General features: G+C 42.4%; 1 protein-coding gene across 2 annotated transcripts; it reads left to right on the top strand.

The window, feature by feature from the left end:
- The first annotated feature begins 9,014 nt into the window (after positions 1-9,014).
- On the top strand, positions 9,015-106,352 carry parvb (parvin, beta). Of its 2 annotated transcripts, none has more exons than XM_068050861.1 (13): positions 9,015-9,236; positions 66,285-66,374; positions 66,801-66,871; positions 68,387-68,489; positions 73,694-73,834; positions 78,691-78,806; positions 83,893-83,951; positions 86,366-86,385; positions 90,238-90,299; positions 96,544-96,612; positions 98,546-98,647; positions 100,094-100,166; positions 100,866-106,352. In XM_068050861.1, the coding sequence occupies exons 1-13, from the start codon at positions 9,119-9,121 to the stop codon at positions 100,940-100,942; spliced, it is 1,101 nt and encodes a 366-aa protein (XP_067906962.1). In that variant the 5' UTR covers positions 9,015-9,118; the 3' UTR covers positions 100,943-106,352. The 2 variants fall into 2 exon arrangements, with proteins under 2 accessions (XP_067906962.1, XP_067906963.1); XM_068050862.1 differs by lacking the exon at positions 9,015-9,236 and adding an exon at positions 27,684-27,797.
- Positions 106,353-120,294: the final 13,942 nt, after the last annotated feature.

The following is a 120,294-nucleotide window of genomic DNA, read 5'->3' as shown; positions in this document are numbered from 1 at the left end:
AACAGCCTGGGATACATCTCATCTGGGCCTGGGGATTTATCCACTTTTAAGCCCGCTAAAACAGCTAATACATCCTTTCAATGCTAATTTGTTCAATTATATCACAATTCCCCTCCCTGATCTCTACACCTACATCGTCCTTCTCCATAGTGAACACAGATGAAAAGTAATCATTTAAAACCTCACCTATGTCCTCCGGCTCCACACCCAGATTGCCACTTTGGTCCCTAATGGGCCCTACTCTTTTGCTGGTTATCCTCTTGCCCTTAATATACTTATAAAATGCCTCAGGATTTTCCTTTATCTTGCCAACCAGTGATTTTTCATGTCCCCTCTGCTCTCCTAATGTTTTCAGTGCTCTGAATCTGCCATAAGCCTCCTTTTTTTTTTTCCTTATCCAATCCTCTATATCCCTTGACATCCAGGGTTCCCTGGACTTGTTGGTCCTACCCTTCACCTTAATGGGTACATGTTGGCTCTGAATTCTCACTAATTTCCTCTTTGACTCCCACTGATCTGATGTAGATTTTCCTACAAGTAGCTGCTTCCAGTCCACTTTAGCCAGATCCTGTTTTATCATAAGATTGGCCTTCCCCCAATTCAGTACCTTTTATTTCTAGTCCATCTTTGTCCTTTTCCATAACTACCTTAAATCTTAGTGTTATGGTCACTATCCCAGAAATGTTCCCCCCACTGACACTTCTACACTTGTCCAGCTTCATTCCCTAGGATTAGGTCCAGTACTGCCCCTTCTCATGTCGGACTTTCTACGTACTGGCTCAAAAAGCTCTCTTGTATGCATTTTAAGAATTCCACCCATTTAAGCCTTTTGCACTAAGACTATCCCAGTTGATATTGGGGAAGTTGAAATCCCCTACCATTACTACCCTATTATTTTTACACCTCTCTGAGATTTGCCTACATATCTGCTCCTCTATCTCTCCCTGACTCTTTGGAGGTCTGTAGTACACTCCTAGTCAAGTGATTGCCCCCTTTTTGTTTTTAAGTTCTACCCATATGGCCTCATTTGAGGAACCTTCTAAGATATCATCCCTCCTTACTGCAGTAATTGACTCCTTGATCAATAGGGCAATGCCACCTCCTCTTTTACCCTCTCCCCTGTCACGCCTGAAGATTCTATACCCTGGAATTTTGAGCTGCCAGTCCTGCCCCTCCCTCAACCATGTCTCTGTGATAGCAATAATATCATAATGCCATGTGCTAATAATGCCTATGAGATCATGGCTGATGTGTATCTTGACTCCATCTACATGTTTGGTACTCCCAATGCTGACCATGTGGGTTCTGCCGTCCTTCCTAGTCTTGCCTATATGTGACTCCAGACCCACAGCAATGTTGTTGACTCTTAAATGCCCTCTGAAATGGCCTAGCAAGCCACTCAGTTGCATCAAACCACTACAAAGTATAAGAAAGGGAATGAAACCAGACGGCTCACTAAGCACAGGAAACAACGGCAAACCCAGCCCTATTGACCCTGCAAAGTCCTGCTTACTAACATTTGGGGGCTTGTGCCAAAATTGGGAGAGCTGTCCCACAGACTAGTCAAGCAATAACCTGATATAGTCATACTCACGGAATCATACCTTACAGACAATGTCCCAGACATCACCATCCCTGGGTATGTCCTATCTCACCAGAGGTGGTGGCACAGTGGTATACAGTCGGGAGGGTGTTGCCCTGGGAGTCCTCAACATTGTCTCCTGACCCCATGAAGTCTCATGGCATTAGGACAAACGTGAGAATCCTGCTGATTACCACCTACCGCACCCCTCTCCCCCACCCCCCTACCTCAGCTGATGAATCAGTGTTTCTCCATGTTGAACACCGTTTGGAAGAAGCACAGAGAGTAACAATGGTGCAGAATGCACTCTGCGTGGGGGCACTTCAACATCCATCTCCAAGAGTGGCTGACCTAGTACTGACCGAGCTGGCTGAGTCCAAAAGGACATCGCTGCGAGGTTGGGTCTGCGGCAGCTGGTGAGGGAAAAACCTACTTGACCTTTTTCTCACCAATCTACCTATTGCAGATGCACCTGTGGATGACAGTATTGCTAGGAGTGACCACCACACAGTCCTTGTGGAGACAAAGTCCCATCTTCACTTAGAAGATACCCACCATCGTGTTGTGTGGCACCACCACTGTGCTAAATGGGATAGATTTCGAACTGATCTAGCAGCTCAAAACTGGGTATTTGTGGGCCATCAGCAGCAGAATTGTATTCAACCACAATCTGTAACCTCACAGCCCAGCATATCCCTCACTCTACCATTACTATCAAACAGGGGGACCAACCCTAGTTCAATGAAGAGTGGAGGAGGGCATGCCAGGAACAGCACCAGGCATACCTAAAAATGAGGTATCAGCCTGGTGAAGCTACAAATCAGGACTTACTTGCATGCCAAACAGCAGAAGCAGCATGTGATAGACAGGTCTAAGCTATCCCACAGACACTGGATCAGATCTAAGCTCTACAATCCTGCCACATCCAGTCGTGAATGTTGGTGGACAATTATTCCCAACTTCAATGATGGGGGAGCCCAGCACATCAGTGCAAAAGACAAGGTTGAAGCCGGCGCATCCACTTTCAGCCAGAAGATCTGAGTGGATGATCCATCTCGGCCTCCTCCTGAGGACCCCAGCATCACAGATGCCAGACCTCAGCCAATCTGATTCACTCCATGTGATATCAAGAAATGGCTGAAGGACTGGATACTGCAAAGACTATGGACCCTGACAACATTCTGGCAATAGTACGAACGACTTATGCTCCAGAACTAGCTGCGCCTCTAGCCTAATTGTTTCAGTACAGCTACAACACTGGCATCTACCCGGCAATGTGGAAAATTGCCCAGGTATGCCCTGTCCACAAAAAGCAGGACAAATCCAACCCAGCCAATTATCACCCTATCAGTCTTCTCTCGATCATCAGCAAAGTGATGGAAGGTGTCACCGATGATGCTATCAAGTGGCACTTTCGCAGCAATACCCTGCTCACTGATGTTCAGTTTGGGATCCGCCAGGGCCACTCAGCTTCTGCCCTCATCACAGCCTTGGTCCAAACGTGGACAAAAGAGCTGAACTCCAGAGGCAAGGTGAAAGTGATTGCCTTTGACATCAAGGCAGAATTTGACAAGGGTATGGCATCAAGGAACCCTAGCAAAACTGGAGGTAATGGGAATTGGGGAAAACTCTCTGCTGGCTGGAGTCATACCTAGCGCAAAGGAAGATGATTATGGTTGTTGGAGGTCAATCATCTCAGTCCCAGGACATCACTGCAGGAGCTCCTCAGGGTAGTGTCCGAGGCCCAACCATCTTCAGCTGTTTTATCAAATACCTTCCCTCCATCATAAGGTCAGAAGTGGGGATGTTCGCTGATGATTGCACAATGTTCAGTACCATTCGCAACTCCTCAGACACTGAAGCAATCCATGTCCAGATGCAGCAAGACCTTGACAAGATCCAGGCTTGGGCTGATAAGTGGCAAGTAACATTCGTGCCACACAAGTGCCAGGCAATGACCATCTCCAACAAGAGAGAATCTAACCATCTCCCCATGACATTCAATTGCATTACAATCGCTGATTCCCCCACTGTCAATATCCTGGGAGTTACCATTGACCAGAAACTGAACTGGACCATCCACATAAATACTGTGCTACAAGAGCATATCAGAGACTAGGAATTCTATTGCAAGTAACTTACCTGTTTCCCCAATACCTGTCCACCATCTGCAAGGCACAAGTCAGGAGTGTGATGGAATACTCTCCACTTGCCTGGATGGGTGTAGCTCCAACAATACTCAAGAAGCTCGACACCATCCAGGACAAAGCAGCCCGCTTGAATAGCACCCCAACCACTACCTTCAACGTTCACTCCCTTCACCACCGACGCACAGTGGCAGCAGTGTGCACCATCTACAAGATGCACTGCAGCAACTCACCAACGCTTCTTCGACAGCACTTTCCAAACCCATGACCTCTACCACCTAGAAGGACAAGGCCAACTGATGCATGGGAACATGACTACCTGCAAGTTCCCCTCCAAGCCACACACAATCCTGACTTGGAAATAAAGGCCTGCTACCCTACCCAAACCCGACGGGACCCGACGACGTGTCAGGTTGCACTTCCGGGTCAAGCATTCAGGCTCGGGTTGGGCCGGGTCGGACACGGTCTATTACAGGTAAGTGGCTCCACTGTTAATTTAATTTTTGGACTAGAAAAGTGGTTTTGTTACAATTATTTTAAGCTTGTGCAGATCAGCAAGAAAGTGAAAAACGGAAGGTACGTTAACTGATGGTCGGGTCGGGCGCTGGAAAAAATGGAAGGACTCTGGCCGGGTCGGGCTCGGGTCGGAAGTGGTTCTGTCGGGCTCGGGTCGGGGGTTTTTTTGCAGACCTGAGAGGCCTTTACTTGGAAATATATCGCCATTCCTTCACTGTCACTAGATTAAATTGCTGGAACTACCTAACAGCCCTGTGGGTGTACATACACCCCAAGGACTGCGGGGGTTCAAAAAGGTAGCTCATCGCCACCATCTCAGGGGCAGTTAGGTATGGTCAATAAATTCTGACCTAGCCAGTTATGCCCACATCCCATGAATGAATAAAATTGTCTTATGAGGAGAGATTGCAGAAACTGGGCCTGTATTCTCTAGAGTTTTGAAGGATGAGAGGTGCTCTCATTGAAACTTACAAAATTCTTACAGGGCATGTCAGGGTCGATGTGGATAGGATGTGTCCTCTGGCTGGTAAGTCTAGAACCAGGGGACTGAGATGAAGAGGAATTTCTTTACTCAGAAGGTGGTGAAACTGTGGAATTCTCTACCCCAAAGTGCTGTGGAAGCTCAATTATTGAGCATGTTCAAGACTGAAATCAATAGATTTCTGTAATACTAATGACATCACGAGATATGGGGGTAGTGGCGAAAATGTTGTAGAGGTAGACAGCACTTCTGATATGGCTTCCTTTTTCGTCAACCGAGGATTCCCCCCCACTGTGGTTGACAGGGTCCTCAACTGTGTCCGGACCATTTCCCGCACCTCTACCCTCACCCCTTCCCCTCTCTCCCAACCGCGATAGGGTTCCCCTTGTCCTCACATTCCACCCCACCAGCCTCCACATGCAAAGGATCATTCTCCGCCAGTTCCGCTACCTCCAGCATGATGCCACTACCAAACGCATCTTCCCCTCCCTTCCCCTGTCAGCATTCTGAAGGGATCATTCCCTCCGCGACACCCTGGTCCACTCCTCCATTACCCCCACCACCTCGTCCCCTTCCCACGGCACCTTCCCATGCAATCGCAGGATGTGTAATACCTGCCCATTTACCTCCTCTCTCCTCACTATCCAAGGCCCCAAACACTCCTTTCAGATGAAGCAGCAATTTACATGTACTTCTTTCAATGTAGTATACTGTATTCGCTGCTCACAATGTGGTCTCCTCTACATTGGAGAGACCAAACGCAGACTGGGTGGCCACTTTGCGGAACACCTCCGCTCAGGCCGAAAGCATGACCCCGAGCTTCCGGTTGCTGGCCATTTCAACACACCCCCCTGCTCTCATGCTCACATCTCTGTCCTGGGATTGCTGCAGTGAACATCAACGCAAGCTCGAGGAACAGCATCACATTTACCGATTAGGCACGTTACAGCCTGCCGCACTGAACATTGAGTTTAATAATTTCAGAGCATGATGGGCCCCACTTTTTATTTTTAATTTTAGTTTTTTTTTAGTTATTTTTTTGTTTTTTATGTGTTTATTTTATTTTAGTTTGTTCAGTTCCCTTCTACTGTGCCTACCCACTGTTTTTTTCATGTCTGTGCTTGGGGCCAGGCTGTTCACTTTTCTGTGAATTAACACCCTCTCTGTACTAACGCTTTATCTTTCACCACACCATTAACATACTGTTTGCCTTTGCTCCATGACCTTCTGGTCAGTTATTCTCTGTGACCTTGTCCTATCAACGCCTTCTCTTTTGTTATCTCTTGCCCCACCCCCACTTTACTTGCTTAAAACCTATTACATTTCTAGCCTCTGCCAGTTCTGATGAAGGGTCACTGAACTGAAACGTTAACTCTGCTTCTCTCTCCACAGATGCTGCCAGACCTGCTGAGTATTTCCAGCATTTCTTGTTTTTATTTCAGATTTCCAGCATCTGCAGTATTTTGCTTTTATTTTAGATGATTAGCTATGATCTGTTTGAATGGCGGAGTAGGCTTGACAGGCCAAGTGGCCTATTCCTGCTCCTATTTGCAATGTTCCTAAAAAAAACACACACACACACCATTATTGGCTTCTGCTCCCCTCTGCCAAAATTGCTCAATATTCCAGGATCATCTTGGAAAGCAAAGATAACCTGCAACTTCTTTTCTCGTCTGTAAACTGTCTTCTTAAAAGCCTCTCCCTTGCCTCCCTCACACTATTCGTCAGTAAGTTCGAGGAGCTCATGGGCTTCTTTCTCACTAATATGAGACCATCCGTTAAGATGCCTTTGCTGTTTCCCTCCCTTCCCCCTAGTCCACTCCTCTTCCTCTAAGGATTCCCCCTGCCCTAGCCCTGATCTTTCATCTTTCTCTAGTTTGTCTCCTATCTTCCCTCTTATGCCCTCTCTGAGCACATCCTGTCCATGAGACCCCACCTCCTGCTCCCTCGGCCCTATTCCCACTACACTGCTGACCACCTGACTTCCCATCCTGACCTCCCATGTTAGCTGATAATGTTAATGGTCTTTCCCCTCAGGTTCTGCCCCCCTCCTTCAAGTCTGCCGTCATCACCCCCCTCCAAAAAAAAAAATTCCTGACCAATCTTCCTTCTAAATTTTGTTTTACTAGGTGGCTACAAACTCCTCTGAGGATTTCTTTTTTGTCCATGGGCTGTTTACATTTTAAAAGTCATGATTGAGATCATGCTGGAAATTTCTCCCCACCAACTGATGATGTGAGCGGTCTCCTTATTTCATTGCAAGGTACATTACAGATTGTTGCGCAGTCGTGCACGCGTGCATCTTAGAGGGAATATTACTCCTGATTCCTCTGTTTTTGCAACTACAGCCTCATATCCAACCTCATTTCATTTCCAAAGTTTATGAACCTGCTGTCACCTCCTAAATCTGTGCCTAACTTTTCCAGAACTCTACGTTTGAATCCCTCCCATCGGGTTTCCGCCACTGCCACATTACCAAAACTGCTCTTACCAAAGCCACAAATGACATCCCATGTGGCAGACAGTGGTGAACTCTCCCTCCTTGTCCTTCTTAACCTATCTGCAACCTTGTTATTCATTCATGGGATGTGGGCATCGCTGGCAGTGTCAGCATTTATTGCCTATCCCTAATTGCCTGCTTCCATTCTTATCTATCTAATCATAGCCAGAGAATCACCTGCAATGCTTCTCTTCCTATTCCCTCATCATTATCTCTGGTGTCCCCCGAAGATCTATCCATGGCCCCTCCTATTTCACCTCTAATATGCTTGCCCTTCGGCGACATCACCCCAAAACACAGCAACAGTTTCTACATGTATGCTGTCAACACTCAGCTCTACCATATCATCTCTCAAACCCTCCGCTGACTCTAGATTATCAGACTGCTTACCTGACATCCAGTAATGGAGGAGCAGTAATTTCCTTCAACTAAGTATTGGGAAGACCAAAGTCATAGTCTTTGGTCTCACCACAAATCCTGTTTCCTAGCCACCGACTCCATCCCTCTCCCTGGCAACTGTAAGACTGACCCAGACTCTTTCCAACATTGATGTATTTGACCCAAGATGAGCTTCCAACCACATATCTGTGTTATTGCTAAGTCTGCCTAATTCCACCTCTGTATCATTGCCCAATTCTGCTCCTACCTCAGTTCATCTGCTGCTGAAGCACCTCTGGCTGGCCTCTCATCTTCCATTTTCCGTAAACTGGAGGCCATCCAAAACTCTGCTGCCCACTTACTAACTCGGGCAGAGTCCTGTTCACTCAACACCCCTGTTCTTGCTGACCTACAGCGAGAGGAAACAACCTCTCAGCATCTACACTGTCATGCCCCCTGCAGAATCTTATATGTTTTAATGAGATCACCTCTCATTCTTCTAACCTCCAGAGTGTATCGGCCATTTCTACTCAACCCCTCACCTTAGGATGACATTCTCATTCCAGGAATCAATTTTTGAACCTTCTGGTTAAGCAATGCCAAAATTTTAAAATTTTCATCCTCGTTTCCAAATCTCTCCATGGCCTCATCCTTCCTTATCACTGTAACCTTTTCGATTCTAACAACCTTCAGATCTTGTGCTTCTCCAATTCTGGCCTCTTGTTCATTCCTGATTTTAGTCGCTCCCCCATTGACAGCTGTGCTTTCTATTGCCAAGGCCCTGAGCTCTGAAATTCTTGAGTCCTAAAAACCTACCTCTTTGATCAAGCTTTTGGTCATCTGTTCTAATATCTCCACGTGCAGCTTGTGCCAAATTTTGTTTGATAACACTATTGTGAAGCGGCTTAGGACATTTTGACTACGTTACAGGTGCTATATAAATTTAGTTATTGAGGCATATAAAATAGTAAATGGTATGCAGAAGGTTAACTTAGATTAATCTTTAATTCTTGGCGCGTTGACTGCCCTACCTGCAGTGCAGTTCCATTCAGAGCACTGGAGACAAAAACCATTTGGGAAACAATTAGATGTGGTAATGTGGGGAGCATAGGCTAGTTCTGGGTGGATGAATTAAGATGGGAGGAAAGACCTTATGCGTAGGTATGCTTTATGATTGGTGAAGGACTGATACCTCCTAGTAAAGAATTCCTCTACCTCCCTCGCTCTGGCCCTGAGGCTGCCTCATTTGTATGAGAGAAGCTCTGCCCCATGTTTGGGAATGGAAAAGGGCCTTGAGTACACAAGGGTGGAATTTAACGCCAAGTCTCAGCGGCGATGAGTCGCAGGTGGCTGTCAGTGCGGGGAGGTGGCGCTGCTGTGGGAATGTGGCCAGGCGAGGGGTGCGGGCTGGCGGCGGTTAGCCACATCCTGCCGCTGCGGCTCCTGGAGACGGGATCGAGAGGGAGGAGGGGCAGTAACATTGTGAGCTGCGGGAGTAAGTAGCAGCAAGCGGTATGGCTACCACACCGGCCAGGTCCCAGAACATCCAACAACCCAGCAGGATGAAGAAGGACGAATCCTTTCTGGGAAAGCTGGGAGGGACGTTGGTGAGGAAGAAAAAGGCCAAAGAAGGTGAGGAGCCGCTGCCAGGGTGTGTAGAGGGACATGGGGCAGAGCTTCTCCCATACAAATCAGGCAGCCACAGGATCAGAGCGAGCGAGGCAGAGGAATTCGCTTTCCCCTCTTAAATGAAAAAAAAAGTTAAAATATCTTCAGTTCTATACATCTCTTGCATTGCTTGATTAGAATCTTTTTCAAAGTTGCGCCTCTGCTGTTTTAGCTTTCAACTGTTTTTTAAAGCCAAATTGATCCCCTTTCCCCGTTTTGAAGTACTCTTAATTTTATTTTTAATTGATTACATTTAGAGAGCGTCCAGTTTGTTCCCATAGGGTTTTTAAGCGCTTTTAAGCCCCGAAAGTAATGCTGTTTTAACGTTAGCTTAATAAAACTTACGTTTTCTCTTTGTATTTTGAAATTTATTCAGACAATTGTTTTTCTGGGATGTTAATCTCTTGAAGAGAAGCCTCGATGACAACTGGGATCTCAGCTGTTGTAGATGATAAAAGTTGAACTTTTTGTTAAGAGGATGTTTTAACTGAGTCACCTTGGTAAATCTAAACGGCCAACTATTTCAGTTAGGGATTCCTTTGTAATTTTAAAAGCTAGTAATAGCTTATCAAGTTATAAATCCTTTGAAGGAAGTGGCATGGTCATTTTATAGGTATGAGACCTATCTTTAGTTTGTGAAATATTAATATGCAAGATTGCCACTTTTGACAGTAGACAGGATCAAGTTGTTTTAATGCCTGTTAAGTATTAGATGATTCAGGATCTATCCATATTGTCAAAAGCTGGCATTTCATGTTCTGACTGCTGGAAGGTATGATTCATATTTACTGGCCTTTTAAGAAAGGATCTGGGAATTCTTCCAAATAAAGAATTCACTTTTTTTCTGAAATTTGTATAAGCTGCCTGGACCAGGGGTAACTATGGCAGTCTTAGTGCCTCCAATTCAGCTGGAAACCGCAAGTCCAAGTCACTGTGGCAAGAATGTAACATAAGAAATAAGAGCAGGGGTAGGCCATACAGTCCTACAAGCCTGACTGTCAATATGATCATAGCTGATCTTTGACCTCAACTCCACTTTCCTAACCAACCCCATATCACTTGATTCTCCTAGAGTCCAAAAATCTAGTGTCTCTCAACCCTGAATATACTCAATGACTGAGCATCCACAGCCCTTTGGGACAGAGAATTCCAAAGATTCCCAACTCTCTGAGTGAAGAAATTCCCTCTCATCTCCGTCTTAAATGATCAACCCCTTTTCCTGCAATTATTTCCACTATTTCTACGCTCTAACAACCTCTCAGCATCTGCACTGTCACGCCCCCTGCCAAATCTTATATGTTTTAATGAGATCACCTCTCATTCTTCTAAACTCCAGAGTGTATAGGCCATTTCTACTCAACCCCTCATCATAGGACGACATTCTCATCCCAGGAATCAATTTAGTGAACCTTTGTTGCATTGCCTCCAAGGCAAGTACATCCTTCCAGAACTGTGCACAGCACTCCAGGTGAGATCTCACCAAAGCCCTATCCAATTGTACCAAGACGTCCTTACTCTTATATTCCAACCCCCTTGCAATAAAGCCCAAAATGCAATTTGCCTTTCTAATTGCCTGCTGTACCTTCATGCTAACTTTGTGTTGCTTCTACAAGGATACCCAAATCTCTCTGAACATTAATATTTAAAAGTTTCTTACCATTTAAAAAATAGTCTGATTTTCTATTCATCCTACCAAAGTGAATAACCTCATACCTTCCCACACTATACACAGTCTGCCACTTTTTTGCCCTCTCACTTAACCTCTGTCCATTTGCAACCTCTTTGGGTTTTCCTCACAGCTTACTATTCTACCTACTTTGTACTGTCAGCAAACTTGAATACATTACTCTCTGTTCCTTCAGCTAAGTCATTAATATATACTAGCAGAGACCTGCAAAACATTTGTGGTCAAACTAGTATCTTTATTGCAGAATTACTTTGTTAAATACAGGATTTATAGTTATTTCATCAAAAACTTTAACTGTATCAAAACTTCTCACTCTGGGAAAAGCTACATAAAGTAAAGGCCGGCTACCCGACCTGAACCCAACGGGACCTGACGACATGTCGGGTTTGGATCGGGTCGCACTTGCGGGTCCGGCATTTGGGCACGGGCCGGGCCAGGTCAGACACGCTCTATCATAGGTAAGTGGCTGTAATAATTTAATTTTTGGACTAGAAAGGTGGTTTTGTGACAGTTATTTTAAGCTTGTGCAGATCAGCAACAAATTGTAAAACGGAAGGTAAGTTAACTGATGGTCGGGCCCGGGAAAAAATGGAAGGACTCTGGCCGGGTTGGGCTTGGGTCGGTTTTTTTTTTGCAGACCAGAGCAGGCCTTTAATATAAAGCTCTCCATGTGTAAAAACAGACCTAGGAATATAAATACATATTTTGTCATGAGTCTGGCCTAGTTACTTGTTTCTAGTCATAGAATATGGAAGTCTAACTGGTAACTATTTTCTCTTGAGTTGAAAAGGTAGCTTTACATCTGATGGGCTCAATATTATTCGAGGAATAAACATTCTCATTCCATGTAATCAGCTTGTTATAATTTCGGCATCTATCATCAAAGAAGACAGCTTCCTAACTGCCAATCTTGTTCTATGATTAAGTCCTTATTAGGATCTAAGTTTTGTAGCGGCGTTATAACTACTTCTCCCTTGAGTCTAAATTTGTGTGGTGGCATGCCCATTGGAGTTAGACTGGTGTAGAAACTCTGGAGGGTATAGACTGTTATCATTGTCTATAGAATGAATGTTGATGCATTCTTTTGGTTCACCTGCCAGCTTTTCTAAGATGTTTTCATTCGAATCTTCATTTTTAGCACATCCCACCCTTCCCGTGCACAAACAATCTCTCCAGCCAGGTAGCTTTGTTGCCAACCTGTAAATGACCCATTTATCCGAACTCTGTTCCCTGTTAGTTACCCAATCCTCTATCCATGCTAATATATTACCTCCAACCCCTTGAGCCCTTATCTTGTTACTTTTTATGCAATGCCTTATCGCACGCCTTTTGGAAATCCAAGTACACCACGTCCATTGCTTCCGCTTTATCTACCCTGCTGGTTACATCCTCAAAAACTCCATTTGTCAAACAGGATTTTCCTTTCATAAAACCATGTTAACCTTGCATAATTGTATTACAATTTTGTAAGTGCTCTGTTAACACTGCCTTAATAATGAATTTGAGCATTTTCCCATGACTGATGTAAGGCTAGTTCCCTGTTTTCTCTCTTCCCTCCTTTCTTGAATAGAAGTTAATGTAGGGAATTTTGAAAGATCATAACCAATACATCCACAGTCTCTGCAGTCACCTCATTCAGACCCCTAGGATGTAAGCTATCATGTCCAGGGGATTTGTCAGCTTTTAGCCCCATTAGTTTCTCTAGTACTTATACCTTACAATTAATTAATTTACGTTCCTCAATCTCAGCCCCTTGGGGTTCCCCACTACTTTTGGTATGCTTTTTGTGTTTCTACTGTGAAGATTGATACAAAGAAGAGACTCCATAATGCCTAGAGCCTATGTTTTGTTTCATCTGAAATATTCTCAAATACTCTGAAATGTTGCATTAAATTCAGAAGCCAGTTGAATGTGCCAAGGAAAGTTATTTCTTTATTTAATGGCTTTGCTTATTTCTTGTGTTAAACGTGACTTTGTAGATTTGCAGTTGAAAGCTGTACACTCTGATGTTTTTCCAATTATTGAGCAGATTAGAGGTATCTAGTGAGTGGTCTGAACTGCACCCAGTCTACGTCTCTTGTGTTAAAGGGTAGATTATTAATTCTGAGGCATAATAAACATTCCATTATAATAAATTTAAAGTCCCTTTAGACTGTGAAGCTGACTCCATATTGGTAAGTTGTGATTTTATTTAACATTAGTGAGACTCAATATCAAGCAGCAATTTACAAAGTATACATTTGAATTATTTTATCCAATATTGTCTTTTGGGTAGAAGGTGTGGCCCATTCCCTATTTCTTCGCCTCACAAAGTCATCTACACCTTATTTGCACACTGAGAATGACCCAAACCTTCGAGGATATATCCCAAAAACCAGATCTGCAGAAGAAACCATTCAGTCACAGGCATAACAGGTTCTGTGTTCAGGCACAGGCGTTGTGCCTCCCCTATCTGCTTTTTAGTTTTAGCTGAAGTTTTTTTTTTCTGTTTGTTTCTTGTTTCCATGGTTGATTCAGTCCAGGACCTTGAGGACAGCAAGAGTTCTAACTGTAAATAAAACCTAGATTTTAAAGATACTTTTCCCTAACTCTGAAATAATAAACTTATAGACTAACAACCTTAATATAAAGCTGAAATCTAGCAAAGCTTAATGCTGAAAAGTAGTAAAAGGGAATTATATTTGGTTATGTTTTAACTTTGAACAGTTGGCACATTTCCACAAAGATTGAGTTAAGGCTGTAGACAGGTCTAAGTCTCTCTTTCCTCTTTCAGCAAAAGTTAGTTCTTGCAATAACAAGGCCAATTGTGGTACTGAACCCTGCTAGAAGTCAGCAGACAGTCCAAGGCAGTGTATTTTTGGAGAACAGCATTTTTAGAGCAAACCTTAGGGTCATTTAACACTTACAATGCCCTCATAAGCCCATATTTTACATCATTTGTATTTTACACCATTGTATATGTGTATAAGGCCGAAATGCAGTTCACCAGAGAAAACTCACCTTTTACATGAGTAAGGAGTTTTAAAGCATCTGATACAATGTCTTGACCTCTAGTATATTATTGTACTGTCACAACTTCTGCATTAATAGAGGAACCATATCAAAGCCTCTCATTGTTATGTGCTGTGATATACCATGATCTTTCTTTGTGTTGTATGTTCCTTTCTGCAGTACCATATATAGTAGAGAAAATACACACTCAAGTTGCAATAGTCAAGAGGTTCAGATGAAGTCATTAATTGCCAAACCAATGGCTGAGCAATTTAAGAATGTCAGGTGTACTCAGACTAAATTATTGCTTCCTGATCAATTTTGAAATATTCTAATTTTTTATAACTTCATAAGCTATGTGACTGAATTTCTTCTGCGGCGCTATTTTTTGTGAAGGAGTTGTAAGTGGGTGGTGGTTTTCAGTATTATATTTTTATATGACTAAAATAATTAACATTGGCTACGGCTAAATATGTTGTTAAAGGTTTCCTTTGGCTCTCGTTGGGGGTGGCTGCGTTATATAAGTGATCAGCAACAATCCATGCATTCGATGAGATTTGATTAGTTTCTTTGCTAAGTGCCACTGCCTGTATTCCGAAATGAAATAGGTCAAAGATTGCTTGGTGGCTGAACTTCTTTTTGAAGTGGAATGTATACAAACCCAAACATTGAGGGAAGAAATGAATTAATTATCTCTCTTTCTGGCATTAAAAAAAATCATTGCCCAACTACTCACTCTTCATTTCATTTATGAATTTGACCTAATGTCATTCACTCATACCATTGTCAGAAAGTTTTTGAAAAATTCACTCATTAGCAGATATTGTGAGGTGTCCATGCTAAAGAGGGTATGTTAACCCTTTGTGATGGTTTATATCTTTGTTTTAAGTATTGTATTTCAGGTTTCTTGTGTTGCTTCCTAAGTACAGTAGTATTTTGCTTACAAATAATTTATACAGTTAGTGTTTGCCTCAATGTAATGATTTGGCACATACTACTTTTACTCTCCAGTGCATTCTACCATATTTAGAGATACAGCACTGAAACAGGCCCTTCGGCCCGCCGTGTCTGTGCCGACCATTAACCACCTATTTATACTAATCCTACACTAATCCCATATTCCTACCACATCCTCACCTGTCCCTACCACCTACCTATACTAGGGACAATTTATAATGGCCAATTTACCTATCAACCTGCAAGTCTTTTGGCTGTCTAGGGGTAATTTTGAGTCCTATGTCATGTTATTCTACTAGCCATGTATAACGACACAGATTTAATTTCACAAGCTTTAGTTTCCTTGTGGAAATAATCTCTTGTGCCTAAAACAAAAAAGTTGGGGGGAAATCCAGAATTCTAACAAGCACCCTCTGTTTGATATGGGAGGTTTTCAGTTGCATTTGAAATTGATACTTATTCGAGACCCAAAATGTTTAGGTATAACTAAATGTCACTCTTGCCTCTGATTCAGAACATTGTGAGCTCACGTCCCACTCCATGTTTTCAATGCCAAATTCAGTGCAATACTGAGAGTACTGCACTGTTGGTGACATCTTTTGGATGAAACATTAAACCAAGACCCTGGCATCTTCTTGGTTGAACATAAAAGATCCTTTGATATTATTTGAAGGAGAACAGGGAGTTCTCCAGATACCTTTTCTAATATTTATCAACCAATGGCATCTAAAATAGAGTGGTGAGTTTTCTAATTTACCTTTCGTGGGACCTTTAAGTGTGCAAGTTATTTGCTGCATCTTGTTATAAAACACTTTAAAATTAATTAATTAGTTACAAAATGCTTTGGGATGTCCTGAGGATGTGGAAGGCCCTTTATAAATGTAAGATTCGTCCCTCTATTTTATACAGACTTAAAAATGTAATGGATTGTGTGACCATGTGATTTTTTTAGTAGGCTACTTGAAAATTGGTGAGTTGTGTCTAAGGACATTCATTGATATGTGTTGATTGATGATATTGTCATATAAACAAAATGTTTTATATCTTTTGAGTCTATGATGGTGGTCATATATCTACCCCTCCACTGTTCAGTTGGGATCCATTATCATTGCGTAGTTTGTAAATGAAGAATAGGTTGGAGTTCTGCACCACTCTTGTGGTGATCATATGAGCACTTTGAAGAGATAGTTCATGGTGGAGAAGAGAATTCTGTGGTTAATCTCAATGACGATCTGGAGTACTTGGGATGAAGTGGCAGCATTGCTTGGTGGTGAATCCAGATTTGGCAATGAACAGCTAGACATCCCGTCAGTGGGTCACAGATTTAAGTCTGTGAAGAGAGTGCTGGATTTATGAGACTTTCTAGGATCTGTGGAATGGTGGCATTGAAAGTGGAGGAAGATAGTGACGAGCAGATCAAAGAAGCTGTCACTGTTAATGCAGATGGCATGCCAGAAGAGGAGGAGTTGAGAGGGCACTCGTAAAACTGATCTTTTTTCCCAAAGGACAGGTAGAACACATGGTGGGGCTGGGGACGGGCGAATTGTTTGAACAAAGTAACCAGAAAAGACCTGGCAATTGAAATCTTTGAGGTGTGATAGGTAAAGAAGGTGCCAGAACTACAAAAGCAAAACACTGCAGATACTGGAAATCTGAAATAAAAAGAAAAATGCTGGAAATACTCAGCAGGTCCGGCAGCATCTGTGGAGAGAGAACAAGTTAATATTTCAGTTTATGATCTTCCACCAGAACTTCTGCACTTCCGGCATTTGTCTTTTTATTTAAGGTGCCTGAACTAATGTGAAGAGTAAAGTTTACTGAAGGGGGACTAAAATCTGGAGAGATGGAAAGAGATAAATCAGGTGGAGATTAAAATAGTCAAGGATGAGGAATTGCTCAGTACAAAGACAAGTGAGAAGAAAGGGAGGATATTTCAGCAGAGGATGGAGAATAGTAGGAAAACAATGAAGATTTTGAAGATTGGAATAGTTGGAAGATAAGTCAAAACAAGTAGAAAGTGTTGTTAACATGGAGAGATTATGTGGCTTTTACTACATAACTATCCCAATTTGACATTCACATAGTGACTACTGGGGGCAGTTTTAAATACTTCAGGACAAAGCCTCACAGTACTGCATATTGTTAATTACTCTATGAAACTACACCACTTATTTTTTCAATGTATTTTTTTTTAAATGAAAACTCTTCAGAATTTTAGTTGACGATGGATGTCTCCTAATTGGTGTGCTGTTTGAGCATAAAATTATAATATGAGCATGGAAATATATTTTCAGTACCATTAAATCCAGAAATACTGACCATTCACCACGTAAGCACTATCAAGAGGTGCTGAGATATTAGGAGTAAAGTGGGAAATGCATTGTTGAAAAATTCTTCAGAAAAATTTCATGGAGTATTTTGTTCATATTTTCAATCTACTGCGTAGAATACCAACTCCTGGATTAGTCAGTAAAGTAGATTTAATTAACAAAGTCCCCTCTTTAAACTCAGAAAAAAAGTATCATGATTATAATTCAGTTATGCAAACAGTTGTCATCTTTATTTGAACTGAGAGCATTTGGATGCACAAGTATCTACAGAACAGTGGTGAGTGTGCTGTATAGTATTTCATTTTATGTGAAGCACTTGAGATATTTCTGAGAGATGCAATAAGGTGTAATAAAAATACAAGCCATCTTTTCTTCCAAAATATACTTTTTTATTTCCCCCAAGGGATAAGTTGAGGTTCTACTGAAAGTATTTGTGACCCCTGAATTTCAGTATGAGGCATTAACCCCTCTCTTCTGCTGATCCCCCTCTTGTAAATTCCATGCACAACCGCACTTCTCATTTGCTTTGCATCAGCTTAAATATTGTACCACATTTAGATTAGATTAGAGATACAGCACTGAAACACAATATGCTTTCTTCAAGAACCATAGAATGATACAACACAGTAGGAAGCTATTTTCCCATCATGTCTGTTCCAGCTCTTTGGTAGAACTAGCCAATCAATCCCATTCCCCGGCTTCTTTCCCAGAGCTTTATAATTTTTTCTGTTCATATTTATCGAATTCACTTTTGAATGTTACTGTTAAATCAGCTTCTACCACCCTTTCGAGCCATTCCAGATCACAGCAACGCAGTATGGCAAAAGAGCCAAAGGCGCACACAGATTTTTTTTTTTTTACGATCATCTTAAATCAGTGTCCTTTGTTTACTGACTCTTGCCATTGGAAACGGTTTCTCCTTATTTACTCTATTAAAACTATTCATGTTTTTGAACATCTCTATCAAAACTTCTCTTAACCTTCTCTGTACTAAAAAGAACAATTCCAGCTTTTCCATATAACTGAAGTCCCTTATCCCTAATAGCATTCCAGTAGATCTGTTCTGCAGCCTCTCCAAGGCTTTGACATCCTTCCTAATGTGTGGTGCCCAAAACTGAATATAAAACTGCAGTTCAGCCATAAACATAAAGGTTTAGCATAACCTGCTTGCTTTTGTACTCTATTCCTCTATTAATAAAGCCAAGGATCACATATGCCTTGTGAGGAACATAAAAACCGGAGTAAGTCATTTAGCCTCTTGAACCTGTTCCGCCATTCAGTGAAATCATGGCTGATTTGTGAGCTATCTCCAGATATCTATCTTTGCCTCATATCCCTTAATACCTTTTGCTTTTAAAAATCTATCAATCTGTTTTAAAAGTAGCAATTGATTAAGCATTAATTACTCTTTGCGGAAGAGTGTTCCAAACATCTACCACCCTTTGCGTGAAGTAGTGTTTCCCAGTTTCACTCCTGAAAGGTCTGGCTCTAATTTTAGACAATGCCCCCTAAACAGCCTTCACAGCTTGTCTTGCCACTTTCAAAAATTTGTGTATGTAGATGCCCAGGTCTCTCTGGTCATGTACCCCCTTTAAAATTGTACCGCTTAGTTCATGATGTCTCTTATTCTTCCTATCAAAATGTGTCACCTCACTTTTCTCTGCATTAAATTTCATGTCACGTGCCCATCTATAATCTCCTGAAATCTGTTACTGTCGTCCTCCTTGTTTACTACTTTTCCGGGTTTTATGTCATCTTCAAACTTTGAAATTATGCCTTATATCCTCACGTCCAAGTCATTAATATATATCAATGGGAATAGTGGTCCTCATGAAAAACTGTTGTTTACTATTTGCTTTCTGCCTCTTAGACAATTTTGTAGTTGTCCTGCCACTATCCCTTTTATCCTACGGGCTTTAATTCTGCTAACAAGTCTATTTGGTACTTTGTCAAACACCTTGTCTAAGTCCATGTACACAACATCAATTGCACTACCCTCAGCAACCCTCTCCATTACTTCATCAAAGAACTCAATCAAGTTAATCAAACATGATTTGCCTTTAACAAATACATACTGATTTTTATTTATTTATTGGCCCATGCTTTTCCAAATGCCAATTAAATTAAATTTTGTCTCTAAAAGATTCCCTATCATCGACATTTGGCTGATTTCACTCTAGTTGCCGAATTTATCCCCCTCCCATTTTTTGAACAGGGATGTAACATTTGCAATTCTCCAGTCCCCTGGCACCACCCTCATATATCCAAGGAGGATTGGAAGAATGTATCCAGAACTTCTGTCATTTCCACACTTAACCTCCCTCAGTAGCATAGGATGTATTTCATCTGGACTGGGTGACCTTTTGACTTTGAGGATTGCAAACTTGTAAGTACCCCGTCTTTATTTTTATTCTATCTAATATCACCACTGCCGCCTCCTTTACTGCTACATTGACATTGACAGCATCCTCTTCTGTAGTGAAGACTGATGCAAAGAAAAGTACTCATTTATTACCTGACCCATGCCGTCTGCATCCACAGGAATATCTCCTTTTTGGTCCTTAATCACCTCCACTCTTTCTTTGACTACTGTTATGACCGAGGTGGGAGGAGTGCACTATTTATTCTAGTTCCACTTCTCCATGGGTCACGACATATATTTAAATCTTTTCCCACTTACCGATACGGTCAATCATAGACTATTTTTATTCCAGAATAAAACACACCAACCACGTTTCTTTAATAAAGAACAAAGTTATCAGTTTATCTCTAACAAGTCTTAATGAAGCAAAGCATAAACACACATTGAAGTATAACAGTTCCCTTTTTACCTTAGCCCCTCACACACACACGCATATGTATATCAGTTGACTGGAAAAATAAAAGGGATTTTGGTTTTAGAGCTTCGTTACCAAAAAAAAGACTAAAAACCCACTTAGGCTGAATACTAGCTCATTCTTGAAGAAAAAAAGAGAAGACATGGAAAGGTGTCTTTGTTTTGGTTTGTTGTCCCAATTGGGTATAGATGGCTGACCCTAAAATCTTCCTGGAAGAGTTCTTTCCAGGCGATGTTGAAGATCAGTTTGGGTAGGCCTTCCAAGAAATGCAGCTATAGGGGCTCAAATAGACCTTACAGCAGAAATGCGGCAACAGAGGTTTCAGTTCCCACACATTTGATACGCAGGCTTTCTTCAAATACAGGAGGAAAGACACATTGGGTATGCAGGGTTTCTTTCCAAGAGAGAGAAGGAGATGAGCTGGGTTTTCTTGGCAGGCAAAAACCAATGGTCTTTTTTAACAATTCAAAGTGAAACCAAAAACATTCCAGAAGTTAAGTCTCCTGACCTCTTTAAATTTTGACCTGTCACTTCTCTGTATACATCTTCTCCAAGTCAAAACAAGAAGTTTCCTGCTGATATTTTATCTGCAAACAGGTATCTTTCGCTAAGGGCTTGTTTGCAAGCCAAGTCCAGGAAGCCTTCTGGTGACCTTTTTTTAATTTTAAAAAAAAGCACAAAGTTCAGCATCTCTTCAAGCTTCCAGATGAATCAATGTTCATAATTCAACTATAAGTCCTTAAAAACATATTTTACAAAAAATAGAAGCACTCTCATATCACTGACAATATTGAAAATGCTGGTCCCTTTGATTAAACAGGACTCATTTCAGAGTTAATAGAGAGCAGGTGATGCTCATTATAGTTTTGTATTGAAGGGCAGGGTTTTTGCCCAGTTGGGGAGTTGCCTCTGGACAGAGAGTCACTCCAGAAGAAAAGAGTGGGAACTGATGTTTGGACTGAACTATGAATTGCCAATAAAACAGTTGTGGATCAGAGACTGTCATTTGCTTCCTCATTTTGATGACTGGACATCTATCTGTTTAACAAGCACAGCTCTTTTACTATTTATGTATTTACAGTAGTCTTTTGGTTCCTTTTTATGTTGGCCACTAGGAGTTAGCCGTTAGCTGCAGTCGTATTGAGGAATTTCATTACTTTATTTGGTCTTGATGACAGGTTTACTGAATTAAAAATATCACTTAAAGGAGAAACATTATAAATGAATTGGTGTTCCTGCTACTCTGACAGTAAGCATTTTCAGTATGGATAACCAAATAGACCGCAGCTGGTGTTTTTCAGTAAGTTTTAATAGAACTTTCCTAAAAGTAAGCTTGTTCCACGAATGAAAAGAGAAGTGATTCTGCAAGTTGAGACTGAGTAGAAAAGCTTTCCAACTAGATTAATGTACATGTGCACTAGGAAGGCAATTGCAATTGATTGAGCCACCCATCAGTTCTGCCTTCTAGCAAGTTTCAACTATGCACCCCACCCTCATTTATCAGCTATAACTTGTTAAATGTTAAACTCTTCCACATCTAATTGTAATGAAGTTCTGAATATTAAGTTCTACTTTTCTGTTGCTTTTTTTTACTGATTAATTTTGTTTCAGTACAACTTTTATCAAACCACATCGCTTCATTCACAAATTACTCGATGGTTAATTATTTAGCCAGAAAATAAGTTGTTAGTATTTGAAGTGCATCTGAATGTAGCATTGTGCTAAATAAATTGAAAAGTGCTAACCAGATAAACGTTTGATGAAAACACAGAATTGGAATTTCTAAAGCGGTGCATAACCCAGTTATGCTGATTTTTTCACAAAACTGAGGTTTTCATTATGTTGTCTGGGAACCAATTTGATTGCTCCCATTTTCTTCATTGAATTCCTTATTTAAAACTTCCATTTCTTGTGTAAAGACTGCTTTGCTCCAGATTGAACTTGCACTGGATCCTCTATCCTTTTCACCCCTGAGCTAAGTATCAAATCCTCCATGCTGTTTATCACCCAAATTGTTTATTTCCACTCCAACAAGTGCCCACCCCAGAAATTGCCTCACTCATCACCACCACAGTAAAAACCTGACTTCTTCAATGTTTGCTCTGCTACGCCCAAACTCCAACTTGTCCAGATAACTGCTCATAGCTCATCATTTTCCTCACCAACTTCTGATGGCTTCACCTCCTTAACACAGGGGAGTGGTATAGTGGTATTGTCACTTCACTAGTTACCCAGAGACCCAGAGTATTGCTCTGGGACATGGGTTTGAATCCCACCACAGCACAAAGTGGAATTTGAATTCAATTAATAAATCTGGAATTAAAAAGTTAGTCTAATGATGGCCATGAAACCATTGTTGATTGTTGTAAAAACCCAACTGGTTCACTAATGTCCTGTAGGGAAGGAAATCTGCTGTCCTTACCTAGTCTGGCCTACCTGTGACTCCAGACCCACAATGAATGTGGTTGACTCTTACATGCCCTCTGAAATAGCCAAGCAAGCCACACAGTTGTATCTAACTGTTACGAAGTCAATAAAAAATGAAACTGGATGCACCACTCGGCATCAACCATGGCACCAGAAACGACAATGGCAAACCCAGCACTGTTGACCCTGCAAAGTCGTCCTTACTAATGTATGAGGGCTTGCGCCAAAGTTGGGAGAGCTGTCCCACGGTCTTGTCAAGCAACAGCCTGACACAGTCATACTCACGGAATCATACCTTCCAGACAATATCCCAGACACTGCCAACCCCAGCCCCAGGTGTGTCCTGTTACATTGGCAGGACAGACCCAGCAGAGTCATAGATACAGCACTGAAACAGGCCCTTCGGCCCACTGAGTCTGTGCTGACCATCAATCACCCATTTATACTAATCCTACATTAATCCCATATTCCCAACCACATCCCCACCTTCTCTCAATTCTCCTACCACCTACCTATACTAGGGGCAATTTACAATGGCCAATTTACCTATCAACCTGCAAGTCTTTGGCTGTGGGAGGAAACTGGAGCACCCGGCGGAAACCCATGCGGTCACAGGGAGAACTTGCAAACTCCGCATAGAGGTGGTGGCACAGTGTTATACAGTCAGGAGGGAGTTGCCCTGGGAGTTGTCAACATCGATTCCGGACCCCATGAAGTCTCATGGCATCAGGTCAAACGTGGACAAGGAAACCTCCTGCTGATTACTGCCTACCGCCCTCCTTCAGCTGATTAATCAGTACTCCTCCATGTTGAACTCTACTTGGAGGAAGCACTGAGAGTGACAAGGGTGCAGAATGTGCTCTGGGTGGGAAATGTCAATGGGCATCACCAAGAATGGCTTGGTAGCACCACTACTGACCAAGCTGGCCGATTCCTAAAGGACATAACTGCTAGACTGGATTGCGGCAGGTGGTGAGAGAACCATCAAAAGGAAGAACATACTTGACCTCGTCCTCACCAATCTGCCTGCCACAGATGACAATATTGGGAGGAGTGACCACCGCACAGTCCTTGTGGAGATGAAGTCCCGCCTTCACGTTGAGGATACCCTCCATCGTGATGTGTGGCACTACCACCGTGCTAAATGGGATAGATTTCGAACAGATCTAGGAATGCAAAACTGGGCATTCATGAGGCGCTGTGGGCCATCAGCAGCAGCAGAAGTATGCTCAACCATAAGCTGTAACCTCATGGCCCGGCATATCCCCCACACCACCATTACCATCAAGTCAGGAGACCAACCCTGGTTCAATGAAGAGTGCAGGAGGGCATGCCAGGAGCAGCACCAGGCATACCTCAAAATGAGTTGTCAACCTGGTGAAGCTACAACACAGGACTACATGCATTCCAAACTGCGTAACCAGCATGCGATAGAGCTAAATGATCCCATAACCAATGGATTAGATCTAAGCTCTGCAGTCCTGCCACATCCAGCTGTGCATGTTGGTGGACAATTAAACTACTAATTGGAGGAGGTGGCTCCACAAATATCCCCATCCTCAATGATGGGGGAGCTCAGCAAAACAGTGTGAAAGATAAGGCTGAAACATTTGCAACAATCTTCAAGAAGTGCCATGTTGATGATCTATCTCTGCCTCCTTGAAGTCTCCAGCATCACAGATGCCAGACTTCAGTCAATTTGATTCCCTCAGCATGATATCAAGAAACGGCTGAAGGCACTGGATACTGCAAAGGCTATGGGCCCTGACAGTATTCCGGCAATAATACTGAAGACCTGTGCTCCAGAACTTGCCGCCCTAACCAAGCTGTTCCAGTACAGCTACAACACTGGTATCTACCTGGCAATGTGGAAAATTGCCCAAGTATGTCCTGTACACACAAAGCAGGACAAATCCAACATGGCCAATTACCGCCCCATCAGTCTACACTCAATCTTCAGTAAAGTGATGGAAGGTGTCATCAACAGTGCCATCAAGCGGCAATTGCTTAGCAATAACCTGCTCAGTGACACTCAATTTGGGTTCTGCCAGAGGCCACTCAGTTCCAGATCTCATTATAGCCTTGGTTCAAACCTGGACAAAAGAGCTGAACTCAAGAGGTGAGGTGAGAGTGACTGCCCTTGACATCAAGGCAGCATTTGACCGAGTATGGCATCAAGTAGCCCTCGCAAAATTGACGTCAATGGGAATTGGGGAAAAACTCTCTGCTGGTTGGAGTCATACCTAGCACAAAGGAAAATGGTTGTGGTTGTTGGAGGTCAATCATCTCAGCCCCAGGACATCACTGCAGGAGTTCCTCAGGGTTGTGTCCTGGGCCGAGCCATCTTCAGCTGCTTCATCAATGACCTTCCTTCAATCATAAGGTCAGAAGTGGGGATGTTCGTTGATTGTACAATATTCAGCACCATTCGCGACTCCTCAGATACTGAAGTAGTCCGTGTAGAAATGCAGCAAGACCTGGACAATATCCAGGCTTGGGCTGATAAGTGGCAAGTAACATTTGCGCCACACAAGAGCCAGGCAATGACCATCTCCAACAAGAGAGAATCTAACCATCTCCCCTTGATGTTAAATGGCATTACCATTGCTGTATCCCCCTCTATCAACATCCTCGGGTCTACCATTGACCAGAAACTGAACTGGAATAGCCATATAAATACCGTGGCTACAAAAGCAGGTCAGAGGCTAGGAATCGTGTGGCAAATAACTAACCTCCTGACTCCCCAAAGCCAGCCCACATTGTACGAGTCGCAAGTCAGGAGTGTGATGGAATACTCTCCACTTGCCTGGATGGGTGCAGCTCCAGCAGCAATCAAGAAGCTCGACACCATCCAGGACAAAGCAGCCCGTTTGATTGGCACCCCATCCATAAACATTCACTCCTTCCACCACCGACACACAGTGGCAGCAGTGTGTATTATCTACAAGATGCATTGCAGCAAAGCACCAAGGCTCCTTAGACAGCAACTTCCTAACCCGTGACCTCTACCAACTTGAAAGACGAGGGCAGTGAATGCATAGGAACATCACCTGCAAGTTCCCCTCCAAGTCACACACCATCCTGACTTGGAACTATATCGCCGTTCCTTCACTGTCTCTGGGTCAAAATCCTGGAACTCCCTTCCTAACAGCACTGTGGGTGTACCTACCTCACATGGACTGCAGCGGTTCAAGAAGGCAGCTCACCACCACCTTCTCAAGGGCAATTAGGGATGGGCAGTAAATGCTGTCCTAACCAGCGACACCCACATCCCATGAATGAATAAAATAAAACAGCAAATTCAGAATCATCATTGGTTACAAATCCCTATATGGCCTTTCCCACATTGCTTTAACTTTTTCTGTCTCTGTATCCTGTTTGCCACAAGTGTGCTATGCACCCTCTCTCCTCCCTCTGCTTTGTTTTGGTGGTTGTGTTTGCAGCCATCACAGTATGGCTTCCTCCTTAAACCTGTTCCTGCCTCAAAAAGCATGCTTAAAACCTATTTTTATTCTTTGATCCTCCCTTAATTTTTCCCCAACCATTTGTCATCCATTTCTTTTCTGAAAATGTTTAGTTTAGAAAATGTTATAATAGATAGTTGGCGTTTATAGTGTTGCCAAATGTGTGCCATTACATTAATTTTGCACAATTTCAGTGTATGTAACTTATAAAATAAATTGACTTCTAAAGATTACAGCCACTGAAACTCAATTACATATGCCCTGAGATGGCCGCATTTTTGATTAAACTGTTACTTGGATTTCTGGGTGTAATTGTTTCACAGGAGTACCTGGACCTGACACAGTGAGAGCGCTAAGTAAATGTGGAGTTTTCAACAGCAAGATTTTGTTCCTTTTGGGGGTGGGAGAAAGTGTTAATTTAGTTGCTTCACTGTCAGGGATCAGTAATTTTTTTTGTACTAGTCCACCCCAGGATCGGGCTCAAATAAATATTTTGAGAAAAGGATATCTCTAATTCTTTCTAACATTTTGGCTAATGTTGTATTGAATGTACCCAGAGTGTTTCTAATTCTTGATTATTTAAATAAAAATAAAGGTTACTGTGTTGCCACATTAATTGCATATTGGGTTTGTGTACTGTAGACGCTTGGAATTGGCTTTCTAAATAGCAGTGCTGGCAACATGGGGCCAGTAAAAATTATTTTAAAGAACCAAAGTATGTTTTGAGAAAGAGGATCTGTACTTCAGACATAACTAATGAATTTAGTTGTATTGCATTCATCCTCTTAAAAGGAGAATTGATACTGCTTTTTGAGGAAGGAAACCTTTTTACATTTAAAAGGTATAGCATAACTATCTGCCTTCAACTTTGTTAATGTATAAGCTGCAATTAAATATGTCACACCACTTGATAATTCAGAGGAAAAACTGATTTTATAAATTAGCATTTTTATTCCTCTACGCACTCTTTCATGTTTGGTATTTTTTCACGATTGTTGGTCCAAGACCAGGATGTCTGGATTTCAAAGACAAAATGTTAGTGTCAATAAAAATGGAGGAAAATAAATGATTTTTCTCTTATTCTGCTAGCCCTCCTCCATGTGGCAACTGACTTCAGCCAATCCGTTGAAGTGATGCTTGAATGCAGACATGAGGGAGAATTCAATAATTCAAACAGAGGCACACCTCCAGCTGGTGTGTTACAAAGCATTATTGACAGAAAGCTGCTTATATCCATGCTCTATCAACTAAAAACATTGCATGTGAACCTGTGTAGCAGGTTGAAGATAGTGTGGAAAAAATATTTTAAATTTTGAAAGCATTCCTGAGCTGTAATGACTTATTCTCTTGTCAGTGGCATATAATATGTGTATGTAATAGGTATACTGGTAATAGCACTATGTAAAGCATCCAATGGTTTTAGCTACTTTCATATAAACTGATAATGCTGTTTTTGACAAAGACCAAGTAGTAATCGAATGCTGCCCATAAGTTCCTGATCTATTTCCTCCCTGCTTCTTTCAGGCTAATGTTAGATTATATCAGGGTAGCAGTCTCTTCATTTTATGCTGTTTCATTGTCCTTTTAGTGATAACTTTGTTCTGTTTTTTTGGTAAATTCCTAATCTTTGTCATGACATGCAAAGAATAGATATTTTTACACAATGACAATTATATGACATCTGACTGTAGCTGATACTTTTATTCACCGCACAGCACCATACAGGAGAAGCAGGACCTTGGCTTGTCTCGGCTTCTTTACTATCAATCAGTTCCACCTCAATTTCTGTGTTGTTGGCACTGTCTGATCCGGAGAAAGAATCCTAAATAAAAGTGAGTAAGCCAGGAATCAAACTGATCAGCTTCAGTAACTTGCTCAGCATAATTCTAGCCATTCTTGTTTGTATGTTTGTAATGTATGTTACAAAATAAGTTACTGACTGAAAAAAGTTGAACTTTTTCTTCATAAGTTAGGAAAGATTGTAATTGCTGAATTTTTCTCCTTTCGTGGTAGTGAGATATATTCAATATTGTTTATACAGTGAGCAATGATGCGATCAGGGAGTTGCTGTCTGTGACTTATATGAGGAGTCTGAATTAAAATTTCGGCGCATAGTTGAAAATAAATGAAACACCCTGGTGTCATAGCTGAATCTGTGTCAATGTAAGGCTTCCACATGCAGTTCATTAACTTTTAATGACCTTACTTCTCACCATATTAATGTTGACAAAATTGCTTTGGTTACTGGTAAGAGGTTTTATAGTTCATGTCTCCGATTCCCCATTCAGCACATTTCAGATCTCATTCTGAGTATTGGAGTGATGTTGAGACTAAATTCATTACAGACGGAAATTCAGAAAGGAAGTGTCCTTGATCTTGTTCAGTTTATTTTGAAATAGTGCATAGTGGGTGAATGTAGATTTGAATTTGTTCAGTATGATCAGGTGTTAAAAGATTTGCACCAACATCGCATTGTTGTTTGGGTGTTAAGTTAAATCAAGATTTTTATTATGGATTTTGTCTAGAGGATTTAGCTTGGATGGGCTGAATGGCTATTTTCATCTGAGTCTACATTGTGCTTTTTATATGCCAAAATGGAACTGGATTAAAATTCATGCCCTCAAAAATGCAAGCAAGTTTGTTCCTTCACTTTGTTCTTAACATACTGACAGTTTTAAAATTAACTTAAGCTATACCATTGCAGCAGAAATATAAATGGGTTTTGGTTACGAACAGGCTTACTGGGTTCCAGGCGTCGTGCACAGCCTAGTCTCACAGAGGGCGTGTATGATTGCTGACTGAAACCTGTACGCACCCCATTACTCCATGTCGCAGTAAGAACTCTATTGCACTGTCCATCTATACTTTTTATTTATAAAAAATCGACAAACTCTTTGGAGAAATAACCTCAATAGTTTCCAGTTACTGAGGTATGGGAAGTGGAGATGTTTTAAAATGTTTTTCTTTGCTGTAAATACTTTGTAGATCTATAGAGAAGCAAGCCATTTAGCCAAAAAAGTCCATGCCGATGTTTATGCTACACACAAGTCTTCACTAACCCCATTGACATATTATTCTATTCCTTTCTCCTTCATGTGTTTATTTAGCTTCCCCTTGAATGCATTTATGCTGTTCGCCTCAACTATTCCGTGGTAGCAAGTTCCATGTTCAAACCACTTAGTGGATAAAGAGGTTTCTCCTGAATTTTCAATTTGCTTTATTATTGTGATTATCTTATATTTATGGCCCTTAGTTCTGGTCTTGCCTGCAAGTGGAAACATCTATAAGTCTACCTTATCAAAATTTTTCATAATCTTGAAGACCTCTATCAGATCACCCCTCAGTCTTCTCTTTTCTACAGAAAAGAGCCCCAGCTTCTTCAGTCTTTCCTGATAGGTATGACCTCATTTCTGATATTAAAGTAAATCTTGTTTTCGCCAGTGCCTCTATATCTTTTTTATCATCAAGTAAATCTTGTGACCATGATTAGAACTAGATCTTTATCTCTAAGGATACGAGGTAAACCTTTCAGGACTGAGATAAGGAGAAATTTCTTCACCCAGAGAGTGTTGAGCCTGTGGAATTCGCTACCACAGAAAGCAGTTGAGGCCAAAACATTGTATGTTTTCAAGAAGGAGTTAGATATAGCTCTTGGGCCTAAAGGGATCAAAGGGTATGGGTTGAAAGCCTGAACAGCCTACTGAGTTGGATGATCAGCCATGATCATAATGAATGGCGGAGCAGGCTCAAAGGGCTGAATGGCCTACTCCTATTTTCTATGTTTCTATGTAGGTCTCTCGGCATTTCTTTGCGGATGAAGATTTTGGGAAAGTTGAACTCATTGATTGCAGGCCCGCTGGTGGCTAGTCAGGCCTATCCATGACCGGCATATTCTGCCACAGCGGGTACAAGTGAAGGTATAGTCGCTGCTGGGGGCAATTGGATCTAACCTTCTCCTTTTTTCTTCCATGCTGGCTCTTCACTCAGTCTCAAAGATGTTTGTAACCCTCCTAATGTAGCATCTCCAGGCATCACGATCTATGGCCTGTGATTCCCACTGGCGATGGCCGATGTGGCACACAGGGACTTCTTCAGGGAGTACTTGAAACATTTGCGTGGGGCCCCTCTGTTTCTTTTTAGCCGTGGTCAGCTCTCCATACAACACGATCTTGGGCAGGCGACTGCTGTCCATCCGGACAACGTGACCCGCCCAACACAGTTGGCTTTGCAGGAGGTTTGCCTCTGCTGGTGATGTTGGCAGTTTCCAGGACTTCAATGTTTGAGATGCAGTCCTGCCAGCAGATCTTGAGGATGCTGCGGAGGCAGCGCTGATGGAAGTGCTCTAGAAGGCGTACATGACAGGGATATGGACCCATGACACAGCGCCATGCAGAAGGGTGGTGAGGACTATGGCTTTGTACACTTTGGTCTGTGCTCTGAGGCTGTGGTTGCTCCACACACGTTTGTAGAGTCTGCTGAATGTACTGCTTGCTTTTGAGAGCCTATTGTCCACTTCCTTGTCCATGGTGGCATCAAACGAGATGACGCTCCCCAAATAAGTAAATTGCTTGACGGCATTCAGCTTAGTTCCCTCAATGACGATGCTTGGTGGTTTATATTCTTGTTGGGGTGCATGTTGATGCAGGACTTCAGTTTTCTTTAAACTGATATTTAGTCCGAAGAGTTGTGCCGCCTCGGAAAAATGTGTTGTTATACATTGCAGGTCTGACTGACTGTGGGCCAGGAGAGCACAGTCATCGGCAAAAAGAAGTTCACGGATGAGTTTTTCTTGTGTCTTTGTGTGAGCCTGAAGACGCCTGAGGTTGAAAAGGCCTCTCTCCGTCCGGAAGCTCCCTCCTTAAGGTCTTCCATTGCCTGCTGCAGCATCTGTTTCTGTGCCTTAAACTTTCTATGATCATGCTGAAAAAGATGGTGAATAGGATCGGGGTCAGCACACATCCCTGCTTCACACCATTAGAGATATGGAAGGGACTTGAGAGGTCGCTGTTTTGCTTGACTTGTCAGTACTGATTTTCATGAAACTGCTTCACCATGGTCAGGAAGCTGGGTTGGCATCCAAGTTTTTCAAGGATTTACCAAAGTCCATCTCTGCTCACAATGTCGAATGCCTTGGTGAGGTCTACGAAAGTGACATACAGGCCTTTGTTTTGCTCATGACACTTTTCTTATAATTGTCTGAGTGCAAATACCATGTCTGCGGTGCCTCTGTTTGCTCTGAAACTACACTGGCTCTCTGGGAGATTTTGTTCCATAATGGTAGGCACAAGCCTGTTCAGAAGTATTCTAGCCAGGATCTTCCCAGCAATAGAAAGGAGGGTGATCCCATGGTAGTTGGAGCAGTCTGATTTTTCTTCTTTGTGATGATAACGGCATCACGAAGATCCCGCAGAATCCTGCCCTGTTCCCAGCAGGCCATGAAAAACTCATGGAGCTTGGTGTCTAGGGCAGGGCCACCATGCTTCAAGGCTTTGGGTGGAATTCCATCGGCTCCTGAGGCTTAGTTGTTCTTCATCTGGTTGATGGCAGTCACAGTTGCTTCCAGAGTTGGGCTCTCATCCAGTTGTTCTTTGAAAGGCTGTTGTTGGATGCGATTGATGGCAGTATCATGTACTGTGCACTTTGCACTGAAGAGAGTTTCAAAGTGCTCCGACCAGCGATCCAGGACTGACTCCTTAGGTGGGTAGGGTCTTGCCATCGGTCCTCCTCAAGGGGTTTTGGGTTTGATATGCTGGTCCATAGACAGATTTTAGTGCTTCATAGAAACTTCTTATGCCGCCAGTATCAGCGTGCAGTTGAGTTTTTTCCACAAGTGCAATCCAGTCATTTTGGATGTTAGTTTCCATTGAAGGGTACTGCATGCTTGACGATAGGCTGTCTTTTTCTCTTGGCTGAGCCTGGTGAGCCTGATCAGCTGACCTTTTTATTTTTAGCAGAACTTTAATTTCCTTGTCACTTTTATCAAGCCAGTCCCTATTCTTCTTGGTGCTGGGTCCGATGACCTCGTTGGAAGTATCCAGTACTGCAGCTTTGATGTGTTCCCAGAGTTCTTCTGGAGTGGAATCAGCAGTGAGATCAGGATGTTCCAGTCTAGTCTGTAAAGTTGCTTGATAGTTGCTTGATATCTATCTCTGTAAGATGAGGTTTGTAGGTTGCTGACTCAAAATTTCTTCGATGGGTTGTCTCTAGGCCTGTTCTGGGGCTCAGGCTTGAAGTGGAAGTTCAGCTTTGAACGAACGAGCCGGTGGTCTGTATGACAGTCAGCACTGGGCATGACTCTAGTATGCAGGTTGCCCTTTAGGTAACACTGGCGCACCAAGATGTAATCTATCAGGTGCCAGTGTTTAGAGCGGGGATGCATCCATGTGGTCTTGAAGCGATCTTTTTGTTGAAAGAAGGTGTTGGTTATGGACAGCTGCTTTTCTGCACAGAATTCCAAGAGTAAAGGTCCATTTTCATTACAGTTTCCAACTCCCTGGTTTCCGGGCACTCCCTTCCATGCCATGCTGTTACAGCCCACTCACATTGAAATCACCAAGGATGACAACTTTGTCCTTGGCAGGGGCATTTTGGATGAGTTCACGGAGATCTGTGTAGAACCTATTTTTTGTCAGCTGGGTTAGCCTTCGGAGTTGGAGCATAAACGCTGATGAGGGTTGTATGCTGCTGGCCTTGGAGGGGCAAGCGCAGGGACATGATGTGTTCAGAGTGGCCGATTGGCAGGCTTGAAAGTTTAGTGGCGATAGTCTTCTTTACCATGAAGCTGACACCGAAGAGGCATTGTTCACTTTGAGGTCTAGATTAGAACTAGGTACTGCTGAGAGAAGCCACATGGTTCCAAATTGGGGCATCTTTTATGTTGTGTATTGTAGCATAGATCAAGGGTTGTTCAGAGTCTCGAGTCTTTGTAGGGTTAAAGAATAACTTGTTTATTATATACATATAACTATTTACACTCTCCACAAGCCTATCTAGCCAGCACACCTCATGCTGCTTCTAGCTTCTTCCAAGCCTAATAGCCATCTGACTATAACATTTTCATCGCTACAGTGGGAGGGATTTCAAACATTAACCCTTTCAGGCCCTTATACTACATCTCCCCTCCCCAAGTCTTTGTCTCTGTCTAGTGTGTGTGTGTGTGTGTGTGTGTATCCATTCATTCTTCAGAAGGCTTTTGATAAGATCCCACGCAGGAGGCTAGTAAAATTAGATTGGGGGTAATATACTGCTATGGATTGGCAATTGGTTAACAGCCAGAAAACAGTAGGAATAAATAGGTCATTCTCAGGATGGCAGGCTGTTAGTAGTGAGGTACCACAAGGATCAGTACTGGGGCCACAGCTGTTCACAATCTATATAAATGATTTGGATGTGGGAATCAAATGCAATATTTCCAAATTTACTGATGACACAAACCTAGGTGGGAATGTAATTTGTGAGGAGGATGCAAGGAGGCTTCAAGGGGACTTGGACAGGCTAAGTGAATGGGCAAGAACATGGCAGATGGAATATAATGGGAATAAGTGTGAAGTTATCCACTTTGGTAGAAAAAACAAAGGCAGAGTAGTTCTTAAATGATGAGAGGTTGGGAAGTGTTGGTGTCCAAAGAGACCTGGTGTCCTTGTTCATGAGCCACTAAAAGTTAGCATGCAGGTGCAGCAAGCAATTGGGAAGGCAAATGGTATGTTGGCCTTCATCGCAAGGGTTTTTGAGTACAGGAGTAAACAAGTCTTGCTGCAATTGTATTAAGCCTTGGTGAGACTGCACCTGGAGTATTGTGTACAGCTTTGGTCGTCTCATCTAAGGAAGGATATACTTGCCATAGAGGGAGTATAATGGAGGTTCACCAGACTGATCACTGGGATGGTGGGATTGTCTTATGAGAAGAGATTGAGGAAACTGGGCCTGTATTCTCTACAGTTTTGAAGAATGAGATATGATCTTATTGAAACTTACAAAGTTCTTACAGGGCGTGACAGGATGGGTGTATATAGGATGTTTCCCCTGGTTGGTAAGTCTAGATGCAGAGGACATAGTCTCAGAATAAGATATAGGCCATTTAAGACTGAGATGAGGAAGAATTTCTTCACTCAGAGGGTGGTGAATCTTTGGAATTCTCTACCCCAGAGGGCTGTGGAAGCTCAATCATTGAACATGTTCAAGACAGAAATTGATAGATATCTGGATACTAATGAATTGTGAGATATGGGTTTAACATGGGAAAGTGGCATTGAGGTAGATGATCAGCCAATGTCTAATTGAATGGCGGAGAAGACTCGATGGGCTCAATGGCCTAATCCTATGTTTCTATGTTCATTCATTTTGACTTTATATACTACCTCATCTCCCTTCCCAAGTCTCTGTCCATTACAGATTTAGCCTATTGGGAGACTTCACAACTCTCTCTGATTGTGTTCTTATTGGAATTGGAAGATCAGTAGTCTTGTTTGAAAGTCTTGTTGGATGACCTTGAGCAATGTTTGTAGTATCCTGTTGTCTCTGGGTTTCTTGGACATCATCTGTTTTGTCCAGATAAATGATTGATTGTCACTTCTTTGGAATAGAAATAACGTTTCTCCTATTTCATTGTATAGTACTTTCTGCTGTGCATACTAGATATTATCACTGATAATTTTCATCTTTTTGGATGACAACACCTTCCCGTTCTAGGTCTCCTATCCATATCTTCTCTCCTTCCTTTAACTGAGGTATATTTCTGGTACAAAATCTTTTGTTTAAATTGTGAGCTTGTTGGTTCCTGCAGTACTTCTCTCTATCTTGGACTCTTGGACGTCTAGCCCCGGAAGTAGTTTTCTAGGCAAAATGGGAAGTTGGGTTTTTATCTTCATCCCCATCAATAGCTCAGAAGCTGATAGTCCACACAACAATGGAGTAGATCAATAGTTAATCAGTGCAGTTGGAAGATCTTTGTTGTTCTTCAACAATGCCTTTATCGTTCTTGCTCTTTCGGCTTCGCCGACTGTGGATGTCGTGGTGAACTCGTGAGATGTTTAAATCCCATTTTCTTGCAAATTTTGTGGTGTTCATTTGCAAACTGTGATCCATTGTCTGACACAACTTCGTCAGGGATACCATGCATCGCAAGTATGTCCTGCCAAGCTCAGATAGCAGATTCTATCGCTGTTGAGTAGAACCTTTTCACTTCAATCCATTTTGAGAAATAATTGATCACAATTATATAGGATTTTCTGTTGTACGTAAATAAATCCATCCTTAGCTGTTCCCACGGTCTGGTTGGACATTTTTTATAATCCGAGGTTCTCTCTATTCCGGTCTATGTATTGCACATACTTGGCAGTTTAGGACCATGTTTTTTATGTCTTTGGATATTCCTCACCACCACACTGATAACTGAGCCCGTGCTCTGTACTTCATTATGCCCATATGGCCCTGATGTAGACATTCCAAGATATCAGATCCGAGTGAACTCCGAATGACTAGTCTGTCATTATACACCAGCAAATGGTCGATGGCGCAGTGGTTAGCACCGCAGCTTCACAGCTCCAGCGACCCGGGTTCGATTCTGGGTAATGCCTGTGCGGAGTTTGCACAACAATGTGCAGCATCGAGGACTGGAGCTTCAGGAGGACGAAGGTGCTGTGCGCTCTGCCTCTTCAGAGGGGGAGAAGCATGATGTGGTGAAGGCATCAGTAGCTGCACACATAAGTGCCTGGGAAACCAGGGACAGTCTGATTCTGTGACCGCGTGGGTTTTCGCCGGGTGCTCCGGATTCCTCCCACAGCCAAAGACTTGCAGGTTGATAGGTAAATTGGCCATTATAAATTGCCCCTAGTATAGGTAGGTGGTAGGGAAATATAGGGAAGGTGGGGATGTGGTAGGGATATGGGATTAGTGTAGGATTAGTATAAATGGGTGGTTGATGCTCGGCACAGACTCGGTGGGCCGAAGGGCCTGTTTCAGTGCTGTATTTCTAAATAAATAAATAAATTGTGAAGTGTTTTCTGAATTTGTCAAATGTTTTCATGGTATTACCACTAGGATGGTCTTGAAGCCAACCTTGTGTGCAGTATTTACATCTTTGAGTACATACTTCATCCTGCTTTTGGGCGTGACTAATTTCTTGCTGTTTCTGTATACTTGTTGGCCACTGTTCAGTAAATTGTGACTACGACTCTATCTCGTCTACAAAGTTCAAGTCCTGTTGAGTTGGATGGTCTGCCCTTTCTCTTGATAGCGCATCAGCGGAAGTTTGCATCTTTCCCCGAACATACACTGTCTTGTACGTATATTGCATCAATCGTAATTGGAACCTCTGAATTCTTGAAGGCATTTTTGTGATCTCCTTCTCATTCTTATGATCTAGTAAGGAAACTAGTGGTTTGTGGTCTGTCTCAATGACGACTTTCAATCCCATAATGTACTCAAGCCCACGTGACTGCGAGTGCTTTTTCAATTACCGCATATCTGGTCTCTCTCAGACAAAGCTCTTGATGCACGGTAGATTGGTCTTTGACAGCCATCAAACTGTTCTTGGAAAAGGGCTGGCCTTAAACCTGTGGATGAAGCATCTGCAGCCATCGTAGTTGGTAATGTAGGGTTACAGTTTGCTAAGATGTCAGGTGGTATAAGTATTTCTTGAATCATTCAGAATGCTTGCTCTTGATGTGAGCTCCCAACACCACGCTTGAGCTTTTTTCAAGAGTTGTCTTAATGGCTTGGTTACCTGTGCTAGATGAGGTAAAAATTTGGCTAACTGATTCACCATTCCAAGAAATCTTTGGAACTTTTGGACAGAAGTTGGAGTTGGAAATTCATTAATGGCTCTGGTCTTTTATGGGTTTGCCATTTATGGTGTTACTTACTATGTGTCCCAAGAAACGGATGGACGTCTTGGAGAAGCCACACTTATCGTTAAGTGTGAACCCTTCCTCCTGAGGATGATTTAAGTCTGCTTTTACTCTCTCGTCATGTTCTTTGATGGAAGCTCCAGCACCAGGATGTCATCCATGTGACATATCACCCCTTTGAGACCTTGTAGAATGTTGATCATGGTCCTTTGAAAGATTTCAGGTTCAAATGTTATCCTAAATTGTGGTCGATTGATTTTCGAGGATTTCCTGCACTTTTTGGGAATACCTGGGGTTTTCCTGCTCTTCTCCATCGCAGACAATCCAAGTAAAGGATTTGTTTTTTTTTTTCTCTTCCTGTGCACAGTAAGCCGATAGCAAATTGCTTCAACTTTTCAAAGGGCTTCTTAACCAAACCCTGACCATCAGTACTGTGACTCGCCTGATTGCTGGATTCTTCTTGCAGGCCGCCACGCTTCTCTGTTGCAGCCTGTGTGTCTGTGCACTAACTCACCGACTGTCCATGTTGGAGCAGCTCTGGAGCGCTTCACAGCCTCTTCTGCAGGTAAGTATTTTTCTTCAGTCTTCAGGCTTTATGGTGCCTCTCCTTTTTTTTTTAGTATTTTTCTTTAATTTTTTTCATGTTTGCCTCTGCTACCATGTGTGTTGTGGTGTAAATTGAGGGTTGTTCAGAGTCTCAAGAGTCTTTGTAGGGCTAAAGAATAACTTGTTTATTATATACATATAACTATTCACGCTGTCCACAAACCTGTCTAGCCAGCGCACCTTGTGCTGCTTCTAGCTTCTTCCGTGTGACTGTAACATCACTACAGTGGTAGGGGTTTACACACACACACACACACTCACTCTCTCTCTCTCTCTCTCTCTCTCTCTCTCTCTGTCTCTCTCTCTCTCTCTCTCTGTCTCTCTGTCTCTCTGTCTCTCTGTCTCTCTGTCTCTCTGTCTCTCTGTCTCTCTGTCTCTCTGTCTCTCTGTCTCTCTCTCTGTCTCTCTGTCTCTCAAATTAACTCTTTCAGGTTCTTGTTCTACATTTTATGTAAATGCTTTAAGATTAAATATATTGGTTTTGCACTGCAACTGTGAAGCAGGTTATTCATCTAACCATACTGTTGGCACTGATGGCTTGACTGCTTCTCAAGGTCAAAGCTAGTGTTAGACATAACAGAAAAAATAAAGTATTGGGACTGCATTGAAACCTGACATGTCGACCACAAAGAAAATGTTGGGTCATTCATCACGTGTAATTAGGCATCAATGTGTAATGACATGCTTGGGAATGAATGAATTAAAGCCCTGTTATTTCACTGGCACTTAATTATGTTGGTCCTTATCTGGTGCTTGAAAATATTCTCATTCTGTCTATAGCTTTTTAATCTATCACCATTGTAATAACTATATATTTACCTGAGGGATTTGGTGTTAGTGGATATGTTTATTACGATCCAATAGATGGCACTGTACTACAATAGAAAATTGAACTTGTATCCATGCGAAACGCTACAAATAGAAAATGTTGAAAATATACAGGATGTCAGTAACTTTTGAAAAGAAAGTTTTGCCCCTTTGTCAAAAATGGAAGATAAAGCAAACCCTTTATTACACTAAATGAGGGGCACATGTAAAATGTTAACCAATCTTTTCTCTTTTCCCATTGTGTAATCCTAGTAAATCGTTTTTATTTATAGTTGTCGAATTTTCAGTCTTTTATAGAATCATAGAATGGTTGCAACACAGATGAAGGCCATTCAGCCTGTTGTCTGTGCTGGCTGTCTGCAAGAGCAACTCACCTAGTCCCACACCCAGCCTTTTCCCCTTAGCCCTGCTATTTCTTTCTCTTCAGATATTTGTACAATTCCCTTTTGAAGGCCTTGATTGAATTTGCCTCCACCACACTCTCAGGCAGAGCATTCCAGATCCTAACCACTTGCTGGACTCATGTCTCTTACGGTTTTTTGCCAATCACCTTAAATCGGCGTCCTCTGGTTCTCGACCCTTCAGTTTCTCACTATCTGCTCTGTCCAGACCCCTCATGATTTTGAACAGCTCTATCAAATCCTGGCTTAATAAAAGCAAAATACTGCAGATGCTGGGATAACTGAAATAAAAACAGAAAGTGCTGGAAATGTTCAGGTCTGGCAGCATCTGTGGAGAGAGAAACAGAATTAACGTTTCAGGTCTGTAACTTTTCATCAGAAATGGCAAAGGTTAGAAATGTAATAGGCTTTGAGCAAGTGAAAAGGGGGTGGAGGGAAGAAGAACAAAAGGGAAGGTGTGTGATAGGGTAGAGGGCGGGAGAGATTAAATGACAAAGATGTCATGGAATAAAGGCAAAGGATGTGCGAATAGTAGTGTTAAAATGCAAAGCATTAGTCCAGAGAGAGTGTAAATGACCGAATAATGAAAAGCTCTGTCCAAAAGCAAAAACATGGAAAAAGTTTAAGGCAGACCCATACTTTAAAAAAAATTTTTTTTTAAAAAGGCAGTCATGCTTTGAAATTGTTGAACTCAATGTTGAGTCTAGAAGGCTCTAGTGCCTAATTGGAAGATGAAGTGCTGTTCTTTGAGCGCGCTTTGAGGTTCACTGGAAAACTGCAGCAGGCCAAGGACAGAAATGTTGGCATGTTGGTGAATTAAAATGGCAAGCAACCGGAAGCTCGGGGTCGTGCTTGTGGACTGAGCAGAGGTGTTTCACAAAACGGTCACCAATCTGTGTTTGGTCTCCCCAATGTAGAGGCGACCACATTGTGAACAGCAAATACAGTATACTAAATTGAAAGAAATACAAGTAAATCACTGCTTCACCTGGAAGGAATGCTTAGGGCTTTGGATAGTGAGGAGAGAAAAGGTAAAAGGGCAGGTATTACACCACCTGCTATTACATGGGAAGGGGTCGAGGTGTTGGGGGTGATGGAGGAGTGGACCAGGGTGACAGGAGGGGAGTGGAATATGTGTTTGGTGGCATCACGCTGGAGGTGGCGGAAGTGGCATAGGATGATCCTTTGGATTTGGAGGCTGGTGGGATGGAAAGTGAGGACAAGGGGAACCCTATTGCAGTTCTGGAAGGGAGAGGAAGGGGTGAGGGGAGAAGTGCAGGAAATGGGTCAGACACGATTGAGGATCCTGTCAACCATAGTTGGGGGGTGGGGGGGGGGGGAAATCCTCAATTGAGGATAAAGGAAGACATATCAGAAGCGCTGTTGTCAAAGGTAACATCAGAATGTTCTGCAGAAGGGTCACTGACCTGAAACGTTAACTCTGCTTCTCTCTCTACAGATGCTGCCAGACCTTCTGAGTATTTCCAGCATTTCTTGTTTTTATTTCAGATTTCCAGCATCTGCAGTATTTTGCTTTTATCAAAATGGATGTGTTGGAGACGGAGAAACTGGGAGAATGGAGTGGAGTTCTTACAGGGGACAGGGTGTGAGGAAGTGTAGTTGAGGTAGCTGTGAGAGTTGGTGGGCTTATAATGAATATTAATTGATAGCCTATCCCTAGAGATGGAGTCGGGGAAGGGAAGTGTCGGAAATGGACCAAGTGAAGGTGAGAGAAGGCTGGAAATTGGAAGTAAAGTTGATGTTTTCCAGTTCAGGGTGGGAGCAGGAAACCGTACTGATACAGTTATCAATGTACTGAAAAAGGGTTGGGGGAGGAGGCCTGAGTAGGACTGGAACAAGGAATGTTTGACATACTTCACAAAAAGACAGACTTAACTGAGACCCATGTGGGTACTCTTAGCAAGACCTTTTTATTTGAAGGAAATGAATGGAGTTGAAGGCAAACTGAAAACAAGTTCAGCCAGGTGGAGGAGCATGGCGGTGGATGGGGACTGGTTGGGCCTCTGTTCAAGGAAGTATCGGAGAGCCCTCAGACCGTCCTGGTTGGGGGATGGAGGTTAGAGAGGGATTGGATGTCCGTAGTGAATAGGAGGCAGTTAGGGCCAGGAAACTGGAAATTGTCAAAATGACGTAGGGCATCAGAAGAGTCACAGATGGAGGTGCGAAGAGACTGGACAAAGGGAGAAATAGTCAAGATAGGAAGAAATAAGTTCAGTGGGACAAGAGCAGGCTGAAACAATTTTTTTTTTTATTCGTTTATCGGGTGTGAGCGTCGCTGGCTAGGCCAGCATTTATGGGCCTGGTCTACCAGGACAGTCCTGTTTGTGGATTTTGGGAAGGAGGTAAAAGCTGGCTGTCCACGGTTGCGGGACTATGAGGTGGGTAGCTGTAGAGGAAAGATCTCCAGAGGAGATGAAATCAGTGATAGTCCATGAGACAATGGCTTGATATTCGGTGGCATGGTCCAGGGAGAGGTAGGAAGAAGCGTCTGAGTGTTGGCACTCAACCTCTGCAAGGTAGAGGTCGGTATGCCAGACAACAACAGCACCACCAGCCTTGTCAGCAGGTTTGATCACAATGTCGGAGTGAGACCTGAGAGAACATAGTGCAGAAAGTTCAAAGGGAGACAGGTTAGAGTGAGTGAGGGGAACGGAGAATTTAAGACGGCCGATGTCACGCCGACAGTTCTCAATGAAAAGATCACGCACAGGAAAGAGGCTAGAGGGAGGGGTCCAGGTGGAGGGGGACAGGTGAATGGGTCTGCTGGTTGGTGGGGAGGACTCCTGGCCAAAGAACTGAGCCCGGAGGCAAAGGCGCTGGAAGAGGAGCTCAACGTTGTGCCGCGCGTGAATTTCATTGAGGTGGGGGCATAAGGGAATAAAACAGTCCTTTGCTAAGTACAGATTGTTCAGTGTTAGGGATGGTAGGATCAGAGGGTATTGTGAATACATGGCAAGGGGTAGATTAGGAGAAGGGATGGGGTCAGAGGGAAGTGAAGGGAGAGAAAAATCTGGAGCGTCGTTGGTTCCCATAAGCGGCTGGAACTTGAGTTCCTTAACATCTGAAAGGAAGAGAAAAAGTTTTTTGTTTGTGTGCCGGATAAGACGAAGGATGAAATGAAACTGTGCAGCAGGACCGTTTTGAGATAAGGTGAGTTTGTGCTGCTGGAGAGAGTGGTCTTAATCTTCTCTTCTCCAAGGAGCACAGGCCCTGCTTCTCCAACCTATCCATGTAACTGAAGTTCTTCATCCCTGGAACCATTCTCATTAATCTTTTCTGCACCTTCTCTAATGCCTTAACATCCTTCCTGAAGTGTGATGCCCAGTGTTTTATACAGGTCTCACATAGCTTCCTGTCCTTGTACTTCATGCCCTTATTTATAAATCCCAGGATCCCATATGCTTTATTAACTGCTTTCTCAACCCGCCCTGCAACCTTCAATGATTTATGCACATATAACCCTAGGTCCCTCTGCTTCTGCACTCCCTTTAGAATTGTACCCTTTAATTTATATTGCCTCTACTCATTCTTCCTACCAAAATTAATCACATCATTCTTTTCTGCATTATCTGACACTCGTCCGCCCATTCCACCAGCCTATCTATGTCCTCTTGAAGGTTATCTCTATCCTCCTCACAGTTCACAATATTTTCACGTTTTGTGTCATCTGCAAATTTTAAAATTGTGCCCTGTAGACCCGAGTCTATGTCATTAATATATATCAAGAAAAGCAGGGGTCCTAGCACTGAACCCTGGGGAACCCCACTATATACCTTCCTCCAGTCTATAAAACAGCCGTTCACCGCTACTGTTTCCTGTCACTCAGCCAATTTTGTACCTGTGCTTCTACTGTTCCTTTTATTCCATGGGCTCAAACTTTGCTGACAAGCCTGTTAGGTGGCACTTTTATCAAGTGCCTTTTGGAAGTCCATGTATGTTGGATCAACCGCATTACCCTCATCAACCCTCTCCGCTACCTCATCAAAAAACTCAAGCAAATTAGTTAAACATGATTTGCCTTTAACAGATCTGTGCTGGCTTTCCTTAATTAATCTGCAGTTGTCCAAATGACTGTTAATTTTGTCCTGAATTATGGTTTCTTAAAAAGCTTTCCCACCAGCGAGGTTAAACTGACTGGCCTATAGTTGCTGGGCTTGTTTTTAAACCCTTTTTTGAACAAGGGTGTAACATTTGCAATTCTCCAGTCCTCTGACACCACCCCTGTATCTAAGGAGGATTGGAAGATTATAAGCAGTGCCTCCACAATTTCACCCATACTTCTCTCGGTATCCCTGGATGCAACTCGTCCTATCCTGGTGACTTATCAACTTTAAGTAGAGCCAGCTAGTACCTCCTCTTTGTCAGTTATTAAGCCATCCAGTGTCTCAACTGATTCCTCTTTCACCATGACTTGTACAGCGTCTTCTTCCTTAGTGAAGACAGATGCAAAGTACTCATTTAGTACCTCAGCCATGTCCCCTGTCTCCATGTGTAAATCTCATTTTAGGTCCCTAATCAGCCCCACTCTTTTTACCTAAAATACAAAATACTGCGGATGCTGGAAATCTGAAATAAAAGCAAGAAATGCTGGAACCACTCAGCAGGTCTGGCAGCATCTGTGGAAAGAGAAGCAGAGTTAACGTTTCGGGTCAGTGACCCTTCTTCGGAACTGACAAATATTAAAAATGTCACAGGTTATAAGCAAGTGAGGTGGGGGTGGGGCAAGAGATAACAAAGGAGAAGGTGCAGATTGGACAAGGCCACATAGCTGACCAAAAGGTCATGGAGCAAAGGCAAACAATATGTTAATGGTGTGTTGAAAGACAAAGCATTAGTGCAGAATAGGTGTTAACGGACTGAATATTGAACAGCAGCAAGTGCAAACATGAAAAAAACCAGTGGGTAAGCAAACTGAACAAACTAAGATGAAATGAAATAAATGCAAAAAAAGTTGTAAAAAATGTAAAAAAGGAAAAAAGAAAAAACAATTAAAAATGAAAGTAAAATGGGGGGCTGTCATGCTCTGAAATTATTGAACTCAATGTTCAGTCTGGCAGGCTGTAGTGTGCCTAATCGGTAGATGAGATGCTGTTCCTCGAGCTTGCGTTGATGTTCAGTGGAACACTGCAGCAATCCCAGGACGGAGATGTGAGCATGAGAGCAGGGGGGAGTGTTGAAATGGCAAGCAACCGGAAGCTCAGGGTCCTGCTTGCGGACCGAGCGGAGGTGTTCCGCAAAACGGTCACCCAGTCTGCGCTTGGTCTCCCCAATGTAGAGGAGACCACATTGCGAGCAGCGAATACAGTATACTACATTGAAAGAAGTACAAGTAAATCGCTGCTTCACCTGAAAGGAGTGTTTGGGGCCTGGGATAGTGAGGAGAGAGGAGGTAAATGGGCAGGTTTTACACCTCCTGCGATTGCAGGGGAAGGTGCCATGGGCTAGGGGCAAGGTGGTGGGGGTAATGGAGGAGTGGACCAGGGTGTCGCGGAGGGAACGATCCCTCCGGAATGCTGAAGGGAGGGGAAGATGCGTTTGATAGTGGCATCACGCTGGAGATGGAGGAAATGGCGGAGGATGATCCTTTGTCACAGACACTTCTTCCTACCTCCCTCTGGACCATGACCCCACCACCGAACATCAAGCCACCGCCCAAAGGACTGTCACTGACCTCATCTCCTCTGGAGATCTTCCCCCTACAGCTTCCAACCTCATAGTCCCGCAACCCCGGACAGCCCGCTTCTACCTCCTTTCCAAAATTCACAAACGGGACTGTCCCGGCAGACCCATTGTGTCAGCCTTCTCCTGCCCCACTGAACTTATTTCTTCCTATCTTGACTATATCTTTTCTCCTCTGGTCCAGTCTCTTCCCACCTACATCCGTGACTCTTCTGACGCCCTACGTCATTTTGACAATTTCCAGTTTCCTGCCTCACTAAGTCTATCCAAATCCCCTTGAATTCGCTTTGCATCTTCCTCACGACACACATTCCCGCCTAGTTTTGTGTCATCCGCGAACTTGGAAATACTACATTTGGCCCCCACATTGAAATCATTGATATATATTGTGAACAGCTGGGGCCCAAGCATTGATCCCTGCATTACCCCACTAGTCACAGCCTGCCAACACGAGAATGACCCGTTTATTCCTACTCTCTGCTTTCTGCCTGTTAACTAATCCTTTATCCATGCCAGTATATTACCTCCTATCCCATGTGCTTTAATTTTGCTAACCAACCTCCTGTGGGGGACTTTATCAAAAGCCTTTTGAAAATCCAAGTATACCACGTTCACCGACTCCCCTTTATCAATTCTGTTAGTAACATGCTCAAAAAAACTCCAACAGGTTCGTCAAACATGATGAACCATTCATAAATCCATGTTGACTATGCCCAATCAGATCATTATTATTCAAATGTCCCTTTATCACATCCTTTAGAATAGATTCTAGCATTTTCCCAACGACTGATGTAAGGCTAACAGGTCTGTAATTCCCTGTTTTCTCTCTCCCTCCCTTCTTAAATAGTGGGGTGACATTTGCAACCTTCCAATCTGCAGGAACCACTCCAGAATCGATAGAATTTTGGAAGATGATCAGCAATGCATCCACTATCTCCATAGCTACCTCTTTCAACACTCTGGGATGTAGAATATCAGGTCCTGGGGACTTATCAACCTTCTGCCCCATTAAGTTTTCCAATACAGCCTTCTTACTAATTTCCTTCAATTCCTTATTCCCCCAATTGCTTGGATCTCTAATTCTGGGAGATTCTTGTATCTTCCTCAGTGAAGACGGACACAAAATAATCATTTAGCTTCTCTGCCAGTTCTCTATTCCCCATTATAAATTATCCTGACTCTGCCTGTAATGGACCCACATTTGTCTTAGCCAAATGTTTTGTTTGTTAATGCTCCTAAAAAGCACCTTGGGACATTTTACTTCACTAAAGGCACTAAATAAATAGTTGCACTACCTTTTATGTTGACCTGTCCAAGATGCTGTCGTCCATCACATTTTTCTGTTGTACATAATACTTCAGTCTACTTCAATTAATTTAATGGAAAGTGAGGTATCCTCAACATATTTAATACTTATTTTTATATTTTACACTCAAAGCAAGCTAATCAAAATAAACAAGCGCTTGTATTTATACAGTGCCTCACATCCTCAGGATGCCCCAAAGTACTTCACAATTAATGGAAGTACCTTTTGAAACATAGGCCAACATAGCAACCAACTTCTGCACAGCAAGGTCTCACTAACATCAATGAGATAAATGACTAGATAAAATCTTTTAGGTGTCAGTGAAGCATTAATATTGCCCAGGGTATCAGAGGAACTTCCCTGCTCTTTGAAAACTGTCATGGGATCTTTTAAGCCCATCTTGAGCAGGCAGATGGGCTGTGATGAAAGATGTGATGAAGTTGCATTTCTGCTATCATTCCATACTCTGCTTATAAAATACAACCTCTTTCACCACCACACCATTGTGTGATTCAGGTCTACAACAAAAATGAACAATCAACTGATGAAGGCCATTCTACCCATCCTGGTTCCTCCATTCAGGAAGAATCTAAAATTCCTTCTTTGCAGCATTCCGCTGTTAAGTGATTCTGGGTCTTTGCCTCTGCTATTTAATCTAAAAGGCCATTCCATGTATTGATCAGTCTGTTGAAGAAAAACTTCCTGATGTCTGTCTGTTTGACTATTGCTAGCTCAAGTCAGTATCCCCATATAAATGCCTGAAATTTACAATTCTCATCCTCATGTTTAAGACCTTTCAAGGTCTCATCCTACCTGTCTGTAACGTGCTCCAGCCCTGCAACCATTGAAGGTACAGAGTGGGAGTGGCTCATGGGAGTATAGTCACTAGCATATACCAGTTGGGCTGAATGATATGTGCTGTAGAATCACAATTATTACAGCACAAAATGTCCTCTAGGGAAGGAAATCTGCTGTCCTTACCTGGTCTGGCCTACATGTGACTCCAGACTCACAGCAATGTGGTTAACTCTTACAGGCCCTATGAAATGGGCTAGCAAGCCACTTAGTTGTACCTAACCGCTGCAAAGTCAATAAAAAAGAATGAAACCGGACGGACCACCCGGCATCGACCTAGGCACCGGAAACGACAACGGCAAACCCAGCTCTGTCGACCATGCAAAGTTCGCCTTACTAACATCTGGGGGCTTGTGCCAAAGTTGGGAGAGCTGTCCCACAGACCAGTCAAGCAACAGCCTGACATAGTCATACTCATGGAATCATACCTTACAGACAATGTCCCAGACACTGCCATCACTATCCCTGGGTATGTCCTGTCCCACCAGCAGGACAGTGGTCTACTGTAGGGTGGGAGTTGCCCTGGGAGTCCTCAACATCGACTCTGAACCCCATGAAGTCTCATGGCATCAGGTCAAACATGGGCAAGGTAACCTCCTACTGATTACCACGTACCGCCCTCCCTCAGCTGATGATGAATCAATGCTCCTCCATGTTGAACAGCACTTGGAGGAAGCACTGAGGGTGGCAAGGGCACAAATTGTACTCTGGGTGGGGGACTTCAATGTCCATCACCAAGAGTGGCTCGGTAGCACCACTACTGACCGAGCTGCTAGACTGGGTCTGCGGCAGGTGGTGAGAGAACCAACAAGGTCAATACTTGACCTTGTTCTCACCAATCTGCCTGCCGCAGATGCTTCTGTCCATGACTGTATTGGTAGGAGTGATCACCGCACAGTCCTTGTGGAGACAAAGTCCCGCCTTCACATTGAGGATACCGTCCATCGTGTTGTGTGGCGCTATCACCGTGCTAAATGGGATAGATTTCGAACAGATCTAGCAATGCAAAACTGGGCATCCATGAGGCGCTGTGGGCCATCAGCAGCAGCAGAATTGTACTCAACCACAATCTGTAACCTCATGGCCCGGCATATCCCACACTCTACCATTACCATCAAGCCAGGAGACCAGCCCTGGTTCGATGAAGAGTGCAGGAGAGCATACCAGGAACAGCACCAGGCATAGCTCAAAATGAGTTGTCAACCTGGTGGAGCTACAACACAGGATTACTTGCATGCCAAACTGCAGCAGCAGCATGCAATAGACATAGCTAAGTGATCCCACAACCAACGGATCAGGTCTAAGCTCTGCAGTCCTGCCATATGCAGCTGTGAATGGTGGTGGACAATTAAACAACTAACTGGAGGAGGTGGCTCCACAAATATCCCCATCCTCAATGATGGGGGAGCCCAGCACATCTGTGTGAAAGATAAGGCAGAAGCATTTGCAACAATCTTCAGCCTGAAGTGCCAAGTTGATGATCCATCTCGGCCTCCTCCAGAAGTCCCCAGCATCACAGATGCCAGACTTCAGCCAATTCGATTCACTCCGCGTGATATCAAGAAACAACTGAAGGCACTGGATACTGCAAAGGCTGTGGGTCTTGACATTATTCGGCAATAGTACTGAAGACCTGTGCTCCAGAACTTGCCGCATCCCTAGCCAAGCTGTTCCAGTATAGCTACAACACTGGCATCTACCCGGCAATGTGGAAAATTGCCCAGGGATGTCCTGTACACAAAAAGCAGGACAAGTCCAACCCGGCCAATTACCGCCCCATCAGTCTACTATCAATCATCAGCAAAGTGATGGAAGGTGTCATCAACAGTGCCATCAAGCAGCACTTGCTTAGCAATAACCTGCTCAGTGGTACCCAGTTTTGGTTCCGACAGGGCCACTCAGCACCTGACCTCATTACAGTCTTGGTTCAAACATGGACAAAAGAGCTCAATTCAAGAGGTGAGCTGAGAGTGACTGCCCTTGACATCAAGGCAGCATTTGACCGAGTATGGCATCAAGGAGCCCTAGCAAAACTGGAGTCAATGGGAATTGGGGGGGAAAACTCTCTGCTGGTTAGAGTCATACCTAGCGCAAAGGAAGATGGCTGTGGATGTTGGAGGTCAATCATCTGAGCTCCAGGACATCACTGCAGGAGTTCCTCAGGGTAGTGTCCTAGGCCCAACCATCTTCAGCTGCTTCATCAATGACCTTCCTTCAATCATAAGGTCAGAAGTGGGGATGTTCGCTGATGATTGCACAATATTCAGCACCATTCGTGACTCCTCAAATGCTGAAGCAGTCCGTGTAGAAATTCAGCAAGACCTGAACAATATCCAGGCTTGGGCTGATAAGTGGCAAGTAACATTTGCGCCACACAAGTGCCAGGCAATGACCATCTCCAACAAGAGAGAATCTAACCATCTCCGCTTGACATTCAATGGCATTACCATCGCTGAATCCCCCACTATCAACATCCTAGGGGCTACCATTGACCAGAAACTGAACTGGAGTAGAAGCCTGTCCACCATCTACAAGGCACAAGTCAGGAGTGTGATGGAATACTCTCCACTTGCCTGGATTGGTGCAGCTCCAACAACACTCAAGAAGCTCCACACCATCCAGGACAAAGCAGCCCGCTTGATTGGCACACCATGCACAAACATTCACTCCCTCTGCCACCAACGCATAGTGGCAGCAGTGTGTACCATCTACAAGATGCACTGCAGCAACGCACCAAGGCTCCTTAGCACCTTCCAAACCCGCGACCTCTACCACCTCGAAGGGCAAGAGCAGTGGATGCATGGGAACATCACCACCTGCAAGTTCCCGTCCAAGTCTCACACCATCCTGACTTGGAGCTATATCACCGTTCCTTCACTGTCGCTGGGTCAAAATCCTGGAACTCCCTTCCTAACAGCACTGTGGGTGTACCTACCTCCCGTGGATTGCAGTGGTTCAAGAAGGCAGCTCATCACCTCCTTCTCAAGGGCAATTAAGGGATGTGCAGTAAATGCTGGCATAGCCAGTGACGTCCACTTCCCATGAATGAATTAAAACAAAAACAGAAGTAGGTCATTCAGCCCATTGTGTCTGCACCAGCACTCCGAATGAGCAATTCACCTAGTGCCATTCCCCCGCCTTCTCCCCGTAACCCTGCACGTTCTTTTTTAGATAACAGTCTAATTCCCTTTTGATTGCCTTGATTGAACCTGCCTGCAATTCTTCTTTCCTCTCACTCTTGTCTCCTGTGCATCCCTACCTCCATTCAGTTTGTCGCCATGCCTTCAGCTACCTTGGCCTTGTGCTCCAGATTTCCCTGCTTGAACCCACTTGCCTCTCAAACTCCCTCTCCTTTTAAGACCATTCTTAAAATTTGCCTTTTGACCAAGCTTTTGGGCACCCCTCCTAATACTCCTGGTTTGGAAATCTCTGCAGATATTAAATTTAGTGTTTGTGATTGCAAGTGTATCTCTGGCTCATTCTATATCTGTTTCTCCTTTTGTTTCTCTCCATAGGTATCAATAACTTAGAATGTTTACATCTTCCAATTGTTAATGGAAGAGGTCATGAGTAGTTGATAATTAGAGGCTTTGTTTGCATTGAAAATTCAATTTGTTTTGATAAACTCAAATTGGAAAGGGGAAAAACACTTGGTGTGTATTTTCTCTCGCTCCTAGCTTTCATGACTCGCATGGTTTTTCTGTCTTTTTCTCCTTTCTGACTCACAGCTATCATTAATTAGAATATTTACATTTCTAAATATGGGCAAAACACATTTGATAGTTTAGTGGCAGATACCGGCAGCGAAAGGGGTGCAAGCTCAGCCACAAGGCCACAAAAGAGTGGAACGGTGGTAGAGGACAAGTTGCAGGTCTTCTGATGTGTTGACATTTAGGGTTATTAAGATGAGCAGGGTGGGAATGGCAAGGCCACCAATAAAACTATGGGTCAGGTGCCACAGCCATGGAGAGTAATAGGGCAGGTGTGGGGGCTGAATAGCAAGACTGAAGAAAGGCATCAGTCAGGAAAGAAGAGTGGCAAGGCTGCCAACAGAAGTAAAATGGAGCGAGGGGGAGGGGCGGGTGTTGCAGACTGAGTGGGAAGGCTGCAAAGTAAGGTCCAGATTGGGGCCCGCAAGAAGAGTGCATGCGGAGAAAAAAAGCTGTGAAGAAAGATACAAGATAGGTCAGCTCGGGAAAGGAGGGGTGCGGGTAAGCATAGAGCCAACACTAATATGAAATCCAGTACCACCTAGTTTTGGGAGGCCTACACTGCAACCTAAATAATGGTAAGTATAAGTATCAAGGCATTTTAAGTGAGCTTCACCCCGAGACTTGAAAAAATGTCATAGCATAGGCGATTACATTGCGACACAGGAAATGTAAGACACAACCAGGATACGTTTGCAGTCAGATGATTTTTAATATATTACTGAAGTATTACACAAGTGTCACAGTGCATAATGGTATTCTCTATACACAAGCAGAAATTGTAATTTTTTCTTCCTTCCTGAGTAACAAGACTTTACTTATCAGGCTTTTGAGTTTATAGTAATAGGATTTGCTTGAGGTAAATTCTGTTACTATAGTTGGTTTGCAGACTGCTCCCATCAATCAGTGTCTATTGCCATCTGTTCACCGCTTGCTTGGCTGCAAATTCTGCTTTGGTTCTGTAATTTACCAGTTATTTCATGGACTGCTAGTGCATTTTTAACTGCAAACCAAGTTCCTTCAAGAGCCACTGCAGGGGTTGTCTGACTATTGAGTTACATTAGTCTGTATCCTAGCAGCATAATTGAAGGTCTTGGTCAATTACCTTCAGTGCATTCCTTTAAATAATAGCTTATTTGTAATATTGAGTGATTACTCTTGTATTTGTTGACCCGTGACATATTCACTAATTAAAACCACGTGATTGTACCTAAGCCAGTAACATTGGGTCATGTCGTGGAATTTGGTTACAGTAATATTGGTCAGGAAGAATGGTAGCAGTCATAGTACACTCAACTCACTTTTTTTTTGGATCCCTTTACCTTTTTTTACTGTGGATATTGTTAGCTTTTTTATTTCAAACTGTTCTCGTAGACCTTGCTCTCTTTGTCTTCAGCAGCTCCTTCAGTTGTTCTGACCTACCTGGGTAAAATGATAATGAACTGGGAACCATTTTTTAGGTTATTTCAACTACTGGTTCTATTGTGTGCTACCATGGGTCTCTTCTTTGAAGGTAGGAGAGTAAGACTCTCAGACCAACGTTAAACAAATTTATTGAACAGCAAGTAGGCAAGTGAATATTATCAGAAACATAAGGTATATTTTCCGTAATTAAACTTTACCACCACCTTGTTTACAGTAGGAAATAATATTCACAGCTTATGCTAAAGCTAAGACTATAGTTACTTATTTTGAAAATAGTTATTTTATTAATCTTCACCTCAACAGCTGCAAAGGTTTTCTGGTTTATCTTTTTTCTGTTCCTTAGTTCCAACCAATAACCTCTCTTTGAAAACTCCATATCAAAACTCAAAGGTTTTGGATAGAAACCTTAATCTGAGCCAGGTAGAATTTCTGTAACTGTTCATTCAATTCAGGAAGCTTCTAATCAGACACAAAACTGCACAAATTTGCATATTTGAATTAAGTGACTTGGCTTCTCCCTCAAGCAGAGTTCTCTGTTTAAAGGGGTCAATGCAAAGCTAAAAATGAACATACTCAATTTTATTTTTATCACACTCAACATCGACAGAATGACCCATGCAGATTTTTCTGCTGCTCCTCACCCAAATAAAAAGAACCTGACATTACTTTAATACCATTGAACCAGGGAAAAGTTACGGCACAGAAAGAGGCCATTCAGTCCATTGTATCTGTGCCGGCTGAAAGAAAAATGGTCGCCCATTCTAATCCCACCTTCCAGCACCTGGTCTATAGCCATGCCAGTTACAGCACTTCGGGGCAGGTCCAGGTACTGTTAAATGAGTTGAGGGTTTCTGCCTCCACCACCGATCCTAGCAGTGAATTCCAGACACCCACCACACTGTGAGTGAAAAAGTTTCTCCTCATGTCCCCTCTAATCCTTCTACCAGTCACTTTAAATATGTGCCCCTTGGTAATTGACTTCTCCGCTAGGGGAAATAGGTCCTTCCTGTCTACTCTATCTAGGCCCCTCATAATTTTGTACACCTCAATTAAGTCACCTCTGTTCTAAGGAAAACAACCCTAGCCTATCCAGTCTTTCCTCATAGCTGCAACCCTCAAGCCCTGGCAACATTCTTGTAAATCTCCTCTGCACTTTCTCCAGAGCAATTATGTCTTTCTTGTAATGTGGTGACCAGAACTGCACGCAATACTCCAGCTGTGGCCTAATTAGGGTTTTATACAGTTCCAGCATTACATCCCTGCTTTTGTATTCTATACCTTGGCCAATCGGAATTCAGTGATGCCGTTGATTCTCTAGCCAGCGGAAAAACCCCTGGGAAGGACGGCATTACCCCTGAAATCGTCAAGAGTGCCAAGCCTGCTGTACTTTCAGCACTGTACGAACTGCTTTGCTGGGACGAGGGAGCAGTACCACAGGACATGCGCGATGCCAGTATCGTCACCCTCTATTAGAACAAGGGTGACCGCAGTGACTGCAACAACTACCGTAGAATCTCCCTGCTCAGCATAGTGGGGAAAGTCTTCGCTCGAGTCGCTTTAAACAGGCTCCAGAAGCTGGCTGAGCGTGTCTACCCTGAGGCACAGTGTGGCTTTTGAGCAGAGAGATCCACCATTGACATGCTGTTCTCCCTTCGACAGCTACAGGAGAAATGCCGTGAACAACAGATGCCCCTCTACGTTGTTTTCGTTGATCTCAACAAAGCCTTTGACCTTGTCAGCAGACTTGGTCTCTTCAGACTACTAGAAAAGATTGGATGCCCACCAAAGCTACTAAGTATCATCACCTCATTCCATGACAATATGCAAGGCACAATTCAGCATAGCGGTGCCTCATCAGACCCCTTTCCTATCCTGAGTGGCGTGAAACAGGGCTGTGTTCTCGCACCTACACTGTTTGAGATCTTCTTCTCCCTGCTGCTTTCTCATGAGTTCAAGTCTTCTGAAGAAGGAATTTTCCTCCACACAAGATCAGGTGGAAGGTTGTTCAACCTTGCCCATCTAAGAGCGAAGACCAAAGTACGGAAAGTCCTCATCAGGGAACTCCTCTTTGCTGACGATGCTGCATTAACATCTCACACTGAAGAGTGTCTGCAGAGACTCATCAACAGGTTTGCGGCTGTCCGCACCGAATTTGGCCTAAGCATCAGCCTCAAGAAAACGAACATCATGGGACAGGACGTCACAAATGCCCCACCCATAAATATCGGTGACCACACTCTGGAAGTGGTTCAAGAGTTCACCTAGCTAGGCTCAACTATCACCAGTGACCTGTCCCTAGATGCAGAAATCAACAAGCGCATGGGAAAGGCTTCCACTGCTATGTCCAGACTGGCCAAGAGAGTGTGGGAAAATGGAGTACTGACATGGAACACAAAAGTCCGAGTGTATCAAGCCTGTGTACTCAGTACTTTGCTGTACGGCAGCGAGGCCTGGACAATGTACGTCAGCCAAGAGCGACGTCTCAATTCATTCCATCTTTGCTGCCTCCGGAGAATACTTGGCATCAGATGGCAGGACCGTATCTCCAACACAGAAGTCCTCGAGGCGGCCAACATCCCCAGCATATACACCCTACTAAGCCAGCGGCGCCTGAGATGGCTTGGCCATGTGAGCCGCATGGAAGATAGCAGGATCCCCAAGGACATATTGTACAGCAAGCTCTTCACTGGTATCAGACCCACCGGCTGTCCTTGTCTCCGCTTTAAAGACGTCTGCAAACGCGACATGAAGTCCTGTGACATTGATCACAAGTCGTGGGAGTCAGTTGCCAGTGATCGCCAGAGCTGGCGGGCAGCCATAAAGGCGGGGCTAAAGCGTGGCGAGTCGAAGAGACTTAGCAGTTGGCAGGAAAAAGGTCAGAAGTGCAAGGGGAGAGCCAACTGTGCAACAGCCCTGTCAACCAATTTTATCTGCAGCACCTGTGGAAGAGTCTGTCACTCTAGAATTGGCCTTTATAGCCACTCCAGGCGCTGCTTCACAAACCACTGACCACCTCCAGGTGCTTACCCACTGTCTCTCGAGACAAGGAGGCTAATGAAAGAAAGAAAGAAAGACCTTGGCCAATAAAGGAAATCATTCCCTATGCCTTCTTCACCACTTTATCTACCTGTCCTGCCACCTTTAGAGACCTGTGCACATGCACTCCAAGGTCTCTCACTTCTTCTACCCCTCAATATCCTGCACTGCACATTGCTGCACATATTTAACCCCTTATTACTCAAATTTTTTATATTGCCTACAACAACGTGATCACAGTGCATCAGTAGCTAACCCAAATCAGCATCTTGAATTGGAACATGACCTTTAAGTCATATGTACATATGTGCTTTTCTGCCATTGCTTGTGTTGGAATTGATGCTCTCCCAGTTCTCATTACATCACTGCCAACCGACTTATCCTTTTTTGTTAAAAGCAAAATACTGCGGATGCTGGAAATCTGAAATAAAAACAAGAAATGCTGGAAATACTCCGGTCTGGCAGCATCTGTGGAGAGAGAAGCAGAGTTAACGTTTCGGGTCAGTGACCCTTCTTAAGTTCCGAAGAAGGGTCACTGACACGAAACGTTAACTCTGCTTCTCTCTCTACAGATGCTGCCAGACCTGCTGAGTATTTCCAGCATTTCTTGTTTTTATCCTTTTTTGTGTTGGGGGAATTACAAATGTTGTTGCCTTCCTATGTGCCATGCAACATCTGCACTTGAAAGATGGACAGCCTATTTCCAGGTCACCAGCAATCGCGCTGTGAGCATTCTTCCTGGTAGCTTGCTTAATCAGCCAGAGCCATTTCTCAATAAAATGTTAGCCTTTCGTACACTTATTGTACCGCAGAATGTGATGTTAAGGTGCATGTTTGGTCGGTCCTGTTTCTGAGAGTTCTGGTAACCAAGTTTTGATTTTATAAAGCTTTCACTGCACATTATAGGCACATGAAATTTAAAATGAATGTATACAGCATGCCATGGATGTTTTGAGTACTTTAAGCAGTTAAATTTATTTGTACCTGTCTTTTTAAACTATATTTCTTCCCCCTGTCTTGGATGATGTGCCACTTTAATTCATTATGCGGTATCTTTGTTGCTTCATTATTGTTTTTATGTGGAGGGGAGAATTTCACATCTGCAGGAGTTTCAGCATTGCTGCTGCTTTGAAACACACCATATTATGGTAGGCCATGAGATTATAGATATTCTTTCCCACCCCAGCCCTCACCAGCTTCCCCAACCGCACCACCCCCCACCGAATTGCTCTTCCCTTTGTTGAGGAAAATAGCTGAGTGTACTCCTAATATTCATGTCCCGTTTATGATGATGATCAGAGAATGTAGTTTGTTTGCTTTTAGCAATGGTCCAGCCTGTTGTTCATGTTTTCCGTTGTGTTGCTAAGGGCAAAGTAAAATTGAGAATATCTTCATCTTAACTTGCTTTGCTTTTATCAAAGACTGTAATTTTTTTTTCTGTTAATTTATTTTCCCTCTGTGCCCTTTAATTTCATATCTGGCTCTCCCACAGACCCAGGCAGTCTTCCACTGTGCTATTGTGGGATGTTTGTCAGTTTAAGAATGCTGGCACGTATAGTGTGCAGCCATTCGTCATCTCCTTTCAAGACCGAAAGCAAAAAGGAAGAAACATTGTTCTGCTGTCGTCATGACCTGCAGTGCAACCCTGAAGCTAGTGTAATGTTCCCAACTGTGCTTTTGACCTTAATTCCTGTAAAACTAAATTTTGTGTGTGACTGGCTGCCAATCAGTATTATTCCTTTACTGTCATTTTCTTCTTTTACTGCTGCTGACCCTTGCACTGTTGGTGAGATATTGTTGGTGCAGACTTTGTGGCGCGCCATATTCTGTACCCTGTAATTGAGAGTGATAAACGGCTCCATATCGCAGAACATACTGTTGGTGGTCATCTTGTTTAGGGTTGCACTAGCTCAAGCTCCAGTTTCAGTGTCATTTTACTGTTTAAAAAAAGTTACTATCTTCAACATGTATGGTGCAGATAAAAACTAAAAAATGATTTTCTGTTTTTCTTCCTACTCTCCTATATATATGTTAATCATATTCGCTGTATTGTGGGATGATATTCACAGCAGTAGAAATGCACTCAAGCATTCACAAGCATTTGCCTTGAGTTCGTTTAAGCATTCTCCCGAGTGATGCATCTTTCCTTAGTCAGGAGTGTTGGCAAAAAACCTTGGCCTTTCTCCATAACAATGTCATTTTTGAGTTGACCATAGGTGTGTATTAACTGTCCTGGTTAGACCCATTCTCTTTCTTTGATCCCTGAGTGAGGGACTTCAAAATGATTTTCATTGGCCACACAGCCAAGATTAAGAATTTTGTTCAGGTTTCTACTGCTACAGTACTTGATTTCTACACCTGGAATTTGGTGCAGATTTGTGATCTTAATTTCTGCAGGCCTATAAACTATGTTAGCGCTTTGCTGATAGCTGGGCTACTGGGCTGGTGAATTAAGGAGCCTACGATGTGTTTTGATGTCCAGTTTCTGCTGGATCATTATTTTCATAAAGTGTTTGGAAAGTTCTTTTTATTTACAGAACTGCAATATGAGCATAGCAGTTGCATTAAAATACATCACCCCAGCTTTTGTGCGAGCTCATACTAATGTAAATAAATCTTCTGTTTTCCCAAACAAAAATATAAACATGGGAATATTTAGGAATGAAAAGGCCATGGCAAGCCAACTGGCTGTCCATAGTGTTCAGGAAATATCATATCCCATGATACCTGTCATACCTGTCTATCAATGTTTCATGGTCTCTCTGGAATTTGCTGATACGGTCAACACTCATTACCTTCCTTGATAGTCCATTCTATCCAGTCACCATCCTCTGTAGATATATCTAAATATTCCATGCCTCCCTCAGCTGAGTTTGTGCTTATACTGACTTTGGTAGAATTGGTAACTTTGCTAAACGTAGATGATTAATGCTGAAAATAGAGACATGTTGTCAAAGCTTTCGTCTTACATTCATCAGGGCAATCCGCAAGAATACCAATGTAAGGGAAAACAACTACTTTATATTGTATGAGAAGAGAGTGCTGATTGGTTGGCAAGTGAACTCTGGTAGAGGTGTTTCCGTGGAGAATGTACCAGTTTATGGTGACTGACAATTCACTGCCAAGCTTTGTTGAAATTTAAACCAGGCAGCTTGACTCTGGTTGGTCAAGGCATTGCACTGAGGAATGAACTAGCGAATGGCTGTCACTTATTTTGTTTAACTGAAACAGGCGCAACGTGTGTACATTTTCTATCTGTCTGCAAAGAGCAGGGCTCTGTGTATTAATACATGTAGCTTCCAGATGCAAATGCACCACACTGCGAGCCCTACTGAAAATCTTAAATTGATTGTCAGTGTAATTCTTAGCGTGGGCACTGCACTTTAGGAAAGATGTGAAAGCACTGGAGAGGGTGCAGAAAAGATTTACGAGAATGGTCAGTTATGACGATAGATAGGAGAAGTTGGCGCAGTTTTCTTTGGAGAAGAGAAGGCTGAGATGTGACTTGATAGAGATACAAGGCACAAGTCAGGAGTGTGGTGGAATATACTCTGCTTGCCTAGATGGGTGCAGCTCCAATGACACTCAAGAAGCTTGGCATCATTCAGGACAAAGCAGCCCGCTTGATTGGCACCCCGTTCACAAACATTCGCTCCCTCCACCACCGACGCACAGGGGCAGCAGTGTGTACCATCTACAAGATCTGCAGCAACGCACCAAGACTACCCAGGCAGCACCTTCCAAACCCACAACCTCTCTGCGTGGGAACGCCACCACCTGCAAGTTGCCCTCCAAGCCACACACTATCCTGACTTGGAAATATATTGCTGTCACTGGGTCAAATTCCTGGAACTCCCTTCCTAACAGCACTGTTGGTGTACCTACCCCAAGGACTGCAGCGGTTCAAGAAAGTAGCTCACCTCCACCTTCTCAAGGGCAATTAGGGATGGGCAATAAATGCTGGCCTAGCCAGCGACGCCCATGTCGCATGAACGAATAAAAAAAAGAGAAAAAAAGCCATACAGCATCCTGACTTGGAACTATATCGCTGTTCCTTCACTATCACTGGGTCAAAATCCTAGAACTCCCTCCCTAACAGCACTGTGGGTATACCTACCCCACATGGACTGCAGCGGTTCAAGAAGTCAGCTCACCACCACCTGCTCATGGGCAATTAGGGATGGTCAATAAATGCTGGCCTGGCCAAATCCCATGAAACGAATAAAAAAAATATTAAAAATCATGAGGGGGCTGGAAGAGTAGATTGGGAGAAACTGTTCCCACTCGTGAAAGGATCAAGAATGAGAGGGCACAGATTTAAAGTAATTGGCAAAAGAAGCAAAAGCAAATGAGGAAAAACTTTTTCACGCATCGAGTGGTTTAGGTCTGGAATGCAATGCCTGAGAGTGTGGTGGAGGCAGGTTCAATTGTTGCATTCAAAAGGGAATTAGACTATTATCTAAAAAGGAAGAATATGCAGGGTTATGGGGAGAAGGCAGGGGAATGGCATTAGGTGAATTGCTCATTCGGAGAGCCGGTGCAGACACGATGGGCCGAATGGCCTCCTGCTTTGTAATAATCCTCTAATCCTCCACTGAGGATTATTTTTAGCAGATGTTGTCCAATCGCGGAATCACATCTGATGTTGGACACTGTTTTGAGTTTTGCAAGCACGGGCTGGTTGGGTAAGGCCTTTATCTTGCCATGACAGCCTTTCACTGGTTCATTCCTCAGGGCAATGCCTTGACCAATCAGAGTCGAGCTGCCTGATTTAAACTTCAACAAAGCTTGGCAGTTAATTCAGTCACCATAAACTGGTGCATTCTCCATGGCAATGCCCGTACCAATCAGAGTTCACTTGCCAACCAATCAGCACACTCTTCTCATACAGTATAAAGTTGTTGTTTTCTCATATTAATATTCTTGCGGATTGTCCTGATGAGTGCAAGACGAAAAGACAACAGGTCTCTATTTTCAACTATATTCAAGTTCTGTGCTATCAGACAATTATCTTGTCTATGCTCTTTCTGCTGTTGAATGCTTCCATAAGATTTCCCTGAGCTGCATCTTTTCTGATGTAACCATTCTTAACCACTGCAGCCCCTCATAATTTGGGTGCCTAATCCCAGCTTTGCTGGTGTGCTTATTTCAGAAAGACTCCCGAAATTCATCAGTCAAGATCCTACCTCCCGCAGCTCACCCCACACATACTATAAAATCTGCCTGCTGCCCTTTTCTGTCATTTATATCTCCATGTACTGCATCAGTTGTCCCCTCAAAATAAAATCTTTGCAAATTCTTGAAGACAGTGGCCTATTAAAATCATTTTCTTTGACTCAATCTTTCCCTAACTTTAGTGGAATCTCCATTTTGGAATCCAAGCAGTAGTCTGCCTATAAAGCATTTCTTGTAGCAGCACTGTGATCTATACCTTTTACTTAAAAGCCCGGGCTTTATAAAGAGATTAAAATGATGTTTAGTAAGTGCTAATAAGTATTTCAGTAGTTGTTTTAGTTAACAACGCCTGTAATTATGTCACATATTGCTCTGTTAGGACTCTGGTACACCATTGCCACACATAGCGAGAAATGTAACAATGTTGCCTGGAAATTTCCCTCTGGGGAATTCTTTGTAATGAAACAGTGTTTGCTATCGGACTTCAGCTGCAGACTGGACTGTATATCTTCTCTCTGCTCCCCCAATGAAGCTGCTTTACTTCTTCGAATGCCAAAGCATTAATGCAAAGCTAATTACATTGACATTGTCAATATTTTAATGATTTAAATTGTTACAGATTTTCATGGAATCTAATACTCTTAATTATATTTACAGAACAGCAAATCTACGGGGCACAGAAAACTGTGCATGTGTAAATGCTGATTATCCCGTTTGGCTAAATGCAATACATTTCAGAACTATAAAATCACTTAGAATGCGGATTATTCCTTTGCCCCATTTTGAAATACTGCAAGCAAGTTTCCGTGACCCTAGGGTCTAATTCTAAGTTTCAAACCTCTTTAAATTTGGGATGATATCTACATTAACTGTCATCAAATGCCCTAGCAAAATCCTACAACATATAATTAAAGCTGATCTGTACAGTATCATGAGCATTTATTTCAGTGACTATCTATACCACAGTAAGCATCTATCTTTAGTTATGGTTTACAGTTTGAAATTATCAGACAATAGTCTATCCATAATTGTTTCTCCATTCAGAATATATTTGTCATCTTGTACGCAATGCACCTTGTACCTGGAAATGTTCTGCTTCAATATTGATTGCAGGTGGGGAAAATAAAATGGACAAGCAGGTTAGAAGCCTCTGAATGAGAATGCTGATGATTGCAGCGTCGTTGCTTAGACTGCCAGTGATCATTGTGTGTGTTTCATGCTGCCAGCTTACTGCTTTCAGTCCTGTCACAATGATAGAAGTGACATATGTGGTGCCTGGTTAAGCATCTCATGCTTGGCCCAGCTGCAGCTCTTCCCCCTGCAGCTGGGCTGGCATGCTACATAGCTCAGATATATCACTGTCAATAAAAAGATGGCAGGGCTCTTGTGCGGAACAAAAAAGAGCAGGAAAAAAGACGGTAGGATTGTTTTTAGTTGATTTTTTTTGGTTGTAATTCTGAGCCTGAATGTGAAATGGAGAACTATCTTGAGGCTATTGCTAGGAAAAGCCACTGATCAAGTGTGTTTATGCTTATGCCATTTACAGTACAGGCAGGAGCTGCAGCTGAGTTTGAGACTTTTACATGTCATTAGATGCAGTCACAGCTGCAAAGTAATTTTATTGATGTAAAAATTCTGATAAACTAACAATTCTTTTATGAACCAAAGAAAGCTTTATTTAATTGTAGTTACACCATCCTTGTTTTCATTGTCTTGGATGTAGTACACTTATCTCCTATAGTTGACATTGAGTTTTTTTGTAACCATTCATGAATCAGATAACGAACTGTGTTAGTACAGAAGCCTCACATAGAGAGGTTTATCAGAGCATGGACGTGTTTACTTTAGTAAATGTCAAAAGTCCAAGTAACTCGATGTGTTTTAGTGGCACAGTAGATCAGTTTTCTCAAGTGACGGGCTGCTGGAAGCCAACAATTGATACAAGTCCTCAAGTTGTAATGTACCATGTGATATTGATGCAGGAATATTTTTGTTCTCAATTAATTTAGTGAGCTGGTGTAGCTATTTATAGTAAATGTTGTATTCTCCTCAACCATAAAGCCTCCATTAATTAAGAGTAGCAGGTGAATGGGTTGCAAACACCTTCCAAACCAGATCTCCACCACATAGAAGGACAAGGGCAGCCGATGCATGGGAACACCGCCACCTGCAAGTACCCCTCCAAGCCACACAGCATCCTGACTTGGAACACTATCGCTGTTCCTTCACTGTTGCTGGATCAAAATCCTGGAACTCCCTTCCTAACAGCACAGTTGGTGTACCTACACCCCAAGGACTGCAACAGTTTAGAAGGCAGCTCACCACCACCATCTCGAGGGCAATTACAGATGGGCAACAAATGCTGGCCTAGCCAGTGACGCCCACTTCCCACAAACGAATATTTTTTTTAAAAAAACCTTTCATGACCACCAGCTAAGGGTTTGCACTTAAACACTTGGTAAAATGTGAGATTGTGTTTTGAAGATAGTATTACACTATAAGCTGCCCAATGTTTTATCCAACCAGCTTTAGAAAATCCTCTTCTAGTTTTAATCTGGGAAACTGCTGTTAGTTTCAAGGTTTAAAACATTGTTCTGTCTTGTACGATGCTGCTGAAGATTACAGAACATTGCAGCAGCAATTTGCAAAGGAGTATGGTTAGGCTGTGAACTTTGATTCACATATCATGAAAATAGTATTTGCTAAGCTACCATTTGGCTGGCGATCACATTCTGAACTGCTATTGTCCTAATAGCACTGTGGGTGTACCTACACCAAATGGATTGCAGCTGTTCAAGAAGGCAGCTCACCACCACTTTCTCCAGGGCAATAAGGGATGGGCAACAAATGCTGGCCTAGCCAGTGATGCCCCCATCCCGTGAAAGAATAGAAAAAAGTTTTCATCTGAAATAAAAGTTGTATAACACTGAGTACAGATTAAGGGCTGATATAATATAAATCTTTTGCAACCAGCAAATTAGGCTTCATTTTGCAGAATGCTATGACTACCTTAATGCTTATTTTGTACCAGTATATGACATGACCAAATTTGCACACATCACAAATTTGGATCTTGTGTAAATTTCAACTCCTTCCCCAGTAAATGCCAGCAAGCTGCACTGCAAAATTCGCAGCAGTGAAAAAATGGGATCTCTGTAAACTCGCCTTCCTCCCGTGTTGGATGCTTAGATATTTTTGTGGACTTTCTACCCGCTTTAGGAGTTTTTTTTAAATGGTTGAGAGGAAAATCTTAAAGGTAGTGGCCTGAAACCAACTAAGATTGGCAGTGCACACTCACAGAAGTGGTCATATATTTCCTGTCGTTTGTGAAGATGCTTTATAATACAGTTGGGCTTATTTATGTATGAACATGAGGTGGTGTCTTTGAACATACAACATGGGTATTACAGCATAAAATCATATGGTTATGATGGACATCACACGAAGCAGACACATGACCATTACACGAGGCAGACAGATGGCAAAGCGCAAGGCCAATTTGTAGTGAAAGCTAAAGAAAATGCAAGACAGTAGTTACAGCTTAAGAATGCTTTTGCACAGCACTAGATTTGTTGGATCAATTTTTAAAAAAATGGAGCTTATTGTTGTTAATGCCAGTTTTTTTGGACTATCATATTGCCTGATTTAAATTTTCTGCTGGAACCATTTCTGCATAATGGGACTCTTAAGCGTGATAGAGAGGGAGATTAAAAAAAAAGGTGGGGATGTGTAGCATTATTAGTCAAGGAATCAATAATAGCTTTGAAGAGGGGTGATATGCTAAATGAATCATCAAACGAGGCCATATAGGTGGAGTTCAGAAATAAAAAGGGGGTATCCACATTACTGGGAGTATACCATAGAGCCCTAAATAGTGAGAGGGAGATAGAGGAACAAATATGCTGTCAAATTTCTGAGTGCAAAAACTATAGGGCGGTGATGGTTGGGATTTCAACTACCCAAATATCGACTGGGATACAAACAATGTGAAGGGCACAGAGGGGACAAAATTCTTGAACTGTATTTGGGAACTTTTTTAGCCAGTACGTAACAAGCCCAACAAGAGGGGGCGCAATTATAGATTTAGTTTTTGGTAATGACGCTGGACAAGTGGATCAAGTAACAGTGGGTGACCACTTTGGAGATAGTGACCATAATACAGTTAGTTTTAGCATAATCATGGAAAAGGACAAAGATAAAACAGGAGCTAAGGTTCTAAATTGGGGGACGGCAAATATTACGAAACTGAGGGGTGATCTGGTGAAGGTGGGCTGGATATGCTATTTGAAGGAAAATCAGTGGCAAACCAGTGGGAGTCATTCAAGAGCAAGATACTACAGGCATAGTGCAGGCATGTCCTCACAAAGATATAGGGTGGTACTGCCAAATTTAGAGCTCCCTGGTTATCTAGAAGCATACAGGGTAAGTTAAAGCAAATAAAGAAAGCTTATGATGATCACAAATATCTTAATACTTTAAAAAGCCTAGAGGAGTATAGAAAGTGCAGGGGTGAAGTAAAAAAGGAAATTAGAAAAGCGGAGAGGACATGAAAAATTATTGGCAGGTAAAATCAAGGAAAACCAAAAGATGTTTTATCAGTGCATTAAGAGCAAGAGGAGAACTAAGGAAAGGGTAGGGCCTACCAGAGATGTACAAGGGAACTTATGCGTGGATGCAGAAGATGTGGGCAGGGTTCTTGTTGAGTTTTTTTGTCTGTCTTCACAAAGGAGAGGGTTGATGCAGACATTGTAGTTAAAGAGGAGTGTAAAATATTAGATACGATAAACGTAATGAGAGAGGAAATGCTTGAGGGTCTGACATCCCTGAAAGTGGATAAATCGCCAGGACCGGATGTTTTACATCCCAGGCTGTTAAAGGAAGCCAGGGAGGAAATAGTGGATGCACTGAGGATCGTCTTCAAATCCTCACTAGATATAGGCGAGGTACCAGATGAATGGAGGTCTGCGAACGTCGTAACATTGTTTAAAAAGGGTGTGAGGGATAAGCCAGGTAATTATGGGCCAGTCAGTCTGACCTCCGTGGTGGGTAAATTGTCAGAATCTATTCTGAGGGACAGGATAAACTGCCACTTAGAAAGGCACAGAGTAATCAGGGATAGTCAGCATGGATTTGTTAAGGGAGGGTCATGTCTTACTAACTTAATTGAGTTTTTTGAGGAAGTAATAAGAAGGATTGATGAGGGTAGTGCAGTGGATGTGATTTACATGGATTTTAGTAAGGCATTTGACAAGGCCCAGCATAGCTGACTGGTCAGTAAAATGAAAGCCCATGGGATAGAGGGGAAGGTGGCAGACTGGATCCAGAATTGGCTCAGTGACAGGAAACAAAGGGTAGTAGTTGACGGATGTTTTTGTGAATAGAAAGCGGTTTCCAATGGTGTTCCACAGGGCTCAGTGTTGGGTCTCTTGCTGTTTGTGGAATATATTAACGATTTTGACTTAAATGTGGGAGGCATGATTATGAAATTTGCTGATGACACAAAAATTAGCCGTGCAGTTAATAGTGAGGAGGGGAGTCGTGGACTCTAGAATTATATCAATCGTTTAGTTGAGTGGGCGGAAAAGTGGCAAGTGGAATTCAATCCAGATAAGTGTGCAGTGATGCATTTGGGGAGGACAAATAAAGCGAGGGAATATACAATAAACGAGAGGATATTGAGAGGTGTAGAGGAAGTGGAGCGCATGTCCACAGGTCCCTGAAGGTGGCAGGACAGGTAGATAAAGTGGTGAAGAAGGCATATGGATTGCTTTCCTTTATTGGCCGAGGGATAGAGTACAAAAGCAGGGATGTAATGCTGGAGCTGTGTCGAGTGCTGGTTAGGCTGCAGCTGGAGTATTGCGTGCAGTTCTGGTCACCACACTACAGGAAGGGCATAATTGCTCTGGAGAAAGTACAGAGGAGATTTACAAGAATGTTGCCAGGGCTTGAGGGTTGCAGCTATGAGGAAAGATTGGATAGGTTGGGGTTGTTTTCCCTGGAATTGAGGAGGCTGAGGGGTGACTTGATTGGGTGTACAAAATTATGAGGACCCTAGATAGAGTAGACAGAAAGGATCTGTTTCCCTTGGCAGGAAGGTCGGTTACCAGAGGGACACAGATTTAAGATGATTGATAGAAGAATTAGAGGAGACATGAGGAGAAACTTTTTCACCCACAGGGTGGTGGGTGTCTGGAATTCACTGCCAAGACCGGTGATGGAGGCAGAAACCCTCAACTCATTTAAAAGGTACTTGGACCTGCACCTGAAGTGCTGTTACCTGCGGGGCTATGGACCAGGTGCTGGAAGGTGGATAGCTTATTCGGCTGGCGTGGACACGATGGGCTGAATGGCCTCCTTCTGTGCTGTATTTTGTTCTATGTTCTGTGTTCTATTTTCTTTGGCCTTATTATTTTGCTTTCTTCCTTGCTAGTGAGTGACCTACAAGAAGAAGGTAAAAATGCCATCAATGCTCCATTGTCTCCAACACCCACAGACATTCATCCAGAGGACACCATGCTAGGTATTTAAGAATGCTGATGCATTCTTCCAAATCTTCATGTTACATTTCTACTGTTTATATTTAAAGTTCTTGAATGTCCAATCGAATACAACAGCTTTCGTTTTCTATGTATTAATAGCATTCACATTTCTAGATTTTTATTTCTTATTTTAAGTCATCACTTTTGATAACTTGTTTTCAAATGTTTAGGTTTCCTTTGCATGTAGTTCATGGTGAGCCTTTTCTCTCTTTGGTGTTAAGATACAAAAAAAAATCCAATTTCTAAAAAAAAGATAAACAAGCACAAGATGTGCATTAAGGGTGTGCATAAGGCTGATTCTTAATTATTCCTGATAACTAGTATATTCATATGAAATAAAGTTCTTGAATTAATTTTTAACTTTTAACTCTTACTGCTCACTTATCCTCTGCTGGATTCAATTATAGAGGAGAATGAAGAACGAACAATGATTGAGCCATATTCCAAAGAAGAGCCAAAGTTCAAAGAGCTTGTAAAGGTAAAACACTTGAATAAAATGTGTACTATATGCTGAGAATTCTCTGGTAACTTACTGTCAAGCACAGCATGATATTGCCCTCTAATTTGACGATTATATACCCATCCTGATATCACTTGTAAAGTTACAATATGTATACTGCATTGTGAATTCCCTGGCAATTTGCTGTTGCATAGCGTGATTATTTTTCATGTGACCAGTATTTAACTATTCTGTTGTTGCGGGTGGGTGATTATCCCCTTTTGCTGATGGTCTGTGTCAATTTTAACTGTCAGTGTCATTAGGTTTTCCAGAGCAGCAATAATGTGAAGTTTTGTTTAAGTTAGAAGTGTTCTTGTATTGAATACATAATAAAATACATCTGGAAAAGGCCATGTCTCATCAAATTGGTTGAACTTTTTGAGGTTACTAGAATTCTGCATGAAGGTAGCTGGTCAACATACTATGTTGGTATTTTCTAAACGCTTTTGACAATGTGCCAAGTCAAATAGAATAATTTATAAAATATGGAACTGTGGAATTGGAGGACAGATCCTGAGGTGGATAAGGAATGGGTTGTATTCTTATAGGCACAGGGTTGTTATTAATGTTACTAGATCTGCATGGAGAGTGGTTACTGGTGGAATCGGTGTTAGGATTATTCTTCATCTATTTTAATAATTTTCATGAAGATGTCAGGAAGTTTGCAGCTGACACTAAGAATTGTGCTGGTGATTGAACCTTGGATGAGGAAAAAAAAATACGATCAACACCATATGCATACCATGTAAGGCTCTGAACTAACACTCCTTTCAGGTGAAGCAGCAATTTACTTGTACTTTCAGTTTTGTATACTGTATTCGCTGCTCACAATGCGTCTCCTCTACATTGGGGAGACCAAACGCAGATTGCGTGACCGTTTTGCTGAACACCACCTAGTTTCCGGTTTCTTGCCATTTCAACACTTCCCCCCCCCCCCCCCCCCCCCAATCTGCGCTCATGCCAACATTTTTGTCTTTGGCCTGCTCCAGTGTTCCAGTGAACATCAATGCAAGCTCACAGAGCATCACCTGATCTTTCGATTAGGCACTCTCCAGCCTTGCAGACTGAACATTGAGTTCAATAACTTTGGAGCATGACTGGCCTTTTTAAAATATTTTTTTAACCATGTGCCTGCTTTTCATGCAGTCAGAGCTGCTCATTATTCTACTATTAACACTCTCTCTGGACTAATGCTTTGTCTTTCACCACAGGCATTAACACATGCTTTGCCTTTGTCCCAGGACAGCTTTGTATTTAATCTCCCTCTGCTCTATCAAACACCTTCCCCTTTGTTCTCTTCCCCCACTTCCCTTCACTTGCTTAAAACCTAATTCTTTTCTAACCTTTGCCAGTTCTGATGAAAGGTCACAGATGTGAAACATTAACTTTGCTTCACTCTCCACAGATGCTGCCAGACCTGCTGAGTAATTCCAGCACATTTCCTTTTATCTCAACTTCGTAGTTTATGAGACAATAATTATATAAATTTTTTAGGTTTTAATTGACTGGATTAATGATGTACTTGTTGAAGAAAGAATAATCGTGAAGGCTCTTGAAGAAGATCTGTACGATGGACAGGTTCTGCAGAAGTTGCTAGGTAAGAACAGATGTATTATACGAACATACGAATTAGGAGCAGAAATAGGCCATTCGGCCGCTCGAGCCCGCTCTGCCATTCAGTAAGATCACGGCTGTATGTAGCTTTAGCATTAAAATGTAATATTTTCTAGAAACCGGGGAGGGCTATTAGGCCAAAAATGCCTGGCAGTTTTATTTATCTCACTACATTGTTTAATTGCATTGCTTTCCAGAAATACACATAATTATCTATTGAATTCATTTGTACTGACTGCTTCAGTAGCCCTTTCTGGTAAATTATTCTGCATTGCTATTATTCCTTTATGAATAGATTCAGCCTGATTGACTTCTACCTTTTTGAACTGGTGTCTGCTGCTCTTTTTTTTTTTTAGAGATACAGCACTGAAACAGGCCCTTCGGCCCACCGAGTCTGTGCCGACCATCAACCACCCACTTATACTAATCCTACACTAATCCCATATTCCTACCACATCCCCACCTGTCCCTATATTTTCCCTACCACCTACCTATACTAGGGGCAATTTACAATGGCCAATTTACCTATCAACCTGCAAGTCTTTGGCTGTGGGAGGAAACCGGAGCACCCGGCGGAAACCCACACTGTCACAGAGAGAACTTGCAAACTCCGCACAGGCAGTACCCTGAACCAAACCCAGGTCACTGGAGCTGTGAGGCTGCGGTGCTAACCACTGCGCCACTGTGCCGCCCACTAGTTGTTCTCTGTCTACTCTATCAAAACCTCTTTTCATTTTGAAAGCCTCACTCCTTAACCTTCTCTGATCCAAGGAGAACAGTCCTACCTTTTCCAACCTCCGCTCATAACTGACATCCCTTATCTCTGATGACATCCTGGTAAACTTCCTCTGTAGACTAAGGCCTTTACATTTTCCTTGAAGTGTGGTGCCCAGAATTATCCACATTATTCAGCTGAGGCCAAACTAGTGATTTATAAAGTTCCAGTATGATTGCTTTGCTTTTATGTTCTATGTATCTCTTTATAAACTCAAGTAGCGCATTTGTTTTTCAACCTCTCTATCAACTTGCCCTGGTACCTTTTGAGGATTTATGTATTTGGACGTCAAGGTCTCTGCTCATCTGCAATTTTCAAAATTGTGCCATTCTTAGTATGCTGTCTTATATTAGTACTTTCAAAGTGCATCACTTGACACGTGTCTGCATTGAATTCTATCTGCCATGCTTCTGTCCATTTAACCATCCTGTCTATGTTATCCTGAAGTCTACAACTATCCTTATCACTACTACATTGCCAGGTTTTGTATCATCGGCAAACTTTATAATGCTGCTCCCGACACCTGAGTCGAGAAGGTTTATAAAAATTGAGAAGAGTCATGGACCCAAAAACTTACCCTTGGGGAACACCACTGCAAAACAACTCCCAGTCTGGAAAAAGGTGCATCCACCACCCCCTTCTGCTGCCTGTCACTGATCCAGTTCTGTATCCATACTGCTACTTTCCCTTTAATTCTATGGGCATCATTGGCCTTCCTCAACATTTCCTCATCTAAATTTGGAATACCTGGAATTATCATTTCTGTCCACCACTTTACACTCTCAAGAAAGATGTGATCAGAAGTGCACAGAGTGTTCCAGATGGAATCAAACCAACACCTTATATTGCAGCAACAAAACCTTGTTAATTTTTTGCTATTTCAAGTGTCTGGATTTATTTTTGCTATTTTTGATTTAAAGTTCAGCAGGAGACTTCCACTCAAGATCCAAAACTCAAACTAATTAATATCTGTGAATAATTGATGGGAAATTGACATCCTGGCTTTGATGGATTCTTGGCTCATGGATCACCTTAGGCTTTACAGAAACCTTTCTGTCTGGTTATTTCTTTCCACCACTTGCCCCACCAGCAGCTGCTGCGAGGGTGTGACCTTTATCACCAAATTGTACCTTGCCCTCTCTCCCTACTCTTGTACCTTTTTCTTGCCTAGTTCCAGCTTTTTCTTGTCCTTTGTAAAATCCTTGTTGCCTACCATCCAAGCCCCAGTTTTGAGTTTTTCACCAAGATATTGTTCCTCCTTTCCTCACTCAGCCTTCACCTTCAGTGAATCCTCATTCTTGATGATTCAATCTTTATCTCCATTCTCCTTGTACTCTCTCCTTTTGAATTTGATTTCTTCCTGATCTCCCTAAACTTGCCATTCCATATAAACTCTTCTACCCATGTCTGTGGCCAGCACTGTGATCTTGCCATCTCTTGTGGCTTCTATAATCCCTTGGTTTTGATCACAGGCAAGGGCATATATAACCACATCCTATCCCCACATCTCCTATCGCTTCTAATCGTGCTTCCTTCTCATTTACCCATGGAAAAATCCTCTCCCCTGTCACTTAAAATCATACTTTCAAACTCCCAACTGCCAACCCTTTGTCCTTCTACATCTCTCAGTACTTCTGCAGCTGTCAATCTGCTCAACAGTCCCTCATCTTACCTTTGATGGCCTTAACCCCAACAAAACTTTAACCATCTCCCATTCCATTTGTACTTTTTGGTATGGTTCCCATCTTTGTTCGTTCAAGTTTAAGGGGAGCAAACTTGAGTGTACCTGGGACATAATTGGTTTAGGCATCTGTGATTAAATCTGATTGGATTGCATCAAGGGTTATTGGGCCATGCTCTCCCTTGCCAAAATCAACTCCTACTATAGGATCATCATGGAGAGCAATGATAACCCTCAACTCTTATCCATCTCTAAATGCTCTCTTTTTCCAACAAACAGGAGGAGAGCGTGAACTTCTTTATCACTAAGGTTGAGAACCCTTTTGTGGCTACCTTTGTTGCTTCCCCTCCTTTCTCTTTCCCACTTAGTTGGACCTCTTCCAGGCTTAAACCCTGCTCTAGTCCTGAACCACCTTCATTCTCTAGTCTCTTTCCCACCTCCCCTTATTCCCTCTCTTGTCTTGTCCATGAGACCTGCCTTGTGCTTCCATCACCTCCATTCCTTTATCATTGTTTAGTCAATATACTGGAATTTTCTAGCAACATCGTGAGACCAGCTTCATCACAAGGGCTGCAGTGGTTAAAGGAGAAGGCCACCAGTATCCTCTCAGTTTAACTAGAATTCTGCAGTAAATGCAGCCTTGCTAACATTGCTCACATTTGGAGAACAAATATACAACAGAAGGTCTGAACTTAATTGTAGCAGTGATCTCATATTCTCACAGTACTGATATGAAAGTACTTCAATTTTTTAAATATTTTTGTGAGGACTTGTGTTTCAAGATTGTGGAAATGGATTCCTTTGACGGACTGAAGTGATTCCATAGATGCTGGACTTTGTTTTTTTTTTAAAAGGTCACTGGAAGGACTTTGGCACTTTGTTTGAAAACATTTACTGGAAGTCACATGTCTTCAGCTAAGTAAACAGCAGGTGCCTTCTGACTACAGGAATTGTTTACAGAGAAGTGACATGTCAAGATTTATGTTGGCCAAGAGTTGATTTCAGTTTGGATATTGTTTTGAGTCGGTTTTCAACCTGCTGAGAGAAGCACCCAACTCATCCTTTCTCTATCTTTCTGAGAAACCCGTGTGTGACAGCTGAAACCCCTGATGCTGCATTTCTCCTGAAAAGCCTGCCAGACTAATCCTCGACATCGCCTGAAGGGAACTGCTCCAAAAAGATCCCAGTGGCAGCCATCTGTGTGTATTTGGAATGTCCGAGAAGGGACAACACAAGGGATTCCATATCTTATCCTTTTCCTTCAAGAAGTAACAAGTATTTGGGCAAAGTATTTTTTTTTTGTCTTTTTGTAAGAAAATCTCTGCAGAGAATACCTCTTTTTTTTCTTTAACTGGTATGTGTGTGTTGGACTAAGTTAGAAGGGAACTTTTATATTTCAGTCTGTGTTAATGCTTTGCATCTTTACTGAATACGTCTTGTTTTATAATAAATTGATAATTTTGTTTATTAAAGAAACCTGGTTGATGGATTTTATTCTGAAATAAAATGAGTATATAATTGGCTGTATCAGTAACTGGGTAAACATTAATTTCACTACATGGACATTAAATTTCAAATGGTTGCTGGGAAGAAGAGAAGGCTTGTGACAAGGGATTGCCAGGCCCCTGGCAGAAAAGACCTTTTTGCATATTAATAGACAGTGTTGGAACAAAGGAGCTATCCCTTGCTCCAATACAATCCACAAACAGACGTGGTCAAACCAGTTAGTCACATGACTAACCTGCTTGGCAGTCTGTGTTTTTTCCTGAATTGTACAGTTTTGAACTGAGAGTCTGAGAACTTGGCTTCTGGATTGAAAAGACCTCTCCTGGCTGGCTTGCCACAGCCTTTCCTGTCTGCTCCCATCTCTTTCTCTCAGAACTGAATCCACTGATGATGCATGAACCCCAAGAGAGAAAAGTCTCCTACAGCGAACAAGGTTTAAGAAGAATACTGGGCCCCAATGACAAGCAAGTTCTACCTACAATCAAGGACTCTACAGTGAGCTCGAAGACCCGTAACAAAAACTCTTCAGATATTGCCTCAAACTTTTCCACTTTATTTCTTCTCCTTTTTGTCTCTATTTGCACGTGTGTATCGCGTATGCATGCTAGTGTGGGCGCATCTTGCATCCGTAGGCACCAACTGAATTGGAGTTTAAGTTTAATAAGATTTCACCTTTCTTCTTTAAACCTAAGAAAGCCTGTTTGTGCTTGTTTCTTTGCCTTATAATTGGAAAGCGGTGAACAAGGATTCACCATGGGGAAGCTAAAAACAGTGTGTTTAAAAATAAAACCCTGTTACAGTAAGACCAGGTAAAGGCTGAAAGGGGCTCCTAGACCTTTCTCACCTGGTCGTAACAATATTTAAATATATGTGGGGAAGTGGAACTAGAGAAAGACAGTGCATTCCTCCCAACACGGCTGTAGCAGTGCTAACAACTTTGAGCAAAGCTAATAAACATACTTATCTAAAGAATCTGTCACTAATAATCCTGAATATTTTGTGTAAGATCAGTGGACTCAATCCATTTTTCTGCTTTGCATCATTTGTAACATTGTTAAACAGGCTGCTGTATAAGGAACTTACAAACCTAATATTAGTCAGTAAACAGTGGTAGTCTATTGGTTTAAAAACTTGAAGACAGTTTTGACTATTAAATCTTAAATTTTTTTGCAAGAGTATTCTGAAGCTTCAACTTGGTCACTTTTATTTCTCTTTGCTCATGTAGAGAAACTTGCAAATCGTAAACTTAATGTTGCTGAAGTGACACAGTCAGAAATAGGGCAAAAACAGAAACTTCAGACTGTGTTGGAATCTGTGAATGACCTGCTTCGACCTCAAGGATGGGCTATCAAGTGGAGTGTTGATTGTGAGTATAAGGTTGCTAAATGTGTTTTTGCTGTTTTATATAAACTTCTTGCTCTGTTGGTCAACTGAGATGGTACTGGACCAATGAAAATATTTCAGTTGGAAATGTTTAAATTTCTCACATTACATGTGAGGTGGGTAAAGGTTAACATTAAAATGACTTAATTTCCTTACAATAAAATTAAATACTGAATATTTCATCTGTCTTGCATAATTGTAGCTTATGTTGGGTTTTAGTGAAAGAAAGGAAAATTATAGATATCACTTGATATGCTTATGAAGTACTGCTTTTTCTAACAATTCATGGAGAATGCATTAACTTGGCATTCTGATATGTTGAAACAAGCCTGATGGACAATTGAAAAGCAGGCAGCAATGACTTAGGAAAGCTGTTTGACCTTTACCCTGATTGTTACTTCCTTGAAGTCAGTTTTACTGAAGTATTGTTCAGTTTTAAATTAAAGGAGCTTTTAGATTTATTTTTAATGAGATTCCCTAGAAAATCTATTTAAATATAATAAAATAATGCAATTAACATGACAGGATATAGTGATTACTATGCTTGGAATAAATATGATGAGGTATGTACTGATCTGTCAAAGTCTTACAGCATTACAGTAATTGTAGATTATGCTTATTTTTACTCTTTTTTTTATGCTCTTTTAATTTGCATGCTCCATTCCTTAACTGGAGTAAGTGGCAACCTGCTACCAGGCCTCTGCTAGTTTTGCTCCTTATCACACTGATGGCGCAAGAGTGTCTGGACATTGACATGTTTCCCTGTATTTGTTCAATCCTCTCTGTTCCTTTGTGGGCAAGTCACTGGACTCTACCCAGCATAGTTCCCAATAACTCAGCCAGTCTTAAGAATTGGAAACAAACACAGGTCTTACCATTTTGTAATACCAGTGCATTACATCACAATCAGCAGTGCCCCCTTTACAGGTGTCCATTGATACATTAGTTATAAGCAGTTTCCCGCCCATTGCTTAAACACCCAGCAGAGAATATTTGCATTTGTACTTTCCATCCTATTAAAAGCCTGCATAACCAAAATTTCTCTTGTCTTAATAAAAAATATTCTTTTTGTTTTCCCTCACTCTGTCTAATTGTAAAAAAGCTCATTGATTTGTACTTCCTTTGCTGCATGCTAATTCACTGCGGAGTCTATAATTTTCCAGCTATTGCGTCAACGAGCAGTAGTTAAGAGGTTTGTTCCCTGATGGGAAATGGCCTCTGATGTCATAAATGAAGGCAGTCACCATCTTTCCTTATGTCATCAGGGGACAGTTTGTTCAGTGAGCTGATTGTGAAATTGATTGTAACCAAAGGACAAAATGAAATAAGTAGTTCTCAGTGCTTGTATAATGAAATGAGCACTTTGTTCCCTGGATTACCACTTAATGGGAGATCGTCACCTGTTTCCTTATTTCATTATATTCTGACGAGCAATTGATTCCTTCGGCTAGTAAAGTAGACAAAGAAGTAAATGTCCTTTTAGTCACAGGAACTGGTTTTTTCCTTTCAAATAGTTCAGTTTTGTAAAATGAAAATGTATTTTCAAGAATCATCAATGATATGCGAACATTACTGTTCTATTAATAGTTTTTTCTTCTAAAGGTTATTTACTTGCTTTCCAGTGAAGTTATTTTAATGTCTTTTGTGATCATGTGGAAATCATATTGCAGAATTTTTGTGTTCATAACGAGTTTGTATGCATGTGTATATAATATTTTATGCTTTTTGTTTCAGGCAGGTTGGTAATTAGGATACTGTAGGCTGTAGATTTTCTCATGCCAGCTGCTAATTCTGCAGTTGAATTGACTGTTGTGTGTTTGTTTTCTGGGACTCCTGTTGGTTCTGAAGAAATTTTCATTTCTGCCCAAAAGAATATAATATAAAGAACAGTCAGCACAGATGTCAAAAGGGAAGGTCATGCTTGATGAACCTTATTGAATTCTTCGAAGAGGTGACAGAGTAGACAATGCAGAGGATGTAAAATATTCAAATTTTCAAAAGGTCTTCGAGAAGGTACCACCTAATGGACTCATGACTTCTTTTTTCTTTTTTTTTTTGGGCCTCCTTATCTCGAGAGACAATGGATACGCGCCTGGAGGTGGTCAGTGGTTTGTGAAGCAGCGCCTGGAGTGGCTATAAAGGCCAATTCTGGAGTGACAGGCTCTTCCACAGGTGCTGCAGAGAAATTTGTTTGTTGGGGCTGTTGCACAGTTGGCTCTCCCCTTGCGCCTCTGTCTTTTTTCCTGCCAACTACTAAGTCTCTTCGACTCGCCACAATTTAGCCCTGTCTTTATGGCTGCCCGCCAGCTCTGGCGAATGCTGGCAACTGACTCCCACGACTTGTGATCAATGTCACACGATTTCATGTCGCGTTTGCAGACGTCTTTATAACGGAGACATGGACGGCCGGTGGGTCTGATACCAGTGGCGAGCTCGCTGTACAATGTGTCTTTGGGGATCCTGCCATCTTCCATGCGGCTCACATGGCCAAGCCATCTCAAGCGCCGCTGACTCAGTAGTGTGTATAAGCTGGGGATGTTGGCCGCTTCAAGGACTTCTGTGTTGGAGATATAGTCCTGCCACCTGATGCCAAGTATTCTCCGAAGGCAGCGAAGATGGAATGAATTGAGACGTCGCTCTTGGCTGGCATACGTTGTCCAGGCCTCGCTGCCGTAGAGCAAGGTACTGAGGACACAGGCCTGATACACTCGGACTTTTGTGTTCCGTGTCAGTGCGCCATTTTCCCACACTCTCTTGGCCAGTCTGGACATAGCAGTGGAAGCCTTACCCATGCGCTTGTTGATTTCTGCATCTAGAGACAGGTTACTGGTGATAGTTGAGCCTAGGTAGGTGAACTCTTGAACCACTTCCAGTGCGTGGTCGCCAATATTGATGGATGGAGCATTTCTGACATCCTGCCCCATGATGTTCGTTTTCTTGAGGCTGATGGTTAGGCCAAATTCATTGCAAGCAGACGCAAACCTGTCGATGAGACTCTGCAGGCATTCTTCAGTGTGAGATGTTAAAGCAGCATCGTCAGCAAAGAGGAGTTCTCTGATGAGGACTTTCCGTACTTTGGACTTCGCTCTTAGACGGGCAAGGTTGAACAACCTGCCCCCTGATCTTGTGTGGAGGAAAATTCCTTCTTCAGAGGATTTGAACGCATGTGAAAGCAGCAGGGAGAAGAAAATCCCAAAAAGTGTGGGTGCGAGAACACAGCCCTGTTTCACACCACTCAGGATAGGAAAGGGCTCTGATGAGGAGCCACCATGTTGAATTGTGCCTTTCATATTGTCATGGAATGAGGTGATGATACTTAGTAGCTTTGGTGGACATCCGATCTTTTCTAGTAGTCTGAAGAGACCACGTCTGCTGACGAGGTCAAAGGCTTTGGTGAGATCAATGAAAGCAATGTAGAGGGGCATCTGTTGTTCACGGCATTTCTCCTGTATCTGACGAAGGGAGAACAGCATGTCAATAGTCGATCTCTCTGCACGAAAGCCACACTGTGCCTCAGGGTAGACGCGCTCGGCCAGCTTCTGGAGCCTGTTCAGAGCGACTCGAGCAAAGACTTTCCCCACTATGCTGAGCAGGGAGATTCCACGGTAGTTGTTGCAGTCACCGCGGTCACCTTTGTTTTTATAGAGGGTGATGATGTTGGCATCGCGCATGTCCTGGGGACCTAATGGACTCATGACTAAGGTCAGAGCAAAAGGAGTCAAGGGACAAATAGCAGAATGCATAGCAAGCTTGCTAGAAAACAGAGTAGGGGTTAAGGCTAACCACTGTTGTTGACAAATTACATTAATGATTAGGACTTTGGGACCAGAAGTACATTTCAAAATTTACAGATGACACCAAATTGGAAGATGTAGCTATACCAAGGATGAATGTGACAAAATATAGGAAGACCTTAATAAATTTGTAGAATGGCCGTGTAATTGGCAAATGAATTTCAATATAGACAAATGTGAGGTGGTACAATTTGGTAGAAAGAATAAGGAGACCGCATACTGCTTGGATAATAGTATAAATGGGGTAGAGGAGTAAACGGATCTGGGGTTCAGATGCACAAATCACTAAAAGTAGCAGCGCAAGCTAATGTTTTAAAAAAAAAGGCAATCCAAGCACTGGGGTTTATTTCTGCAGGGATAGAACTGAAAAGCAGAGAAGTTCTGTTAGACGTGCTTTGAACCTTGGTTAGTTGACACTTGGATTTCTGTGCACAGCTTTGATCTCCATATTATAAAAAGGATATAGAGCCATCGGAGATGGTGCAAAAGGATTCACAAGGATGATGCCAGAATTGAGAGGATATACTTATCAAGAAAGGCAGAACAGGCTGGGGCTCTTTTCTCTTTTTAAAAAAAAAAGAGAGAGCTTAGCAGTGACCTGATAGAGGTCTTTACATAGGCCCCACAAAACCCTTTCACTAGCTGAGAGAAAATATTTTCACTTGCAAGGGAGACCAGAACTAGGGGCCGCAAATATAAGTTAGTCCCTAATAAATCTAATAGGGAATTCAGGGGAAACCTCTTTACCCAGAGATTTGTAAGAATGGGGCATGTACAGGGGGTAGTTAAGGCAAATAGCATTTAAGGGGAAGCTAGTTAAGCACATGAGGGAGAGAGGAATTGGTGGATATGCCAATAGGGTGGGGGGAGGCTCACACAGAGCGTAAACATTGGCATAGATCGGTTGTGCAGAATTACCTGTTTCCGAGCTGTACACCTGGTGTAACAGGATGTAAAATAAAGTAAGTGATTACGTAGAAGTTGTGTGAGAATCCTTAAAAACTGTTAACTGGGTGGTGTTTTGATAAATTTATCTACTTTTTAGCGATCCACGCAAAAAACATGGTGGCTATTCTTCACCTTCTTGTGGCTTTAGCCATGCATTTCCGAGCCCCCATCAGATTGCCAGAACATGCCTCGGTGCAGGTGGTGGTTGTACGGGTAAGTGAACCATCAGTCTTCTGGCGATGTTTGATAAGTAGTTATTCTCGTGGCTGCTTGATTTAGCTTTGTGATCTGTGATATTGAACCGTTGTTGTGGAAAATGGAGAAAGAGGTCAGTTGGAAATGTCTCTCAAACTGGGATATTTCCCAAGAGCCATTATGATTTCCTCAGTTGAGATTGAAGGGATGACATTTTTATAGCAGTACACATGCAGATAATAGGAAACAAACTTGAGATTGCATGTAGCTCTTAGAAGCATTGTTACATGGTGTAACCAAAGGAATGTGGTGAGCATTATTGAATAGAGATATGCATTATCTGAATTGTGAGATGTGTGGAACATTCCTTGGTGCAATCCTACTTGGGTGCATTGACTGTATGGGTGCCATTTGCTGCTCTCACCCTGAACTGGAAAATTTCCTCAACTTTGCTTCCAATTATTGCCCTATCAATAAATATTCATTATAAGCCCACTGACCCAACAGCTATCTCGACTACACTTCCTCACACCCTGCTTCCTTTAAGTATTCCATTTCATTCTCCCAGTTTCTCTGTCTCCATCACATCTGTTCTGATAATGCAGACTTCCATACCAGTGTTTCTGATATGACTTCCTTTTTCTACAACCGTGCATACTCCCCACTGTAATTGACAAGGCCTTTGACCATGTACATTACATTTCCCGCACATCTGCTCTCATCCCTTCCTCTCCATCCTGAAACATGATAGGGTTTTTCTTTGTCCTCACCTTCCCACCAGCCTCCGTATTCAACAGATAATGCTCCACCATTTCTGCCACCTCCAGTGTGACACCACCACCAAACACATCTTCCCCTCCCCTTCCAACATTCTGAAGGAACCATTCTGTCAGTGACACCACTCCTCAATCACCCCCTTCCCATGGCAGCTTTCCATGTAAACACAGAAGTTGCAATACCTGTCCTTTTACCTCCTCTCTCCTCACTGTCCAAGGCCCCAAACACTCCTTCCAGGAAAAACAACGCTTTACATGTACTTTCAGTTTAGTACATTGTATTCACTGATCACGATGTGGTCTCTACATTGGAGAGATCAGACGCAGATTGGCTGACCGCTTTGCGAAGCACCTCTGTTCAGTCCGCATGCATGACCCCGAGCTTCCGTTCACCTGTCATTTTGATTCACCACCTTGCTCTTATGATGTTCACTCTGTCCTCGGCCTCCTGCAGTGTTTCAATGAAGCTGAATGTAGGCTCGATCAACACCTCATCTTTTGATTAGGGACTTAGCAGCCTTCTGGACTCAACATTGAGTTCAACAACTTCAGACTGTAATTTCTGCCTCTATTTTGTTTCCTTTTTCTTTGCAGTTTTCAATTTTAGCCTTGTTTTTCCCTTGTTTATGCTTTCAGCTGGTATTCTGCCATTCATGCCTCCTCTAGGCACATCTTTTGTTTCTTTACTTGTCTCATTACCACTCTCTTTGGCCCTCCATCTCCAACTTTTTCGTCACTTAATCTCTCCTGCCTTCCACCCTATCACAGACCTTCCCTTCTGTTCATTTTCCACCCGCCCCTCTTTCATTTGTTTCAAACCTATTACACTTCTAACTTTTCTCAGTTCTGGTGAAAGATCATCGACATGAAATGTTTAACTCTGTTTCTGTCTCCATAAATGTTGTCTGACCTGAGCATTTCCAGCAATTTCTGTTTTTATTTCAGATTTCCAGAATCTGTAGCATTTTGCTTCTGAATTATGCCCCGTCAGTTTGTTTCCAGTCATGCCTCTCACGTCCTAAAAAAGCTGAAGGAATTATATGCAATCTGTCTAACTATAAAAAAGCTGTATGTCTTTTGCTAACAGCCTCTGAGGAATAGGGCGACCTTAAAAGTACCCATAATCTGTTTGAACAATGCAATGTGATCAATGTACTGTGTTCTGAAATTTTCTGACATGTATCTTCTTTCCAGTCCCTGCTTCACACTGTGCCAAGGGACAGCTTAGAAATAGGATTGTAGGCCCATTCATCCATCTCCAGTACTTCAAAACTTGTTTTCCTTTTTGCACCTATTCTTTGTCATCAGTTGCAGTCCTGTTTGTAACTAGAATCTCATTTTACTTGAAAAATATATTTAATTCCTTTTCAAGAGTAATTTCCCCGAAGTATTTTCCCAATTCTAGCTGTAACCTTTGTAGTATTGGTTCAGATTTGCAAATCCCCTAGAGGTACTTGGTTTCGTGGGTAAGGGATCATGCTGAAGGTTGCCATTTCTGTCGATTGCCAGTTATAGTTTTCTGGTCACGCATGAGGAAATCTGCTGACAGGCGGTGGGGGTTCTGCCAGCGAGGAGCAGCAGTCACTTTGGGAACTGGGGTCTGCTTCCTTCTTGGTCCTGAATGCTAATTTAGAAATCAGTACTGGTTGAGATTTAATGTTTTCGGGTTCAAATCCAAGTCTTACTGGACATTTCAACTTTGCTCTCCTCTCTGGAAAAGGTTTTTTAATCATAAATTGTGTTTTGTTGTTATACTTTTTTGTTGAACTCTCTCATGGTTAGAAAACTAGAGAAGGATTGATGTATAACTCAACAAGCAAAAATCAATTAGAAATTTTATAAAACTGGTAACAGGTCATTGAAAAATTAATAATAAAAATAAAAGTGCTGGAAATACTCTTGCAGCATCTGTGGAACAAAAAACAGAGTTAATATTTTCAGCTGGATATTACTCTTCAGAATCCCAAAAATTAGTGCTGTGTGAGCTTAAAAGTGCCTCTCTCTGCCCCTTCTCCCCCCACCCTGACCACTACATGGGGAAAGAATGAATGCACCCCAGAAGGCAAGTAACATTCACGCCACACAAGTGCCAGGCAATGAACATCTCCAATAAGAGAAAATCTAACCATCTCCCCATGACATTCAATGGCATTATGATCACTGAAGCCCCCACTATCAACATCCTGGGGGTTATCATTGACCAGAAACTGAACTGGAGTAGTCATATAAATACCTTGGCTATAAGAGCAGGTCTGAGGTTAGGTACCCTGGGGTGAGTTAATTCACCACCTGACTCCCCAAAGCCTGTCCACCATCTACAAGGCACAAGTCAGGAGTGTGAAGGAATACTCTCCACTTGTCTGGATGAGTGCAGTTCCAACAACACTCGAAGCTCGACACCATCCAGGACAAAGCAGCCGGCTTGATTGGCACCCCATCCACAAACGTTCAATCCCTCCACCACCGACGCACAGCGGCAGCAGTGTGTACCATCTACAAGATGCAATGCACCGAGGCTCCTTAGACAGCACTTTCCACACCCACAGCCTCTACCAACTAGAAGGACAAAGGCAGCAGATGCATGGGAACATCACCACCTGCAAGTTCACCTCCAAGCCACACACCATCCTGACTTGGAACTATATCGCTGTTCCTTCACTGTCGCTGGGTCAAAATCCTGGAACTCCCTTCCTAACAGCACTGTGGGTGTACCTATCCCACATGGACTGCAGCGGTTCAAGAAGGCAGCTCACCATCACCTCCTCAAGGGCAATTAGGGATGGGCAATAAATGCTGGCCTAGCCAGCGACGCCTACATCCCCATGAACGAATAGAAAAAAAGAGTCTAAAATGTGCAGACCAGGTTTGGTACAGCCCATATAAATAGACTTATGCTGACTAACTGCTATACCAAAGATGAGGCCTGGAGCAGAAACCATCTCTGTTCTTGGAAACTCAAGGGCTTTAAAGTATTGACTGGAAGGAAATAAAATGAGATTTGATCATCCCAAATCTAGTTACAGGAAGATTTTAATTTTTTGCCACAAATCTAGATAGAGGGTTTGCAACTTTAAACTTAAGTAAATGGCATATGAAAGCATAATTCATATTTTTTAAATGTTAATATGTTAACGATCCTGAAACTGATTGTAAATGGCAACAGTGGAAGATAAGGTGAAACGTTGGAAAATCGGAATGCGCAATGTATCACAAAATATGACGGTTAAGTTGAAGCCTGGAAATTTGATCTGATTTGTGTTAATACTTTTTTACAGGTTGTTTACAATTTGCTTCTATCGTGTACATCCACAGTTAGTAAAGTTCAAAGTTGCACAAGGACTTTATTAACACCCTGTATGGGCTTCAGGGGGTAAAAGCTGTTCAATTCAATAAGTATTTAGATGAACACTTGAAACGCTATAACATACAAGGCTACGGGCCAAGTGCAGGGAAATGAGATTAGTTAGGGCTGGGCCGGAGGGCCTGTTTCTGTGCTTTAAAACTCTATGACTCTAAGATGACAAAATCTATTTTTAGAACCTAGGTTTTTTCATTTTAGGCTTCAGTAATGTTTCCCATCTGTGGTCTCTGATCATTCAATCACAAGAAATGCATCCAGTGCAAAAGAAAGAGTTGCCACTACCGGATTCTTGGTTCCTGGGTTTATAATATAAGCCCCTGTGGCAGAGGTTAATACTGATTGGCTCCCACCCTCTTACTTTTCTGCTATTTCTTCACCTCAACTTGTTGACCTGTTGCTGGGCTGCATTTTCTTGGGTGCTTCCTGGTACTGCACCCAAGTGTCATTCTTCAGTGAGGCATGACGATAAGTTTTATCAATCTATTTGAGACCAAAGGCATCACATCTGAACTCAACTTTGCTTTTGCCCAGTACTACCCAGCAGAGGTTGCTGGATGGTGATCAGAATTGGGTACCGTTGCTCTTCTTTCCCCCCAGCCCAGGATGTTGAGGCCAATTGTAATGCCCTTAATTCTTCACCCAGCCCTCCAGGTTTGTGATCACCTAACTCATTATAGACTGGTGATTGAACCTGATAATTTCCTGAATAGCATAGCTTAAAGATCTCCTTGTTGTAGAAGTGTATGGAGATATGTACAGCACTGCGGAACATTTTTACTTTATATAGAAAGATTTCTTTGCTACTTGGACTGAAATTGTGTAATTGCATTAATAATTTTCTTAACTACTGCAGACAGGAAGCAACTTTGACAACTTGATTATGGTAGAAAAATGTGGTGTAATTCCAAAGGTTAAATTAATTTTGCTTCTGGTTAGTTAAATGTGTTTTTTTTTTACTGTGTTGCAGAAGCGGGAGGGCATACTCCAAACATCACATGTTACAGAAGAGTTTACCAGCACGACAGAGTAAGTTGAATTTTTATTCCATTTGCCCCAAAGGCAAATCAAATACAGTAGAGTAGTTAGGAAAGAAAAATAAATCAAAGTGCACCATTATCTCCAGGAATTTATTTTGTTTAAAAGTTAGCCTCACTTTGTATTACTGAAAATATCCCAAAACTGGAGAGAGAGCATTTTAAGGGAATTTGGGTGCTTTCAGTATTTCTGCCGCCCCGTGCAAATCACCATTTCCACAGACAGGACCACATACCCTGTGAACCAAAATGGGATCTTGCATAAGTAATCCGGAAGGTAGCAGACTATGAGTGAACGACTTGTTGATATGTATGTTGGAGACAGCTACTTTGATCCTCTAAGAGTGATAGGTAACACAGATGATATATCTCAGGCTAAACTTGCTAAGCTGCTTTATTAAATAAAGTTAGAGGCAAAAGTCTAAGAGTAAATATACAAATCATGTAAGGGATTGTCAACTTGCAAAATTGGTTAAACTGCTGGAAATTCTTGGTGTTCTCTGCAGAACACTTACTTTGGATCAATTCTTGCGATACAGAGTTTTAAAGGATTGAATTCCTATGGAATTCTTTATTAACCTCTGTATACTTTTATGGCAATAAGGGAATTGACTAACTGGGAGAAGCTCCAATATTTAGTTAGCTATCGGGTAGGCTTTGAGTGGCCTGTTAAGTCAACACCAACATCAAGTATGCAAGCTCAAAATACCTGCTGTAACATACTCCCATCCCAGTGGATCAGCAGTCTCTAACTATTAACATTGTCTCCTTCCGACAGCGTGTTAAAGTTTTTAAGCAGTTATGATATGGATAGACAGCATGTGAACCCGTTTGTTATCCGTTAAGAGTCAAATTGAACGGCCGAGCTTGTTTGTTGAAGGCTATCTTGTTCATATTTTTGTATAAACAGTAAGGCGAGAGAGCTTTCCTTTCCTGAATCTTTTTTAGCTCTACATTTTAAATCCCATAAAGTGCAATTAAAGACATGAGATGAAAAGGAATTAATTTACCTATTTACATAGATTTGAGCTGTAGATGGTGGCAATCCAGGTCGAAATAATATGTGCATTCCATCTGGGATGGCTATTTACTGCATGGCTAGAAACAAAATTAGTGATTGTGACATTGAACAGGCAAAAGTTTCCATAAAAATATTAAAATGTTAAGAATTATGATTAGAAGAGAGACCAACTTCAAAGGAAAGTCTTATGATCAAGGGGTAACCTTTTGTTTGAATGACAACCTGTCACCTCCCCCTCTTTCCCCCCCACCCCTCCTCTCGCCCCAGCAGTCTGTCTTCAAAATGCATCGTTGTAAAGTTAAACTTTACCTGTTTAGAAATCTATCTAATTTCTTGACATCATGAAGATTTCCTGTTTCGGGGCATTCTTCCCTCCTCAGCCACTCTTTGATGTCAACTACATGGAGTGACTACATTCAGTTTTACAAACCTGGCATGTTGAACTAGCCTGTGAGCCAATCCAGAATTCCCCAACTCCAGAAGAGAGCACTGACTGCTGCTAATGAGTGGAGTCAATGCTCTGTATCAGTTCCCAGATCTCACTGAAGCAAATGGACACTCGCAGGTCATTCCATCACTTAAACCATGGCATATTCCCAGGTTATGTACATCATTTCTGATGCAGAGTAGAGTTCCTTGTACCCTGCTTCAAATATAAAGTTATACCTGCGTGCTTGCCTGACATTTCCAATTTCCTCACCAATAGTCTATGGTTTGCTTCAGTGAGACTGCCGACTAATATTTAAATATGATCAGTCTTGTACTGTGGGCCTCTGCTTATGAGAAATTGAGATAATTGCGCTTGCAGCTAGAAAATATCCCATTGATCTGGGCCGGATTCAAATGTTGGATCCAGAAGTGATAGAGACAGCCATATTATAGGAAGGATAAATAGTCCAGTTATGAATAGGGGTGTGAAACATAACCTTTGGATTGTTAGGTGCACTAAAATCAGAAGCTACACTTTCTGGCTATCATTTTCACAGAAAAGCTTCTTTAATAACCTTGATGCAGCATCATTATGTCCCTTGCCCTGTCACATGATGTGGAGAAGGAAAAAGAAACAAAAAATGTTATTTTTAAGAAAGATGCTTCCTGACAATATATAATCCATTCTCGGGGGTAGGGATGGCTTTAAACACAACTCTAGTTTGGTTCTGAGGTTAAATGAGGTTAAATCTGAGGTTAAATCTCATCTCAACTTCTTTATTATGTTACAACTGGAACTACTCTCGCAATTGTCATTTATTTTCTAAATAATACAATATTTGCCAAATACTATAAACTTAGACATATTAGATCAAGTCGGCCAGAATGCTGATATGAATGAAAGATCTAACAATTTATTCTACTTCTTAACTGGCCTGTTGTATTCTGTATTGCAGGATGATGATGGGAAGATTTGGTAAGTAAAAAGCTGAATGAATTCACAGTCTTTGTTGCACCAAAAACTAGAATAGTTTTGTTCTGTTGATTTTTAGTGTATGGTGACATTGTACTCTTAATGGAAAGGCATTCCTTTCAAATATTGTTGTAGCTCGCTAACACTCTTAAGAACTACATGAGGGATCCTCACTCAAGTGATATGCAAGCTTTTTAAATTCGCCTTACATAGCTTGCTACAGGAACAAGCCGGACCAGAGATGTATCATAGAGACATTGTATAGTGCTGCAATAGCCCAGTAACGCAGTTTAATCATATATGAATCATATATGAATCATATATGAAGAATGTACCACAAACTGAATGCAAGTCAACCTATAATGAGGTTATGGGGTTCAGCTACCAGGACTCTTGCAATATGCGTGATGCTTTTGATACTCTAAAGATTGCTTTTCTAAATTTTGGAGTTCTCACTTTTATCAAGGTTTTGATTTATGTATTTACTCCCTTTTTCTATTTCCAAACTACTTACTGAAAAAAAGCTCTTCTAATGACACAGTGGGGAAATGGAATGGTTACTGTGGTACTGTGCCATATGGGTCAGGATAGTTCTAGCTTTAATTCCTGCTCTGTGCTGAATTAGTTGATCTCATTTGGGGCAGTGGTGTGATTGCTGCAATGAGCCGTTATAGCCCTCAGCTCGGGTTCCCACTCCTGATTGCTACATAGTGACCCCTGCTGGAAACTGCACATATGCGGGCTCTGAGTGATGCCAGAAGCAAGTTCAATTGTAATGCTCTCCTCCTCCTTGCACTTCATGGTTACTGTCTAGATTTTCATTGAAACAACTAATGGGGTGAGATAGCTGAGGGATGCTGGTACCTGTGCAAATACACCCCAATATGAGTTGTCAGACCTGGAAAGGAAGGGCGAAGAAAGGCAACTAAATTGATGTGAAGTCCTTCACTGTCTTCCAGTGCTGAGTTACTTTCTTTATGGTGTTACAGCACAGTTGTCTGATTCCTTGCTTTCAGTATAGTATCCCGCATCCCTGGCCAAGCTGTTCCAGTACAGCTACAACACTGGCATCTACCCGGCAATGTGGAAAATTGCCCAGGTATGTCCTGTGCACAAAAAGCAGGACAAGTTCAACCTGGCCAATTACCCCATCAGTCTACTCTCAATCATCAGTAAAGTAGTGGAAGATGTCATTGACAGTGCTATCAAGCGGCACTTGCTTAGCACTAACCTGCTCAGTTTGGGTTCCGCCAGGGCCACTCAGCTCCTGACCTCATTACAGCCTTAGTTTAAACGTGGACAAAAGAGCTGAATTCAAGAGGTGAGGTGAGAGTGACTGCCCTCGACATCAGTGCAGCATTTGACCGGGTATGGCATCAAAGAGCCCAAGCAAAACTGAAGTCAATGAGAATCAGGGGGAAAACTCTCTGCTGGTTGGAATCATACCTAGCGCAAAGTAAAGGCCTGCTACCCGACCCGAACCAGACGGGACCCGACGACATGTGTCTGGTTCGGGTCGGGTTGCTCTTCCAGGTCTGGCTTTCGGGCTCAGGTTGGGCCGGGTCCGCATCGGACACAAACAGCAAGAAGTGTTAAAAGTAAAAAACTTACCTGAGCTGGGAGTTCAGGACGTCAAAGAAGGAACCTCTGAGTCTGTGCAGTGAGCATCTCTATGACGTCATCACGTTCATGCTGCAGCTTCCTGAAGATTGGGAGCCGCAAGATAAGTAAAGGGAACATTCCGGTGGTTGGGTCGGGGTTGGATTGGGTGCGGGAAAAATTGGAGGGACTTGGGCCGGGTGGTCCTCGGGTCCAATGTGGTCCTGTCGGGTTCGGGTCGGGTTTTTTTTCCCTGACCTGAGCAGTCCTTCAGTGCAAAGGAAGATGGTTGTAGTTGTTGGAGGTCAATCATCTGAGCTCCAGGACATCATTGCAGGAGTTCCTCAGGGTAGTGTCCCAGGCACAACCATCTTCAGCTGCTTCATCAATGACCTTCCTTCAATCATAAGGTCAGAAGTGGGATGTTCGCTGATGATTGCACAATGTTCACCATCATTCACGACTCCTCAGATACTGAAGCAGTCCATGTAGAAATGCAGCAAGACTTGGACAATATCCAGGCTTGGGCTGATAAATGGAAAGTAACATTCGCACCACACAAGTGCCAGACAATGACCATCTCCAACAAGAGAGAATCTAACCATCCCCCCATGGCATTCGATGGCATTGCGATCGCTGAATCCCCCACTAGCAACATCCTAGGGGGTTACCATTGACCAGAAACTGAACTGGAGTAGCCATATAAATACCGTGGCTACAAGAACAGGTCAGAGGCTTGGAATCTTGCAGCGAGTAACTCACCTCCTGACTCCCCAAAGCCTGTTCACCATCTACAAGGCACAAGTCAGGAGTGTGATGGAATACTCTCCACTTGCCTGGATGGGTGCAGCTCCAACAACACTCAAGAAGTTCGACACCATCCAGGACAAAGCAGCCTGCTCGATTGGCACCCCATCCACAATAACTCCCTCCACCACCGGCGCACAGTGGCAGCAGTGTGTACCATCTACAATATGCACTGCAGCAACGCACCAAGGTTCCTTAGATAGCATCTTCCAAACCTGTGACCTCTACCAACTAGAAGGACAAGGGCAGTAAATGCATGGGAACACCACCACCTGCAAGTTCCCCTCCAAGTCACACACCATCCTGACTTGGAACTATATCGCTGTTCCTTCACTGTCGCTGGGTCAAAATCCTGGAACTCCCTTCCTAACCGCACTGTGGGTGTACCTACCCCAAATGGACTGCAGCGGTTCAAGAAGGCAGCTCACCACCACCGTCTCGAGGCCAATTAGGGATGGACAATAAATGCTGGCCTAGCCAGCGAAGCCCACATCCCATGAATGAACTTAAAAAAAATGTTGGGTATTTTAAACATGTTAAACATACAAGTCATCAGACCTCTGTTTTTAAAGGACCAGAGTTACTACCACTGTAAGGAATGAAATGAAATCCTGCTAGCACTAGATCAGGTGGTCATGTTTTCTCAATCAGAGGGCAATCATCCAGCCTACGTTGTACTGTGCCCGATGCCAGCAGGTAGGGGGTTAATGAGAACATACCCAAAATTACTTACGAGCCAATTTTGTTTCTTTTGCATCTTGTGTCCAGCCTCCACACACTCCTGATTGGAGAGCTCTGATCAGAAACTTGCTGTGTGATGCACTAATGGACCATTCATCCAATCTTTCATGATTAGAAATCTCTGTTTCACAACCACTCCCTCAGTTGCATTAGAGGTTCATTCTCTATCAAACACAAAAGCAAAATATTTAAGATGCTGGAAAGCTGAAATTCTCCACCTCTGAGCCATACAAGCAAGGAGGTCCCAGTCTTGGGAAGTAATTTACATTTATCCAAGCCTGAGAGATTTTTAATATTGGCTGCAGTTCCCTGGGTTGGGAGGGGTCGGTGGGGGAATGTTGTGAGAGTTTCAGCTCCTGATTACTATATAGTAACCCTTATTAAAAATGCACAAGATGCCAAGTGAAGAAAGATTTGAACTCTGTTTCCAGCTTTGAAACTGATAACATGAATAATGACACTTCAGTGAGATACCAAAGGCTGCCCAGTAATGTTTCCGCTAAGCTGCGTGAATGCACGGCGGTGCAGCAACCTCAGAGGTACCACGTAGGCCTTGTTCTTTGATAAATAATGCATGTGCGCAGCCGCACAAAAAATTTTTATGCTGGATCCATACTCCAAGTGAGGGAGTAAATGTTGAGGAATTTGGACTGAATAGTTAGAACTACTCTAAGAATTTCTGAATTGCATTCTCATTTATTATTTCAGAGCGGGATGCATTTGATACTCTGTTCGACCATGCACCTGATAAGCTCAGTGTTGTTAAGAAGGTAAATTCCAAATCGATTTTAAAACATCTGAATTTCTGAAATAACGCTGTTTATGACTTGCAGCTAACAAATTGAACAAAATGTGATGTGTAATTTCTAAAGTAGAGCACGATGAGTCGCTTTTTTTTTAAGGTCAATCATTCTTTAATCAAATAGCACTAAACATTATTCAACCTATTATACCACTGCTTGGTTTACAACTGGAGCTAACAACTATAATCTCATTAACTAGTCCTTTCTCTGCATCATTGTATATTCTTCCTTTTCAACTACTTGCCTAATTTCCTTTGAAATGGTGTTAGAGTCTCTATCAGTTTTGTCAGCTACTTGGCAACATTGTATGTTTTGATAACCGTTTGTGTGGGAAGTAAATGTTCTAAAATAAAAGCAAAATACTGCGGATGCAGGAAATCTGAAATAAAAACAAGAAATGCTGGAACCACTCAGCAACTCACAGACACTTCTTCCTACCTCCCTCTGGACCATGACCCCACCACCGAACATCAAGCCACCGTCCAAAGGACTGTCACTGACCTCATCTCCTCCGGAGATCTTCCCCCTACAGCTTCCAACCTCATAGTCCCGCAACCCTGGACAGCCTGCTTCTACCTCCTTCCCAAAATCTACAAACAGGACTGTCCCGGCAGACCCATTGTGTCAGCCTGCTCCTGCCCCACTGAACTTATTTGTTCCTATCTTGACTGTATCTTTTTTCCACTGGTCCAGTCTCTTCCCACCTACATCCGTGACTCTTCTGACGCCCTACGTCATTTTGACAATTTCCAGTTTCCTGGTCCCAACCGTCTCCTCTTCACTATGGACGTCCAATCGCTCTACACCTCCATCCCCCACCAGGATGGTTTGAGGGCTCTTCACTTCTTCCTGGAACAGAGGCCCACCCAGTCCCCATCCACCACCACCCTCCTCCGCCTGGCTGAACTTATTCTCACATTGAACAACTTCTCCTTCAACTCCACGCACTTCCTTCAAGTAAAAGGTGTCGCTATGGGTACCCGCATGGGTCCTAGTTATGCCTGTCTTTTTGCGGGATATGTCGAGCATTCTTTGTTCCAGTCCTACTCAGGCCCCCTCCCCCAACTCTTTTTCCGGTACATTGATGACTGTATCGGTGCCGTTTCCTGCTCCCGCCCCGAACTGGAAAACTTTATCAACTTTGCTTCCAATTTCCACCCTTCTCTCACCTTTACATGGTCCATCTCTGACACTTCCCTTCCCTTCCTCGACTTCTCTGTCTCCATCTCTGGGGATAGGTTGTCTACTAATATCCATTATAAGCCCAACGACTCCCACGGCTACCTCGACTACACTTCTTCACACCCTACCTCCTGTAAGGACTCCATTCCATTCTCCCAGTTTCTCCGTCTTCGACGCATCTGTTCTGATGATGCTACCTTCCATGACGGTGATTCTGGTATGACCTTTTTCCTCAACCGAGGATTACCCCCCCACTGTTGTTGACAGGGCCCTCAACCGTGTCCGGCCCATTTCCTGTACCTCTGCCCTCAACCCTTCCCCTCCCTCCCAAAACCGTGACAGGATTCCCCTTGTCTTCACATTCCACCCCATCAGCCTCCATATCCAAAGGATCATCCTCCGCCATTTCCGCCACCTCCAGCGTGATGCCGCTACCAAATGCATCTTCCCCTCCCTTCCCCTATCAGCATTCCGAAGGGATCGTTCCCTCCGCGACACCCTGGGCCACTCCTCCATTACCCCCACCACCTTGTCCCCGTCCCATGGCACCTTCCCCTGCAATCGCAGGAGGTGTAATACCTGCCCATTTACCTCCTCTCTCCTTACTATCCCAGGCCCCAAACACTCCTTTCAGGTGAAGCAGCGATTTACTTGTACTTCTTTCATTGTAGTATACTGTATCGCTGCTCACAATGTGGTCTCCTGTACATTGAGGAGACCAAGCGCAGACTGGGTGACCGCTTTGCGGAACACCTCCGCTCAGTCCGCAAGCAGGACCCTGAGCTTCTGGTTGCTTGCCATTTCAACACTTCCCCCCTGCTCTCATGCTCACATCTCTGTCCTGGGATTGCTGCAGTGTTCCAGTGAACATCAACACAAGCTCGAGGAACAGCATCTCATCTACTGATTAGGCACACTACAGCCTGCCGGACTGAATATTGAGTTCAATAATTTGAGAGCATGACAGCCCCCCATTTTACTTTCATTTTTAGTTGTTTTTTCTTTTCTACATCTTTTACAAACTTTTTTTGCATTTATTTCATTTCATCTTAGTTTGTTCAGTTTGCTTACCCACTGTGTTTTTTTTCATGTTTGCATTTGCTGCTGTTCAATATTCAGTCCGTTAACACCTTTTCTGTACTGATGCTTTGTCTTTCAACACACCATTAACATATTGTTTGCCTTTGCTCCATGACCTTTTGGTCAGCTGTGTGGCCTTGTCCAATCTACACCTTCTCCTTTGTTATCTCTTGCCCCACCCCCACCTCACTTGCTTATAACCTGTGACATTTTTAATATTTGTCAGTTCCGAAGAAGGGTCACTGAGCCGAAACGTTAACTCTGCTTCTCTTTCCACAGATGTTGCCAGACCAGCTGAGTGGTTCCAGCATTTCTTGTTTTTATTCTAAATGTTCTCTCTCTTTTTCTAGTAATCTCCAAACTCTGCCCCCTTACAGATTCACCAACAAGTAGAAATGGCCTTTCACTATTTAGCATCATATTTTGAAAACCTTGGTTTGATGACAAATTACCAGATTTATTGAATTCAATTTTGCAAGTTCCCATAATGGGATTTGAACTCAAGGTTGTTAATTCAGCACCATAACCGCAAGCCATCCATAAAGACGGGGCTAAAATGTGGCGAGTCAATCAGACTTAGTAGTTGGCAGGAAAAAAGACAGAGGCGCAAGGGGAGAGCCAACTGTGCAACAGCCCCAACAAACAAATTTCTCTTCAGCACCTGTGGAAGAGCCTGTCACTCTAGAATTGGCCTTTATAGCCACTCCAGGCGCTGCTTCACAAACCACTGACCACCTCCAGGCGCGTATCCATTGTCTCTCGAGATCAGGAGGCCCAAAAGAAAGACCATAACCGCAAGACTATTTTTCTGAATGGAGGGATGTGACTGGTGGTGTTCCGCAGGGATCAGTGCTGGGACCTTTGCTCTTTGTAGTATATATAAATGATTTGGAGGAAAATGTAGCTGGTCTGATTAGTAGGTTTGCAGACGACACAAAGGTTGGTGGAGTTGCGGATAGTGATGAGGATTGTCAGAGGATACAGCAGGATATAGATCAGTTGGAGACTTGGGCGGAGAAATGGCAGATGGAGTTTAATCCGGACAAATGTGAGGTAATGCATTTTGGAAGATCTAATGCAGGTGGGAAGTATACAGTAAATGGCAGAACCCTTAGGAGTATTGACGGGCAGAGAGATCTGGGCGTACAGGTCCACAGGTCACTGAAAGTGGCAATGCAGATGGATAAGGTAGTCAAGAAGGCATACGGCATGCTTGCCTTCATCGGTCGGGGCATAGAGTATAAAAATTGGCAAGTCATGCTGCAGCTGTACAGAACTTTAGTTAGGCCACACTTAGAATATTGCGTGCAATTCTGGTCGCCACACTACCAGAAGGACGTGGAGGCTTTGGAGAGGGTACAGAAGAGGTTTACCAGGACGTTCACTGGTCTGGAGGACATTAGCTATGAGGAGAGGTTGGATAAACTCGGATTGTTTTCACTGGAACAACGGAGGTGGAGGGGCGACATGATAGAGGTTTACAAAGTTATGAGCGGCATGGACAAAGTGGATAGTCAGAAGCTTATTCCCAGGGTGGAAGAGTCAGTTACTAGGGGACATAGGTTTAAGGTGAGAGGGGCAAAGTTTAGAGGGGATGTGCGAGGCAAGTTCTTTACACAGAGGGTGGTGAGTGCCTGGAACCTGCTGCCGGGGGAAGTGGTGGAAGCAGGTACGATAATGACGTTTAAGAGGCATCTTGACAAATACATGAATAGGATGGGAATAGAGGGATACGGACCCCGGAAGTGCAGAAGGTTTTAGTTTAGGCAGGCATCAAGATCGGCGCAGGCTTGGAGGGCCGAATGGCCTGTTCCTATGCTGTACTGTTCTTTGTTTGTACTACCATAACCACAAGACTACCATAACCACAAGACTACCATAACCACAAGACTACCATAACCACAAGACTACCATAACCACAAGACTACCATAACCACAAGACTACCATAACCACAAGACTACCATAACCACAAGACTACCATAACCACAAGACTACCATAACCACAAGACTACCATAACCACAAGACTACCATAACCACAAGACTACCATAACCACAAGACTACCATAACCACAAGACTACCATAACCACAAGACTACCATAACCACAAGACTACCATAACCACAAGACTACCATAACCACAAGACTACCATAACCACAAGACTACCATAACCACAAGACTACCATAACCACAAGACTACCATAACCACAAGACTACCATAACCACAAGACTACCATAACCACAAGACTACCATAACCACAAGACTACCATAACCACAAGACTACCATAACCACAAGACTACCATAACCACAAGACTACCATAACCACAAGACTACCATAACCAGCCAAAGTAGCTTGAGCAAGGTTCACTATCTAAATGGAGGCAAACTTTTAAAAGATGTAATATTTTTGTGATTAATATCTTAATAGTTAGATATTCTAGGGCAGTTTTTAACTTTGTGTTAGCAGAAACTGGTGATAATGGAGCCTTTATGTACCCCAAACAATTTTCCTCTCTGTTAACTATAACTATGATGGGCTGCTCATCCACGGATGCCAGTTTACCACAACTGCCAAAAGTTACATTTAACCCTTATCCATTGCATTCTAGCTTATCCATATTACAAATAAGCAATATTATTTACTGAACAGAAGCATTAGGGAGTAAGTTTGTAGGCGTGAAGACCCAATTTGTCATGTAATCTTGTTTGTGACCTTATTGTGGTTTGAAAAGGTTTTAGATGATCAGTGGTGGAGGGTTAGGGCATCACAGTCTAATTTGATCATGTTTAGCAGAAGGTCACTGGAGAATATTCAGGAGTGACAACTCTGGCCATTCCACCTCCTTCCTTTATCTTTTCTAGAGATACTCAGGATAAGTTGAGTGCATCACTGCTTCCGTTCTAGCTGATATCAGCTAACCCAGTGCTGACCAAGGAATCAAACCTGAAACTTTTCTGTCCTCTATTTAGTACCTTACCTTTCTGTGAGTTTTACTCACTCAGTTATGAAAGGGAGGGGTTCAGTTGGTTTATAAGAGTCGACACATTGCATAGATCTTTCTTGCTACCCCTTAGTGAGTAAGCCTCTTCTGTGCTTGCTTTCAAAGCTGAATAAAAATGCACTTCAACTTTTAAATAGATATTTTTTGGGTCGGTTGGAGCCTGTTAATTGAATAGGGAGCATGAAGGGGGTTCATATACAGTGTCCTTACTCAGGGTAATGTCCCCTTTTAAATGGCGTTTTGAAGACCATGTCATATTTAAACTGAAGTATAAAATCTGATCCCATAGTTTGTGAAAAGTCTCATGTTTAACCTTACATTTTGTGTATAGTTTGGACAAGTTGTGAACAACAAATTCCACATGGCTCTTATTTAAGTTTATATATACTATATATTTATATATACTTATATATACTATATATTTATATATACTATATAGTATATTTATATATATTTATATATACTTATATATACTATATAGTATATTTATATATATTTATATATGGGCGGCGCAGTGGTTAGCACCGCAGCCTCACAGCTCCAGCGATCCGGGTTCGATTCTGGGTACTGCCTGTGCGGAGTTTGCAAGTTCTTCCTGTGACTGCGTGGGTTTGCACCGGGTGCTACGGTTTCCTCCCACAGCCAAAGACTTGCAGGTTGATAGGTAAATTGGCCATTATAAATTGCCCCTAGTATAGATAGATTGTAGGGGAATTGAGGGAAGGTGGGGATGTGAGAAGGATTAATGTAGGATTAGTATAAATGGGTGGTTGATGGTCGGCACAGACTCGGTCTGAAGGGCCTGTTTCAGTGCTGTATCGCTAAATAAATAAAACTTTACAATAGTTTGCTTTCAACTGCAACTAGGCGCTAGCTTGAGAGATACCTTGGTTGGCTTGAAAATGAATAGAACTTTGATTTTTTTTTAATGATTTTGTTTTCCAGTCACTTATCACATTTGTGAATAAACATCTAAACAAGCTCAACTTGGAGGTGACAGAACTGGAGACACAGGTATAAGTGTTTAAAGAAATGTTCTTATTTTTTGTGTAGCGCTACACATGCAATAATCAATTACTACCAAGAGCATTCTGAACACCCTCACCACTGGTACAGTGCACATTATTCATAATTTTTTTAATGAGAAATACCTTGTAAGACAACTCTGTAGCAGAGTCTGCACTTGTAACTCATTGTATGTAGTTTCCTAGTGATTGTATTGTTGGTAGAGGATAAACAGTGATGACAATGGCAATTGTCCATTTCACTTCGAAATTTGAAGAGTTAAAAGCGAGGGTCAACACAGTGCTGATTGTAATGTAGCATCATCTTCATGAAAAAATGTTTGACAAACTGCTTTAAATTTTGTTCACAAACATAATTGTTATAAGGTTGACTTGGAGGTTTTCTACCATCCCAAAATCAGAAGTTTGGCAAACAGTTGTGGTTGTTCATAGTCTCACTGTGCCGTATTGTTTACTGCATAAGGTGAAAAATCCAGCAAATACAAACCCATCCATCAGTTTTTCTGTCTGAAGACGCAGACAGAAGATTTAGTTCGGGCTCAGTTTTTCACTTGTTTGTGATTGATGTCTATCATGTCATTTCTGTCTGGTTCAGTCATAAAGGTCCAATACATTTTTCTCTGCTGTACAGCTGGGGCTTTCCTGCACCCCAACTGCTTTTAGTTAAACTGGTAGATTGTAACATTTAACTCCTACATTTTATAAATGACATGCTGAAATGAATAAACCTCATTTTTGAATTGATCGCTCCATCTTAAATGGGATCTGCTGTCAACAGCTTACCTCCCCATTCACTGCCCCTTGAGGCACCAGACACCAAGTTAGCTTGTCCGTTGTCCTTATTCTGCTTGCAGTCAGTCTCTACTGCCCTCAGTCTTTCAGCCTGTCTGCCAGCTCCACACCCCAAAACTACAAACAGTATTGTAGGAGCATAGTGGTTTTAAAAAACAAAGAAAAATTAGTTTGGTTAGATATTGGGATGAATTCTATGCTTCAGGTTAATAAAATAAATACAGTTTTGAACCAAATGACATTGCATCAGGAAAATTTCATGCAAATGACTGACTTTGAAAATTTCTTGCATTTGAGTGCTAATTTGTGTATTGAATTATCTACTGTTTTATATATAATATAATTTTATGTTATGAAAAGATTACTCTCTTCACAAGATCGATACAGATGATGACAGGCATTTTGCCCATCCCAAGTCATCCATGCTGACAGACCCTCTATCATTATGTCCAGCTATTAAGTGAATGCAGGGTTTTATGCCTCCATCTGTTCTAATCAGAAGTCTTTTTAAAGATTTGATCACTCATTGTGTGAACAAGAACTTCCTGACATTGACCTTCAGTTGCCTTTCGCTAGTTGGAATCTGTTCTTCATTTTCTTGTCACTTTTCGGTTTGAAATAATATTCAGTTACCATTTCTATAGACAATTTATTTTCTTCTTTACACCTCTACATAAGATCACCACTCAATTACCTCCTTTCAAAGCTGAAAAATCCAAGTTTCTCCAATGTTTCCTCATAGCTCAATGATCTGATGACCGGATTGATCTCCTGGCTTTTCCCTGCACTGTCTCCACAGCTTGACTATACCACTTGTGGCTTGGGACTGGAAATGGGCATAGTAATCATGGTGTTGTCTGACCAAAGTGCTATGCACAGATTGAACACTGCTTTGCACTGATTCTGAGCTTGAAGTGTAAATATATGGCTTCCTCTAATTTGAGCCCTTCTCTTATGGTCATATTGTTCAGCATTCTATCTGCTTTGTTCATTTCTATTCCATGTTGATCGGATACGTTGTGTTGATTTTTTTTTAGAAGAATCTGAAGTAATTATGGAGTGATTTTGATTTGCTGTTTGCTTTATAGAGCCGAATAACTTTTTTTCCTAATATGCTCTCATGATGTCAGTTTGCAGATGGTGTGTACTTGGTGTTGCTTATGGGACTTCTTGAAGATTACTTTGTTCCTCTCTACAACTTTCATCTGACACCAGAAAGTTTTGAACAGAAGGTTAATATTATGAATGCTGTGGAACCTCATTAAATCATCTGCCCTTGGGACTTGTGAGCATTATTGATTTTAGCAAAATGGTGAAACTAGCAGGCACAGTCCACTTATGATCCATTTTATCAGCATAATTAATCCTTGTTTGCTAGAATTAATTGTGGTATACAAGTAAAGGATAAGAAATGTATATTTTAGAAATAGAAAGATTTCTGTGGATAATTTATACATTTCTCGTGCGGTTCAATGTAAAATACTGTACCTGCTTATCTGGCAGTCAATCAATATAGAGTGCGTTTACTGTAACAGTGTCTGTGCAGTGGTTTCAGCTTCCCACTATTGCTAAACCTGCATGGTGCAAATTGGGTGTTAAAGTCTGAATTGACATCAAAGTAAATTCCCTCCTCCATGTAATATGCTCTACTTTGCACTGGAGTCAAGGTAGGTTACCGATTCTGGGTTCAGGATATGACTGCAGCACTAAGAAGCGGCAAAACAGCTTTGCATTCACACTGCAGTTGTGTAAATGCATTTTTGAGGCATTAAAAACACAGCTTGAGAGCAGAAAGGTGGTGAACTTCCTGGACAGCAGGGTTATAGAGTTAATGGGGCAAAATTAATAAACACAGTATTAATTTTAAATCAAGGCTTTTAAAAATTGGTTAACTTAGTCGGGTTGGGTAAATTAATGTTATGTTTGTGGATCTTTTCTATCTCTCTTGACTCTAGATTTTTCAGTGTGCGTATCTTGGATTAATATCTTGGGACTCATTCAGGAGAGTAATGCAGTTTGCTCTTCCTTTGAGTGTATCTTCATTAGCTTTAAATGTTTAGTAATGTGCCCAGGACAACAAACAATCCTGGTTGGTCAGTTATATACGTTGTGGTCAGGACCTGTGATTAAAGAAAGCATTTGATCTTTGAAGAATGGGGAATGTTTGGATTTAACTCATTAAGGACTGGAATAAAATGTTTGCAGAATGCAAAATAATGGTCTGAAAGTTCTTTTGCTGTTTTTGGCCAATTTAAATACCAGTTCTGGAATACAATATAAAATGACTGATGCAATGACCTAAACTGATTTGTGTGAGCCATGTGACTTTGAATTCCATTTTTCATTGGTGTTTAACTGGATTCCCACCCTTGCTTACACATGTGCTGCAGGTTGTGGCACTGTGTGGGAAATGAGTGACCTAAGCTGTGGAGTGCGGCACAGCATGGGAGCTGATACAGGTATTGCATTGTTTGGGAGCAGAGTGACCCGAGGCACAGATGAATCACTGTATAGGAGTTGGTAAGCTGGGCTGTGAATGGAAACATACAAGTGCAGAGTAGGCTTGCACATTGAATCGTGATTTATTTTTTCTTGGAGTTGATTTTTTTTTAGAATTAAGCTGCATTTTGATGTAATTAAATAAATAGACTAACCAAGCTGTTGTTTGTTTTGTGTAGGCCCACAATGTAGCGTTTTCCTTTGAGCTTATGCAGGATGGAGGACTTAAAAAACCAAAGGCTCGCCCAGAAGGTACCTTTGAATATAAGAAAAACAATCTTCGCTGCAGAGGTTCAGATCTCATACCAGCTAAACAATTCTTCAGTATTTGTAGTATTGCAAAACAATTGGAGGCCAGTGTCAAATTGCCAAAGAAATAGAAGATAATGGGACTTGACAGTAGCCACTGGTTACAGAGTAGAATTTATTCAAGATTAACTTGCACATCGGTTTAGGTACTCATTAGAGATCTCTCTATGGTCAGTTTTGAGTCTCGTGCTACCTGAAATATAAGTTTGCAAGTCGTAAAGAAGTTATAACTATTACCTGGGCTATTTCATGCAGCAACTTGTGCAAACAGCAAATTCCCTGATGGAGAAAAAAGACTAAAACTGCTGGCTTTTATCCCCTATGCTTGTTTCCTGTTGGCTACAGGAAATGACATAGCATGTGGCGGTGACTCCCAAATTCTTTTTTGTGGAGGCATCTCTTGTCAGCTCACTGTTTACACCATAGGTTACATATCAAAAGTTGGAATGCAGTAAGTAGGAAGGGTCAAACCTGCTGCTTCCACTCTTGAGGTTATGCTGCAAAATGCCAAACCACTAGCTTGTGATCTTCCCTTTCCAGTCCTTTGTTCCCTACTTTTTTCTGATTTTGCCTTGCAAATTAGCACAATACTGATCTTTGTTATAATTTTCACAGTGAGCGTGTTGTATATTCTCTCATCAGATATTGTAAACTTGGACCTGAAGTCAACGCTGAGAGTGCTTTACAATCTATTCACAAAATACAAGAATGTGGAGTAATTCCTGGAACAACCAAGACACGTTCAGGGTGAAACATCATGGGCAGTTACCAGGAATAACTCTCGTACAACTGTGCCTTGCCAAGTCTATAACACACTATTGGTTTCTTTGAGTAATGAGCAAGTTACTATTTTGAGAGTGTTTTTCTACGAACAAGACTGTGTTCTGTCCATCTGCCTCAATTTCTTCCCTTATGTTAAAACCATTTCTGTGTTTAACTAGATGTCACCATCTTGCCTCCCTTGTAAGGGCTTCAGTCACAATACTGTCTGTTGCAGGGCCAGTGGAACCTGGCTCCTTGCTTTTCCATCTTTCATTTTATGCTGCACTGTGGGACATCCACTGTAGTATGTATGTTGTTACACCATGTATGTTACTTGGCTCTCAACACCATGTTATAATCAGGGTTGAATGTATAATTTCTTTGTCTTGTGACCTTTTGAGGATTGAGCAGTCTTTTACCTTTCAAAGTACAGAATTCTTCCTTAACATAGCAAGTAACATTTCTGTAATATTGACATTGATTAGAGTTGGAGAATTGCATACAACTCTAGAACAATTAATTGACTGAAAATGTGATTATAAATTTGATGCAGAAGTGTTGCACTCGTCCTCAAAAGCATTAAAAGCAAGCCATACTTTGTAGAGGGAGTCATTACTTCTACTGCAATACTGTTCTCTTCAAGTCATCATGACAAAAATTTCTCTCATTTCTTTGATCAGTATACTTTGCATGTATATTTTGACTCCCACCCCTTGGTCAGTTAGGATTGAGTAAACAGTGCAGCCATGGATATTGTTCCTGTGCTATGACATTTTGTTTAATCATCTACTTGAGTCTTTACAGATGGGAAAGTCAGCTTCCTTTCAAGCCTACACCAATGACATTGAGATGCACAGGTCTTGCAGTTTTTCCTGGGCTCAATTCTCTCTTGACAGCAATGCACCTGAGATTGAGAACTCTGTGAAGCAGCCAGTTGTACTTCTGTACAATGTTGCAGCATCACTGCAAGCTGGGGTTCCTCATATCCAGATTTCTGCTCTGTGATTATTTATGTAATAAAATAATTCTTTTGTGTGGGTTATGAATGGGGCTTTACACAAGATCAGAGTTTCTTTCCAGTTATGTAATCTGTCCTTCGTTCTTAAAATGATAAGAACAGCAATCTCGGAGGCTGAAATAAGTGAGCACAATGTTCTGAGTGGAGGAATGACAAATAGCTGGGTTGAGAAACAGCCATCAAAATTAAATGTAAGGAAAAGTGAATAATGCAATGGAAATAATGACTTCATCGAAGAGGATTTAGTTCTTCTTTAAATATTCAGCATTCATGATGTGTATTGAGTCTGAAAAATACCCTGGGTTGCTACTGCAGTGTTCTAAATTGCAAAGATATTCATATATAAATATATACTTAATATATTAATGCTGTATATTTTGAGGATGGTAATTAAGTTTAGACACAAAGGTTAAGTTAAAACTCGATCTATTCCTTACAGTGCAATACTCTAGGGTTAAACACAAACTGGTTGATGTATATTGAATACAAATATTTATTGCTGGTTGAGTACTTGAATTCTGTATTCTGTGAGAATAGTTTCTTCTCCATATAGTGCTTTAAAATACTGTTAAAGAAAATGAAAATATTGACGGAAGACTGAGCTGCAAATGACTCCTTCAGCCAGATGGTGGTACTCTAGCACAAGTAGACTGCAAGGCACAAGTGAGGCTTCAACAGTATGACTGAAACGTTTCTGCCTTTAGGCAGCCCTGCCACTCTGCAGAGCACCACTGGGTTTCAGGCACTGAGTGTGTCTGGAGGCAAAGTTGCTTCTATCACCAGAAATACTTGGGAAAGATTTTTATATTTGGAGAATGAGGAAGACTTAATGTGACTAATTATGCGATGGAACGTACTTGTGATGGCTGATGATGACACTAAACATCAGTGTAAAAATCCTCCCCTTGATGAAAAGAAGTTAACAGGAGTACAAAGTGAGAATTTTTTTGCTAAATTTATTGATAGGAAAAATCTCCCCCTGTAGTCATTTCCCATGTACATAGGAACACAAACATGACCCAGGGCAGCCTTTGAGCGGCAGTGCAACCTGCGCAATTAGACAGGATCCTGAGCTAGAGGATTCTCAGCTCTCCTTTAATGAATTCTAACCCAGGTCCATGCAACTACCTGCAGTGGGCCTTCGCTTCTCACCTACCTCATTCATTCTCCCACACGAGTGGCTGAGGTGGGAAAAGGAGATCATGAGATTTAGTCTTTATGAGCTGCGAGTGAAATGAAGGGGCCTGAAACTGAGCCTTTGCACAGGACCACTGCAAAGCAAACTCCTTAGTGGTACGAGAAGATTTTCAGAAAACATTATGATGCATACATAGTAACAATCCTATTCTTCTGCAAATATTTGTTCATAATGATTACACCTTAAACTGTTTTCTACTGCTAGATTCAATTTACAGTTATAATTGGGAAATGTAAAGAATCAAGACAGATGGGCAGACAGTAAAATAATCATGCTGTACTGACTGGCATTTGAGCATTGGAGAAAAAATGTGCTTACACGTACAGTTGGGTTTATTCCTGTTATTTACCTTGCACATCATTAGTTTTGCTATCTAGACAATTTATAAATTCTCTCAATTATAATCTTTACTATTTATCAAAGCAAGGGGTTTATAAGTATTTTTGTTATAGCATGATATTAACTAAGGTGCCAGTTGGATGTAACTAGGAACCTGTATGGTTATAGCTTGCAGTGTCAAGCATTGACTTATTTGAAGTAGTTTTCTTTTTATAGAAAAGTATAATATTGAATGGTATTCTGCAGAAGGTGAAGATAATTTTACACTGATGCAGTCACTGGCCAATGTAACATGAAGCACGCACTTTGGCCTGTAAGTTCCTTTGCAAACATTGCACTGTATTGCCTTAGTGGAAAGATCAATAATGTGATTTTCTTCTTTCACCCTGCAAGATTATTAATATGATTCAATCATGGTAAGGAATCAGTTTGTTCAATATGTAAGTCACCTGAGTTATTTTTAACGTTGCTGTTATTATACCTGATGTAAATGAGGCACAATAAACGCCAGCACCTCTGCAGGCTGACATCTCATTCTCCCTAAACATTGCCTCATCAAAAACTCATATCCTATTTTGCATCGAGTCCTACTCACCCATCACTCTTGTGCTGACAGATATACATTGGCTTCTGATCCCTGAATGCTTCAAATTTAACGTCATAGTTTAGTTTTAGTTTAGAGATACAGCACTGAAACAGGCCCTTCAGCCCACCGAGTCTGTGCCGACCATCAACCACCCATCTACACTAATCCTACACGAATCCCATATTCCAATAACATCCCCACCGGTCCCTATATATTTCCCTACCACCTACCTGTACTAGGGGCAATTTATAATGGCCAATTTACCTACCAACTTGCAAGTCTTTGGCATGTGGGAGGAAACCGGAGCACCCGGAGGAAACCCACGCAGACACAGGGAGAACTTGCAAACTCCGCACAGGCATTGCCCAGAATCGAACCCGGGTCCCTGGAGCTGTGAGGCTGCAGTGCTAACCACTGCGCCACTGTGCCGCCCCTTGTATTTAAATCCCTCCATAGCCACGCCCCTCCATATCTTTGTAACCTTCTAAAGCATTCCTCCCTTCCGCCCACTGTGCTCTGCACTCCTTTGACTTTGGCCCCTACACTTCACCCCATTATCAATGGCGCCCATGCTTTCAGCCACCTGCATTCAACTCTCTAATTCCCTTTCTATATCTGCACATCCTCTCCTCTTACTACCCTCATTAACACCCACTCTGTGATCAAACCTTTGGTCACCTTCCCTTATGTCGCTTCCTTTGGCATGGTGTCTGTTTGTTTTGAGTGCACCCCGTAAAACATTTTGAGATATTTTCTATGGTAAGGTCCTGCCTAAATGTTGCTGTTGCCTGCCATTTACACTATAAGCCTAAAGTTAAATTGCCAAGAATCATTTATAACCGTTCTCCATACTCCTAAAGAACACATTGTACAGTCAATAGATAATTATAGTGCAGAGGATGTTTTGAAGAAATTCAGTCATGTTACAGCTACACTAAAGCTACTCATGGATTAATTCTGACCAGAGTGATCAGCCGATGTATATCTGTGAGCACAAGGGTGATGGGTGAGTGGGACTCGATGCAAAATAGGATATGAGTTTTTGATGAAGCAATATTTAGGGTGAATGAGATGCCAGCCTGCAGAGGTGCTGGTGTTTGCTGTGCCTCATTTACATCAGGTATAATAACAGCAACATTAAAAATAACTCCGGTGACTTACATATTGAAGAAACTGATTCCTTTATCTGCTACTTCCTGTCTGAGCCTGGTTGTTATCCAAGTCATGCTGTTGATTGGAATGGGTTGCTTTATTATTGGAGGACTTGCAAGTGTAGCTGAGTACTGTGGAATCATCAGTGATGAACCCCAATCCTGGCTTTATGATGGAGGGAATGTCATTGATAAAATGACTGATGATGTTTTCCCCACAGGAGGCTTCCCTGATGAACTCAACGTTCTAATGTGGCAATGATATCCCCCGAATTCCCAACCACAGCCATCTTCCTTTGTGTCTCTTGTGATCTCAGGTTTTCCCTTTGACCCCATTGAACTCAGTTGTGTTCTGGCTTCGTTGTGTAATATTTGGTTGAATGTTGCCTTGATATTGAGTACAGCTACTTCTCCCTGTCCTCTGGGCTGATGTAATCGTAGGACATCCATCCAGGTCATGGCTGTGTACTGACTGACAGACATCAGATTGAACCAGGCTCCCCAGTTGTTTACCTATTCCTAGTATAAGTGAAATAACAAGATCACTCTGGTCAGAATTAATCCATGAGTAACTTTAATGTAGCTGTAACATGACTGAATTTCTTCAGAACATCCTCTGTCAATATCTATTGACTGTGCGATGTGTTCTTTAGGAATATGGAGAAAGGTTATAAATGGTCACTGATTCTTAGCAATTTAACTTTAGGCTTACAGTAACTTTAGATAAATCCCTGCAGCCATGTCACTGTGACACTGTACCACTTAAAGTTTCAGGTGTCAAAAAGGTGATTTTTTTTGTCACTTTAACTATTTGCTATTGAAAATTGCAGCAAAATGAGGTCCAAGAAACTAATTTTCATTTTGAACCAAGTTTTTAAAAAATGTAAAAACTGGAGAAACATTTTGATTGTTTAGTTTTTCTTAGTTCTACTGTGTAAATGGTGTCAGTTCCAATAATATGATAACAGCAGGTTAGATGGTTTTTCATGTGTAGATCAAGTGCACCGTATTTAAGGTTAATGGAATTTTAGTTCTGGATGTAATTCTAATTAAAGCGTCCTTTCTAAACAAAGAACTTGAGCAATAAACTTGACTCTTATCCCTAAAAGCACATTTACTTCGTTATCTTGTAAAGGTGATGTAGAAGCTCCATTTCCGTGTAAATCTTATGAAGCATTTGTCAGATTCCAAAGGTGCATTTTACATCTCCTTTCACCATTTCTGCCAAGGTGCTAACATCTATAAAAAAGCGTGCTGTCAGCTGGGCTGCCGTATCCTGGGCTGTATGGTGATAATGACAGTTTCGACTTCTTTACACGGGGATTGTCCAGTTCACCACAGTAGGGGAGAGGTAAAGCTGTGTGGGGGTAAAAAGTCGGCCATGCATTTAGAAAGTTCAGTTATAGTTGTAGTAAGTTATAATTTATTCTAATTGATTTTGCCTAATGAATCTAGGTGCAATAAACACAAGAACCACTATCGTAAGCAGTTTAATTGGAGTATTCTAAAGATTGAATTTAGGATTGCATAGAATTGCAATACACCTTTACATATGCCAGTGATAATGTGATATCGATGAAATTAGCACTGCACCATTTTAAATACTTGATTGCATGACAGTAACTTCAACTGTGATTTGTATTTAAAACAGTTCAGAATCTATTGTTACAGTAGGATTGATCAATTACTGCACTTGCCATCCTTCTTACCATCGCAGTATCCATGGAACACAGCTGTTAGTAACTGTTCAGTGAAGCAGCATATTGTAGCAATTGTCTAAATTTCTCATTCTTCCTGCGCTCGTCAGTTGGGAGTCATTGGCTGACTATTACATGAAGATGAGTTTAGTTCTTTAAGCAGTACTCCTGGGGATGTCCTTTGGCATAGGAATGGGATTGTCAAGGCCGATGTTACTGTCCAGTGATTGCCTACTTTAAGAAAGAGTAGTCTCAATGTCATTAGAACGTAAATGTCAGCTACTTCAACTTGGATGTCAAAGTCCAATGCTCTAGCAATGCAGTCACGGGACACGTGTCTAGATGTTTTAAAAGATTAAGGACGAATCTCTGAAAATAACCTGAGATTGTAGCAGAATTTTTAAGATATGACTGGCAAAATATTCCATAAAACCTCAAACTGATTTAAATTCTGATGTATTGTAATCTGTACCATGTTATAATATGTTAAAGGATATCATGCTTGTGTGGGGATTGTGTGGTGAGTCAGAAAACTGCCCTTTCGTCTCTAGGAGCTAGGTTTGAAGCTAACCCTGACTGAGTTTAGACAGTTTCAGTGTACATTTGTTCCTGCTGGGTGTCAATCCACAGAATGCAATTTGGCACTAAATAGTCAATCTTGCTCACGGGTTAGTATAGCTAGCACGGGTGGTGGAAAACATTGTTCTACTGTTGGGATTAAATACAAGTTTCTACAGCAGCATAGGGACAACTTGATTTTACAACTAACCAGTGCTTTATCTCATTGAGTGTGGTTATGATGCTGAATTTTCTTTCCTCATACTGACATCTCTCAGTTTGAGTACACATATTCAACTGGTTTTCTTTTAGAAGAAATGTAGCACATTGCTGGGATTGTCTCTGATGTTTTTGTTGAGAGGAAAGGGATTCCCTATTTTATATAGAAACATCCTATAGAAGTGTTTTCCTATTAGAAAAATAAAGGAGTTTAGCTACAATCACAAGTCTTGCTTAACAGACTTGAGAACTTATCTTGACTTCATGCACTGTTAATGACTTGCCATACGGTTTAAAAATATTTATTTCTTTGGTCTACAAGGTGATACAGCCATATAGTAATGCAGTACTGGGTCAGGGTGGCATGAGTATTGAAAAAATATTGACATCAGAAATTGTAGTCCTATGAAAGAAAAATTGTCTTGCATGGCTTGTGAAACATTATTTATTCTAATAAATATGTTTACTAGTGACCAAGATGAAATATGTCTGCTGTTGCCTTCTTAAAGCCCGACGAGCCTTGCACTTAGCTATAAAGTTATGCACTTGCCAGTTAAAATATATGTTTCATTTTAAATTCTAAAGAATCTACCTCTGCTGAATTCAATCCAGTTGTAGCTGAGTTCCCCTGATTTTGAAAGTTATGCTTTATATTTGTTGGGACTTTTAAAACTTGTAATCTATTTCCTTGAGACTGGCAAAGCCATTTTTATTATACAGTGTGGTTGCCCTGAAAGAGGTCACCTCGGGAATCATTTTGTACCAGATCCATAAAATTACTGTTTTCATTTGTGATAGTTGGTGTTTGAGGAGAAACCCAAGGGCTGGTACATATCCATGATGGTATGTACAATGCCTTTACATTTCCATGAAAGTGCTAAACCTTTGTGGACAAATTCATTTTTTTTAGCTTCTGACACATTTGTGGAGTTGCAAGAAAAATAATTTAGACAGTGTTTACCTGATCAAGCCAATTAGAATTGTCCTTTTAAATTAGCATAGCTTCTCCCAAGTGTTTGAGGGAGTACCAAGCAAAAGTGAAGCTCCTCTCCAGGTACAAGGGAAAACTCAGAAGACAGAGCAACTGAGCCACATCCACACGCTCCCTTGACTTTTACCCTTAGGAGATGATTGGAGAAACAATTGTCTGCACCTGCCTTGGGAATTGTGCAGAGGACGGTGAAGGGTAGGATGATGGAGCTGGGTTGAAAGACTACTTTGGGTCTGCACCAATATTTGTGACCAATGTTCACTCTATGCTGTGCAGCCGCACAGCAATCCAAAGGTCGCCGTGCAGGCCTCACACAAGTCAGCCCCTTTAAATTACTGCACATACGTAGCCATTCCAAAACAATTTAAAGGGGCTGTACACTTAAGTTGCCCAATCATTCAGATAAGAATGAGAGAAAACGTTGATTGTGGCCTTTCAAACCATGTAAATGCCATTTTAAAGGATTCCTGAAGCGTTGGTTTACCATCCAATGGCAGCAGATTGACTTACACATTTGTCTAATATTCAATTTTGTAACAATTGCTAAATTACATTATTGTACAAGTCTATTTTTAAGAAATATTGTTGTGCGCAACGGCAACAATGCCATATTTATTGCTCACCCCTAGTCGCCTTGAGAAATGATGGTGGCCTCATTCAGTGGCTGTAGTCCTTGTGATGGTGCTCCCACTACTATGTTAGGTGAGGAATTGCAAATTCTGACTCAGCAACAATGAAAGAACACTTCAAGTAATATTGGTTTATGGCACAGAGGAGAACTTTGAGATAGTATTCCCACAAGTTACTGCTTTTGTCTTCGCAATGGTAGAGGTCGCAGGGAAGGGAGGTGCTATCAAAGTATGTGGCGATTTGTTGGTGTACAATTTGTATATCATACATATTGCAGCCAGAGTGCATCAGTAATTGAAGTAGTAGCAGGAGTGCTGACCATACAAACTGCAATACCCTGGATGGTGTAGAACTTACTGAGTGTTGTTGTGGCTGCACCCATTCAAGCAAGCGGTACTGCATCACACTCCTGACTTGAGCCCTGCAGATGATGTAGAAACTATGAGAATTATCAGGGGCTACTTGTCATAGAATACCTGGATTCTGACCTGTTGTTGTAGCAATGATGTTGATATGGCTGGTTTAGTTCAGCTTCTGGTCAATGGTAACCTCCAAGATGTTTCTGGGGCATTAATAGTGGAGCCATTGAAGGTCAGGAGAGATGGCTGACTTCCTGTTCAAGATGACCATTTACTATGTGAATGGGAGCACAGAGAGTGTGGGAAAATGGCACACTGACACGGAACGCAAAAGTCCGAGTGTATCAGGCCTGTGTCCTCAGTACCTTGCTCTATGGCAGCGAGGCCTGGACAACGTACGTCAGCCAAGAGTGACGTCTCAATTCATTCCATCTTCGCTGCCTCCAGAGAATATTTGGCATCAGGTGGCAGGACCGTATCTCCAACACAGAAGTCCTCGAGGCGGCCAACATCCCCAGCTTGTACACGCTACTGAGTCAGCGGCGCTTGAGATGGCTTGGCCATGTGAGCCTTATGGAAGATGGCAGGATCCCCAAAGACACATTGTACAGCGAACTCGCCACTGGTATCAGACCCACCGGCTGTCCATGTCTCCGCTTTAAAGACGTCTGCAAACGCGACATGAAATCCTGTGACATTGATCACAAGTCGTGGGAGTCAGTTGCCAGCATTCGCTAGAGCTACAGCCATAAAGACGGGGCTAAAATGTGGCGAGTCGAAGAGACTTAGTAGTTGGCAGGAAAAAAGACAGAGGCGCAAGGGGAGAGCCAACTGTGCAACAGCCCCGACAAACAAATTTCTCTGCAGCGCCTGTGGAAGAGCCTGTCACTCTAGAATTGGCCTTTATAGCCACTCCAGGCGCTGCTTCACAAACCACTGACCACCTCCAGGCGCGTATCCATTGTCTCTCGAGATAAGGAGGCCAAAGAAAGGGAGCAATGGATAGCTCCACTCTCGACCTTATGATGGAGGGAAGGTTACTAATAAAGCAGGGCGAGATGGTGGCATACTGTTAATATCATTGGACTAGAAATCCAGGGGCCCAGGTCCTGGGAGCAAGTGTTCAAATCTCACCACAGCAGCTGGTGGAATTTAAATTCAATTGATAAAAATCTGGAGTTGAAAGCTACTGTCAGGTAATGGTGCCACAAAGCTATCATCAATTGTTGTAAAAACCTATCTGGTTCACTAATGTCCTTTTAAGGAAGGAAATCTGCTGTCATTACCTGGTCTGGCCTACAAGTGACTCCAGACCCACAGCAATGTGGTTGATTCTTATCTGTCCTCTGAAATGGCTTAGCAAGCCACTCAGTTATCAAGGGCAATTAGGGGTGGGCAACAAATGCTGGCCTTGCCAGCGACGGCCACATCCCATGAATTTTTTTTTTAAAAAGCTAAATGCATTTTGTCTGATGGCTCCTGCAATGATGTCCTGAAGCTGTGGTGAATGTCCTCTGACAAATATCAATACAACCATCTTTTTTTATTGCTCCAGCCATTGAAGGGTATTGCCTTTGACCAGTTTTGTTAGGACTCTTGTGATTATTAAAGTTCAAAATTATTCACATAATATTGACATTGCTGAGGGCTCTGTTTATGTTGGCAGCCACAATACTCCACTGGAATACATGGGCAATGTCAGTTCAACAGTTCTGCTTCCATAGACCTTAAGTTGGGAATATGGTGAGTGTGGCAATTTTCAGTTTGATTGTGTTCTAAAATCGTTAGGTTTTGCATTTAACAGTCAGCTGAAGTTTAATCTGTAGCTTCTTTCAGTGTAGGTGATAGGTAAGCTGCCTGCTAGTAGCAGCTGCAGAGTTAATTAGTTGACTAGTTAGAACTAGTTACCTGGTCAGCAGGGGCTGTCAGGAATATTTGCTTGTATAAATTCAGGATGCTTCTGCTAATGCACAAAGCAACGCACCAAGGCTCCTTAGACAGCACCTTCCAAACCCATGACCTCTACCACCTCGAAGGACAACAGCAGCAGATGCACGGGAACATCACCACCTGCAAGTCACACACCGTCCTGACTTGGAACTAATCGCCGTTCCTTCACTCTCGCTGGATCAAAATCCTGGAACTCCCTTCCTAACAGCATTGTGGGTGTACCTACCGCACATGGACTGCAACGGTTCAAGAAGGCAGCTCACCACCACCTTCTCAAGGGCATTAGGGATGGGCAATAAATGTTGGCATAGCCAGTGACACCCACATCCCATGAATGAATTTTTAAAAAAGTAAGTAGCAAAAAGTCCAGTTCGATGGAGTCATGCTTCGACAGAGTGCTTAAGTCGGGAATTTGGTAAGTGTGGGAATTCAGCACAGTAAGCGAAGAGGTGCTGTTTTAGTCTTTTACAGAACTAGGAATGGTCCAAGAGAGAGAGAGTAGGACACAATGAGGCTTAAGAGCTGAAGTCCAGAGGCATTAATTAGATAAGCAAGTAGATGATTTAGTTGGTGAGTTTTAAGGTTTCTTTTATTTTCGCTAAACGGGCAGTAGTTTGAACTAGTACTGGGTAGATATAAGTACTGTATTTATAGTTTAACTTGTTAAACTACTTAATATAACTACAAATTATCATTGAGTGATATTTCTAAACTTGAAACCCCTAATTAGTTAAAAGAAAATACAATAAAGATGGCAAGGCAGGTGATGTGTTGCAGCTGTAGCATGTGGGAGCTGGTGGATGCCAGTGTGATCCTCTGCAACCACATCTGCAGTGTCTGCAGCTCGAGGAACTTCGTCTCAGAGTTGATGAGCTGGAATCCAATCGTTGGGCACTGCAATTCATCAGGCAAGGAGAAAGTTACCTGGGCACTTTGTTCCAGGAGGCAGTCACACTCCTTGGGTTAGGTACTTTAGATTTCGTCTGTGGTGGGGACAGAAGGGTGTCACTATGAGTGAGGCAGGTATGGGGCTCCAGAAAATAGCACTGGAGGAGCCTCAGCTCTTTCACTTTTCCAACAAGTTCGTGGTTCTTTCAGCCTGTGTGACCAAGAGCAAGGGCTGCAGTGAGAATGAGCAAACTGACTACAGCATTGTGGTACTGAGGGCCATTCAAGTGGGCGGTGTAAAAAGGAATGTAATAATCGGGAACAGTATAGTTATAGAGATAGATACTGTTGTCTGCAACCGAGAGTGTGAGCTCAGAAGGCTGTGTTGCCTTCCTGGTGCCAGGGTTAAGGACATCTCCTTGGGGATGGAGAGGAACTTGGAGTGGGAGGGGAAAGATCCAGTTGTCATGGTCCGCATGGGTACTAACAACATAAATAGGACTAAGAAAGATGTTCTGCTAAGGTAGTATGAGCAGCTAGGGGCTAAATTAAAAGGCAGAACCACAAAGGCAATAATCTCTGCATTACTACCTGAGCCATGAGCTAATTGGCATAGGGTAAATAAGATCAGAGAGTTGAATGCATAACTCAAAGATTGGTGTGGAAGAAATCGGTTTTAATTCATGGGCCACTGGCAACAGTACTGAGGAAAGAGGGAGCTGTACCGTTGGGCCGAGCTTCACTTGAACTGTGCTAGGACCAATATCCTGGCGACTCATAGAACTAGGGCTGTAGATAGGGCTCTCAAATAAATAGTGGGGTGGAGGGGGGGTGTTCACATGAGGTGAGGTTTAGAAAGTTAACGAGAAAGGACAAGGCAATAATGCAGGGTAGCGATACAGGTAATGATGATCAGTGTGAGACAGGAAGAGATAGAATCTACAAACATGAGTGCACCAGCAAATAGGATCAGACTAGGGAAAAATGGTAAAAAGACAGAATTAAAGGCTCTTTATCTGAAAGCATGCAGCCTTTGTAACCAGGATGAATTGATACACATTTATTTCTATTTGTGTTATGATATGGCCATTAGCCATAGTTGCAGAGTGATCAAGGCTGGGAACTGAATAGTCAAGGGTATTTGACATTTTAGAAGGATAGGAAGAAAGGAAAAGAAGGTGGGGTAGCTCTGTTAATAAAGGATGAGATCCGTACAGTAGTGAGAAATGATCTTGGCTCAGAAGATCAAGATGTAGAATCAGTTTGGGTAGAGACAAGAAATAGCAAGGGAAAGAAGTCATTGGGAGTAGTTTATAGGTCACCTAATAGTAGCCACACTGTAGGACAGAGTATAAATCAAGAAATAATGGTGACTTGTAAGAAATGTACTGCAATAATTGATTTTAATCTTCATATCGATTAGACAAATCAAATTAGCAAAGATAGCCTTGAGAACAAGTGTATTCGGGACAGTTTCTTAGAACAATACATTCTGGAACCAACCACGGAACAGGCTATTTTAGACTTTGTAATGTGTAATGAGACGTGATTAATTGATCTCATAGTAAATGTTGCTCTAGGCAAGAATGATCATAACATGATAGAATTTCGCATTCAGTTTGAGGATGAGAAACTTGAGTCTGAAACTGGTGTTTTAAACTTAAAGGCAATTACAAAGGTATGAAGACAGAGTTGGCTACAGTGGACTGGGAAAATAATTTAAAAGGGAACACAGTAGTTAAGTAATGGCAGACATCTAAGGAGATATTTCATAACTCTCAGCAAAGATATATACGAGGGGTGTCCAACCTTTTCGTATGGGGGCCACATTACAATTTGTGTCTTGCATAGGGGGCTGCTGAGAGCATTTCGGCAAGATAAAGACATTAAAAATTTGAGTGTTTTCTGTTGCTTCACTCCTCAGTGGCTGTGATCATCGCTGCTTCCCTTCCCCACTTTCTACTATGCCAAGGAGCTCGAGACTGCTCTCTCCTGCTCGCAGCTCGCTTCCTGCCTCGCCGCTAGCACCCCCGCTTGCTTCCCGCCGCCCCACCTACAGCCGCTTCTCCGGGCAGCGAGACAGACACGGGATGGAGTGGCAAGCAGATGGGCATGGGCGAGAATGGTGGGATGGAGTGCCGAGAAGGTGGGCGCGGGGAAGAGAAGTGTGGAACAGAAACGATAATCGCAATACGGAGTGGGTTACTGTTGGGGGTGGTGGGTTGTGTGCGAAGGCGGTGATCGCGGCCGAAGAGGAGTGAGGGGGTTTGGGTTCAATTCGTTTCTTTGTGTCAAATTGAGCAGCACCATTTTTATTACTGGCAGCTGCCTAAGACGTCACAGACAGTGATATTTCTGTCGACAAGGCTGCGTTTGCGCATGTGCCAGTACTGCACCACCTAGTGGTCATGTCAGCAAACGCAGCCTAAATATCCTAGCATTAATCAAAACAACAACAAATGTGCATTTTTGTGAAGCTTTATTTATTGACTTAATTTCTCATCACCATGTTGAACACTGATTTAGTGACATACCTGGCATTGTTTTTGCTTGCATTAGTACTCGATCTCTACCCGCACACTCGTTGTAGCAATGCAGAGTATTCCGGATAGATGTTCAGCTATCAGGAGTGATCTTGATCTCTTTCTTTCCCCTCTCCCTTCTTTTCTGCATCTCTCTCTCCCTGTGTCTCTCTTTCTTCCCTCTCTCTCTTTCTCTGTCTCTCCCTACGTCTCTGCCCTCTCTCTCTCCCCTTTCTGCCTGTGTCTCTCACTCCCCAATCCGCGTTCTTCACACCCCGCTCCCTATCTGTGCACTCAACATAAACATGCATAATAGAGACAGGCTATGAACGCTGCCTCTCCGCTGGTCACAGCCATATTGTGTGGTAGTGGGACCCTAACAAACCTATAGCTGCCCTCCGGGGTGCCTGACATTCCAGCAGTTTATATTCATGGGCCAGAGGGAAACCTTTGGAGGGCCAGATTCTGGCCTATGGGGCATATGTTGGACAACCATGATATATATCATTGAGAAAAAAAGACTCTATGAGAAGGGTTCATTATCCATGGTTAACTAAGGAAATGCAGGATAGTATCAAATTGAAAGAAATGGTGTACAATGCTGCGAAGAATAGTGGTAGGCAAGAAGATTGGGAATATTTTAGAAACCAGCAAAGGATGACTAAAAAAAATAAAGGGAGAAATTAGAATTAGAGTAAACTAGCAAGAAATATAAAAATAAGAGCTTCCACAAGTATATAAAAAGGGAGAGAGTATGGGCCAAAAGGCTGGCAAGTCCCCTGGATCTGATGCCCTGCATGCTAGAGTCTTAAAAGAAGTGGCTGCAGAAATAGTGGTTGCATTGGTTCCAATCTTCCAAAATTCCCTCGATCCCGAAAAAGTACCAGTGGATTGGAAAACCATAGATGTAACACCTCTATTCAAGAAAGGAGGGAGACAGAAAACAGGAAACTAGGCCAGTTAGCCTAACCTCTGTCATTGGGAAAATGCTGGAATCCATTATTAAGGAAGTAGTAGCAGGACGTTTAGAAAATCATAATACAATCAGGCGGAGAAAACATGGTCTTATGAAAGCAAAACGTGTTTAAGAAATTTATTAGCGTTCTTTTGAGGATGTAACAAGCAGGGTGGATAAAGGGGAAGCAGTAAATGTAGTTGTGTATTATGGTAGCATAGATCGAGTGTTGTCTACAGAAGTCTCTGATTCTTTGTAGGGCTGTTACACCAATGTGTTTTGTTGAATGATCATTCTCTTTGGTCCACTGACTGGAGATCTGAATTTATATTTTTTTTTAAAGAAATTTAAAAACATTTAAAACAGGATGACTACTGCTGCCAGCTTAAGATGATCACCTCGTTTGCTGCACTGTAGCCTCCATTGCAAAGGACTGTGAGGAGGGAGGTGAAATGTCTGTTCATTTCCCAGCAACAGCCTGTTTGTTTCAGCAGAGAACTACTGCAAACTGCTATGTTTGAATCACTGAGTGACTGTCATGTGACAAGCCCCTCCCCATCTGTGGGTTTTTTAAGCTGGTGTTTTTCTCTGCAGTGAAGCAACTGGACTCTGACATAAGCAGACTCTAAATGGGGGTCCCTCTCTCTCTCTCTCCATTCCAGCTTGAAAGCTTTCAAATCCTGCTTGTTGACTAACCACCTTTCCATATTCCAGCTACAATCAGAAATCCTGTTGGAGGAAATCATCCGCATTACTATCTCCAAAGTGATCCACTGAACCAATCATCTACCTCTTCAAACTAAAAGCCTCAGGACCACTGAATTCAAATGGAAGCCAGCAGAATCACCAAACCCCACAGACTGTATACCCTTTTGATTTAAGGCCTCTAACTCAACCAATCTACCTTTCCCCACTCTGTAACCTATTTGTGTGTATGTAAACCTCCGGAGTGTGTGTGTGAGAAAATTGGCGCGTTGTTTATTATTTTTATTAGTTCGGTTTGGGTACAATAAAGTTAACGTCTTTCATTGTTAACTCAAGAAAACCTGTCTGATTGGTTCTTGTCGTGATCATAGCAAGTAGGTAATCCAACACCTACTGAATTGGCCAGTGCATCCACTTTAAGAAAGAATTAAACCTATTGTGGTCAAACAAGGAGAGGGAAAAGAGATAAGCCCTTTTACCCCTTCTCACTTGACCATAACAGAAATTTGGGGCTCGTCCAGGATCAAAGACAAATGGGAAATTGGAAGCAGGAATCCAAATTGATCCCTAGCAATAATTTAAAAACTTCAATACAAGCTTTTTTGTGGTTTTCATTCTCGAGTACTAAAATGTCCATATTCAAGGCCAGTGCCTTCCTAGAACAGAGTGATGTAACTTGGACCAGGTTAAACGCCCCATCTGTTGAAGAGTTGAGGAATGTAGCTGGGCAGTTAGAGATTGCTATCCGTCCAAAAGCTAGGAAGCCTGAAATCCTAAAACTTGTGGCTAATCATTTTAAAATTGACACCAAAGAACTGGAGACTGGCATAGAATCTGAAACAGACAAAGTAACATTTGCTAAGATGCAGCTAGAACAGAGGAGACTAGAATTAGAATTCCAGGAGAGGGAGAAAGAAACAGAATTCCAGAAAGGGAAGGAGGAAAGGAAGTTAAGGCAGCTCAAACTAATGAGGGGAAGACCTGATACAACCAGTGGAAGCACCATTGGGTGAGGAAACTACACCTAGCTCAGGACTTTGGGGAGGCACAGTGGCGCAATGGTTAGCACCGCAGCCTCACAGCTCCAGTGACCTGGCTACTACCTGTGCAGAGTTTGCAAGTTCTCCCTGTGACCACGTGGGTTTCCGCCGGATGCTCCGGTTTCCTCCCACAGCCAAAGACTTGCAGGTTGATAGGTAAATTGACCATTGTAAATTGCCCCTAGTGTAGGTAGGTGGTAGGAGAATGGTGGGGATGTGGTAGGGAATATGGAATTAATGTAGGATTAGTATAAATGGGTGGTTGTTGGTCGGCACAGATTCGGTGGGCCGAAGGGCCTGTTTCAGTGCTGTATCTCTATGACTCTATGACCAGGTGCTGAGCTCCCAGTTGATACCAAAGTTCAATGAAGGGGATGTGGAAGCATTTTTCATCTTTTGAAAAGCTTGCAAAATAGTTGAAATGGCCAGTAGAGAGCTGGACACTATTATTGCAAAGCAAACTAACAGGAAGAGCTCATGAGGTTTATTCACTGTTGCCTGATGAGAGTTCATTAGATTGAGATGCCTTAAAATGCTATCCTGAGCACTTGCGAGCTAGTACCAGAGGAGTACTGCCAAAAATTCCAACCCATCGGAAAACAGCATGAACAAACTTACTTTGAGTTTGAAAAAGTTAAGCAGCTTGCTTTTGATCGATGGATACGGGCACTTACGATAAAGTCCACCTATGAAAACCTTAGAGAGGTGATCCTCCTCGAAGAGTTCAGAAACTTGCTTCCCCTTTCCATAAGAAACCACGTGGAGGAACAAAAAGTTCCAAGAGTCAGGCAGGCAGTAATCCTGGCTGGTGATTATACACTTATTCATGAGTCCTTTCTCCCAGTCACCTCCAAAAACCTGGAAAGGATAGAAGATTGGAAAGTGATAGGAAGATTAACAGCCATGAGCAAGAAGGGAGAGCTGGAAACACAGGGGCCCTCCTCGGACCAAAAAGGAAGGTGAAGGTCGCCTTCCAACTGACTGCTGAAAATTAAGGGGCAAATGCAGAGATTTAGTCAGGGTACACCAGACCAGTGCAGGAAGTGGGACCCTGATGGAAAGCACAGCAGACCAGGCTGTGGCTTTAAATGTGGCAGTAAAACCCAGTAAACCTGCCGCTGAGACTGCGGGAAATCTTAAAAGTCCCTGACAGTTACTATGATTTTGTGTCCAGAGGAAAAGTGACCCTTTACCTCTCGAATGAGGCAAGTAAGCCCACAGTCATACTTGGGGATACAGGGATCATCCAATCCCTTCTGCTGGGAAAAGACATGACCTTTCCCCCGGAGAGTTCATTGAACGCTAGAGTGCTAGTAAACGGTATTGGAGGAAAGTATATGCCCATGCCTTTATACCAGATGCACCTGGATTGCGACCTTGTTTTGGGACTGGTAACCATGGGGATTGTCCCTATTTTACCTGTGGATGGGGCCAACTGCTCCTGGGTAATGATCTGTTGGGGGCAAAGGTGGTCGCATCCCCAGTGGTTTTAGAGAGACTGAAAGAGGTCAGGGAGACTGAGGCAGTTACAAGAAAAGGTCCCTGGCATTTTTCCTGACTGGTGACCTGGTCCATGGCCAAACAAGTTCCATCAGATGAGGCTGAACTGGCACTGCAGACAGTTTTACTGTCTGGTTATCTGGAACCTTTGGGAAGTTAGAGGACCTGAAGGATGGGTTAAACTGGTTTTCCTTGTTCTGGGCTCAGCAAGCTGACCCAGGGTTTAAAAAAAGGTAACACAGACTGCCCAAACTGAAGCTGAATCAGAGGGAGTTCCAGAGTGCTACTATTTCAAGGTTGAGGTGCTAATGAGGAAGTGGAGTCCTCCTCATAGACCTGCAGATGAAGAGTTCACCAGGTAGTGGTGCTGCTGAGGTACCGTAGGGAAACATTGAGAATAGCCCATGAGATTCCAATGGCTGGACATATCAGAATCTGAAAAATCCAAACCTGCATCAGACAGCATTTTCACTGGCCACAATGCCACAAGGATGTGGTGGAGTTCTGTAAGACTTGCCACACATACCAGGCTGAGGGGTAGCCTCAACCTGCAATAAGACCTGCACCCATATAGGATTTTGGGTAACCATTCAGTAGAGTGCTGGGAGATTGTGTGGAACCCCTGCTGGAAACAAAAGTGGCTACCCCCAGTATCTTCTCACCATTATGGATGTGGCTATCCAATTGCCAGAGACTATCCCTCGAAGAACTATCTCTGCCAAGGTAGTGAGTGATGGAGGGGCTAACCCAATTCTTTGCCTGATATGGGCTGCCTGCTGAGATCCAGTTGGATCAGGGTATAAATTTTATGTCCAGTATTTTTGAAAAGGCCTTGGGTAATCTGGGCATAACCCAGCTAAAGTGCTCAGCGTGCCACCCACAGTCGCAAGGGACTTTGGAGCGGTACCACCAGAGCCGAAAGACAATTGTGACGGAAACCACACCTACCAAATGGAAATATATTAATTCTGTCATGTGGAACACTCTTTGAACGCTTACTGGA

This window comes from Heterodontus francisci, chromosome 18 (assembly GCF_036365525.1).
Source record: "Heterodontus francisci isolate sHetFra1 chromosome 18, sHetFra1.hap1, whole genome shotgun sequence".
Classification (NCBI taxonomy): Eukaryota; Metazoa; Chordata; class Chondrichthyes; order Heterodontiformes; family Heterodontidae; genus Heterodontus; species Heterodontus francisci.
Note: the sequence above shows the minus strand (reverse complement) of the source record. Positions and strands in the feature narration are given on the sequence as shown.

Coding starts and splice junctions, on each gene's coding strand:
- parvb (XM_068050861.1), top strand. CDS start 9,119: ATGGCTACCACACCGGCCAGGTCCCAGAACATCCAACAACCCAGCAGG. Junction 73,835..78,690: donor TATCAAGTGGAGTGTTGATT/GTGAGTATAAGG, acceptor TCTACTTTTTAG/CGATCCACGCAAAAAACATG. Junction 90,300..96,543: donor AGCTCAGTGTTGTTAAGAAG/GTAAATTCCAAA, acceptor TTTGTTTTCCAG/TCACTTATCACATTTGTGAA.